The 144,179-nt window shown below is 36.6% G+C and overlaps 5 protein-coding genes and 3 pseudogenes across 8 annotated transcripts; 4 read left to right on the top strand and 4 right to left on the bottom strand.

Annotated features, from left to right (window-relative positions):
• The first annotated feature begins 28,440 nt into the window (after positions 1-28,440).
• Pdlim3 (PDZ and LIM domain 3) lies at positions 28,441-57,092 on the top strand. 3 transcript variants are annotated; one of them, XM_076853701.1, is made up of 8 exons: positions 28,441-28,667; positions 37,894-38,045; positions 39,243-39,327; positions 46,783-46,850; positions 50,573-50,836; positions 52,405-52,529; positions 55,044-55,155; positions 56,359-57,092. In XM_076853701.1, the coding sequence occupies exons 1-8, from the start codon at positions 28,575-28,577 to the stop codon at positions 56,546-56,548; spliced, it is 1,089 nt and encodes a 362-aa protein (XP_076709816.1). In that variant the 5' UTR covers positions 28,441-28,574; the 3' UTR covers positions 56,549-57,092. The 3 variants fall into 3 exon arrangements, with proteins under 3 accessions (XP_076709816.1, XP_076709817.1, XP_076709818.1); XM_076853702.1 differs by lacking the exon at positions 50,573-50,836; XM_076853703.1 differs by lacking the exons at positions 46,783-46,850; positions 50,573-50,836 and adding an exon at positions 46,236-46,423.
• Positions 57,093-59,385: 2,293 nt separating this feature from the next.
• On the bottom strand, positions 59,386-60,312 carry LOC143396509 (aldo-keto reductase family 1 member B10 pseudogene; annotated as a pseudogene).
• Positions 60,313-72,909: 12,597 nt separating this feature from the next.
• On the top strand, positions 72,910-86,402 carry Ccdc110 (coiled-coil domain containing 110). The gene is made up of 7 exons (XM_076855262.1): positions 72,910-73,056; positions 73,333-73,597; positions 81,356-81,411; positions 81,699-81,764; positions 83,023-83,133; positions 83,910-86,037; positions 86,353-86,402. The coding sequence occupies exons 1-7, from the start codon at positions 72,910-72,912 to the stop codon at positions 86,400-86,402; spliced, it is 2,823 nt and encodes a 940-aa protein (XP_076711377.1).
• Positions 86,403-92,748: 6,346 nt separating this feature from the next.
• Positions 92,749-108,125, bottom strand: Cfap96 (cilia and flagella associated protein 96). Of its 2 annotated transcripts, XM_076852406.1 has the most exons (8): positions 107,953-108,125; positions 106,108-106,273; positions 103,832-104,051; positions 100,590-100,727; positions 100,423-100,498; positions 96,456-96,635; positions 93,802-93,971; positions 92,749-92,920 (listed from the first exon to the last, which is right to left on the bottom strand). In XM_076852406.1, the coding sequence occupies exons 2-8, from the start codon at positions 106,205-106,207 to the stop codon at positions 92,872-92,874; spliced, it is 933 nt and encodes a 310-aa protein (XP_076708521.1). In that variant the 5' UTR covers positions 106,208-106,273; positions 107,953-108,125; the 3' UTR covers positions 92,749-92,871. The 2 variants fall into 2 exon arrangements, with proteins under 2 accessions (XP_076708521.1, XP_076708522.1); XM_076852407.1 differs by lacking the exon at positions 93,802-93,971.
• Positions 102,797-102,908, bottom strand: LOC143398747 (U2 spliceosomal RNA; annotated as a pseudogene).
• A 299-nt stretch (positions 108,126-108,424) lies between the features above and the next one.
• On the top strand, positions 108,425-127,661 carry Ufsp2 (UFM1 specific peptidase 2). Its single transcript, XM_076853700.1, has 12 exons — positions 108,425-108,506; positions 112,246-112,324; positions 113,404-113,587; positions 113,671-113,737; positions 115,835-115,992; positions 116,381-116,573; positions 117,605-117,751; positions 120,554-120,718; positions 120,942-121,066; positions 123,213-123,289; positions 124,364-124,488; positions 127,537-127,661. The coding sequence occupies exons 1-12, from the start codon at positions 108,504-108,506 to the stop codon at positions 127,621-127,623; spliced, it is 1,410 nt and encodes a 469-aa protein (XP_076709815.1). The 5' UTR covers positions 108,425-108,503; the 3' UTR covers positions 127,624-127,661.
• A 112-nt stretch (positions 127,662-127,773) lies between these two features.
• Ankrd37 (ankyrin repeat domain 37) lies at positions 127,774-130,456 on the bottom strand. Its single transcript, XM_076852405.1, has 5 exons — positions 130,213-130,456; positions 129,854-130,006; positions 129,015-129,106; positions 128,227-128,430; positions 127,774-127,978 (listed from the first exon to the last, which is right to left on the bottom strand). Coding segments are annotated over exons 1-5 (477 nt in total). The 5' UTR covers positions 130,240-130,456; the 3' UTR covers positions 127,774-127,977.
• A 5,598-nt stretch (positions 130,457-136,054) lies between these two features.
• Positions 136,055-137,468, top strand: LOC143398196 (synphilin-1 pseudogene; annotated as a pseudogene).
• The last annotated feature ends 6,711 nt before the right edge of the window (positions 137,469-144,179 follow it).

Below are 144,179 nucleotides of genomic sequence, written 5' to 3'. Positions count from 1 at the left end.
ATATGCTCAGTCCACTTCCACTAAGCTCCTTCATAATAAGCGTCATTTCATAACACTCTGTTTTATCCCAGGTAACTATTTCTTTCATTCGGTAATAATGAAATAAAGAACCTAATTACTCATCGTCTTAGCTCACTTTGTGCTACTCTAACATGATACCTGAGACAGAATGATTATAAAGAACAGAGGGTTCTTTACTACAGTTCTGAAGGATGGGAGGTCCAAGATTAAGGGTTGCATATGGCTAGGGCCTCCTTGCTGTGTCACCTCATGGTGGAAGGGCAAGAAGGAAGAGAGAGAAAGATAGAAGAAGCCAATGCACTTCTGCAATAATAGCATTGATTTTTCCATGAGGACAGAGCCCTCCCTCCAGACCTAATTACTTCTTCAAGGTCCCACATCTCAATACTGCTGCAGTCAGGTGTGGTGGCCCATTATCTATAATCCTACCAACTGAAAAGGCTGAGGCAGGAGAATCTCAAGTTTGAGGCCAGCTTCAGTAACGGTTTTAGTCATCTTTTGAGTCACAGTGACAAAAACACCTGAAGAGAACAACTTACAGGAGGGAAAGTTTATTTTGACTCATGGTTTCAGAGGCTCATTCCATGGTGGGCTGACTCCACAGCTCATGCTCAGGGTGAGGGAGAACATCATGGCAGAAGTGTGTGACAAAGGGAGGAAATCAAGATAAGGCAACCAGGAAGCCGAGAGTGAGCCGGGCTCACCAGTGACAAAATATAAACCCTAAAGTCACATTCCTAGTAACCTACTTCCTCCAGTCAACCTGGAGTAATAGCCTGCCTGCAGTTACTGCCCAGTTAATCTATCAGTGTATTAATCCACCAATTGAGTTACACTTCTTATAATCGGATCATTTCATCTCTGAAAATTCTTGTGTTTTCTCACCCATACGTTTTGGGGAGACACCTTATATCCAAATCATAGCAGCAACTTACCAAGACTGTCTCCAAATAAAATAAATAAGGCTAGATGTGTAGCTCAGTGGTGGAAAACTCCTGGGTTCAATTCCCAGGACCACAAAAACGAAACAAAGAAACAAATCAACGCTGTTGCATTAGGGCATCAAGTTCTAACACATGAATTTTGGAGGACACATTCAAACCATAGCATCCACTTATATATTGATGTTAAGCCAAAAGACACCATTGTCTTCTCTTTTCTCTGTCTCATTCTTTTTCTAAACTCCAGCCCAGTCACTGCCATCCAACCCTAAGGCAACCAAAAAAAAAAAAAAAATGGAATAAGTCCTCCCAAATAAAGGGGCAAGAAAGATGAACACAGATAAACCTGCTCTTGGCTTCCATTGATTGTGACATCCCAGCCTCTGATCCAAAGGTTGAACAAACTTGTTTTGAAAAGGGACCCAAATCACACTGAATTTTGGCTCCCATTAAGCAAAAGCTTCTTTGAGATCAAAAAAAAAAAAAAAAAAAAAGACTATGCTACTTTGCAGTTCTTCAAGTTATAAGATCCTGGCTGATTTCTGAAAATAAATTTGTCATTGAAAGCATGAGGCCAACACCTTTTTAAATTATTTCAAGCAATCTGTGGACACACAATGCCAGCCAACACTCTCAAAGGCCTCATTGTGAGTTTGGTGCTTGGAGGCTGCAAATTGCTGGCCTCCTTCCATCTTCTTCCTGCAAACACAACACCATATTTGTCTTTCGCCTGCCACTATTTGTTAGAAGCCTATAAACAGAGAGGATTCTTTCTTAGCAACCACTGTGAAAAAGCAGATCTACTCCCTCCCAAACAAAAAAGCCTGAGATGAGGGAGGAAAGGGAAATGAACCATATGAAGTTACTTGTAAAAGTCAAAAGTGACAATCTGGTATGCAAATTTTCAATACTACTGGCTGCCTTTTGGCTTGGGGGTGGGAATGGGGGGTGGGGCTCTACAAAGCTTGCAGAAGCCAGCGGCCAACCCATAAGAAGGTGACTAGAAATGATCTCACAACCATTTGTAGGAGTCTGGTCACATGGGTATCTACAAGATAACCAAAAGTAATCCAGTTATATTATTCAATTTTATTTCCTTGGAGAAGGGGCAAGCCTTCATCTATTTTTAGTTTTTGACATCAAACACCATGGGAAGTGTCATCAAGGTAGTTCAAAGGTTGTATGTCCATCAGAACAGGTAAAAAAAAAAAAAAAGTGAATCAGCCAAAAAGCAGCTGGAGATCAAAGCATTAGAGGGAAGGAGGGATGTAAAAAGAAGGCAAGCCCAACTTGGTGGGCAGCTGCAGAACAACTTCTAAGGGATGTTACATTTTAGATAAAGAATTCAAGAAAAACCATCATATTTGTAAAGGAAGCATGAACCTGACCTCAACAAAGAACACTGAAGAGCATCTGTGGGAGTGCTCAGGGCCGTTTAATCTTTCAGGAAGTTTAAATGTTTCTGGAGTTAAGTCAGTTCCCTCTTGCCAGCCTGAGAACAGCCAGTTGGGAAAACAGGACTTGTCGGCATGGCAACAGCAGGCATCTTGGTAACAAAACTCACCACAGGGTTTACTGGAGAAAGAACGGGGAGAATCTTCAAGAGGGAAAAACAGCTTTGGTGCAATTCTGTGAGGCCAGATAGTATTAAATCTAAAGGAGGATAACTAAAATATGCTAAGCTTTAGTGGTTGAATGGAAGGAATTAAACTTTGCAAGCCCTGATCTTTCTCCTTCAAGGACTGCCTGTCTACAACCGTTAAGGTTGCTAATACTCAAAACAATGAGGTAGAAGACACACCATTTTTTTTCACCCTATTTTTCCATTGTGCCCTGAAGACATAGAACAATTAAGAGATTAACAGAACCAAACTCTCATGAATATTTTTCCAAAAGTGGAAAATGTGAAAATATCTGTGAGCCAAAAGTAGATATCAATGCCAACTCTCTTTGGTCTTATTCAGACCTTCACAGAGCAGTTATCACTTCTGCATTATAGATAAGGAATGGAGGCCCTGAAAGTCGAGGTAAGAAAGCATCAGGGCCAGCCAGGCTTCTGATCTCACGCCAGGGCTACTTCTCCCCTTCACCAGCCTTCACCCGACACATGCTGGGATTTAGGTAAAGACGCCTGGATGGACTTAACAATGCAGGTGCCACTGGTCATTCCTCTGATGTTTAACATACCAAAAAATGCCATTGCAAAAGTATACAGGGTTTTTAGCTAGTATGTTAGTATTCCATGAACGTAACCAATACCTGAGAGAAGCAACTTAGAAAAGTTCAACTGGGGCTCATGGTTTCAGAGGTTCCAGTCTATGATCAATTGGCCCAGTTGCTTTTGGTCACCAGGCACGGCAACACATCGTGGCTGAAGCACTTGGTAGAGCAAAACCAGTCACCTCATGGCCAGGATGCAAGAGTAAGGACAGGACTGAGGTCCTATAGTCCTCAAGGGGACATCCCCAGTGATCCAACGACCTCCCACTGTGTCCCACCTCTTAAAGTTTCCACCACCTTTGTTTAGTTTGGATGTGAGATATTCCCCCAAAGTTCCTTTGTTAATGCAAGAATATTCACAGGTGAAATGATTGGGTTATGAGAGCTTTAGCCTAATTAGTCCATCTTATTTTGCATGGACTAACTGGGTGCTGTCTGTGAGCAGGTGGGGCACAGCTAGAGGAGGTGAGTCTCTGGAAGGCATACCCTAGAGGAGTTCATCTTTCTTGCAGTCCCGTCTCTCCTCTTCTCCTTCTTCTCCTCCCCTCCCCTTGCTGCTGCTCTTCCTCCTCCTCCTCCTCCTCTTCTTCCTCTTCCTCTTCTTCTTCTCCTTTTCCTTATTCTCCTTCTTCTCTTCTCCTTAACCTTCTCTCCCTCTTCCTCTCCCCCTCCCTCTCCCTCTCTCTCTGTTTCCTGGACACCAAGAGAGGAGAAGAGCTCCTCAACCATGTCCTTCCACCATGAAGTTCTGACTCACCTTGAGCCCAAAGCAATGGAGCCAGCTGACCATGGACTCACCCTCTGAAACTGAACCAAAATAAACTTTTCCTCCTCTAAATTGTCCCGGTGATGTATTTTGGTCCCAGTGATGAAAAGCTGACTAACACAACCTCCCAATACTGCCAAGCTGGGGACCAAGACTTTGCCACATGGGCCTTTGGGGGACATTCCACATCCAAACTCTAGCAGCGAGTGTCTTCTATTTTTACTGTAACAAAGAGAAACTTTGAATTATATCATCTTTTTTTTTTTATTTTAGAAAGCTTTTTTCCTTGAACATAAATCTTTTCCTTCTGTTTTGTTTTCCTATCTTGCTCTTTTCTCTTTCCACTTTTATACATTCATCTTTTATTGGGGTCCCAGACATTCTTAAGCACCACCTTGCTCTGAACTTGGCACTACCCAGTGTACTCCTTGGTACAGATGGTTTTCAGATGGCAAGTCACTGACAATCCCACCAATATCTTCCTACTCACCCTGCACCTCCCTTACCTTACTCCACTTCAGCAGCTTTGAATGTTGATGATGTCATAATAAAGTCAATAATGAGCAGCAACAGGAAATAGAACTACTCACAGTTGCTGTTTCTTCTCGTGACCTTTTGTCTCCTAGAAAACCCCTATTAACATGGCCAGCGTAAAAAAAGAACTTGAAAAAAAAAAAAAAAAAAAAGGAAAGCATCCTAGAGTTTAGCAATGGTGATGTGGCCCTGCTGTGGCCCAACTTAGCTGCCAACCTTTGAAACCTATAAGAGGAGCCATGGTTTGAGGACAACAATGCAACTACACATTATTACAACTGTTGTGGAAATTGCCACATTCCAACCTCATTCTTCCTCTTCCATGTATAATTTTTGAATCGTTTTTCTTTCTTCTTTATTCTTTCCCAGTTGTAAATTAGATATTCAAGAATTAAATGTATCCCGTCAGGTTATTAAGTGGTGTCTTTTGTTAACCACAGCTATAATGAATTAAAGAATCCCCTAGTGACTTGAAAATGAATTTTCCTTCCTAAGTGTCTAATTTAATAAAACATATGAAAAGGAAAGGGGAGAGGCAAAGACTTCTTCAAAGTCATAAGAAACCAAAAATTCTCCAAGATCATTTGTAATATATGTAATTCTATACATTTGCAACCATTCATGTACATGAATTTACACTTTAAGAAGATGTGCTATATCCTGAAAATGCCAAATGTTAGTGAGAAAGTGGAGCAAAGAGAATTCTCACACACTGTTCCCAGGAGTGTTAAATGATACCACCACTTATAAAAACGATGTGGCAGTTTCTTAATAAAAGGAACATGCTTCCCAATGGATCCAATCAATCCATTCCCAGGTATTCCCCCAAAAGAAATAAAAATAAAATTTCACATAAAGACTTGCACATAAATGTTCCCAGCAACATTATTTATAACTAAAATCAATTCAATATTGATCAGGAGGTATTGACAACAAATGGTGGAATATCCATATGATAGAATACTTCTTAGCAAAAAAAAAAAAAAAGAGAATGGTGGGGATAACACACAACTGATATGTACAACCACATGGGTGAATCTTAAATCATTACATGAATAAAAGAAACCAGACACAAGGAGTCCATGCCGCATAGTACTATTTGTATGAAATTCTAGAAAATGCAAACCACGTCCACAGTGACCAAAAGCAGATCAATGATTGCCTGAGGCCAGGGACAGAGGAGGAGGAGAACTTCAAAGGGAGAAAGGAAGAACTCAGGGATAATGGAAATATTTCGTATCTTAAGGATGGCAGTGATTTCATGGGTGGGTAACAATGTCAAAATGCAGCTCATTGCATACTTTAAATAAATCAAATTGTAAACTTGAAAGTGCATCTCTTTGGCTGTGTATATTATACCTCAATAAAATGGACCATAAAGAGTCAGCTAATAAATTTACGTTGGCTCACCATTCTTTTCATTATAAAAGGATCCCCACAGAATCTCTTGGTATCAGTAGAATACTTTAAATATGATTTTATTTGCAAAATCAGAATGAGGGGTCTCAGCAGTTCTTCATACAGTGGGTCTTTGCCTATCACAAAAGCCCAAAGTCAGCCCTCTGTTACAGAATGTATGAGACCTCCACATGGCACTAGATGTTAGATATCTAATATCAGTGCCTTTGTCTCAGTTCCCATCACTCACTATCCTCTACTCTGGCTTAAATGCTGTTATTCAAGCACCTAACATCAGCCCCACCATGATGTACCTCCAGCTTTAGCAAGCTTGTGTTTTACTATCAAAGGTGCCGATAGGATAGCACCATTTGATCCTTGCTGAGTACTGTTTTCCTTCCTAACATAGTCTAACATCTTACTAAGTCAGCTCCTCTCTGGCCCCAGGATGATTATTTTTTCAGCAGTTCATCAACCATCCTGAGGAGCAGGCACTGGGCAAATACTCCCTCCCAATGCAGGACTAGGGGTGCAGTTCCTAGAAAGACTAGAAACCAGAAGGGATTCTGCTTCAGAAACACAGAATGGCACTATTGAACAAGATGCTTTTAAGATCCACAAACTCCAATTTTACTCTCAGAGAAGCAGGTCCATGCCTTAGGAGACTGTAAATGAATGTTCCAGAAATAAATGTCACCCAGCTATCATGGTAGTATTTTGGAGAGAACCCCTCTCGCATTACACTACTTGATGAACAAAGTCTTGTGGCAATAGAAGAAGTTTTCAATGCAGAAAGAAAAAGAAATGGGATCTAGTCAGAGAACCCTTGAGATTAGAAATAGTTACCTACAAGTAAATTGCACCCACATGTGGCATTCAGTCATCACCACATGGATCTAACTCAAATTCCTTCATTATCCTCTTATAACATTGGCATGGCAAGGTTTTACGTCCTGAACATTATGGGTGGAAGAGATAAACATCATCCCCCATCAACATATTTATCTGCATTTCAGCCACTGAAGCTATTAAGAGCTGCCTCTCCCCCATGTATCATTTTACAACCATGAATCTACAAGAAGGCAGACAACTTAGAAGAATAAAGATTAGAATCTTGACTCTTCCAGTTGATGAGCCAAAGATATGGAAATATGCTTTGAACTAGCATAATCCTATGTGAGACCCAAGAACACAAAAGGACAATAGGCACATTCACCATAGTGATGGGGAAGGCCTTTTGAAGGCCTTCCACAGAGCATGGTAGTGCAGGCATTGCCAATCCTGGGGCAAGAGTTCAAGCTGATGCCGATACCCCATGGCCCACTTTGCTCTCTCTATCACAGTATATGTGCTAAAAGGATAATGGCTTCACAAGGGAATGGAAGGGATGTGTCACAAAGAGCTGTGGCACAGAGACATGCATCAGCAAGATTTGGAACTCAAGAGAGTTTTGTTGTGTGCTAGTCTTGGCTGAACATGAGCATGAGGAAGCACCAGGTGTGGAGACTCCATTCAATCTCCTTGGCCATTGCAAAGAGACAGAGATGCTGGTGACTTGGGAGAGCTGAAGGTGCCCAGTCTGACCTCATAGGTCCAGAGGTTGGCTTTAGCTCAGAGGCTCCATTTTCTCAGAGAACACCATGGATACCCTTTGGACTAGTACCATCACCTATGTACCAGCATATCTACAGTGAGATACCTCTTGTATCTGGAATGACTCCAGGTTGAAAAAAAAAAGACCCAGAAAGAGAAAAGTTGACAGATGAGTGCTATTGTGTTGAGAATTAATGCCTAAAGAACAGAGTCAGACCTTCTGTGAAAACAACGACATTAGAAAGCTTAAAACTTTCCTGCCTCATGACCTCCCCATTGCTCAGGCCTGGAAATTTTTCTATCCAGTAACCAAGCAGCACATTAATACCAGCAGGAAGGGAAGGGTAGCAAAGAGTCAATAACCAGGGAGAGAGAGACAATCATTTCTGTGCTTACCACCAATACTGACTGCCCTGGGAATCTTATCTAAGTGAAAATTGAAATAAAACAATAAATTTTCAACATTGCATACTTGAAGCCTGGGATTTTATTCTTGACTTATTCACAAGTGCAATCTGTGTTTAGCTGACCAAGTAGTGGGGTTGGGGGGAAAAGGAATGTATGCCTTTTCCAGTTTGGAAAGGAATGTGTATTTTATGTACTTTACTCTTACTTATCATGTTTGCTCAGTTCTAAGCGTTTTGCTCAGGAACCACAAGATGGGTTTAAATAAAGTAGAGAGGAAATTGGATTCCATCAATCAATACACTAAAACACAACCAAAATTAGATGTCATAAGGTTATACCATTTCATCACTTGTAATTAATGTTGTCTGTGCATGCCCCTTCCGAGAAAATATTTATATAAATATTTCCTACAAAGAAATTTATCTTCTGGCTTCCTTACAAATTGAAAAATTACTTTTGAGTTAGGCAAGAAGAAAAAGCTATTGTAGTACCATTGCTTAATTTTAAGGCAGAATTTATTATAGAAAAATATTTCTCTATCCACATAAAAGACGATTGCTTTGAAGATTTCTTTTTTCTTTCTTTTTTTTTTTTTTGAGGTATTTTGAAAATTCTTTTTTATTATTTATATATGATAGTGGAATGCATTACAATTTTGTCTACTTTTCTTAAAAAAAAAATCTGACTTTCAAGTCATTATAATTTGAGGCCAATATAATTATTATTTTGCCCAAATGAAAACTCAGTACTAATATATAAATCATAAATAATTAAAAGAAAATTTCTATTCACCTTTTTTTTACCAGAAATGCTCATTTTTCACATCAGAAGTTTTTTGTTTGTTTTTGTTTCTAAATTTTCTTCTCCTAGATATTTTCTTCTCCAAGGATACTATACAGAAAGTGGAAAGTCTACTCTGAAGGATATTGGTAACATAGCTTCTATTCTTTCCTCTCTAGACAAAAGCCAAGGACAATCCATTATTGAACTGTTGTCACTTTCTTTAATTCTGTAGCCCCTGTTTCCCCAGGTAGAATCTGAGTCATATAGTCCAAAAAAATTTGTTGGTGTGTGACCATGAGCAAATTGGTCACCTCTACAAGTTCCAGATTCATAAACTGTAGATGGAATACAGCAGGACTCACCCTAGAGGCCACCATATAGAAACTCAGTAAGTAGTAGCTGATGGCAATGATGGAGGTTGTGAATCCAGGGCAGCTACAAAGACTTACACACCCAAGCTTTGCTGAAATTTCTAATATTTCTGCTGTCTTCTTGTTCACTGGCACCTACAGTTTGTGTTACAGCATTTACTCAGCTTTCATTCCTTTTGGATTGTTCCACAAGAACATCTACGGGGCTGTTTCATTATTCCCATCTGAAATGCTTTAGCCCCCACCCCCATTCTAGGCAAAATGAACCCTTCTTCTTAAATTAATCTTCGTTGCCAGGCTACTTTCTACAGACCTCTTTAAGATCTAACATGATGTTATAATAGACTATTCATGTGCCTTTCTCCCCTAACAGAAATTTTTTAGGGCAAGCAATAGTCTTGCTTTCCAGGTCTAGACCAATGCGTAAAACATAGATATTTGAAATATATGTGAATAAATTCAAGACAGGCTAAAGACCCTTGCCAGAAATTTAAAAGTCTCCTAAGAAGACAAGTTTTTGATCTATCTTCTCACTCAGTCCTCCCCCAATAACTCCAATCTTTGTCCATGTTCCCACTTTCCCCTCCTTTATCTTCAATCTATATCTGATGGTCTTTTCACCTACATTGTTTTGCTCTGTAAAGTTAAACCCTCCGTTCTCTGCCAACTAAGATCAAATATTTTCTTCATGATGTGGAAAAATATTCAAGTACTCTTCCCTAACTATTTCCATCCCTAATTTCTTTCTTTTTTTTTTTTCAGAATTCTCTTCAACTTTTGGAATTTCTAACACTCAGTTTATCCATATATTACCCTCCGCTTGTTTTATGAAGCATATCTTGGCCTCTCAAAGACAGGGAATGTCATTATTTATTTCATTTTTACCTGCCATTACACAATTTCAGACACAAAGAAGTTCATTAGATAATCAGATGAGCAAGAAGTCAGTGGATTGACAATGACTACTTATGGACTAGTTGATTACAACATTTTCTAAGTTATTTCTAATAATAATAATGTATCACATATACTATTATCAATATTCTGATGCATTGACAGGGAATTTTATGAGAAACCAGGCCAAACCCGACCTTTTCCATGGGATATGATACACCATTCCAAGATTCAATGCTATGCTGTTGTTTCATGATTGAGTTTTTCTTGCTTGAGACCTCAACACTTGATCCCTTAGCACACAGACTCCTGAGTCTATAGATTTCACCTGTCCCCCGTGGGCCAGCTCAACAGGGTACATGTAGTGCCGGCTTTCATTCTAATCCCTGCTGCTCTGGCAGACATCCACGCTGTTTCGGTCCAAAACCTCTCTTCTGGAATGAGCAGCTCTATCTTCTCTGCCAGAATCGGCCTTAGCCCTAAACCAAATGGAGCAGTTGTTTGCCAGTTTCAGAGGTGACGTTTGATGCTAATGATCAACATGAAGCTAAGCCAGTGAGGAGTAAATGACAAAATGGAAAGTCATGATGCCCAATTTCCAGAAGAGCGGCCATAATATATTTATCTATGGCATAAACGCATCTATCTCTTTGGCTCTGTCCTATAGGGCATCAATAAAACTTATCTCCCTTAAGGTTCTTTTTACATTTGTAAAGAATGTTTTACTTACATCAAAGCCTCTTTCCAAACTAAAGTTGGAAATCTTGAACTTAAGAAAATTTTAAGCACTTTGAAGGTTAACAGAAGGAAGGCTGAAAGAAAAAGGGGAGGAAAGGATCGCTTTACAATTATTTTCCAATTATTTATTCATTCTCTCCAAATACCTAAAACCACAAAACGTCATGATTTAAGTTGATATCTGCACCACACTGGTCAAATCTCATTCTCAGGTTGTTCTAACCTGGACTAAGAGAGGGTCACAATTAAAAGCAGAAGATTCTGACACTGGCTCTGCCCGCGTGATTGTGTTAGAAAACCAAGTCTCCTTGAACTTGTCTCCAACTCTTCTGTATCTCCCCAGGAGCACCTTTCATGTGCTCTGCAATGACTTTTTGCCATAACTCTGGCCTGTCCATCAAAGCTAGCCGACCAGGCAAGATGAAGTACCCCGAATAAACAAAATCTTGTGTCTTCTATTTTAAACTAGTTTATAAAATGAAATTGGTTTGCCTGCAATTCTATAACTGCCTGCAAAGCTTCCCACCAACTTCTCAAGTCAATACCCATCTTATCCACCTTCAAACAATATTTAGCTACAAGACATCTTGATTCCAATGAGACCCTATATTATTGTGCACATGGAAGCCAGAGGGATAAATTTGACCCCTGAGAGACAGAGACAAGACACCATTCTCCTAGAACAAAGGAGAATATCACCACTAAATGAATGACAGGCAGTCATTACAGTTGATGGTGCTTGAAGCCCATGGATATAAATTTCTGTTTCTAATTTTGGCTTCTTTCAAATATGCTGCCAAGGAAATGCACAATTCCTTCTTTATATTTCACTTGTAGACTTGCATAATGCTTAAACTATTTCACTTATCATTTTAGGCAACACACTATCTTAAGAAATACACATCAACTCACATACTTTTCAAGATGTTTGACACATCTTAAAATAGCTTTTAAATCATGAAATTTGTAATTTGTCAGTTTTTGTAATTTGTAAGCAGGTCAGTTTCTGAATAGAACAGAAATTAAAGAAACACAAATCAAAGGATTCAGATGCCATGTTATCAAACTGACTCCAACCTGTTTCACATCCTCAGAGCATAGCCATGAACCCAGATAACCATGGAATGCACGCAGATCCCTAGTCACAGGAAAACTAGAAGAAAATGTGTGCACAGACAGCAAAACCCAATAACCACTGATTTAAAAAAAAAAAAAATTCCTCCTGAAGTGTCTTGATAGGTGATCAGTTTTGCATCTAAAGGAATATACAATTTATATGTATTTTTTTTCAATTTTCTGGGAATATAGGTGAATACAAAAACATTGCTTTCTTTCACTGTCTCAAGAAATAAAAACACACACCAACTTGATGAATCCCCATTGACTTCAACCAACTCCAAGAAAATATCACTCCATGACTTTGGGAAGTCAGAAAGCCTTCAAAGAAGACTACAAACTCCAGTTGAATATCACAGTTGCAAGTTTATCAAAAACATGAGAGAACTTTAATTGTCTTGCTGGATAGATATCTCTGTAAGTTGAATCTCTGTATGTGATTTGTAGATCTAATCTCTTCCATGAGCCACACTAACTTTTAATAGTAAGGTTGAGACAATTTTGATATTTCTTTAAGGTCTCTGACTTAAAAAATTGGAAGGAAGGAAGGAAGGAAGGAAGGAAGGAAGGAAGGAAGGAAGGAAGGAAGGAAGGAAGGAAGGAAAAGAAAGATGAGAAAGGAATAATGAAATGTTTATTGGAGCTATGTATTCAACATTCATTAAACTTCATGTCAAACACTGTATCAGGTATGGGAAATGAAGACATTAATACTGGCCTTACCTTTAGAAACTTAGTATCTTTAAAGACCATGTATTGCAACAGTGCAAAATATGATGTGCATGGAGAGTGCATGAGTTTATCTCTACCAGAAAGGTCACGAAGTGCAGTATTGTTTGGCATGTGTTAAGCTAGGGAACTACACATAGCCATAAGAAGACAGGAGAAGCAAATATATTACATTGGAAAGTGGGGATGGTCAGAGAATGCTTCAAGAGAAAGTAACACTTGAACTGAGATTTAAAGGTTGTGTAGAGGAGACCAAGTGAGCCATGAGGATGGAAATCGAAGTGGCACATACATTTTGATGAATCCGATTAGAGAAAAAGATTTAGTGTAGAGTCTTGACTAAGAGTATCTTGACTAACTGAGCTTGCTAATACTCTCTGCCCACAACCTTGCCCACCCGCAGTCTAAGTACTGACAGTGCTCCAGGTGGAAATTTTGGGTCTGCAGAACAGGATTACTATCTCACCCTGGGCCTGAAAATACAGGGAAGGAAAGTCACAGAATCTCTGATTCTTATAGCTTATCAATACAGTAGCTCTACAAAATAAAAAAAAAAAATGTGGACCAACTACCAATAACACCACAAGAAGAGTGAGTGAGGTATGGGATAAGAAGCCAAAAATGTTATATTGAAAAGTCTCTCCACATGAAAATAAAGAGTAAAACTGGGTTCCCCTCTAATATTCTCCTAGTTTAAACCACCATCATCTCTTACACGAATGACAGTATTAGTCACTTACCGGGCTCCCTGCCTTCCCTGTGGTCATGTTGGACACAGTAGTGAAAGCAATCATTTTTTTTTTATTGTGGTAAAATATACATAATACTGTGAACTGAACTGTTTGCTCTTAAAATTTATATGTTGAAACTCTAACCTTCAAGGTGACTATATTTGGAGGAAGGAAGTAACTAAGGGTTAAAGAGGTTCAAAGGATGGGGACCTGATTCAATAGGGTTCATATTCTTTTAAGAGGAGACCCCAGAGAATTGTCTTCCCTCTCCCTCTCCCTCTCTCCTTCTGTCTCTCCCTCCCTCTCTCTTCCCGCCCCCTTTCTGTCCCTGTGCACACCCACTTTGAGGAAAGGCCCTGTGAGCACACAGCAAGAAGGTGGCCATCTCCAGCCAAAGGGGACAGCCCTCCCCCAACATCAATCCTGTTGACACCTTGATTTTTGACTTCCCACCCTCCAGAACTGTAAGAAAATTAATTTCTGTTGTTTCAGTCTCCTGAACCATGGTATTTTGCTATAACACCCTGAGATGACTAAGACAACATAAAATTTACCACTTTCTTAGAGCATTCGCCTAGCATGCACGAGATGCTCATTCAATCCCCAGTACCACATCCCCCACACACAATTACCCTTTTAAACATTTACAGTGTACAATTCAGTGACATTAAGTACATTCACAATTTGTCCAACAACCACTAAAATCTAGTTCCAGAGTATTTTCATCACCCCAAAAGGAAACCCTATACCCATTCAGTGGTCACTGTTTCCCACAGTCCCTGGTAATTACTAATGTGCTTCCTATTTCTGCAGACTTGCCTGTTCTCAATATTCATATAAATGGAATCACAACAACTGCCTGTCTGTGTCTGTCAGCTTTCACTTCACATCAAGGTTTCAAGGCTCATCTGTGCTGTAGCATGTATAAATATATAAATAGTTCATTCCTTTTTATAACTTAATAATATTCCACTGTAATAGATATACCACATCTTGTTTATTCATTCATTAGTTGATGAACATTTGGATTGTTTCCACCTCTGGGCTATTTTAAATAGTGCTGTGATGAATAGTGGTGTACCAGCTTTTGTTTGAGCACCTGTTCTTAATTATTTGGGGGCTATACCTAAAAGTGAGCTGCTGGATGGCATGGTAGCTCTGTGAGGTCACTTACTGAGGATTCGCCAAACTGTCTTCCACAGTGGTTACACCATTTTACATTCCACCAGCAGTGTGCGAATTCCAATTTCTCTACATTCTGACAACAGAATGTAAAAAAATTGGAATTATTTTAGAGCAATATTTTTTAAAAAACAATTCTCCCTGCCAGGAAACAACAACAACAATAAATCTCTGTTAAAATTTCCCTGCTCAGAATATCTCCCAGAGAACCCAATATAAAGAAAACTCCACAGATTCACACATGTGTTTTGGTACTTGCTATCTCACCACCCTGGTTTTGTGCTTTTGCGTGACTTTGAGAACTATCTAAACTTCATAGCCACTCGGCTACCATCTTTATCCACTCGACTATGAGTTTTGTGAGGGCAAGACTCCACCATGTTCACGTTCACTGCCGTATCCCCAATCGCTGGGATGGTGTCTGGGACAGAACGAGCACTCCAGAAACATTCTTCAAATAAGTGGTTCAATAAGTGAATTCTGGGCCAATGAAGCATCGTGGTCCAGGAGTCGGAGAAACGGTGTCTTCCAGCCAAAGCTCCAGGAGTGTAGTGTGAGGCAGGGTTTCAGGCCTGGTGGGCCAAGCTAAAGAGTTTGATACTTACCCTGAAGGAACCCCAAAGTACATGGTCACACTTGTATTTGGGGAAGATCACTGTGGTGAGAGTGTGCAGTGAACTGGGGGGTAGGGAAGCCAAGGGCAAGGACAGAGGTGGGGAGAACTTTCGACTCGTCCCAGGAAGAAGGTGTGAAAGCCTGAACTGAACAGGTCGACAGGGAGACAAGGGTTTGAAAACAAGAGCTAGTGATGCAGGGAGGTGACCTGGGTCTTGGTGAACCATCATATATTCCTAGTGTTAAGGGAAGGCATGGAGGACTGGGCTTGAATCTGAATCTGAGTGACAATTATGGTGGCACCATTCACCAGAACATAGAGGACAGGGGAGGGGAGGAAGCAGAACATTTAGATTCTGGACAAGCTGAGTCTGAATATTTCTGAAAGAAAAAATTAAATAGATATATCAATATATGGATCTTTTATCCAGCAGAGAGAGAGAGAGAGAGAGAGAGAGAGAGAGAAGAAAAGAAAGAAAGAAAATCAGTCAGTCTGAGGCAGGAGGATCGCAAGCCCAAAGCCAGACTCAGCAACTTAGCAAGGCCCTAAGCAACTTAGTGAGACTCTGTCTCAAAATAAAAAGGGCTGGGGATGTGGCTCAGTGGTTAAGCACCCCTGGTTTCAATCCCTATTACCAAAAAAAAAAAAAAAAAAAAGGAGGAGGAGGAGGAGGAGAAGAAGAAGAAGAGGAGAAAAGAAAGAAAGAAAAAAGGGAGGAAGAGAAAGGAAAAGGGAGTGAAGAAGGAGATAAAGCAAGCTTTGGTTTGGGGAGATGGAATTTATTTTCAAGTATAAAAGGTTTGTTTTTTATATATATTTATTTTTATTTATTTATTTATTTTTTTAAGTGTAGATGGACACAACACAATGCCTTTATTTTTATGTGGTGCTGAGGATCGAACACCAGGTCCCACCCGTGCTAGGCGAGTGCTCTACCACTGAGCCACAATCCCAGCCCTGAAAGGCCATGGGTTTAATGAAACCACACAGTGAGATTCCAAAACATGATATGAGTCTGGGAACAGGTTTTATTTAAGAGGCAATTATAGAAGGGGCCTTTTCAAGGAACTGAGAAACTACATTTAGTGAAATATATCAGAGAAAATCTGAATCTAAAAGGTCCAAGGGAGGGACAATTTCAACAGCATACCAAGGCCCAGAGCCTTCACCGAGTTTGACTTTCATTTATGTCATGAACATCCAATCAATGTCTCCAATGTGGCGATTTCATTATTTTAGGGGAGTTTCAGCAAGTGTGTTTGCCTTGTAGATGACTTTTCTATGGAGAGAAGGCTTTCTCTCCAACCACACCCACCTAACCAGGATTTAAAACTAAAATGCTCATTTCCTGCCCAATGTCACCAGAAAACTGGGGAAATCAGGGCAGAAGTACTGATTTCTTTCCACTCCATAATGTGCCTCCCTTTTAAGAGCTCAGACACTTATTCTAGAATAATATTTTTCCATATAATTTAAATGTGGACTATTTAAAGTAGTCAATAGTTATTGTTACCAAGTTTTCATCTTTAAAGAACTAAAAAAAGAAAACTAGACTCCACAAAGATGACTATATATGGAACCCAGTTCTCTCTCAATTTAACTGACATGTCTAGTACAGAACACACACATTTTATTTGTTAAGAGACCAGCCTTGGATCCCAGTGGTGAAACAGGTGGAAATGCTCAAGGAGAAGGCCAAGGCGTCTGTAAGAGATTAAATGCTAGCATGAGCGCTTCACTTCAAACCTTCTGAGTAACTAAACCAAGGCCAGGCACTCAGCCATCCAAACCAAGAGCTCCCTATACAATTCCCCCGGGTTTCTGTCCACTCTGTTCTCGTTTGAAATGTTTTTATAGTGATGATAAACTGACTCCAAATAGGAAAGTCCCCAAACACATGGTCTCTGTTACGGAAGAGTAGGTTCAGATGTGTTTCTATTATAAATATGCACCCTGGCTCTTCTGATTACTCTCCAGTGTTGGCAAAAACAAGCAAAGGTGCTTCGAAAGAGGCCAGTGAACTGAGGCCATGAACCTGAGCAAGTAAAATACCACTCAGTGGGAGATCAGGTATTTCTGATTTGGGGAGACACATTTAGGCAGGGATTTCCAGGATCCTCACAACAGCATTAACAAGCTGTTCTGAGCAGAATCAACTTCAGTTTTCAGAGGAGTATTCTCCACAGGTTTTTTGTGACTCTATCATTGTCTCCAGGGAGGATGAAACCTCATTTTGAATAGAGCTGTTGGCTTTTCCCAAGTTCACTGCACTCACCAGTTGGTAGGGTTAACTGTTAGAAGAGCTCCAGGGCAAAGGTGCATTCTCACAAGGCAACAGGAAGAAGTCAAAGAATCAGGAAATGGGAGGAAGAAGTATTAGGTTTGAATCCAGCTCTGGAACTTGCCAAGAATCCTTTATCTTCTCACAGTCCCGGTATCATAGGATAATTTCTATCTTGCAGAATTGTTTTAAGAATTAGAAGCAAGAGCCAGGCGTGGTGGCTCTCACCTGTAATCCCAGCAGCTGGGGAGGCTGAGGCAGGAGGATGGAAAGTTCAAAGCCAGCCACAGCAAAAGCTAGGTGCTAAGCAGCATAGTGAAACCCTGTCTCTAAATAAAATACAAATTAGGGCTGGAGATGTGGATCAGTGGTTCAGTGCCCCTGAGTTCAATCCCTGGTACAAAAAAAAAAAAAAAAATTAGAAGCAAGAATGCTTGCTGCCTGGCACTTTGTGGAAACTCTTCTAATCAAATCCACTTTCACAGAACCAGAAACATAATTATCCCATAAATAAAGAAGCATCTTTCTCAACCTTCCAGTGACAGAAAGCCACATGTCCTCATTCAGCTTGAAATCCAACCAGAAGACAACCCAGCAAGGTTGTAAATGGCCCAGTTAAGCTGCTTCAATGGACAAAAATGTTAAAATCTTGAGCCCCTCCAAACACACATAGATATGCATGCACCCTCTTTCTTCACAACTCTACTATTAGCAAAAACACTATAAAATGGCAGCCACTACAGTAACAGGATCTGGTGCCCCAGAGGGGCTCCTATTTGCTGCTCATACCACAATGCCTCTGTTCATGTTTCCCAGGATACTAATGAGTCCCTTGATTGTTATTAGTTAATTCAGAACAAACAGTGGGAAAACTCAGCGACATTTCAGAAGGGAATACCAAATGAACTTGAGCTGAACCATCGCATCGTCCCAAGGAGTGTGAAGACGTGGGAATGAAACAATATGAGCTCCTGCCAACACTAAGGGCAGACACAAAGCATGGAATTCAGTGTGGCTAATTCCCCAGAAGAGATTTCACCAGGGCCCAAATCCTCCAAAGCATGAAAATCACATGGGCGCTTACCAAAGAGGAAGTCAGACACAATGCACGGAAAGGGCTTGGGAGCACTGGCTGGCTGCCCGGGGCCCTTGGATAAGATGGTTTGCATGGCCAGACCAGCAAGTACAGGCAAATACAGCAAAGCAAGGTGAAGGTGAGGAAGATGAAACTGTAAACAGTGGGGATCGGGGCAATCATCACGGAAGGTACCTCTTGGTAGGACTATTGTTGAAGGAAGAATAGAGAAGGAAGAGTCAACTTCCCGGTCCAACAAATCTCAGAAACAAAACCTGCTTCTACCTAATAACTGACCATCAACTCAGTGGCTATGTGGTATATTCGAGAGTAATAAAGTCCCTCTCCTGAAATACAGTCTAATGTCTGATTGGAAATGTAAAAAAGAGCCCTCATGAAAAAGTCATCTTTGTAAAAGTTTGGATCAATGTTTCGTGTCTTTGTTTTACCCCACAGCAGCTCTCACATTACCCACTGTTTTGTTAGGTAAGAGGAAAATTAAATTAAAATCATGTTACATTGCCCAGATTTAAGAGTTAGAGCTGGGGATATAGCTCAGGAGAAGAGTATTTGCCTAGCATGTGTGAGTTTCTGGGTTCACTATCCAACATTGCAGAGAGAGAGAGAGAGAGAAGCAGGAAGAAAGTTTGATATAGACACCAACTGTAAATAGAATCTTCTCAGAAAATATGGAAAGTTAATAACATGTTTTAGTGAGCTTTTCTTACTAAAAGGCCCAACCAGAACAATTGCAGAGGAGGAAATGTTTATTTGAGGGCTCACAATCTCAGAGTTCTCAGTCCATAGAAGGCCAGCTCCATTCCTCAGGGATCCAGATGAGACAGAACATCATGGCAGAACAGTGTGGCAGAGGGAAACAGCTCACATGGCTCTTAGCGTCAGACAGGCTCCATTTGCCAGATACAAACATGTACCCCAAATCCTCGCCCCCCCAATGCCCCACCTCCTCCAACCATACCCCAGCCTTCAGTTACCAGTCAATCCCATCAGATGATCAATTCATTGATTGGGTTAACGGTCTCATAACCCAATCATTTCTTTTCTGAACCTTCTTGCATTGTCTCACACGTGAGCTTTTAAGGGACACCTCACATCCAAATCATAACAATGTGATAGAAAAAAGAAGAAGAAGAAGAGCCAGAAAGAAGGGTCAGGATAGGAGAAAGTGCAAGGTATAAGAAATTACAATCCTATGTGTTGACTTTAATTATTGTTTCTTAATGTGTGGTCCACAGACCACCCACAATGGATTTTGGCCCCAGCAGTTTAATTCAAACCTTTTGTGAATGGAGCCTTCAAGTTTGCATTTCTAATAGCTTCCTAAGTTCTTTTAATGCATGTAAAATTTGAGCTGGCTAAGGGAAAGTCAAAGTTAAACAAATACATATTCTTCCATTAAAATATGAAGAAAGACAGTATTTATCCAAAAGAACTAAAGTGAGCATACTGTAGAAGTACATGCATACCCAGGTTGATAGCAGTGCAATTCAAAATAGCCAAACTAGGGAACCAGCCTAGATATCTATCAACAGATTAATGGACACGTGCCTGGATAAAGCAAATGTGATATATATACACAGTGGAGTTTTATTTAGCTATAAAAAACAAAATTATAATATTTGCAGGGGAATGGATAGAACTGGAGAGCAGCATGACAAGTGAAATAAGCCAGACCGAGGAAGTCAGGGGTCATATGATTTCTTTTTTATGTGGAATACAGAAAAAAGGGGGTGTGGAAGATCTCATGAAACAGAAGGGAGATCAGTAGGGCCCAGGAAGCAAGTCAGAGGGAGGAAGCAGGGGAGGACAAGGGGAGGTACTAGAAAATGAAATTGATCAATTATGCTCTGGGCATGTACAAATATGCCACAAAAATCCACTATTCTGAATAATTACTATGCACCAATAAATATTTTTAAAATAAAAATTGTAATCATTGTTCATTTTTAAAAGATAAGAGGAAAGAAAAGGAGGTAAGGAGAGAAAGAACAGAAAGTAGAGAAGGAAAAAAAATAAATTACTTGAGTACTGTATGAAACACAGCTTTGGAAAAGGCATCAGTGACCAGCTACCAGTCTCTCATGACTGTCCCACAGTGCAGAGACCAACTCTGAATAGCACCCGTGGCATGTGCCATAGGATGAAAGAGCCTCTGAGGCTTTCGTCAACAGAGCTTTGCTGTGTCCTAAGGACAACGACGTACTGGTGTAGGTTCCTGATCCAGAGAATGACCAGATTTCAACCTTGAAAGTATTCTGTGAGGTAGAAAGTATGGTGCAGTTTTTTAGCGAGGGAACTGTGTCAGAGGGACACTTGGCCCTGTGAAGAGGTGAAGTCCCTAAGTCCCCCCAAAACAGGTTAGAATTTAAAATGGACTAAAAGTAGGTCACCTATCATTGTACTGCTAACACCTTTTCATTTATGGGAACTCCAACTGTACTCAAAGGAAAAGGGGTCAGTCCTCTTGGAACCTATACATTCACCTGTCTTTCAGCCAGCTCTCAACCTTCCTTCATCTACATCCCTTTTCTGTTTCTTTAGCATCTTCTTTATCCTGACTTCAGCAACACATCAATAAGTCCCTCCCATCTTAAAAAAATATATACATGTTTTCGTGACCAGCATCTCCTCTTCAGTTGACCATCCTAGGTCTTCCCTTCCCTGTCATGAACAATGCCTTCACCTCTCCTCCTACTATTCTTCAAACCATGGTAGTCTACCTCCATCCTCGCCTTTCTGTTGACATGGCTCTAAAACCTCCGGTAACTTTGTAATTACCAAATCTGACAGGCGTAACTTTAACCTCATCTCCCTGTAATATTGGCCTTCTCTCCTTCAATTTCTCTCTCCTTCCTGGTCTTCCATGTCACCACTTTCATGGTTTTCTTTAAACTTTTTTTTTTAATTTTTTATTCTAATTTGTCATATATGACAGCAGAATGCATTACAATTCATATTACACATATAAAGCACAGTTTTTCATATCTCTGGTTGTAAACAAAGTATATTCACACCATTCGTGTCTTCATACATGTCCTTATGATGTCCATGATGTCCAATGATGTCCATACATGTCCAATGATGTCCATCTCATACCACCCTTATTCCTACCCTGTGCCCCCTCCCTTTTCCTTAAACTTTTTGTAAGAGAAAGATCATCCTCTTTTTCTCCCCCTTCAATGCTACTGTTTCTGCTGTTCCTCGGGGTTTCATCACTGAGCATCCGTTCTTCTTGCCTTGTACACCCAATTTCCTTGAGAAATTTATTTCAGTATCTATTACTATGACTGGGAGTTTACAAATTAGCCTAATAATTAGCCTCATATTTACAAGCTTAAAACAACGATTTCATTAAGCTCACAGATGCTATGGGCCAAGAATCTGGGAAAGATACAATGGAGATGACTCCTCTGTACCCTACGATGTCAGGTGTCTGAACTGAAAGGACCCAGAGGATGGGGGTGACTTACAGGCTGGGGATTGTGTTATGGATTGAATGTTTGTGCCATCAGAAATTAATATGTTAAAACACTAACCCCAAAGTGATGGTATTCCAAAGTAGGACTTTTAGGAGGTAATTAGGTTTACATGAGGTCGTGAGGGTAGAGCCCCCATAGGAGATTAGTGTCCTTAGAAGAAGAAGATACTGGAGCTTTCTCCTGAAGATGCAGCAAGAAGGAGGCCATATGCAAACCAGGAAGAGAACCTTCACCAAACACTGAAGCTACCTACAACTTGTTCTTGAATCCCTCAGGCTTCAATAGTATAATACATGTCTTTTGTTAAAACTACCTCATTAATGGTATTTTGTCACAGCAGCCCAAATGGACTAAGACAGACTGGAAAGCGGACTCTTTACTCATCTCCAATGTCTATTCTGGAGTTATTAATTGTAGTTCCAGCCATAACCTCTCCAAGCACCCTGGGCTTCCCTACATCATGGCTTCCAAGAGTTTTTTCATGGAAACCTGGGTCTTCAGGCACAAAAGTTAACAATCAACAATGTACTATCTCCACCCTCTTTTCTGACCTCACCTCAGAAATCAGTGTCACTTTCACCTCACTTCATTGGTTACCTAAGAGTCACAGGTCTATGTGAGTTCAAGGGAACAGGACATACACTCTACCTCTTGAAATGAAAAATATCAATGAATTTGTAAACATTTTTTAAATGACTAACATCCATAACCACAAATATATATAACATCAAAATATTTATCTCAAACCCAAATTTCTAGCTATACATATCCAGTTGCTTACTATTCGACTACCACTAATAATAATACAGCAAATGATTCTAGGCACAAGGCATGCCAGACACAGTTCTAAGAATCTGATATTTATCAACTTGTGAAAACTTGATAATAACTCCAGAAGGTCAATATTATTCTTATCACCATTATATATATATATTTGTAGTTGGACATAATACCTTTATTTTATTTATTCATTTTTATGTGGTGTTGAGGATCAAACCTAGCACCTCGCATGTGCTAGGCGAGCACTCTACCACTGAGCCACAACCAACAGCCCCATAATCACCATTTTTTAATATTTTAACTTAGTTCAATTGATACATAATAATTGTACATATTTTGTGGGAGTAGAGTATTATATTTCGATATATATATGCAATGTGTAATGATCAATTTAGGGTAATTAATATACCTGTCCTCTCAAACACTGATCATTTTTGGGGGGAACATTCAAACTCCTTTCATCTAGCTATTTTCAAATATACAATAAATTATTAATTGTAGTCATCTTACTATGACATAGAACTCTAGGACTTATTCCCCATCAAACTGTATTTTTTAATATATTTTTCCTAGTTGGAGATGGACACACAATACCTTCATTCATTTGTATGTGGTGCTGAGGATCGAACCCAGTGCCCTACATATGCCAGGCAAAGTGTGATACTGCTAAGCCACAACCCCAGCCCCAAACTGTATTTTTGTACACACTCATCAACATCTCTCTAGCCCCCAATGCCTCCCCAACCTCTGGTAACCACTGTTCTAGTCTTTACTTCCATGAGATCAACCTATTTAGTTTCCACACATGAGTGAGAACTTGCAGTATTTTTCTTTCTTCGCCTGTCGACACCATTTTAACAGAGATGTTGGACAAGTTACATTAAGTTTATCCAGAAAGTACAATGGAGCTCTGTATATAGCCCCAGACTGTCTGGCTCCAAATCTTGGTTTTTGAACCAGGGCAGTATGTTGCACAGATATTCTACAGGCATTTCAAAATTAGTACAACCAAAACAGTGTTCTAATCCACCATCCCCTGATTAAAATGAAATATCTTTCCGTACTTCCTTCTTATATATTCTCTCCTTTGTTAATAATTCTACCACTCAAATAAAGCCCAACACAGAAGGTGTAGAGTTATTCAGTTCTCCTAACTTCTCCCTAATCCCCCAGATTGAGTTTTGTCCCCAGATTGCATCAATGAACCTTTTAAGGATTTCTGTACCTGCCCACTCTTCCCTTTTCCTATTGTCCCAATCAACATTCCCCCCCCCCATTGTTGAGTTAACTGGATTTTCTGCTTCTTATCTCCTTCAATTGAGATCCAGCTTCCCACTTCTCAGGATGATGCTTCCAAATGCAAATTTGATTTTTACACCTCTCCCTCAAAACTCTTCAAGGCTCCTGAAAAAAATAAACTCAAAATGTTATTGTAGCATACAAAATTCCCTCGTATATAGTCCCTCTACCCTGACTCTGGTCTCCTCTCTCTACCCAATGTTAAGTTCTATCCATACCAAATGACTTGCTGCTTCCTAATTTGCCATCTGTTTCTTGCCTCCCCATACACACTCTACATACTACTTTCTACCTTGAATATTCTGTTTCCTAATCCTGTCCCAATCCAGCCAGGAAAACTCCTGCTTACCCTCAGAGATCCAGCTATAACATTCCTTCTTCCCAAAAATTTTTCTTGACACCTTTCCCAAGGAGAGTTACAGCACTGTACAAAACACTGTCCCATTGTTCCCTTTTAAAGAGGAAAAGAGGGAGGGGGGAGGCATGGCACATGCCTATAATCCTAGTGATTTTGGAGGCTAAGGCAGGAGGATAGCAAGTTCAAGGCCAGTCTCAGTAACTTAGTGAGGCCCTAAGCAACTTAGTGAGAGCCAGAATCAAAATTAAAAGATTTTTTTAAAGGGCTGAGACCAGGCATGGTGGTGTACACCTGTAACCCCAGTGGCTCAGGAGGCTGAGGCAGGAGGATCAGGAATTCTAAGCCAGCCTGAGCAAAAGCAAGGCACTAAGCAACTCAGTGAGACCCTGTCTCTAAATAAAATACAAAATAGGGCTGGGGATGTGGCTCAGTGGTCGAGTGCCCCTGAGTCCAATCCTGAGTATTGGAAAATAAAAAAAAAAAAGAAAAGAAAAGAAAAAAGGAAAAGAAAAAGAAAATAAATGAAGGAGTCATGGAAAAAGAACTTCTTCTTATAACAACACCCAAACCAAAAGCAGGAATTTCTAGGAATAACAGGGAATTGGCCAGTGCTTCTTCCTTAGAACACTCTTGCACAGTTACTCTCATTTCTTCCTTGACTGTGACGTCACCTCTGAACATTTTCCTCCTGACCTCAGCAAATGTTGGATATAGAAAAACTGCCCATTTCAGGTCCTTGACTCCTTAAAACTCATTATGAAGTGATGTTGTATAGATTTTACCTATGTCTAAACAATGCCAAAACAGCTAGTTAAAAAAAGCAAAAATAATACTAAAAAATCAACTGGTCTAGAAACCCGTTTATGAGATAATGTATATGTCAGGAGACATCAGTAAGCTGTGTGTGGACTGTTGAGTATCGCAGCCTCCTGAGGGAATAGGTCTGTCATTGGGAACTCCCCACCTCCCACAGGGATTGACTGCCTGATGCCATGCAGGTGAACTTCCCCCTCAAGCTCTGCCAAAGATCCCCCACAGCACCTGAGATGGGCTTAACCTGCCAAGATGTCAATCAACCTGCTGACTGCAAAACAACATGAAGCAAGACTCCGCCCTTGAAAACTTAGCCCTGCCTTTGATTGTACCCCCTTAAACAAACCACTGGAGCCATTTTTCCTTTGGTTCCACACCCATATGGACTAGATCTATTAGGGGCTTCATCTTCTATAAATATATTTCGAGTATTTGTGCTTTGTTATTTACTAATTATTTGAGATTGTAAGTTTTAGGGTAGCTTGGGTTATCCTGGGCAGGAAAAAGTACCCCTTAATGGAACGCTGGCCATCGTCCCCACTTCGATAGGTATAAACAACTGGTTGTGACAATTACACATCAAATAACTTGTCTGGTTTTTTTGGTTTTTGTTTCCTGAACTGACTGTGTGTGTGTGTGTGTGTGTGTGTGTGTGTGTGTGTGTGTGTATGCACACAGCCTGTAACAGACAAAGGAAATGTGTTCTGCAGTAATATAGCCAACCCAAATAGGCAGAATCAACAGACTATTTTATGATTATTTCCCCCAAAGATACAACATAGGTGGGCCACTGGAAAATGTTTGGAACTAGAAAAACACACCTATGCCCTGTGGATTTTATATTATCTACTACAGTGGGAAAAGTAGTACCCATCCTGGTTGTGTGATTTACCCTTTCCCACGCTGGCCCACTTTGCTTATGGCTTCCTGAATCTCCTTTCTCTTTTCTCCATCTGTCTTAAAACTGCATCCAAACAGATTGCTCTATTGAAAGTAACCCTCAGCTCTGCTCTCTGACCTGACATGGTTCTATCTTTTCAGGCATTAAGTCCAAAACCCTCATTTTTGGGTTTCCAGAGCCTTTCATACTTCTCTTCCCTCATCCTTTCCCACTCCTTGAAAATTAGAACATATTGACATGTAACAGAAATACTTGATTCCATACTGAGATCTAACTCAGACCTCAGGAAGTCCTGGGTTTTCATTTCGGTTTTACCATTTTTCAGCTTTTGCAAGTTACTCAGCTTCGAAGAATTATTTCACCTGGAAAAAAAAAAATGAACCTAAAAATAGCAGTCTGGTAGACTGGTGCAGATGAACTAAGATCACATGGTGTATAAATCAATCACTATAGCACCTGGGCCACAGAGGTGCTCAATGAACAATCAGTCCCTTCCTTTTCCTCTAATTTCATCCAGTTTGGGGATCTTCCCAGTGTCTTATTCACACTCGCCTAGGAACCCTCACTTTGGCTGCAGTGTACACACAGGGCAGCCCCAACTCTTGGTTATTGTTCCATTCACCTCCTTGTGTCAAAAATACATGTCTGGAGACTGGATTTGAGGGAGGTGACAAGTGCTCTGCTCAAAATTATTTATATTCATATTTTAAGTATATTGATTAATCATCCATATATATATACTTCTAGATGGTTCATTAGATTGGGTATATGTTTGACCAACATTTCACATTTAGATTCCTGTATTTTAAAAAAAATAAATCTTGAATGTATCTATAAATGTGTTAATGTATATTACAGACACTCATAAATATATATGAGTGCATATATATATTGTTTAACTGTAGAAGTTCTTTGTATTTATTGAGCACTTTTATTGTGTCAAGCACTGTGCAGAGGTAGCTCATTTAATTCTCACAGTAATTCTACTATCTTGTACAATTATGACACCAATTTTACAGATGAGAATTTTAAGTAACTTAGGCAAAGTCAAATAACTAGGAAGTAAATATTAACGCACTCAAAACTACTAAATAACAGATTGTGTTGAGGTGCTTGTGGGTTTTTTTTAATTTTAAACTTATTTATTTATTCTAATTTGCACATGACAGCAGAATGCAATTCAACTCATAGTACACATATAGAACACAATTTTTCATGTCTCTCGTACACAAAGTAGAGTCACACCATTCATGTCTTCATACATGTACTTAGGATAATGATGTCCATCTCATTCTGCTGTCTTTCCTACCCCCTGCCCCCTCCCTTCCCTTCCCTCTCCTTTGCCCTATCTAAAGTTCTTCCATTCCTCCCATCCCCACCCCCCATTATGGATCAACATCCATCTATCAGTTTTCCAAGGAATTTCCATACTGATTTCCATATTGGTTGCACCAATTTGCATTCCCACTAGCAATGTATGAGTGTGCCTTTTTCCCACATCCTCACCAAAACTTATTGTTTGTATTCTTAATAGCTGCCATTCTGACTGGAGTGAGGTAAAAAAATCTTAGTTTTGATTTGCATTTCTCTAATTGCTAGAGATGTTGAACACTTTTTTCATATATGTGTTGATTGATTGTATATCACCTTCTGAGAAGTGTCTGTTCAGTTCCTTGGCCCATTTATTGATTGGGTAATTTGGTTTTTTGGTGTTAGGATTTTTGAGTTCTTTATATACCTTAGAGATTAGTGCTCTATCTGATGTGTGGTAAAAATTTGCTCCCATTCCATAGGCTCTCTTTTCACCTCACTGATTGTTGTTTCTTTTGCTGAGAAGAAGCTTTTCAGTTTGAATCCATCCCATTTATTGATTCTTGATTTTATTTCTTGCTCTATAGGAGTCTTAAGTCGGGGCCTAACCCGACATGATGGATATTTGGGCCTACTTTTTCATCTATTAGGGGCAGGGTCTCTGTTCTAATTCCTAGGTCCTTGATTAGAATCCATGACCAGTATAGCAGAAGAAATGACAGAGAAGGAGTTCAGGAGGTGCTTGTGTTTTGATTCAAAATATAGAGGCTAGAGTTGGGCGGCTTTTCACTTCCAGTAAAGTGCACTGCTGAGCTCCGAGTAGACATAAACAGGAGGACAGGTGTTACTTTAAGAGGGTGATGGAAGCTGTAACCCGAAGCCTTCTCCAGCGCTTGCTCTCTCTCAGCCAGAGGAGTCTGGGAGGCTGCACCCAGCCAGCGCGCATCTGTAAACTCCTGCGGGTCAGGCGCGTCTTGCTTCCAAAGTTGGAACTCTTCTTGATGGGAGGGGGCGGGGAGGAGGGGAGACCGATGACGTCACTCGGGAGCGGGGATAAAGCTCCCTGGTTGCACTGCGGGCTAGTAAACTGCCCCAGGGACCAGAGTGGCTGGTGCCCCTGCGGAACTCCTGCGGTGTACCCAGCCGCCCCTCTTTGCCCCCCATTCCCAGGCAGCCAAAGCGCTTCTTCTGCGGAAGGTCGCGCCCAGAGGCACCATGCCCCAGAACGTGGTCCTCCCAGGCCCTGCACCCTGGGGCTTCAGACTTTCGGGGGGCATAGACTTCAATCAGCCTTTGATCATCACCAGGGTAGGTGTTTTCCAGTGTTGCTTTTGTTACAATTCGGGGACTCGCGACCCTGGTTGCGCAGCCGGTGCCTCCAAGTGAAGAGTGGCCTGGGAACCTGGGGTGGGGCGGGCGGGACGGTGCACTGGTGGGTCTTGGGCTTCTGGCTCCAAGTTCGAAAGGCAACAGCAACTGGCAAGTTGAGGTTTGAAGGATGCAGAACTGTTTTGAGACTTAACAAAGTCAGCTTAAAAGTTCTCTGCATCCTCTCGGTCCCCAGCAACAGACAGTGCGACAGGTATCAGAGAAAGCGAGGCTGCGGGGACTGGGGTACCTTCTCCTCTGCGCACCCACCTCCCTTCTGTAACAAATAGATGGGGTTCAGGGAATGAGAGAAGAAGCATTAAAAAACACCCGCGGTTTTTTCTAGGAAATAGATGCGCATCTGAGCGTTTTTCTTATTTGAATGACAACTTCAGCAGGGCGCTGTTCGCAGGGCACAACCTCAGCTGGCCAAGCTGGAACCGCTCATATCAGCCCAGACAGGGAAAATATTACTAATGTGTATTCCTGGGTTCCCAGGCGTTTTGAATAAATGTTTTTCCAAAGCAGAGAGCGTGGCTTTGGAATCATCATCCTTTAACAAACTACAAAGAAAGTGTGTCACTTTTTAATTTACCTAGTGGAAAGTAATCAGACTGATAACTCTAAAAATAATACTTTAATATCCAAGTCAAACTTTTCCTTATTTAACCTTTTGTAAAGCACTATCTAATTAGGAAAAATGAGAAAGTAAAAAATGAAACCACCGAGTTTCTCCCCATCAGTGAATTTCTAGAATTAATTCTAAAGCATTATTTGCTTTAGTTGATCTTTTTCTAACCCAAGTATTTTTCTTAGTAGAAAACAATTATTTCAGTTACTACCTATAAAGCATTTTAAACCTAATTTAAGGGAATAAGCTTTCTGAACATTATGCTTTCATCTTCCAAATGTTAAGTTTTTCTCTTTTTTTAACTGCTTGTGATTCATTTTACAAATATATATGTATAATCTGATCACTCACAGATTTTGAATAAGGCAATATCTTTTAAATTCTGTCCTATTTATATTTCTATGAGATTTGAGAACAAATATTCTTTTAAAAAATATCTCAAAATGTGTGTCATAAAGGTCGTATAATGAATCATTTGCAAGCTTGGATTTACATTTTTCAAAAACATATAAACACATCTGACAAGTGTTTTTATGAGATATGAAAATTTAACATAGCCCCAAAAATGTTCCTAAGTAAATTAAGCAGAAAATGCTCCTGTGATCTGAGCCAAGCAATTCCTTTTATAGACTTACCAAAGAAAACAGTTTCCATTATCTCTATTAAGAAACATTTTTAGTTTATGGAGTATAGCTTTCATTTGTTTATATTAAATTAAACAATCTTTTGAGTTCTAACAAAGAATAAATCATATTTAGGTTAAATCCTAAAGAAATAATTTTGTCACAAAAGAACTCTTCGGGGAACTAATAAAAGAAATATTTTGTTTTTACTATATAAAATGTCAGTATAATTAATCATATGTTTGAATTTTGAATTGTTGACATTATAAGCAAAGTTTATTTTAAAGTATTACACCTGCAGTTGGACTAAAAAAAAGCTATTGGTAAATTATCTGATACAATGCTAATTAGGGATTCTTTGAAATGCCAGTTCTATCTTGAATTTCTAACTCATTTAATTTGTGTCACTCATTTTGACACTTGATTCAATAATAGTGCATTCCCAGATATGAGTATTTCATTTGAGTTTACCTTTTCAATGATTTTAATTCCAGGAGAGCTGGTTAAACTGAACTGTTTTTTATCCCAAGTGTCCCTGAAGCCATGTACAGCATAGATTGTTGTTGAATGAATGAATGCATATTCACTTGGACTTTAATGCCTTAGTGAACAGACCTAGTTAATATTTCCACCAAAATGATAATAATATTGAAAATCATCTGGAACAAAAAACTAAAAGGTGTTACTCAGAAATAATTTGTGTTGGGGATGTAGCTGGGGATGTAGATGGGCATGTAGCTCAATGGTAGAGCACTTGCCTAGCACAAGTAAGGCCCTGAGTTCAATCCTTAGCTCCACAATAAGCAAACACATTAAAAACACCAATAATTTCTTTTTAAAAAATTGTGTTGTTTTTAGGTAGAATTTTCTATTTTACAATTTTCATTTAATTTTTAGAAGTAGCAAGTGTGTGTGTTATTGTACTCTTGCTTGCCATGCATTATTCTAAGCCCTTTATATTCACTAACTTACTTAAATCTCACCATAATCCTCTGAGAGTAGTAGTAGTAGCAAAACCAACTTTTGCAAAATAAAAGAAGGAGGATTCACAAGACTTATCAGCCTGCCAACAATAACAAATAGCAGGATGGGATTTGATGCCAGATCAACTTGCCTCCAAAGCCTGCCTTCTGAAGCCCATACTTGCAAAAAATTCCATTTATTTTTCAGATAGTTCTGTTCTGAGCTGTCCGATATGTCACAGGTTCTATCAATACTATGTCTTCAAGGTCTAACAATTTCCATTTTTCCAACCGCCGTTGTTATTCAAGATTTCATAATTTCACATCAAGATATTGGTCTCTCCAATCCACCCTGCATTTTCTTACCACCCATCTTTTTAAAAAATTTGTTCCAATTAGTTATACATGACAGCAGAATGCATTTCAATTCATTGTAGACAAATGGAGCACAATTTTTCATTTCTTTTGTTGTACACGATGTAGTGTCACACCGTTAATGCAATCATACATGTACATAGGGTAATGATGTCCATCTCCTTCCACCATCTTTCCTACCCCCATGCTCCCTTCCCTCCCCTCACTCCCCTCTGCGCAATCCAGAGTTCCTTATTCTTCCCCTGCCTGCCCCCAGTAATTAGAGAAATGCAAATCAAAACTCTAAGATTTCATCTCACTCCAGTCAGAATGGCAATTTTATCAAGCATACAAGCAACAATTAGTGTTAACGAGGATGTGGGGGAAAAGGAATACTCATACATTGCTGGTGGGACTACAAACTGATGCAACCACTTTGGAAAGCAGCATGGATATTCCTTAGAAAACTTGGAATGTTACCATCTTTGAAAAATGCAGGGTTGCTCCTCTCTCTCCCATTCTTAAAAATCCTTCACTAACTTGTGGAGAATGAAGTTTGTAATCATTAGCATAGCATTCGTAGCTTTTCACTATTTATTCCAACTCAGCTTTCGAATTTCATTTCTCCCCTCTCTCCCCCACTTTCTTCCTCTCACTCCATACCTAAGCAGTGGTACCACTACACTGGGGCTGCTTAAATTTCCCTAACATGTCTTTGCTTCAAATGTACCCCACTCTTCCCTAGAATTCTTTTCCCTGCTGTCATTTGTGTCTGTGGAAACCCATTCAAACACTACTCCCCCCCACCTCCTTCTTCTAGGAGTAGTGTGGCCATCTGTTTGATTACATGGCTTTTGGCCTATTACATCTCCTTGCTGTTGAGCTTTGTATCATGGGTATTTGTGTATATCTGTCCCACTAGATAAGGTGCTTCCTGGGGGCAGGAACTTACTACTTCGGGGACCATACAGTGCCTAGCACAATGGTTTGTACATCATGTATGTTACAGAATTAAATATAGACACAATATGAACAATTGACTAAAATGCTCACTTTTTACATAACTTTTTTGGCATGAAATAGGTGCAGATTGTGTTCTCAAAAATATTCCCCAATAAAGATAAATGAGAATTATTTAAATTATTATTTAGATAACTTATTAAGTATACAAAGAGTTGAAACAGAAATAATCTATAATGTCACAAAAAGTTCCATGAATGAGATATATTTCATCAAGTCAGTTAAATGTTTTTTGTCCTCCTACAAGCCCCGCCCCTCCCTTCCTGCCTTACTCTATACAAATGCAGACTGCAGGTGTTCCCAGGCTAATGTTGGAGCTACTTTACAATGATATAAAAGTGGTACACATTCAGTACAAACCATACTTGGAAGTTTGAATTTCGACGTTTTACTGGGCTGGTGATATGAAGTATGCTACCCTCTTTCGATGGTGGGCTGCAGCAGTGAGCTGTCAGCCACAGGACCATGACAGCCAACAACCAACACTCTACAGTAGACCATGTTATTATAAACTGTGATGTACTGTAGGTTAGATGTATTGAATGCATTTTGACTCAGGATTTTTTTCAACTTTATAAAGTAGAGGAGCAACTGTGTAGCCATGCTCCTAGACAATGGAACTGCAACCAGTTTGTGAGAGAGTGACAAATGTAACTCTCTCCCTCATTTAAAATTGCAGTTCACAAAATTAAGAAAAAGGGACTCTTCTTCAAAATTGTTTACAAACAAATTATTCCATGGGGTGAATCTTCCTATCGTTAAACACACACATGTGCATGTGCACAGACACAAATAGTTTCTAGGCAATAAGTGTGCTATACTTTGTTCAAGACAAAATTTATGTTTTGAATATTCAGTTTAAGGGAGGGAGAGATTATTTCAAATTCCATATATAATTATCCTAAGTATTTCATAGAATGATATAAAAGTGGTACAAAATGTTTAAGGTTCACATCTCTAAGTGAACTTCTTTTGATGTTCTTGCAAGAAGATTCTAAGGAGTCTCTCTTAGACATTTTTGAACCATCCAGAAAGTGGATCTGCTCTGATAGACAAGTTACAGGTTGTTTGCTCTCATCAAATTCCAATACGGATTGCAGTACAAGTTAGTGTTGTGTATGTGACATCAAATGATCACATACGTCTGATGCCAGTCTGTCTTTTCTATTTAGATTCCTCTTTCCTACCCCTTTACTCTTCCCTCCTTCCTATTCATAGCACAGGAAAGTTCCAAATCAAGACTGAGATCCTTGTAACTAGAAACATTGTGTGAACTTAAGTAACAACAAAAGTGTCAGTGCATTCATTTGTGTAGGCTTTAACATATTTCTTTAATCCAAATGTGAACTTTTAAAAAGGCACGTGTTGGCTGAATGCAATCCTCTTTCAGGCTAAAGCAAATGTAATAGAAAGGTTGATATGAATAAAAAAAAAAAAAACCTATGTAATTTTGTGCTAGCAAAGACTGCATCTACATGAAAGTGTTTTCATATGCTTAAAACATTCACACACCCACAAATATCTATTGTGTGTAGAATGGCTTGTGTGTGAATGATATTGTAGGATGCAGTTATAATTCAGACAGATTTCTACCCCCACCCCCAGAAATAGATACATTAAGAAGAGAAGATACTACCAAGATATGACCTGCCCAGGATTCTACGGGAATTATGGCAAAAGAGATAGGAGGAGGCAGAGGGAGTGATTCCTGCAGCAGAGGCACATTGAGGTAGTGTAAGAGTTTGAGCTATAAAGTGAGACAGACCCAGGGGCAAATTCAAATTTTCACTAGATGATCCTATGCCAGTTTCTTGTGCTTTCTATGCATCAGTTCTCTCCTCTTAAAATAGAGATGGCTACTTTGTAAGATTATCTTAAGAATTACATGAGATCATAGAATACATAACATTACATGAGATCAATAATGTTATTATAACAATAAAATAACAGTTCCCAACCCTGGCTGCATTGGAATCACCCATATAACATTTGAAAATATCCATGCCAAGATGCATGCAGAGATTCTGCTATAACTGACACAAGGTACAGCTCTAGAGACATGAATTGCATATGGCTACCAGAGGGCTTTATGCCAAGAGAGGCATGGGAAGTTTATTTGATAAGCCAAATCTCGATTTTGACCCATGCCCCTAGTGCAGCCTTTCTGTATATACTTGTCTTCCTCAATAATTTTAGTAATTTGTATTTATTTATGTGTGTGAAAAATGATGTTCAGCTGTGCTGTCCATCCTGGCCCTGAATTCCTGGGCTCAAGCAATCCTCCCACCTCGCCCGCCCTTCTGAAGAGTTGGGACTACAAGCAAGCACCACTGCACCTGATTGTATTTTTATTCTTAACATCAGAATCAAATCAGAGGCATGTCTTGAACTTCCCTTGTGTCTCCCACAGTAAATAAGACATTATACATGCTTTGTGTTTTAAATTATCTTTTTCCCAGATGGACCCAAGTAATAGGTTAATAGGAATAGTAGAAATCATCTGAGGCATTTGCTAAGGCAAATTCCCTGGCTCCTTTCCTAGAGATTCTGATTCCTGATTACAGACATCTGGAGTAGGAGGGCGTCTTTATGTTCAACAAGGACCCTAGGTGATTTGTGCAATCAAACAAGTTTGGAAATAGTGCTGCGTGATTGATTTCAGTGCTATGTCCAATTATCTCTCTAATATTTTCAATATTTAAGACCATAATGAATCTGAATAATAATCCTTTAAAAAACTCTGCCTCATTTCAGCTCTCTTCCCCCAACTTAGGAAAACACAGTAATTATCAACTTTGAGCAATAATATAAAGTAATAATATAACAAAAATATTAAAGTAAAGTAATAATATAAAGTAATTCTGGGAAGTAATAGATTCTTAAGTTTAAGCAAATGGTTTAACTTACTAAAACCAGGCCAGGCATGGTGGCACATGCCTGTAATCCCAGCGGCTTGGAAGGCTGAGGCAGGAGGATCACAAGTTCAAAGCCAGCCTCAGCAAAAGTGAGGCGCTAAGCAATTCAGTGAGACCCTGTCCCCAAATAAAATACAAAATAGAGTTGGGGATATGGCTCAGTGGTCAAGTGCCCCTGAGTTCAATCTCCTGTACCCTCCCAAAAATTAAAAAATAAAACAAATTTAAAAATAAAATTAAATAAATAAATGAACTTACTAAAACCAGGATAATTTTGCAGTCATTTTCTGATCACCAGCTCTGATGAACTTGAAAATTAACAAGAAGTAGAGGCATCATATTTCTTCTTCTTCCCCATCCCTCTCTCTAAATCCATTCTTCTTCCTATTTCTCCCTCCATTAAGGCCTAAGGACAGCAATTTCCAGGTTGAATACAAAGTCAGAAGTGGGTTCTGGCTATCAACCACCTTTCCTTTAGCTACTAGAACACATGGTGAGATGACTGTGAAGCTGCTCTCACCAACCAGGAAGGCACAGGTTACTTAGACACCTCTTCTCAGAAAACAGTCTTCTTCATACAGTCTTTCTTAGAGAGTTATTGGGATAGTCAAAGATATAAAGGGGAAAAAAAGCTTTGCAAATGATATATCTTGCATAAATGTGAGATGGTAGTCTTAATGTTAGTACTAACAATATTAGTAAATGTCAGTAATCTTCAATCTCTAAGTTACTCAGATGTTCAATACCTATTCAATAGGTAAGTTCAATATGTATTACTTAGATTTTCAATATCTACATTCCAATAAGTCTGTATAAAATGTGAGTAGACTTGTATACACAAAACTCTACCTCCTACTTATCCTAATCGAATTGTATTGAATGTTATATAAACCAAATCCATTCACATGTCTTCGTAAAACTAAGAGAGGCTTTAAAAGCAAGCACAATAAGCTATGCTATCTCATGTTTTAATTCAAATAAATACATCCTGGTTTTAGAAGTTTAAAAATAGAAAATACCGATTTTGACTTACCGTATCTAGAGAAAATGAAAAGTTTATTTTTATCCCTACGAATCACATCAGGAATGGAAACTTTTGCTCGTCTAATAGTTCTAGGACTGGGAGAATTTCTAAGTGGAAAATAGTGATAAAATATCTTCCAGGGCTAAGTGTAATCATCCCAATTGTCTTCAACCAGCTTCTACCATTCTACCAACTGTTGCTATTGAAAAAGTATCATGATCACTACAGTGAGACTGTCACAGAGGTAAAGCAAGTACAATAAATATTTCAGTGATAAGACTGAAGATCTAGGACACGTGAGAACTTATTATTTTTTCAATTTTATTTAGATGAACTTAAATCTCCCCTAGAGCCCCAAAGTTAAATAGAATAGATAAGTAGAATAAGCAAATTGAGGGGAAATGAATTAGTGACTGATCCTCAAAGAGAGCATTAGGGACAATCTAGTTTATTCCTGGAGCAGTTTGAAATTGAGTCAAGCTTTATGTTATTATTCTGCTCTAAATACTAGGAACTTCCAAGCATGAAAATGACAGGTTGACATTAGTAACCATAATATTTGAGTACAGAATATTAGCTCTTTTTGTTATGTGAGCTCTCACTTAAATAGCCTTTTTGTTCATTCTTCCATTTATCATTTAAGAATTCTAAACACTGTGAAACATTATAAATCAAGGTGCTCCTTGACTTAGGATGGGATTACAGCACAATAAACCATCATAAGTTAAAACTGCATTTAGTACACTCAACCTACTGAACGTCACAGTTTGCCAACACAGTGCATTGCAGAGCACTGGTTGTTTACCTGTCAGTGACTGGGAGCTATGGCCTCCCTGCTACCACTCAGCCTAATGGTATCACAGAAAGATCAGAATTCAAAATCTGAAGTGTGGTTGCTACTGAATGTGTATCAACTTTGTACCATGGTAGATTTGAAGAACCACAAGATGAACCGTCATAAGTCAGGGACCATCTGTACACATGATATACATGTAACCAAGAGCTTATAGTCCAGCTGAGAAGACAAATGATAGACAAGTAAACAAACAGACATAAAATGACCAATACTTTTCAGGAAGGACATGAACCAAGAGTAAAGGTAAAGGATAATGGGGAGAGGGACTAGAGAAGCTACTCCAAATGGAGCAGGAGGTTGAGCCTAGATCTGAAGGATAAGGAACATCCAGATGAACGTGGGAGAAACATTTCAGGAAGAAATAACAGTGCATATAAAACCCCATAGAGAAGGGAAATGGGAATGGGAAAGAACAATAAAATGAATCGAACATAACGTTCTTATGTTCATCTATGAATACAACAACCAGTGTAGCTCCACATCATGTTCTACCACAAGAATGAGATCCTAATTAGAATAAGTTATACTCCGTGTACGTATAATAGGTCAAAACGTGCTCTACTGTCATTATATCTAAAAAGAACAAATCAAAAAATAAATAAATAAACCCCAAGGAAGTACAGAGTTGGCCTACTTGAGGAACTACAAGGAAATCAGAAGTTGTTTTAAATTAGGTTTAAGATTTCCTGCCTAGTTAAACATTAAAAACCAGGTTAAAATACAAATGTCAGGCATAAAAATCAAGATGTTGGTTTTTAAATTGTGCCATGATTTCTTCCAGATTACTCCAGGAAGCAAGGCAGCAGCTGCCAACCTCTGTCCTGGAGACGTCATCCTGGCTATCGATGGCTTTGGTACGGAGTCCATGACTCATGCTGATGCGCAGGACAGGATTAAAGCAGCCGCACACCAGCTGTGTCTCAAAATTGACAGGTGCCCCTTAATTTATGGTGTTAAAATTTGATCTTTTTTTCAGGAGAACGTGAACCACAGCTACAAATGAATTCATCATCCTAGTGAGAAGCACTGTCATAGGACCTAGAATTTTGACTGGCATTTTTTGGGTATCAGCCACATTAGTCTATTCTTCATTGAAGTCAGTCAATCCAGCAGTTGTTGACAAGTCATTTTTAAAAATTAGAATCCTCTAGAGTGCCCAAATAATGAAGAGGCCAAATGAATTTTTTTTCTTCCTTTACTAACACAGTCAATTGACTATAATAATAGCCATAGACCATGTAAACTCTAAACAGAATGACTAGCAGTCCTGCTGTCCTCGATATGGTAGACAATGGAATGGAAAGTACAGAGGCCCCTAAGAAAATCTCTTCACTTGCCAAAATGTGTTAAAAATCAGCAGTTAATATCCTATAAGTCATTGTCATTTTTTTGGACAAAATTCAGGCCAGAAGAATATTACAAGGTATGAGAATTCATGGGCATGTAAGTGTGTTAGATGTGAGATTCTTCTGACCAAAAAAGAAAAAAAGAAAGAAAAAGACAAAGAACCCAAACTCTTGTCATCAGACCCCTGATCTGAAACAGAACCATAAAAATAATGGCCAGTTATAGTGATTTTTTGATATACAATTGATTCACAATTATTTTTCTTGGTACAGAGGCTCATTGAATTGGCCAATCCACCAATTTCATGCATGAAATAGATTCTTTTCCCATTTATGTATAATCTGTGCTGCTGCCAAGCACATATTCCCCTAGGAGTCATAAGGTCCCAGAGATGCCTGAGAAGGGCTGGACAAAGCTCTGTTCCTGATGACAGTAGAAAATCTACCCAGTTCATCCTTCACTGCTTCCTGTGGTGGCCTGAGTAGGATAAGAGGGAAGAAGGGGTGACCTGGCCTTTGCCTCTTGGGATCTGCATTCTTTAAGGGCAGTGCCATTTCCCACAGGCACTGGGAGGCCAACTCTTTCCAGTGTACAATGCAATCTAGGCACTCTTGGTCTATTCTAGATTCCCCCAAAGAACACAGAAACATAAGACTAATTGGTATGGAAAAATACAGAATAATAAGTTTTTAAAAAATTCCTTTGGCTTAAATTAGTCACTAGTACTCTCAAAAAAAAAATAATAGGAAATTAAAGAATACTAAAACATTGTTCTATTTCCAGGGCAGAAACTCGCTTATGGTCTCCACAGGTATCTGAAGATGGGAAAGCTCATCCTTTCAAAATCAACTTAGAGTCAGAACCACAGGTATGAATGTTAGAGTAAATGGCATTTGCAATATATTTCCTTTCAATGATGGGATGCTTCCAAGAGGAAGAAATGGGAAATGTAAAAATTGGAACAAGACCTGATGAAATGATTGTCTGTCTTTACCTTCTGAGATTAATTTATGTGATACATGTTTTCTTACATCAAGAAAAAAGAGAAATATGCCTAGCAAACATCTTGCTAAAAGGCAAGTATGTTCTCATCAGGAAGCATTTGGCTAAATTTACCTAGAGTCCACTTGTTTTTTTTCATTTCTTATCATGGACTCCTGCCAAAAGGCTATGAGGTAATCTAAGAAGTTTAAGTTGTTAAAACAAAGCAAAATAAAAATAGGCTCTACGCTTGAAACAGGTGTCTCTAATCTAATCATTGTTGGGAACTTGAGTTCTTCAAGGTCTTTGCCCAGATCTTATTTGACACCCTTCTTTAATTCCCAATTCTGATATTCTGTAATCAGATTTATCTTACAAAAGAAAAAAAAAGTTTTGTATTATATTATCATGGAGATCTTCTGCTTATGCAGCTGAATTGCAAAAGATAGAGAACTTTCCCTTGAGGCAACTCTTATCTTATGAACTAAATTAATCAAATAATCTGATGCTTATCTGACTGTGTCTGCTTTCCAAAAGTCAAAAAAAAAACTGAAATTAAATCAAACCTTAATTGTGATATACTAAAAAAAAAGGCTCCAAAAAGAAAAAAGGGCTGCTGTTAAAATACAAATTCCCACCCCCACCAAAAGAAATACCCTATGTAATCTTTAGAGTTTATAAGATTCTTGTTCTAATTTTTGACAGGAAGGAAGGTAGAGTTTGAGCCTAAAACCACAGGAGCAAACGGAAGAGTAAGGAGACCCCAAAGGGAAAGAGCAGGACACTGAATATTCTTGAAGACAGGAACCCTGTGTCTATTCTCTTCTCTTTGGCTCTTCCAGGCTGTAGACCACAACAGCCACTCAATAAGTGGCTGACAAAGGAAAGAAAAGAACAGAGGACCTAATGATAAACTGTGCCTTTTCTAACACTGGCCAGGGCCAGTCCTGGGAACAAATTCCCAGAACTGACCTGCCACCACCTCTAGATGTTGCATTGTATAAGAGATCTTGAAAGTTCAGTGGGATATTGAGGTCAGGTAAGACTCACTCTTTAGGGTAGGTGAACAAATGATAAAATCGACCAGATAGGTAATAAGGTTGAATAACCCTTATGTGAAATCCTTGAGACCAGAAGAATTTTACATTTCATTTTTTTTAACTTTGGAATATTTGTTTATACATTATGAGATATTTTGTGGTTGTGGCCCAAGTCTAAAAATGAAATTAATTTTTGTTTTACATACATTTATACACATAACCTAAAGATCATTTTATGCAATATTTTTAGTGTGCCTGTGTTTTGATGGCAACCCATCTCATAAGGACAGCTGTGGAATTTTCCACTTTCTCAAAAAGTTACCTATTTGGAGCATTTCAAAGTCAAGATTTTTTAATTAGGGATGCTCAACCTGTAAATATAGTGATAAAGGATCTGAAAGCTGATGGTGATTTACCCTGGCTAGGTAGGTTGGTGAGTAGAAACACTTCCAGGGGGAGAAAAAGTCAAAGAGGTAGAAAAAAGAGATTGGAAAAAGAAAAAAAGAAGTTCTCCAAGGAAAGCTATCACCTATATATAGCCCTTTGGATTACTGCCCAAACCCACCTGTTCTTCCCACCTTCATCTATTGTCTTCACTTAGAAGCAACACAAGAGAAAAAAAAGTGACTCTTTGGTGCTTTATTTAAAGAAGACCAATCCAAATTCTTGCTATCTCCAGGACAAATTAGATGGAATTCTTCATTCCTTTGTCCATATACAGCATCATCCAAAACTGCACTTCACCATTTTGCAAATTATCTTTCCAGTCAAATTTTCTTCTAAGTTTTTAAAACCCTTTTTCATCAATATGAGATGTAAGGAATGGAACTGGCTAGACAGATTTGATCCAAGTACCAAATCCCCACAGTCACTGCTCCCACCCTGACACAAAGATAATTTACCAAGTAGTATTCGATTAAGCACCAAATGCACTTAGACCATAAGAACCTGTGCTTTCCTAGTATCTATCCAGATTTGAAGGCTAAAGATAATTTTGAGTTGTAGCTCTGGAAAGCACCTCTTTTGCAAATCTGTGAGCATTAATTTATGACTATGATTATTCTAAGAATTAGATTTTATGGCTTAATACTAATTTTTAAATAATCTGTCCTCTAGTCAGTCGTGTATTAGCCCATGTGGCCCATTTTGGAGTTAGAAAATATGAACATTTATGAAACTACAACTGGAAAAAAGGAAATGAGGTTTAAAAAAAGAAAAGGTAAAGATAAGAGCTATAACAGCCAGTCTGATGGAGCCTTTAAAAATTCCATTAGTTTGAGTCATGACTAACTCTTCCTGGCATCCTCTCCATGAGGCCAGTGTTTGAAGGGCTCAGAGATAAGAGCAATTTCAGGGCTCCTAATGGACCAAATGGTTTCTACTCCTGCCAGATTTCAATATGACCAGTTCACGTAACTTGTGCTTCAGGACAAACATTCTCTACACAAAATAGGTAAATTTCAGTGTATCGCCTGCTATCTGAAAATCCTATGGCATAAACTAAAGGGGAAAATGTGATTATGAAGATCAAACAGTGAATTTAACTTGCATACTGAGGTCAGAGAAACACTAAGCTATGATTATTTTTTTTTAATAATATGAAGCTATGTAAAAAGATCCTTTTTAAAAATCTTAATGAGAACTCTGCAAATAGAGCAACCTTCTGGACAACAGAGGTGTATCAGTTTGAGAAAAAAGTTCATCATGCTTTAAAATGTCATTGTAAATAGACAGTGAAATTCCAATTAACAATACAATATTCAAGCTCTTGTTTCTCAACCCAAGTCAAACTTTTATTATAGGTATTGTGACCTGTGCTTTACAATAAAATATTCTTTTTCATTTTAAAAGTAATATCTATTCTTTGCAGAAACATTATATCTATCCATCCAAACCCAGTCACAAATAATTAAATGTTTATTTTTTTTTCTGTTGTTCTTTTCTGTGCACAGGTTTAGGCTTAGGAGACTTTTTCTTACACAGTAATAATTGACATAAGAATTTTTAATCTTTCCTTTTTCATTTTCCATACTACCACTAAATAATCAAATTTTGTTTTTATAAACTTAAACTTGAATTTTAGGCTTATAAAGGACCTTAGAAATTGTTTAGATCAAATCCCAAGAATTGAATTAATTCTTTCCGTAAGGTCCTGAACAGTCTAGGAGCAGATATACATGTTTTTCTATACAAAGCATTACTGTAGACTAAGAGTATGTCAATAGTCCTTCAAAGGTGACATTCTAATATAAATCACTATCTTTATTTTTTAATATTGGTTGATCAACTCAAAACATCTTGTGCCTATCATAGTAGAAAGATGTTTTTCAGGAAAAAAAAAAAGATGGTTCTTCTCTAAACGAGAAGAAAGCTCTCTCCATTTTTATACAAAGGATTTCATCTATGCCATTGAAGATCTGATAATCAAGATGCACTTACATATACACAATGGAATATTATTCATCATTAAAAGAGAATAAAATCATGACATTTGCACATAAATGGATGGAGTTGGAGAATATAATGCTAATCGAAGTTAGCCAATCCCAAAAAATCAAATGCCAAATGTTGAATCTGGTATGGAGGCTGACTCAAAATGGGGTGGGTGGGGGGGAGGGGGCATGGGAGGATTAGACAAACTCTAGATAGGACAAACAGGTGGGAGGAGAATGGAGGGGCATGGATGTAGAAAAGAAGGTGGAATGAGATGGACATCATTACTCTAAGTACCTGTATGAATTCACAAGTGGTGTAACTACACTTTGTATGCAACCAGAGATATGAAAAATTGTGCTCTGTATGGGTAAGTATGAATTGTAAAGAATTCTGCTGTCATATATAACAAATTAGAATTTTAAAAAATATGCAAATTACATGCACAGTCACTGTGTATTTTCATAAATTCACTTTAATCTACAATGTTTAGATAACTGGAAAGCAGCTCATACAAAACGAGCTTTCCTGATCACCATTTCCCCACATTCTTCCCCAATGAGAACGGGAAACATTTGACAAAGTCACTGGAGAAAATAAGGGTGACTTTATTTTTCATTTGAGGAGTGAGCATGAGGAAGGGGTAATTGGGCATAGATTTCAAATATGATGAAATGCAATTATTTCCTCATTGTGGCTTGGTCAAACATATACTAGCTTCCTGTAGTTTGTTTCTCTCATTTCCCTCCATTTTTAAATGAAAAACAAATTTTAAGTTATAGGGAAATGTATTGCTGTTGTATTGTATTGAAATGTATTGATGGAGGTGAGTATATCCTGAGTCTTTAATGGTGGGTCATTTCTCCAAGGTAGAAACTGAAGGTGAGTTGCCCTTGAGTGCTGACATTGTTGAGGTCATTTCAAGGACTCAGAAAACCCTTATCAAGAGCTGCAGTCTCCCAGTGTCAGCAAAGCTCTGAAACATTTCTTAGCCTTATCTCTGGTGGCTCTAGCATTTCGCTAATTGAAAATATCATTCCGTAATATAAGCTGCTATGGTTTAAAAATAAGAGTTTTTTTAATTGTCAATTAATTTTGGATGATTACTTTTTGAATTCCTAGGAGATAAGAATTATTTGATGGTTTTGTCTGGATAGAATAAACACAAGAGCTGGACTATATTAACTGCTATATAAATTTTGTACAGCTATTGTCTGTTACTCATTATTTTCCAAGAAAAGCAAAAAGGAATTAAAATGGGAGAGCAAACTTCTAATTGGATTTGTCTTTTGATTCTGTTTGAAGGTCAACAATGATGTAAGACTTGGATAGAAAGTTTCCTTTTAGTGCCATACTTAAATTTCTGTTTACCTTTGGTATATACACTTCATCGTGCTTTTGGGAATGACTCTGAAAGCCAATAAACTAATGCTTTGCAAAGCCTAAATAAAAGTGTTTGAAGTCTGTGTTAGAAATATTTCCCCTTATGATCTGAATGGAAAATAGAGTAATTTTTTTTAACAAAACTTGCATTTGTGACCTTTGCAATGTATATAACCAAAATGGAAGATGGTGAAGAAAAGGCTTGGTGATATTTAACTTATGTGTTACTATTGATAAGACTACAGATTATTAAGATGCAAATAATTTCAGGAAGATTATATTATTTACCGTATAATTACCATCCATGTTTATTCATTTTAAGGCTAAGAAAAATTAAGGGCAAAGATTTTTCCCATAAAGCCATTTTATTATGTTAATTAATTATAAATTTAATTCTATTCACCAAGATTTTTAAGGCATCTCATGCTTTATTTAAAAAAAAAAATTAAAAAGCTAAGTTCTTCAAAGCTTGAGCCATTTAGTCCTGCCTAATTTACACTGTAATTAGCCTGAAAGATTTATAATTCACCAAAACTAAATTAGGTAAGATTTATAATTCACCAAAACTAAATTTTCCTCTATCTTTTTTCACATCAGAAAGAGTTACAAAGACCTTGATCATGACTATTACCATTACTTACAATTATTTCCAGTTCACTATTTTCATGCCATAATAATGGTTAATCATAAAACACAGCCAATCTGACTTTGTTATTAATTTAGCTAAAACAATCAGATTATACCACTGTGTAAATTTTTAGCTACACACATTTTCACATATTCTGCAATTCAAAGCTGGAACATTTCTAAAGTTAAACTTGGTTGTTTCAGTCCTTCTGCTACAACAGCAACAATAATGTTGCCTTGGCCAACTCCTCTGCAGTGAGCCACTGTTGTGGAGGAGAAATTTAAATGAAATTTATCAGTAAATTCAATGTCACTATTGAAGAATTGGCTAAATTGCATTCTATTCAACCCTTCTTTTCAATTTCAGAAGATAAAAATAAAAGGTTTTTACTGACTTTACAAAATTATACAACCATTCAAAACTAGAAAACATTATTTCTACATTAACAAATACTAATACAGGATTTCAGATCTCTGAGGCGTGCTTCAAACTCAGAGTTTAGGATTCTGATGTGTGGTCCTTTTCCCTAAGTAAAGAAGTAAAAATCCTTTTATGACTCATATACACTGCTTATCTCTAACTTTCTGACTTTCCAGAACTAGAATAAATAGAAAGAGTTCTTTAAATACACAACATTAAATCACTACAATAAAAGAGGGGATCTATAAATGTTGTTCCTACTTTCATAAACAATTATTTTAATCCTTATCATTTCTTCAAAATTCAAGATTATAGCCTAATCCAAATTAAGAATTTTTTGTTGTTGTAGATACCTTTTAAAAACAGCATTTTTACCTAGATTAGTTAAAAACAATTCAGTGTATTTACTCATAAACCATCATTCTATAGACTATGTCTTAAGACATTGGGGAAGATTTCCCAAGACACTATCAGAAGAGAAAGCATATGAAAGTTCTTCTTGAGAAAATGTTAAAGCATAATCATTTTTTTCCCAGCCAAAAATCTCATTTCTGACACAAATTTTCAATATTCAAATGAGTCATTACAATTTCTTAAAAGCAAAGATGAAGTCAGTAGGGAGCAGACAAGAGATACAATATTTGAATTATCTTGTGATATTTTAAACAAGGTCAATTCCTTTGCAGGGTAACATTTGGTAGGTGAATATAGCACAAGCAAATTTCAGGGAAAACGACAGAAAGATGCACCCCTAACTCCTCCTTTAACCTTTCTGTCAATCTCATGGCAGGTAAGGATGCCTTTATTAACAATAGCGATGCTGTTAGTTTTGCTTACTAACGGCTTGTTGTGCACTCTGTGGCCTTGTGTATTTTGTCTGCCATTGTACAGGAATTCAAACCCATTGGTACCGCACACAACAGAAGGGCCCAGCCTTTTGTTGCAGCAGCAAACATTGATGACAAAAGACAGGTAGTGAGCGCTTCCTATAACTCACCAATTGGGCTCTATTCAACTAGCAATATCCAAGATGCGCTTCATGGACAGCTGCGGGGTCTCATTCCTAGTTCACCTCAACAGTAAGTACTGGTCTCTCAGTTCTGGCCATAATGTTCTTGACCTTGATAATATGGTTTCTTTTCTTTTCAAAAGTCCAGCTCTTGCTGTTTTACTTTCCTGAAGGCACTGTCGGATTTTTATTTTAATGACAAGCATCTAGAACCTGGTTCTAATTGTTCTGGAACCCAGCCAGGCAGTTCCTGAACATTTAGTGAATAGATGGTTAAAAGAAGAAATTGTCCGGCTATATCACCACCCTTCTTAGTCGTGTCAATATTTGGTGGTAAATAATCCTGTCTGTACAGTTGTTGTTCAATTGCTTTTATTTTTAAAAAGTCATCTTCCACTGAGGGATTTTTGTAACCCTTTGTTTTTACAGGATGTGAACTACTTTGAACACAAGCACAATATTCGGCCCAAACCTTTCATAATCCCAGGCCGAAGCAGGTCATAAATTCTGAGATTGTGAAGTTTGAACTGCATGCTCCTTTAATTCATTCTTACTAATTACCAAGAAAGTAACTTGTAAGATGTTTGCAGTGGCTCTTCTCATCGCATAGCTCATTTCAAAAGCAAAAAGAAACAAGCTCACTTAGCAGAGAGCAGAGGCCAAATAACCTCCATTTCTGTGAGTAAATATTGACAAGATTATAGAGCTGTGAAATTTCATGCGATCCCCATGTGTATTTATAACTAGTCCCCTGCTGCTCTGGGGATCCCATCCAGGACACGGTGACCTTTGAGTCACTCAGACATAGTCTATCCCAGGTCAGGAAAGCCCAGCCAGCAGGGACAAAAATGGAATCGGGCCCTGGGTCAGGAGTAAGGAAGCCGACAGGGAACACAGGGGAAAGCTGAGGTCCGTCCACAGGCTTGACAGGTGCTGGTCATCCCACCTGAGTATCTGCTTCTCACTCCACCTTCAAATCCCACTAAGCCTAGCCCTTCCATAAAGATAAACTGGCATTCTTGTGGATCCTTGCAAAGAATCTTCTCATCCTTGCAAAGGAAGAGAAGCCCTCTGACAAGGAACTTTTCCACTTGCATGAAAAAAAAATATAAATTAAAAGTTGAGAGGGAAGGAGATGCATTAGATACCCTAATGGAGAGCACTGTACAAATTAGAACAATAATAAGCCAGGCCAAAATTTTTATCCAAACAATCAGAAAAAGCTATCATCTCTAGATGATCCTTTTCAAATACCTTCTCTGGAAATTGAACTTCAACCTAAGGGGAAAGAACTAATAATGCCCTGTTTCACCACATGGTAATAAGGACAAGGCAGTGTGAGTCTGTCATTTGAAGGTCTCTTTTAATATAGCTAAATTTAGAAGATGGGAGGAGAGGTACAGGAATAAGGATTTGCTTAAAAACAAGTGCCAGTGAACAAATTATAAAAATGCCTCCTCCATCGGGCATGCCTGTAATCCCAGCAGCTCTGGAGGCTGAGGCAGGAGGATGGTGAGTTCAAAGCCAGACTCAGCAAAAGTGAGGCACTAAGCAATGCAGTGAGACCCTGTCTCCAAATAAATACAAAATAGGGCTGGAGATGTGGCTCAGTGGTTAAGGGACCCTGTGTTCAATTCTCGGTAACCCCCCTCCAAAAAAATAAGAGGCCTCCTCATCTTTCTTTTCTTCTTGTGCCATATCACTGTTTTCTCTAGCTTCTGAATTTGCTGCTTCCTTTGAAAGAAGAATCTTTAGGAAATTTTAGGAGGTTACAAACCAAGCCATTACTGCACTATTAATGAACAATTTATTTAATCTGAAGTAAATTGGACATGCTAAATTTGTAATAGCTCTGATTCTTTTAATTATTCCATCATAATTGAAGTATTTTAAAACACCAGTGTTTTATGTGCAAATATGTAAAATTTAAAGCCAAAGGTATAACTAAAAATATACGCAATGTATTTTATAGATCCAAATGTTAAAATATAATCCCTGCAAGTGGTTTTTGGACAAATTGCTTCCAGAAGCATGCCCCCAAAAGTCTGTACACACCCCAGAGAAATTCACGCTCTGTCACAATGACCTGAGTGTAAAGCTATTGAATGTGTCATCAACCTTGAAGGTGGTCTTTCCACCTCAGGAAAACTCACTGATACAAACCTATTCCTTTAGCAAGGTCATGATGACTATGATAATAGCCACAGTGACTGGAGTCCATGAAAACTATTTTATTTTAAGCATCATTTTAAGAGATCTTTAAAAATTGTCCCAGAAATTTACAAAGGTTATTTTGGTTGGCTTAGGGTCTATTTTTCCATCCCTTTAATAGACATGAACCACTAATAGAATGATAAAGGATATAGGAAATAGAAGACACAATCCTTGCTTAATTAAAATTATATAAACAACCATGCCAATATCTCAAAACCCAAATAAATAAAAGAGTGCTAATTACAAAGTAAGGTATATCTATAATTTCCATCTGATAATATTTTATCCAGCATCCAGCACAATGTCTGACATATAGCCAGGCCAGAATAGTTCTAAATGCTTGCTGAACACCTTCAGTATTTTGAACCCAAAATCTCTCAAGATTTCACTCAGTATTTTAAATCCTAAAGTACCATTTCATAAGCTTAGGTCAAATCAATGTAATCCTAACTAAACTCACTACAACTGAAATTTTAATTCTCTTCTTTTACCAGCTGAAGTTAATTTTAGGATCCAGGTTAGTGTTGAGCCTACAAAATGGGTGAACAATGCCACTGGATATGATCTCACCAAGGTACAAATTGAGTTTTAAACAGGTTCTCAACAGCCAGAAACTAAAAGAGAAAGACCCATTTACCTGCCTGGTTTGGGCTATGTAGTTCAATTAAAATTGGATAACACAATCTGAAAAAGAAATTTAATTCATTTGGTGATATAAGTTGTTAAGACTAATCAGGCTGCAACAAAATCACTAACCAGTATCTTTCTGGTTTTGCTATCTAGGTGAGATTGAAGCCCTAGAGAGTATATTCAGAAACAGGATTATACTTGAAACCTGAGAGAATATTGAATTTGCAGTAAATGAAACATATAAATCCCCTTATCCATCTTAAGTTTATAGTTACACTAACTGACAGGCATGAGAGAAGTTTACATGAATACTAACATTTCTTTTTTGCTTTGTCTTAAATGATTGGGATTTTCTAAATCTCTTAATATATTTTATTTTCTCCTAAAATGCATCTAATGCTGCACTTAAAATTGCATGTAGAAAAATGTTGTGACCAACCTCCTATTCAGTTTCGTAAGGAATATGAAATATCCCTAGTTCTTAAATTTGCATGACTGGCCTTTCTGATATATTAGTAATAAGCCCCTATAACTTGTCCTCAAAAGTTAATGAGAAATATGCCTGGAAATATAATCGTGCTTCCAAAATTTTACATGAAATAGCTGTGTATCAAAAAAATATATCTTAGTCCAAGGGAAGCACCTAAATAATCTGTGACTACCTTATTTGTCCTCTAATAATTAATGGCAAGGTGAAAAGCATTTATTGGCTATTTCTAGATCCAGTATTAAGCTATGGGACAGTGTTTTAAAATAAAGGAATAAAACAGAAAATATCAAAAGAGTAATAATAAAATACTTACAAAATATTTTTAACACAACTTTATCTTATAACCTACAAGGTGCCAATTGCTATTCACCTGAAGGGTCTCTGTATTACTGAAAGATATTTCTTATTTTGAATATTTATTCTACATCTTTGGGTCTTCCTGCTACATATTCAGCTACTATATGTGGAGGATCATTCATTAATGTTTTAATTTTAATTAGTGTAGTTCAGAAATGCAAAACAATGTCTAGCCAATGTCTAGTCTATAATGTTGTGAGGTGTAAAGTTATTTGGCTTATTTTTTTAAAAGGGAGGATACCTTCATCTGTTCTATTTACTTTATATACAACTCTTTCTGCACGTAGCACTCAACTCACAAACTGCCTGGAAGAATAGAGCCAACAAATGCGGTATCACCTGCGTCTTTGAATTTCATTAAACTTTTCCAATCATGAATCGTCCTTTTTAAAAACAAATTCTAGCTAGTGTTTTAGTTGGATGTAATTCACCTCTCACTTTTTGCCTTCCGTTCCTCACAACCTATCTGTCCTGTTCTCTGTGTCTGGTGCCTTGTGTTGTCTCTGTGTTGCGTGGTCCTTAACACAGTGGATGCAGCACTCCCTCCGGTATTGACGGTGGCAGTGGACGTAGCACCCCGTCTTCTGTCAGTACTCTTAGTACCATTTGCCCAGGTGACTTGAAAGTTGCTGCTAAGATGGCCCCTAACATTCCTTTGGAAATGGAACTTCCTGGGGTGAAGATTGTACATGCTCAGTTTAATACACCTATGCAGTTGTACTCAGATGACAATATTATGGAAACACTTCAGGGTCAGGTTTCAACAGCTCTAGGGGAAACACCCTCGATGAGGTAATGCCAGTCTTTTTGAACCATGAGCTTATTAACTAAACACACGGGCAATGTCAACTCTAGTGGTATCTTTTAATAGTATCTTAATGGAAAGAAAACTATGTGGAAAGCTTTAAAGAAAAAATACTGAGGATTTATTGCAAATATCTAGTCCTGGTGGTCAAGAAGATTGGAGGAATTATCAAAGGCGATAATGTGACAGCAATAAAATAATATCGTATAAGAACCAAAGTTTATGTCTTCTGAAAGCTCTAATGATCTTCACAAACATCTGATTTAGTACTTCTCAAACTGATTTATAATTTACACTATGTCTGTCTTTTGAGGGGTCAAAAATTAGGAAGGGGAGGGAGGGTCATAGAACTTTCATGAGATGATATCTCTTTTAATGGCAGTGTGTGAAGAGGTAACTATTTTTCATTTAAAATATTTGACTCACATGGAGTTTTATAAGTGAATACCTCAGGTTATGAAAGTAAATATTTAATTCCCATTGAGCTTTACTGTGACTTTTTTCTTATGTATTATAAATATGTTTCAAGTACTTTTGCTATCACACTTTTTCAATTAAAATAATTTATTATGGGATAAATTCTTATTACATCCTTCAATATTGCAGAATCACTTTTTATAAATCATTGGGATGTTTAAGAATGCTATGTAACAATATCTTAAAGATATTTCAAGATGAATTCATTGAGTTAATAATATATCTCAGCCATTTTGCAAAAAATTAATATGTATGATTATTTTAAAATATAATATAGACAACTAAAATATATGTATATAACTATCTTTTCTAGATAATTCAGCTAAATGACATAAAGAGATAAAGTTTTTAGCACCTGATAAATAGTAGTATGGTGGTATTTTTAATTGTTCATTTTATATATATATATATTTGTAGAAAACAAATTTTAAAAAAAGCTGCTATAATTCTGAATGGATTTTAATGTGGCTATTTTAAAAAGGTAGGATAATCAATTTAACAGATGTATAGATGAAGATTTCTACATTATGTGTTTTAAACAATGGCAAATTGAATTTCATTGACTTACAAGTTAAATGACACTTTTGTCAATTCCACAAGTTAACAAAACAAATTAACCTTAAAAACAAAATTAAGCAATTTACCCTTAGTTAAATATAAAAGTGAATCTGAGCGCCATTACAAATTTTATGACTGAGAATAATCAAACTGGGTTCACTCCTGCACTATCATGTGTATGTTGTCTTTTTTCTGAAAAAAAAATTTTATTCACTTCTATAATTGTATATATCTATCAGACACAAGTCTTGTTAGTTAAAATATTATTTCCTAACAATCACTTTTTGGTTTCCCTCCAAAGTGTTTTGCCAAATGGGGAAGTACTGATGTGATTCCCAGGTCTGTTGCTCAATGACATTTTTAAGACAACATTTTTAATGTATTTACATTATATTTTTAATTAGAATATTTACTTGAAAGTCAATCTCGGTTCAGTAGTTGTTGTACACATAGTGATGACTGCATATTGAAGTCTGTTGCTGCTCCTGATGATGCTTCACCAGCCATACTTGTGTTTCAGTGAACCCACAGCCTCGGTACCCCCCCAGTCAGATGTGTACCGGATGCTCCATGACAATCGGGAGGAACCTACACAGCCTCGCCAGTCAGGCTCCTTCAAAGTGCTCCAGGAATTAGTGAATGATGGTGAGCAGTCACTAATATCTGCTAAAACATTATTGATAGAGGCCATTGGAAGGGTGGGGCAGGAAGAGTACAGCAAACATAACTGGATACAAGTCTAAAAGATGTTTGCAGGTTTTATTGTTGTTGTTTTTGGTACCAGGGATTGAACTCAGGCGCACTTGACCACTGAGCCACATCCCCAGCCCTATTTTGTATTTTATTTAGAGACAGGGTCTCACTGAGTTGCTTAGCACCTCACTTTTGCTGAGGTTGGCTTTGAACTCTCAATCCTCCTGCCTCAGCCTCCCAAGACGCTGGGATTACAGGCAGGTGCCACCTTGCCAGGCCTAAAAGGTGGTTTTAGTCAGTAACCAAATGAATCATTGCTCAGAAGGATTTGGGTGGTCCCTTGTTTAGGAAAAGAATATTCAGGACATATCCAAGTAGCCACAAAATGAAACCAGTCATATAAAGTCACCAAAGACAAATTCTATCCACGGTAGTCAAGGGTAACCCAGATCATGAATCATAAAATCCTTTTAAGTAGACATCTTAAAATTCCTCAGCCTCCCAAATTTAGGGCATCATCAACATCAAAGTAAAAAAAATAAATAAATAAAACATTGTAATGAACCTTTAAAATGTTCTGAATTCTGTGCAGTGTACTTTACACACATTATCATGTAATCTTCGCTATAACTTATGGAGGTAGGAGCTATTATTTACCCTATTTAATCAATAAGAAGCTGAGACACAAGGAATGCAGGCTTATGCAAGGTAACACTGCCAGGAAATATCAGGGCTGGGCCTTTAGCCCATTGCTGCTGCCTACTGATCTTACAGTCTTACCCATGCTTTTCCACCCCCAAAGATATACACTTATCCTTTAAAAAGTTACACAAAAATGCAAGAGTCCTATTAAGATGGGTACTGTTAAATTAATTAATTAATTAATTAATTAAATGGAGGGCTGGGGATAAAGCTCAGTTGGTAAAGTACTTGTCTCACATGCACAAGGCCCTGGGTTCAATCCCCAGTACCACACAAAAAATAAATAAATAAATAAATAAAAATGGAAACAAGGGTTCGTAAAGAAGCTGGCACATACCTGTAATCTCAGCAATTTAGGAAGCTGAGGTAGGAGGATTTTAAGTTTGAGGTCAGCTTCAGCAATTTAGAGAGACCCTGTCTCAAAATGAAAATGCCTGGGGATATGGCTGAGTAGTTAAATGCCCCTGGGCCTGGGTTCAGTCCCCAGTATACACACACACACACACACACACACACACACACACACACAAAGTTGGCAAGGATAAGGAGATTATGAGAACCTTTGTACTTGTGCATTGTAGAGACAAATGTAAAATGGTGCAGCCACTGTGGAAAACAGAATGGTAGCTCTTCAAAACCTTAAGTGTAGAATTAACAGTCATGCATGCCTGTAATCCCAGTGACTTGGACTTAGGCAGGATGATCCCGAGTTCAAAGCCAGCCTCAGCAACTTAGTAAGGACCTAAGGGACTCAGTGAGACCCTATTTCAAAATAAAAAATAAAAAAGGGCTGGGGATGTGGCTCCATGGTTAAGTTCCCTGGGTTTAATCCCTGGTATGAAAGAAAGAAAGAGAAAGAGAAAGGGAGGGAGGGGGAGAGAAAGAGAAAGAGAGAAAGAGAAAGAGAGGAAGGAAGGAAGGAAGGAAGGAAGGAAGGAAGGAAGGAAGGAAGGAAGGAAGGAAGGAAGAGGGAAGGAGGGAGGGAGGAAGGAAAAGAAAAACCATGGAATTAACCAATGAAGCAGCTAGGAGATATAAACTCAAGCAGATACATGTACACCAGTGTTCATATTATTTGCAAGAGCCTGATACTTGGATAAACAAAATGTGGCATATACATAATATATTATTCAGCTTTTGAAAGAAATGAAATTCTGATATGTGGTGGAACATGGAAGAACCTTTAAAACATTATGCTAAGTGAAAGAAACCAGACATGAAAGGATAAATATTGTATGATTCTACTCATATGAGACAGCCAGAATAGACAAATTCATAGTGACATAAGGTAGAATAGAAGTTACCAGGGACAAGGAATGGAGAGTTATCGTTTAATGAATACAGAGTAGATGATAAAAAAGTTTTAGAAATGGATATTTAGGATGGTCGCACAACACTGTGAATGTACTTAGTGCCACTGAATTGCACACTTAACAGTGGTTAAAATGCTAAAGTTCTTGTTATGCATATGTTCCACAATAAAAAATAAATAAATAAGTGAAAGCTGCCCTCTGTTCGTTTGAGCATTTTGTAAAACTCCCTCCAATAACAAAAAAAAAATAATAATAATTTTAGTTCTCTTTTTTGAAAGTTCCCATTTCAGAACCAAGTCTCTTCTTTGTCAACTGGTCCTGCTCTTTGGAAATGATAGCACAGATAGAACTTAAGAATTCCTTAGGTTAAAGTGCACACTTTAAAATAGAAGCAAAGTACAAACCGGAGCCAGCTGTTCCTTGCCATAAATGGAAACACTTTGTTTTTCAGATGACCGTCCTGCTGGAACTCGAAGTGTGAGAGCTCCTGTTACCAAAGTCCACGGTGGTGCTGGCAGTGCTCAGAAGATGCCACTCTGTGACAAATGTGGGAGTGGCATTGTGTACGTCTTATTTTTAACCCAAAATTTCACTATAAATCTTGGTGGCCGGTTTCCATTTCTTCTACTTTAAGACTTTATGTAGAAGAGGCAACTATGAACAACTTAAATATCTACCCATCAACTTGAAATATAATAAATATAATGTGCCCACCACATTTAGCACATTTTGACCAGCATTCCTTAGCCATACCCCCAAACTGGCATATAATGTGAATCAGCAATAGCAATTTTACTTTCAGAAATAACTCTTGTGAAAAAAATGCCCCAAATGTGTATTTAAATATAATTTCCAAGAATTGTAATTTAAAAGCCCTCCCTTCTTTAATATATAACCTTTTAATACTTCCTTTTCTGTGTAAACAGAAACAAATATAGGGATCATCAGGTTGTTAATTAAAACACATTATCTTTACCCATTTGCTTAAGTTACACAAATGTTAACATATGATTTTTCTAAATAGTCATTTCAACAGACTTCATGTTTAAATAGCTGCACTTGCATTTTCAAGTGAACCAGATTATTAGAATCTCTGTGCTACATGTGTCTCATGTAGCCACTTCTCTCACTCCTTTTTGCTCTTCCCCTATCATGAGCTCAAGCACTGGAGCAGCAATATCTGTCCAGTGATCTAGGCTACATACAAGAGGGCAGTGAGGAATGAGCCTGGTTAGAACCAGGGGAGGAATATGAAACAAGAAAGAGTAGAGCAGGAGGCTTGGGAGCAGAGAGAACCTTAAAAAAAAAAAAAAAAAAAAAAAAAAGTCATGATGTCACCAAAAGCAATTATTGCACTATGTTGGGGTAAACTGTTTCCACCACAGTAAAGGCAAGTCCACCCACTCCCTGAGAATCTTTGCAGGTTTTGTCTTTTTATATCAAGACTCTCTCTCTTTTAAACAGTCAGAAAAGAATTCGGTGTAGGATCCTACGGGTTGTTTGGTTGATTGGTTTTTTTGTCTACAAACTACTTGTTTGATGATATGAAAAATATTCACACATCAACCCCAGACACAGGATGATTCAGTCTGGTTGTCTGCCACCTCCCTGACTGTCACATACACTGTCACCGCCCTGCGCGGATCTACAACTGGAGACAACTGTTGTTTCCAGAATGTGAAGCAGATAACACCTGCCTTCTGTGTTGTGTTCTCTCTCTTTGTGTCACATACTCTGTTTTTCACTTGAACTTGTTCTCCCAACAGTGGTGCGGTTGTGAAGGCACGGGATAAGTACCGGCATCCTGAGTGCTTCGTGTGCGCAGACTGTAACCTCAACCTCAAACAGAAGGGCTACTTCTTCGTGGAGGGGGAGCTCTACTGTGAAACTCACGCAAGAGCCCGCACGAGGCCCCCGGAGGGATACGACATGGTTACTCTGTATCCCAAAGCTTAAGTCCCCTGCAGCCGGAGCAGGCTCGCATGCACGCACCCACGCACATTCACAAGCAAGGACAGGAATGGCTTTGGGCAGGACCATGGCAACTGTCAACTCCGAACCTAAAGCCAAGGCTTTTATATGTTTATTGGAGGGGGAAAAAAGGGAAGAGAGATGCCTGCTCTATGACAAAAACATACGTTTAGCTATGTTTTGCAACTCTTTTTATCTTTGGGGGATAACAATAATAACATTTAGAGCAATAATTTTTTTGTATGTCATGCTTCAGAATTTGCATTTATAACATGATCATTCAAAGCATAAACATCAAGATATTTGGGAGAGTCGAGTTGTCTTTCCTAGACAAGTTGATTTTGGAAATTGTGCTAAATACCAAACAATAGTCTTAGTCTTGTATTCTAACATAATCTGCAGCTGTCTATATCTGTTTTAATTATTAGCATGCATGTCCAAATTCCCATGATTTCTCTAGTTTCATATTCAAACATCTATATCACTGAATGCAACAAACATAATAAATATGTAAAATGTTTTTAAAATACCTAATGATGTGGCACTCAATGAATTTAGTTAAAATCAATATTTCAATGAAAGGGCCCAATCATATCTTGACATGTACAATAACACCCAAATATTTTAATATTTGTTGGTTTATAGAACTCACTCTTTCTTAAGAGCCCAACTTTTCTGCTGATGGGTGGAGCATTTAAATTTTCTAGTTAAAGTTAATTCTGATTAAGTTTACTTGGCTTTGATACAGTCTCTTTCAATTGAAATGTCCCTTTCAGATAAACACTCAGGCAAATGGAATTTTCAAAGTCCATGCACTCAATGATTTACCACTGCCTCCTCCTCCTTCCTAAGATAGCATCTCCAGGAGGAGACAATTTAGGAGACATCTTAAGGAAGGCAGAGACAACCAATCTCCTGTGTCCCGCTTATATTCATTGCTGAAATCCATGGTTTCACTTGGGGTCTGTTTCTCAACATGGGGCCAAACAATAACCCCATCTCCACCACCTCCAGAACTCTTAGCTCAGCCTCCCAAGGAGTCAAGCATCCTTTGCGTGTCAAACATGAATTCCATCTGGCCCCTGGCCCAGGCAGTCTGCCATGTAGGCTCTGCTTGGAGTTACCTTGTCTCTCAGCCTCGCGGCCCTCGTGGCAATGCCCTTGACTTGCATCTCTCACCTCCTTCCCATGTTCCTCATCAGGGATACATGAGAACTTCTGAAACTATCTCCTCAAAGTTCAAACCATGGGGAAGCAGCAGGATGGAGAGATGGGAATTCTGTCGGGCCCTCTCTCTCCACCTCAGCACACAGGCTTCTCTACCCTACTGCAGCTACCTGTTAACCTAGAGCAAGTATTCTCCTCCTGGGGTGTCCCAAATAGGACACCAGTTTTATTGCTATGGGATTCTCCCAAACTTATTAACTAATTACTTCTGACTCTGATTAGTCCAGAGATCTGACTCAGTGAGAAGAGCCAGAATACCTGCCTGGCCCCTGTACGCATTTGAGATGCAACTCCTATGCCCAAATATTTATTTACAGAACTATTTTAAAAATAAGAAACTATTGAGATAAAAAATATGAATGTATCCAAAATACATTTTTAAAGGAGTAAAAGTTTATTTTGGAGCTTATGGTTTCAGAGGTCTCAGTCCACAAACAGCCAGCTCCATTGCTGTGGGTCAGAGGTAAAGAAGAACATCATGGCAGAGAGGAATGGCTAAGGAAAGTAGCTCAGAACTTCACACAAGGAAGCAGAGAGCCAAAATACATTTTTATTCAAAGGTTGTTTTTAAATATTTTGTCCTGGGCAACTTAAATATTTGGAAACTAGAGAGTGAATGAATTATCATTGGCTTAGAAAACCTGAGAAAGTTCAAACCTAACGTAGCAATGAGAAAACTGAAAACCAACCCCATTTACGCTCTAGAATCTTCAGAATTAACAGGACTAGGCACTTTGTGACTAGACAATAAAGGTGTAACTACCATAAGAAGGACTGAGTGGAAGCTGTTTAAAAATCTCTTAATCCCGGAAGGAAGTTCCTATGTCCCCCTACATGCTCAAACATACTCCCCAGCATTTCCCAGTAAGTCTGTATTGTCCAGAAAAAGTGAGGCAGAACATCTTTGAACTGGAATATGGACGCAAAACCAATGATAGGTGTTGCATACTGAAAAAAGAACAAATTAAGTAAGAATCAATGACTCAGGAAAAAAGCGTACATTAGGCATTATGTTGTATATGAATGTACACTGTATACTAGACATTAGTCGGTATTTTCCTTAAAATCATATTTTATATATTTTATATGTAGTAGATTACATGATGAACTGCTTAAGTTCTGGTTTAATAAGTAGCTTTTTATTATTTTTAATTTTTTTTTATTTTTACATCCTCAATGTTAGCAGAGATCCTGTTGTTTAACAAACATTTGTTCAGAAAAATAGGTGGAAGAAACAGTCACTTGCTCATCTGAGTCATACACTTGCCTGTGATAAGTCTTCTCCTGGGTCAATATATGGATCTAAATAAAACTTTGCCTTAGGGAGAGAGAGGAGGGGAAGGAAAGGAAGGTTCTGGGAAGGAGACGAGCAACTAATGTTGCGTGCATGTACAATTAGGGCATAACGAATCCCATTATGTACAATTATAATGTACCAATAAAAAAAATTTTTTTTTTAAACCTTGCCTAGATTCTGACAAGGTCAGGCACAGTATGAATTCATATAAACTTGGCTAAAATAGGCCTCAGGGAGAGGGAGTTCCACTTCAGTGAAGAGAAAGAATCCACCAGGTGTTTCATCAGGAGATTGAGCTTCAGTACTCGGCATTGAAGGGGTATTCTGCCAAACGGGCCTGGTAATCCAGAAAACAGGCCCTCCAGTTTTTGCTGAAGCTGAGTATGGTTGCCAACTCCTTATGGCTCCATTTGAAGTCAAAGACCTGAAAGTTCTGGTGTCACACACCTGGGGATCATTACCACATTTCTCGGAATCTGGAACCAGATCAAAACCTGAGCAGAGGATTTTTTTTGTGTTTTGCAGCAATCCCCTTAATCTTGGGGTCCTCCGGTAGTGAAGGGTCTTCTAGTTTGGCCCAAGGTCTACCTGGAGAGCCCAAGGGGCTATAGGCTATGACAGTTATTCCCTTGGGGTGGCAGTACTGGATCATTTTCTCCTGGGTGAGGTATGGGTGAAACTCGACCTATTTAGTCACTGGTTTCCATTTGAGTCAGGGCTTCTTCAAGATCCTTTCCATTTGGAAGTGGTTGAAGCTGGAGACACCAAGTGCTTTCACTAACTCCTCATCCTCCAGCTCCTTCATGACCTCCCAGGCATCCAAGACTGTTATTTTACCAATGAGGTGGTTGGTTTTATCGTCTTTGTGGAAAAAAGTCCTTCCTAGACCGAAATCCCTGGGGCCAACAAATAAGATAGACATCCAGATAGTTTAGTTTCTGATCCTTGAGGGTCTTCCAACAGGCTTCCTTCACAGGATTTCTCTCAAAGAAGATGCACTACAACTTGCTCACAATAAAAAGGTCCTCCTGCTTCACCGTCTTCTCTTGGATATCTTCTCCTACCTCATTCTCATCTGATCGGAGTAGGCACAGTCTATGTGGTGATACCCTGCACCAATGGCCACTTTCATAACTTCTTTGCCTTTGCCTCCGGGAGACTTCCAGGTGCCCAGACCCAAAATGGGCATCTTGGCTTTGGTGCTGAGCTCCACAAAGGTGGCCATGGTTGGAAGTGGTTCTGAAAGAGCAGATAGATGTCTAGTGTCCTCAAGAGGTTTTTATAATAAAAATAAAATAGTATAGTTCTAATCTGAAATTTAGAAGAGATATGTTTTGGGGTTTTTTTGTTTGTTTTTTATTTTATTTGTTTGGTTTTTGCACCAGGGATTGAAGCCAGGGGCACTTAACCACTAAGCCACATCCCCAGACCTTTTTAAAATTTATTTATTTGTTTTTTGTTTGTTTATTGAGACAGCGTCTTGCTAAGTTGCTTCGAGCCTCACTTAGTTGCTGAAGCTGGTATTGAACTCGGAATCCTCCTGCCTTAGCCTCCCAAATCTCTGACATTACAGGCATACACCACCACACCCCACAGAAGAGATATGTTTTCAATGGGATAATTTAAACTATGTGACTGAGGCCAATTAAGCATGCCCTTACATTTCACATTCATTATTTTGAATAAAAAATGTTCTTTTAAGAATTCAAGCTAGAAATTTAAATGTGGAAAAAATTAACTACAGAGTAAAGAAATAGAAATACATGTTATATAAAAATTGTTCTAAAATATATAAGATACAGAACAAGAATGAAAATAACAACATTGAAATGAAAAGAGATTCAAACTTTTGGCCAAGCATGGTGATGCACACTTGTAATCCCAGTGGCTAGGGAGGCTGAGGCAGGAGGACCATGAGTTCAAAGCCAGCCTCAACAAAAGTGAGGTGCTAAGCAACTCAGTAAGACCCTGTCTCTAAAATAAAACACAAAATAGGGCTGGGGATGTGGCTCAGTGGTTGAGTGCCTTTGAGTTCAATCCCTGGTACCAAAGGCGGAGGGGGGTGGGGGGAGGAGAGAGAGATATTCAAACTTTTTTTAAAAAATCAAACAAATGTAAAAGCAAGATTTCTTCCATACATCATTTTGTCCTTTAATAATGAATTCATAATAGGAATTATACATAGAAATTTATGCCATGAGCAAAGAATGACAACCAGTTTATACTTAGCTCACATAATCGCATATTTTCTTAGAAAACAGATTTAGTCACTATTCACAGATTTATAAGCTTTTGAAAGCTAACTATAATCAATAAAGTTATCCATAATTAAGAATAGGGCGTCTATGAACTTTGGACTCATGATTAATTAAATTGCTATTTTTCAGAGTGGAATTTAGGAGAGAGTTCCCACACTCTACTGAAAAGGTGATTGATTGAATGAAAACAATTCTAGTTATCATATTTTTGCAACCTAGTAGGCAGGATAGAATAAAGCTTAATGGTTAATGTGACCCACTAACTGTTTGCTCATCACTACTAAGATAAAGTTTCCTAATTGCCCAATAAGTGTACACTCCAAGATTAGCAGAATGGAGCTTTGGGTTTCTTAACTACTTTATTCACAAACATTTGTCAAATTGTCCTTGGAACAGATTTGATTTACTGTGATTTCAGTCCTAAGAAAAACTGCTACTTTTTATGATTACTCTTTATTATCATGTCACCATGGACTAATGTTCTTTTCTTTTTTTACACTATGATATCTGTATTTAAGCATAAAAAAGAAGATTGAAGAAAGAATGAGGCATAACAAGTCAATAAGCCATTTGCTAGAAGTATATGACATGTAATGATTATGCTCTCAGGTTTCTGGCCATCGTGCGGAGCATTCAATAAATATTTATTGAGTACCCACTGAGTAAGAAAGGTTAAGATGACATAACAAAATAGTCTTTTAATACTTTTGCCCATATTTACAAATCAACTTTTTAAAGCTGATTGGAATGTTGCATGTGATTAATTTTAGAACTAAGTACCTATAATATGTGGTTGCTTTATCATAATGACTTCCATATTTTGAAGAAATATTATCAACTCTCTATTTGATTGTTTGATAATCAAACCTAAAATCAGATATTAACATTAGCTTTCAAATACCTGAGAACTTTGTCTAAGTAGGTGGAAAACTAAAAAAAAAAAAAGTTTTCTTCTCTCTAGAAATAAGGGATATAGCACATCTTGATTTATGAATTATCAGCATAATTACATATCCATAATTCAAAGAATGAAAGTCTAAGACCTAACTACCATCCCCATCATAAGTATCCTGTAAAAACTGACTTTAAGTCTATATAAAATACAAAATGTTTCGTTAGGGATGAAAATTACTCTATTCATTCATTTCTTTCATTATTCATCTGGTTAAAAAGTATACATGGTCTGGGCACCATGGCACATGCCTATAATCCCAGCGGCTTGGGAAGCTGAGGCAGGAAGATTGCAAGTTCAAAGCCATCCTCCACAAAAGTGAGGCACTAAGCAATTCAGACCCTGTCACTAAATAAAATACAAAATAGGGCTGGGGATGTGGCTCAGGGGTCAAGTGGCCCTGAGTTCAATCCCTGGTATCCCAAAAAACAAAATAGTATGCATATTATCTATTTCAGCACCAAGAGCAAAAATTTGTTATAAGTTTGAGACCTACTTCTCACAAAGCCAAATTCCCATTCCACCTCCTTTTACAAAGGACACAAATCAAAAAGCCCAAGTGTTTATGCATTACCCATCATAAGTATAGGAAAAACAGTAGAATGAATCAGATGAAACTTTCCTATGTTCATATGTGAATACATGGCCAGTGTAACTCCACATCATGTACAACCACAAAAATGGAAAGTTATACTCCATATATGTGTGATATGTCAAAATACATTCTACTGTCGTGTATAACTAAAAAGAACAGATTAAAAATAATAAATAAATAAATAATTTGGTATGCACATAGCTGGCTCATTAAAGCACTTAGGCTAATAGTCCCAATGTCACACATGGGCACCTGCATATTACCATTGGTGCCATTTCCTGCAGTGCTTCTTGGCCTATCCTTTCTTGCATCTAGAGTTCCAGTTGCTGCATCTGAGTTTCCAAAGTTCCCAAACACCATCCTTCTAGACGATGACTTCATTCTGCAAACCTTTCATTCCTCCTCAAGGATACATTTGTCCTTGACCCCAATTTCTCTGATTAGCGCTTAGCCTGCCAGCTACTCTAACAGATTAATTCATGCTAACAAGTACTCATAATTTTCTGCTAACCTTATTTATTTCGGATATTCATATTCTCAACTATTCTTTAATCTCAAGTGGCAGAAACCTTAGTATATACTTTAGAGAAAAATACTATGGTGGCAAACATTTAAGTGTCTCTCAAATGACTTCTTTTATTAGGAACAGGAAAAAAAATTGATCACTGGTTCAACACACAATTCATCCATTTGACTTTAAGTTTCAGAATTGACATACTCTTCAGGTCAATTCAATTTTTAACATGTTTTATTAAAGGATAAAACACATACTGAAAGGTATCCACATCACCAGTGTACACACAACACAATGAGTTTATTCACAATGAGTGAAGATCATCCATGGGTGAAGAAATGAGATATGGCTAGCTTTCTAAGCCTACTCCAGCCCTCTGTCATTTACTAACATACCCTAGTCTCTAAAGTTTTCTGCTATGCCAGCTTCTAATACCATATATTGATTTTTAGAACACCGAAGTTTGACCTTCATATAAATAAAATCATATAGCAAATACTCTTTTGTAACTTGTTCCATGTGTTGACCTTTTTCATTACTCTTCATTTCTTTCTGCATTTCCATGTTTGAATCTTTAAGAACTCCCTTTATTTATTCTTTTATTAAATTTGTTATATTTGACAGCAGAATGCATTACAATTCATACTACACATATAGAGCACAATTTTTCATATCTCTGGTTGTACACAAAGTAGAGTCATACCATTCGTGTCTTCATACATGTACTTAGGGTAATGATGTCCATCTCATTCCATCTTTCCTACCCCCTATACATTCTCCCTTCCCCTCCCTCCTCTTTGCCCTATCTAGAGTTTATCTAATCCTCCCATGCCCACCCCCAACCTCATTATGAATCAGAGAAAACATCCGGCGTTTGTTTTTTTTGGGATAGACTAACTTGACGTAGCATTATATTCCATAACTCTATCCATTATCTACAAATGCTATGATTTTATTCTCTTTTAATGCTGAATACTATTCCATTGTGTATGTACACCACATTTTCTTTATCCATTCATCTACTGAAGGGCATCTAGGTTGGTTCCACAGTTCCTTTATTTATTCTTTAGGGAAGATATGCAAGAGGAAAATTTGTTCCATATTAGTTTTTCTGAAACTTTTTTATTTCAGTGTCATTTGTAAAGGCTCTTTCAATCCATGAAGAATTCTAGGTAACAGTTATTTTCTTATTTTGGTATCCTTTTATTATGATTTTAGGTATATAATTCAGTGATATTAAGAGCATTTGTGGTGTTGTACATCAATTATAAACATCCATTTCAGGACTTTTTCATCATCCTCAAACAGAAACTCTGGACCCATTAAATAATAACTCCCCCTTCCATCTCAATTCTTGGTAACGTCTCTTGCATTTTCTTACTCTGAATATGCCTATTCCAGATAGTATCATATAGTATTTGTCCTTTGGTTTTATCCACTTAGTAAGATGCTTTCAAGATTCATCCATGTTGCAGCATGTAAAGAATTATATTCCTTTTTAAATCTGAATATTCCATTGTATCAATATACCACATTTGCTCATCCAATCATCTATCAATGGATGTATAGGTTGTTTCTACCTTTTACTTATTGTGAAAAATGCTGCTATAAACATTGGTATGCATATGAAAGTTATGTTATTTTATTTCAGTACCTTTACTTTTAAAGATTGTAATACTCATGGTGTCTAAATTATCACTAAATATTATAAATCCAAATACAAAGGCAAAATATGGCAGAATCAACTCCCATAGGTTATGACCCTGTACCTACAAAGAGAACTAATCTCCCTCTGCTGACTATATATAATTAATTAATTGAGTATATATGTATATTTTTAATTGAATGCTTTATAAAACTTGACATAATTTATTGCTCACATTCATACCTTATTTCTAAGCCTTACAACAACTTTGCAAATAAATATTTTACAGATGAGGAAAAGTTTCAGAGAATTTAATTTTTATGCAGAACCAAACAAGTAGAGTAAAAACCAGCATTTAAATTCACCAACTTACCTAGTAACGAGTAATAAATACAGTTTGGGAATCCTTAAACCTAAGAATTCTAAACATCATTAAAATTCCCCCTCTATATTGGGTCATTTATATCACTGTTACTTTAAAGTCTATGTTTGTTCTTTTATAATAAAAATAAATTCTTCCCGGAAAACTAGAAAAAATAGTGTGGAATAATAAAAAATGACAAACAGTGATGTTACTATGTAAAGATGTCATGTTTGTCGTGGAAATAGCCCTGGGTAAGGATTTGGATTCCTGCTGTGGCCCTGCCATCATTCAGAAAGATGGAATGGATGACCTCTGAGACCTCTGCCAGCTCATACATGCAGCGATCTGTACTTGAAATGTCTTCTTCAGTGTCAACTGGGTTGGGCATTCCATTTAGCAAGGGTGTGCTGTCAATGGGGCCAGATTCTTGGTTCAATTTAGAAGTTTCCTTCTGTTCCATGGTCACAAATGACACCTCTGACTCATACCATGGCTCACAATAGAAGTGAAGCATAAAACAGATGTGTTATTTAAAATGCATTAGCTCCGTTGGAAGTACACTTTAGTGGTATCCTTACAGGGCTAGGGAAATGTGCTATTACTATTGATATGTGGCAAAGTGACCTGAGGCCGGGCAGCTGGCCAATGTCTAACAACCAGAAAGGAGTTTAGCTCCAAGGAAAAGAGGACTCAGTACTGTGAGCTGAATTAAAGACTCCTCAATTTAGAAGACTACTGCTTCTAAATGTGCTGAGATTGATAAACTCCTACACCCACTCTGGAAACCTCACAGAGGAAACACGGATGACCTGAGTGTCTGGTTACAGAGAAATGAGCTCACTATTGCTTCTGCCTCTATCATCTCTAGCAAATGGCCAAAACAGCACACATTTAAAAAGACTGTTGTTAATTCTCCTCTTCTTGGTGCAAACCATACCTATTACTCTATTCCTCAAGTTCTGTCCTATTCATTTTTTCTACTCAATCTCTCTATCAGTGAATCTTATTCTTACCCTACAAATCAAGTACTCTACTACACTGAGATTTCATTCACTCCAGTCAGAATGGCAACTATTAAGAAAACAAATAACAACAAGTGTTGGCGAGGATGTGGGGAAAGGGTATACTCATACATTGCTGGTGAGACTGCAAATTGGTGCAACCACTCTGGGAAGCACTATGAAGATTTCTCAGATAACTTGGAATGGAACCGCCATTTGACCCAGTTTTCCCACTCCTTGGCATATACACAAAGGACTTAACATCAGCATACAGCCACATCAATGTCTTCAGCAGCTCAATTCACAATAGCTAAGCTATGGAAGCAACACAGGTGCCCTTCAACAGATAAATGGATAAAGAAAATGTGATATATATAATGGAGTATTACTCAGCCATAAAGATGAATGACTTTATGACATTTGCCGGTAAATGGATGGAACTGGAAACTATCATGCTAAGTGAAATAAGCCAATCCCCAAAAAGCCAAAGGCCAAATGTTCTCTCTGATATGCAGATGCTAACTCAGAATAAGCAGAGTGGAGGCAAGGGAAGAATAGAAGTTCTTTGGATTAGACAAAGGAGAATATAGGGAAGGGAGAATGGATGGGAATAGGAAAAACAATAGAATGAATTGGACATAACTTTCCTATGCTCATAGATGAGTATATGACCAGAGTAACACCACATCATGTACAACCCCAAGAATGGGAAGTTATACTCCATGTTTGTACAATATGTCAAAATACATTCTACTGCTATGTATAACTATAAAGAACAAATTAAAACAAAAAAAAAAACTCTCTCTTTTCCTAACACCTATTTATTCTTAAGATACCTTGATATTTCTCTGTCTCTATCCCTTTAGTATATGAAACTTCCTAGAGTCAGACTAACTCCACTCTCTTAATAACCCCATTGTACTTCTAAATAAGTCCTCTTAGGATCACAAGTTCAAGGTCAGCCTCAGCAAGTTATCAAGATCTTATCTCAAAATTTAAAATAAAAAGGGCTGAGGGCGTAGCTTAGTGGTAAAACATCCCTGGATTCAATCGCCTGTACTGCAAAAATAAATATAATAAATTTTTAAGAATATTAAGTAATTTCTCCTAAAAGCAGCAAGCAGCTTCCTAAGAGCCGAAGCTGGTGATTATCCTTAGTTATGGAGTTTATTCTCTCATACAGATAGAACCAAGTTAAAATCCACACTAAAGGCAAGTTACTGAAGACTGAGTATAGAAGTGTTTTCATTTGAATCAAGCCTTTGAGCTGTGGAAGGATAGCCCATAAGTCACCCAACACTAGCATATTGGTCCTCTCTCTGGGCTCAGAAAACAACTGCCCAAATTTGTCATATCTTAAGGGTGGCTTCGTCACTTTTTATACTACTAAAGATGTCATCTATGATTAATGATAGCCTTGTGATCTCAGGTTAAAAACAAAAGATGTTATGAAGCTAGAAACCCCAGAAAAATATTTTAGCCTGGTCATAAGTTTCTAAGAATAGATTTGACTAGCTTGTTTTCTGCAATGCTCTTGAATTTGTTCCAGATTCTTAAATCTGCAGCTGTCGGTTAACAGGTGAGGGCTCTAAGAGGAGAATTCAGAGATTGTGAAATACTGTGATTCACAATTTTTTAAGTTGTAGTAAAGATTTTGATTCCATTCTTTAAGCAATGAACTTCACAATCAAAAAAGGTCACAGACTTTTTTTTTCAGGGCAGTTGGTAGTCTGATCAACATAAGAGTCCAGAGAAAGTTTATCTCCTAGTTATTGCTCTACTCTCTAAGTGACATGAGATCAAATGAAATAGAAACAGTATCACCATGCGGAGAAGATAGTACAGGTGAAATGTGAAACTATATCAGAAAACAGAAGTCTTTAGCTCTAGTTTATACTAGTTTAAACATGTTTAGACTTTCTCTATACATTTGCAAAATTTAGATGAAGTACTAACCTACTTCAGAGAATTCTAACACATTATGGGAAAAAAATTTTTTAAGACATGCTGATTTGGGCAAAATCAAAGTTTCAGCATCAGGAAGTCTAGTACTGTCCAGTTTTTAAAAAGTTTTCCAGAAGATCTTTTAACCGTCCTATACTAAAACAACTTTTGTTCATAAAAATCCACAATCCATCAACACCATGAAGTGTCAGCAAGAATATTCCAACAAAAGCAATTATTGAGGGAATAATTACATATAGAGGGAGGAAACCTAAGGTCCCCCAGAGTATTTTGAAACAGGAAACATTGTTGACCTATTTTCAAATGAGACACAAATCCTTCAGTGTCATCTGAGCAGGAACAGTGACCGGGAGATCTGAGCAAGCAGACTGCATAATATGACAGGTTTCTCTGGATATCACTAACCCTTTCTTGACTGTGTATGGAGAATCTGAGTGCTGTAGAAGACTGAGTACTCAAGAGCTGTCAAATAACTTGGAAGAATCTCAAGAACCAGTTTTTACTGGTTCACCCAGGATAATGGAATTTTACCCATTTTGAAAGTCCAAAGGAAATCTAATTGTACTATTCTCTTTTACTAGTAATAGTACAATTACTAGTTCTCGACTACTATTCTCGTTCACTAGTTCTAATTTATCTTCTAGATAAGCAAATAATCACTTTATCTGAGTTTCACAACATAGCAATGAGTAACTTTAGGGTAAAGATGATAGATTTTGAGAGTCTCCATAGGAAAAAAAACACACACACATTTTTAAAATACATTCAAAAATACAGATAATACAAGAAATTATATTCTTTGCAATTAATATAGCATCAGACAGACTTACATTTTTTAAAATGGCTATTGACCCCTATGACTCATAAAAATCAATTTCAGATGAATAGCAAATCTAAATATGAAAAGTAAAACAACAATGCTTCCGGAAACAAAAATGAAAGAATCATTTCAGGATCTTGCAAAAAGCAAAGTTTGGTGTCTAATCCCAAGGAGGAAAAGAAGATCCCCCTGAAGGGAGGAGCACTGGGGTCAGTAGTTAGATCCCTAATAGGGTGAGCAAGTGACCCTGCCTGGAACTGGCTGGGGCATGATGACATCAGCACCCAAGGAGGATGGGGGGATCTTCATAAACAGGAGGCCCAGCCCAGAGTACCAGTCCAGCAAAGTGAGGTCAGTGTCAAAGTAGAAGAGGAGCTCAATGGAGTGCTGAGTCCAGGTAGAGCAGCAGGAGGAGAGGGCACAACACACAGGAAGTAGGACTTTGCTCAGAGAAGTGACTCCATAATGGATAATGGATGTTGTGATTCTCATTGTTGGTAAAGGAAATTATAAGTTTGGAAAGAAAAACCTAGAAAGAGTACTGCGGTGTTGGACTGGAATTGGAGGTGTCATGAACTTATGATTCCCGTTATACAAAGATCCAGAGAGTAAATGTGTTTGTGTGCGAATGTATGAAGGCGTGTGTGCACTTCTGTACAAATACAGACCTTCCCAAGATGGCCTGTGAGAGTTACACTGCAACAGCAAATGCACCCTCAGCACCATATCCATTCTCCTCTTAAACCGAGGAGAAATGGCTGACCACAGGGCCAGGGCAAGGGATGTCTGGTTGTGTCAAGATAATTAAAAAAAAAAAAAAAAATACTTCAGCAATGAAGGAAACATGCCAAAAGTACATAGAAGTCTGCTACACAAAAACAGTCCTTGGCCAAATTAGGAAAATTTGAACAATATAAATAATGTTAGTAGCAGAAGATAATCCAACAGAACCTACTGAATAATAGGAAACGCTAACCCACACAAAAAAATATAAATAAATGAACAGAGTAAAAGCTGGTGATAAGGGGAATCTTTACATAGTGTAAAGTATATTCCCTAAAAAATACTTATTAATTACAAAGGGAAACAAAAGTAACTTTACCAGAGAATTTTAGGCAGGTACCACCTTAGTAAAGCCAATTAATGAACATCATCACTGAGAGGAATCACAAATTAGACAACACATTCTCCTGTTATCTCTTTAAAAGACATCCTTTTTTCTGATATTTGAGCTAGGATAGTTGAATCTCTTTAAATAAGAAAGAACCACAGGAAAAAAAAAATTTCAACAATGGTATGGAATCTCAACCTAGTCTGTGGGCCTTCCTTAACTACTGTCTGTACCTACTGAAGTAGGAGCCTTCGCATGGATTGTACTCATTCTCACAACAACTGGTCTCCTGTGCTATGGCTAGGTAAACTGATGCTCAAAGAGGCCAAGTTATTAAGTCACTGTTATCAGCTATTAAGTCACTGTTACCCACTGAATTCGGGATAGAGGGACTTTCAAGTATAAGTTGTGACCAGTGGCAAGAGCTTTAAGTGGGAATGAGTAATCAGATGAGACTTTCTCCACTTTTCACAAATGTTATAAAATGGCCCCCAAAGAGCTGGACTCAACACTCATTCCCATTTTTTAGAAACATGTTAATTCTCTGTACCAATTCCAGATTCTCTTTTCAAATAACAGGGTTACCAAATTCTGTGGTTCATGTGAGGCCCTTAACAAGGGGTGTTTTCTGAGGTGTGCCATTCTTGTGGTAGGCATTTTCATTATTTAAAACATTTTTTTCTGAATTTATTATAAACTTTGATGGATGTTTAATATACTAATTACAATAATTTTCTGACAAATTAATTGGGTCTTGTTCTAACTGAAAATAACATGATTTCATTTCCAAAAGAGAAATGAGTTTGATCACCACCAAGAGGCCTGTTGACCTAACACCTAAAATAAACTGTCCGGCTTACTAACAAGTCCCTTTTATGATGAACTAATTGGGAAGTATCTTAAACTTAAATAAGTCTCTCTTGAAATAAGTGCACTGTCTAATTTTGCAAGAACTATCATCATCTGTTTTTTTCCTGTTTTTATTCTACCTGGTATGACTGAGCCTTTTATTTAAATCCACAAATACTTTCTATGTAATAATCAACATTCACTTGTCATCTGTTTTAGTTGGTTTTTTCTCTGCTGAGACCAAAAGACCAGACTAGAACAATTAGGGGAAAAAAGTTTATTTTAGGGCTCATAGATCTCAGGGCTCAGGTGAGGGAGAACATCATGGCAGAAGAGTGTGGTAGAGGATAGCAGCTCAGGAAAAAGCAACCTGAGGAAGTAGAGAACTCCACTCACCAAGAACAAAATATATACCCCAAAGGCATGCCCCCAGGGACCCTCCTCTTCCAACCACAGCCCACCTACCTACAGTTACCACCCAGTTAATCCCTATCAGGATATTAAAGCACTGATTAGATTAAGACTCTCATAACTCAACCATTTCACCTGTCAACTTTCTTGCATAGTCTCACACATGAGCTTTTGGAGGATACCTAATATCCAAACCATAACACCTTCATAATCCACAAATATTACATAAGTTGGAGTTAATACATAGCATTGCATAAAATATAATAATTCATTATAGAAATTTCATTAGCATACAATTTAAATTTTTTAAATGTAATGGCTTTCTTTTCTTTATTTAGCTTTTTATTGGTGCTTTATAGGTGTACATTAGGATGGGATTTCTTGTTACGCATTCATACATGCATACCATATAATTTGGCCAATATCACTCCCCAACACTTCCCCCACCTCCCCTTCTCCCACTTCCTGCTCCCTCTCCTCTACTGATCTCCCTTTGATTTTCATGAGGTCCCTTTCCCACAACTTTTTTTTCCCTTTTTCCTCCCTAGCTTCCACTTAGGAGAGAAAACATGCAACCCTTGACCTTTTGAGTTTGGCTCATTTTACTTATCATAATGGTTCCAGTTCCATCCATTTTCATTTTTCTTTATGGCTGAATAAAACTCCATTGTGCATATATGCCACGTTTTCTTTATCCATTCACCCATTGATGGACACCTAGATTGGTTCCATAGATTGGTTATTGTGAATTGTGCTGCTATAAACATGGGAATGTAAAGACGTTTTTATCTACATTCTCCTTTCAAAATAATGCAATTTATTTAGAGTAGTGATTTAACAGGCACATTAAAGTTCTCAAAATTATAATGTATTAAAATTGTCTACAATACCAAAATATCAAATCTAAGAATCATTCTGTAGGAAACAAGAAATTAGAGCAAATGAACATTAAAACTATCATAAAATTTCATCTCCCTAGAAGCAAGCCATGTTAATTATATAACAAATTATTATATCATAGTGACTTTAAATTCTTTATGACTGTGATTTAAAATTTGAATTTTCAGCGACTATATTCTATGTGTAATGGTTGATATTGCAAAATAAATATTATATACTAATTTAAATGCTGCTCAAATCCCCAAATGCTGAGACCACACTGATGGGTGGGATGAAATAAGAGGAATAAAATGATAAGACAATGAAATGGCGTGGCAGAAGCAAAAAAGGTGAACATCTGTCCCCAAATGTCCCCCTTTCTTCATACAGCTTTGGTCCAACAGGTGCTTTCTGAAGTCAGCAATATGATCAAAACCAAGTGCTGATCAGCAAGAAGGATGAGGGAGAAAACGCCCAAGTGGGATTGTACCCTGGATTTGGGAAAGAGGAGCAAAGAAGAGGTCCTTCCCACCTCGCAGATGTCCTGGGCACCGCTGGGTGGGAAAGTGTCTGAAGAGCAGGAGCAAGACCCACTTCCGCTCCAGGCAAAGGGGTGGGGGTGGGGCGCCGCCTCCCGGTCACCCAGTTACTAGGCAACGGGATGCCCCAGCGTGAAGCCACTGAGGGGAATGCGTGGGGCTAGGCAGTTGATGGAGAGATCTTGAGCAGCAGAAATGAGCCCCGGTAAGAACGGGGCCAGGGGGCTGCTCCTCTAGGGGGACCCTGGGAAGTGGAGGGTAAAGTAGAGCGCAGCTGGGTCGCTTCACCCCTAAGCCGCAGGGATTTCCCGGGTCGTCTGGAGCGCGGATCTTCTTAACTAGCCACTCATCCCCGGCTCAGCCCCAGAAAAGCACCCACTTCCCTCCTCCCCGCTGCCGCTGCGTGGCGGCAGCGCGCCCTCCGGTGGCCGCAGGGGGCATGGACCACCACCTGGCTGGGGCTCCGGGTGGGCTCCAAAGACCTTGCTGGGTTCTGTTACAGAAAAGCACACTGAGGAAGAGGACGCGGTCGACTCCGTTCTCCTTTCAGCGTCCAAGATCCTAAATGCCTCCGAGGGGTTAAAGGAAATTGGTGGCAGTGAAACAGGTAAAATCTTCCAGGCCAAGTTGCTCCTATGGCAATGATGCTGCTTCTGTACTGCATACAGACAACGGGCACATTGCCTAGGTCCACTGGCCCGATGGATGCACTTAGTAACTATTATGATATTAATGATGGCCACATACCACTCTAACCACGTAAATGTATCCATTAATTCGATCCTCACAACAGTCCTACGAAACAGATACTATCCATTATCCCCACTTTACAAAGAGGTTAACTAACTCCCAAGGTCACACAGGTAGCAAAGGATAGAGTCAGAATTCAGCAGGTTGTCTCTAGAATACAGGTCTTAACCAACACTCTACTATACTTCATCTTTAGATGGCAAGTATTGAGGTTTTTGTTTTTGTTTTTGTTTTGGACAGACACTAAAAAGATATTTCTTTTCTAAGAAAACTACTTTTCACAGTAAATATTTGTGGACTACAGATTATTGTACAGGGAGGATGTTTGAAAAAAACCAAGTGGCTACAGTTTTCAAACTTTGCATGAACTGGAAATAAGGTTGTGTAAATATCCAGGTAAGGAACCTGAGGACACTGAAACTGGAGTCTCATTTCCTTGAGAGAAGCCCTCAGTGATTATGCGCCTGTGACTAGTGTTCAGGGGGACATGCCAGGGAAGGAGCAGAACACTTGAGCAGAGGCAGTACCCAGACAGACTAACAAAGTGAGGACCCAGTTGCTGATAACCCATGTGCATCATATAGAGATCCAGAAGCAGAAAAGTGTTCAAATAGAAGCTTGAAATGGGAACAAGATTTCTGCAATTTCACAAATCCAGAACCTTCACAAATGCCTTGGCAAGGTCCCTGAAAGAAGAGGCCAGAACAGCCGCACCTCAGTAGACGAAAGACAACTGGATACTCAGTCACCACCAAAATGAGAGACATCAAGTGGAGGCCATCAGGACCAGTCTCCTCTCTGCTCTTTGGCCCACCCTCCTCCATCCATGAGACTCTGGCTTCCTTGGAGAACTGTGAGGGGTTAAAGGGACAGGAGAGAAAGAGTCCTCCTCACAAAAAAACTTAAAACATTAAACTGGCCCAGTATTTTACCTCCAAGAGAGTACTTAAGATTGAAGAGATGGGGATACTTCAATTTGGCAAGACCATGTGCGTCTAGGGCGCTGGAGAAAGATGCCAATATTTATAGAAAATGAAGTTACTTATAAAATAACACAAATACTTGTTTACAAGTTACAGTCTCTCTTGTGAGAGCATAGTGTTTACAAGTGCAGGATATAGCACAGGACAGGTACTCAGTAAATGCTAGGTATATCAAATCAAGGATATATACTGCCAAGAATGGCTGGATTTGCTACAACTGAAGGCACATTAGGAGGTGTGACTTTGGACCCTCTTTCTGTATTGTCTACACTTCACTGTCACCAAGTGATCCATTCTGATTACTAACCAACAAAATATTTACCTGATTTGCCTAAATAGTGCTAATTATTCATGCAAATAAGAACAATGAGTTCACATAATTAGCCTTTGATTCATTGAAATGAGTATATAAGAGATATTCTTGAACTTCAGGATGACCAACATTTTTTTTTTCTAGGACCTCTGTCCTACCCAAGTCTTCATTCATTTTGTTTGTCTGCCAAACAAATATTTCTGAGCACTGCTGTGTATCCAGGGCTGTTCTATCTATTGGGATCCAAGAGTGAACACTATATGTAAGACCCCTGCCCATATGAAGCTTACCTCCTAGTCGGGGGAACAGACAGACACAGGATATTGTGTGCAAGATGGCAGTAAATCTTATGGAGAAAAGTAAGGTAGAGAGGGAGGTGTGGAGCATGTGCAATATCAGAGGTGGGTGGGGAATGTGCAATTTTAAATAGGGCAGGTGATAGGAGAAAACAGCTCTCAGCAGGTCACATCTGATCGATGTTTAGAGGAGGTGAAGAAGCAATCACTGCAGAGTTCTAGGGAAAGAGCTAGCAACTGCCATATCCTGAGTCCAGAGAATGTCAAGACCATGTGTTGTCCAGGGCACTGGAGAAAGATTGAGTTTTGTTGAGCATTGACGACATATTGCTGGATATAAAGGCTCTATCAACAAACTTGCCTAGAGTTATCCCCTCACCTTATTTGTGGCAAAGCCAGGACTCAAATCCAGGCAACCCAACTCCATAATTCATCTCTCTCATAGTTGTACAGAATAAGCCACAATTCATGGGCCTCCTACAACAAGTACTTGAATTATCATAGCAAACCTAGTATTTGAACCTGAGAATTACAAATCTTTGAAGCTGAGAGTCATTGCCATGTTTCATTTTTAAAACTCATTTGCTTCCCTTAATTGGTTGGCCAGAGGTATGGCCCTAATACCTCCAGCAAACACTCAATATGACATAACTTTCTGCAGCCTTATAATAAATCCCTTAAAATTCAGATTATATCTTCACTCCACTGATCTTTTCTTTTTTTTTTACTTTTGTCACTTAAATATAAGATAGCTAGAGAATTTAAGTTGAATATAATATGAATATTTCTTGCATAGTCCATAGACCATAAGCTTCTTGAGGGATAGGACCTATCTTCCACCTCATCTAAATGCCTCCCAATAGCATATGTTCAGCAGGAACTTAAGAGGGACATGTGATTATGTGCTATGATAATGTCTATCTGGTTCTTTGATAATGTCTGTGTTGCTCTTTATTTCTGAATTTTAAATTACCTTTCCTTTGGGAATAAGTAGCAGCCAAAGACTCATAAGAAAAACAAAGGGTATTTTAATAGCTTTAAAAATAGGTGAATCCAACTTCCAGCCTACTCTCTGCCTGTAGTGAATCATCTGGACATTGCTAGAGAAAAACACTCATTATTGAGTCATAACATGAATCTAAAAGGAGCATTCAGTGCTATTTGGCAAACTTACTTTATTGCCCCCAACAAATTCTTTTTCAGACCTCTCTCTGTCCAAGATAGTCATTGCACTCCCCTTGTTCTCAAAACCCAATTCCTCTTTCCACCACCTCGCAACTCGTAACACAGTCCTATGCTATGTGAGGAAAGTAGAAGCAATAAGACCAAACTCCCTCACCCTCCACCTTCACCTTGCTTACCTACCTCCGTGGGTACCCGTATGCTCCGCCTTCCCCCTGCTTCAATGAAAGAACTGTACCTACTTAATCATAGACTGATTCATCAGGATCCCATCTCTTCTGGAATTCTAAAGTACTTAGCTGAATTAAGCTGCTGAATAATGAACCACTAAAACAAGAAACAACACCCCCCCACACACACACACACAAAAAAAAAAGCTGAATCATGAAGTTATAAAAATCCTTCTAGACTTTCAGTGAGAGATTTTAGAGTGAAGAAAGATGACAGTTCTTCCTTCCTTAGTGCCAAATGAAATGAACTAAAAAGTGCTAGAAAACGAGCAAAAATTTCACTAGCAGCACCTGAGAAGGAAGGGGGCACTCCCTTAGGTCACAAGATCAGAAAGTGGAGGCCAAAACTAAAAACAGAAGGTCCAGGCAAGCCAAACCACTTCCTGGCTCCTGATTCTGCCTGATTTTTAGAAGCAATGAAGCAAGTCAAAATCCTGAGAATACTCTTGAACATCCCCAACCCATTTGTGAATGAAAAAAGAGAAAACACCTGTGCCTTTCTGTAGGTTAGGATTCATATGTGTAGAGTGTAGCAACTTCTGGAAACAGATGGGTACACACTTGGAGATTGATTAACAAACAGGAATTTACTGTAAGAAATGCAGAGGTTCTGGGTGGTTCTGCCACTAGCCCATGAAATAGCTGTGTGGGGATTTTAAAGAGGCCCATCCTCTTCTGAGTGGATGCACACCCACCCCGGGTGCTGGTTAGTTGAGTAGAAAGAGCATGGGATGGATTTGAGCCCCACACAGCCTTTTGGCCAGGAACCTTTGTCCAGTAAACAACCTTCACAATCCTACATGGCAACCCCAGTTCCAGGGCTCTGAATTGAGAGAATGAGCCAAGTCAGCAGAATATTTCCTCAAGGAAGGTACATCCTACCACTAAATTTCTAACCAGAGTCTCAGGGAATACCACCAAAAGTATCACCAAAGAGACCACATCCTCCAACAAAGCCTGTCAATACTGTTCCAAAAGATTTTTCCTTCTGCAGACAGCTACACTCAATTTTTACCCTGGCCCCAAATCTATAGCTCAGAGGGATAGACTAATGGGGGCTCATGGAAGGATGTAAAAAAATAAAAATCTAAAATACTATTAAAAAAAAAACAGAAATTCTGAACAGAATTGTCAAGGTCAAGTTAATGAGCCATATGACAAGAAGCAGCATGGTAATTATGTAATTGTACCATGACCAAAAATGAAGAGATGAAGGATAGAAAATATAGAGAGAAGCAATGTATAAACCCTATTGTGTTTTCTTAAGAATCTTTTCTTTACTATATCACTTCACTGAGTCTATAGGTTTCTTTTGACACCTTATTTCTTCCTCGGTTTTAGCAAAAGGAATCCTATATTTAGTTTTGAAGTTCTTCTAATAAAAGAGGGTGTGTATTGCTGCAGGAAGGAGATGTAATTTTGAACAGCAACACCATTAAGAATAAAGAGGAAGGCTAAAATTATTTCCAAGAATAATATCCTATCTTTGGTATTTAAATAGTTTTATGAGTATTATGGTTACAGAACAGAATGTAAACATCATGAAACTTCACTATGGAAATAACATAAACAGCAAATATCATGAAAAGTGGGGGTAGATGTGGAAGGAATTATAATGCTAGCTCTCTCATTTTTCTTGGGAGGAAGTAAATCAACACTGATCACAACAGAAATATATGTTTTAAAAACATGATGACTCCAACCTCTTATTCTTATTCATGATATATTTTCTTTCTTTTTTTGAAACATTTTTCTTAACTGACACATAGTAATTATGTTTATGAGGTACAGTGCGACATTTCAATGCATGTATATATACAATGTGTAATGATTACCTCAGGGTGATTGGCATATCCATCACTTCAGTAGCATGTGAAATATGACCCCATTGCTCTAAAATACTTTCTATTTTTTCCACATATAAGCAGAAAGAGCCCAATGAAGGATAAGTACCCAAAATTGACAATGTTAGTTCTGGGTGGTAGAATTCCAGATAATATCTTCTTTTTGATTTGCATGACCTATTTGAATTCATTAAAAGATATCTGAGTGAATAAAAAACTTTTGAGATGCCTTCCTGCCTCCATACCAGCCTTACCTCAGTTTCTTTTTCTTGTTTTTTTTCTTTTCTTTCTTTCTTTCTTTTTTTTTTTTTTTTTTGCCATTTTATTCCCAGTTAGATGCAAAGCTAAGCAATGTTCTGGTAAGAACACTGTCCCTCTCTGTCTTTGATTGAGGTGGCATTCTGCAATTGGTCACACACATCTCCAGGCTCCCAACCAGTTTTGCCCTATCAGTGATGAAGGCCAAGTGACAAAAGAGTTGGCAACCAGTTTCTACAACACCTAGCAGACTACCAATCCAAAAAAGGCCTCTTAATTAGGCATAGCGGTACATGCCCATAATCCCAGAGGCTCAGGAGGCTTAGGCAGGAGGATTAAGCAGCCAGCCTCAGCAATTTAGCAAGATTGTAAGCAACCTAGTGGGACCCTGTCTCAAAATAAAAAGGGCCAGGGATATAACTCAGTGGTTAATGACTCTGGGTACAAATCTCTAATTCAAAAAAAAAAAAAAAAAGAAGAAGAAGAAGAAGGAGGAGGAGGAAAAAAACTCTTTCAAAGCCCTTCTGTAAGAGCAGAACTTGTTGGGCTAGAATTAGCCTAGAAGACCGTTCAATCTTTTTTTTTTTTTTTTTAATATTTATTTATTTATTTTTAGTTTTCCGCAGACACAACATCTTTGTTTGTATGTGGTGCTGAGGATCGAACCCAGGCCGCACACATGCCAGGCGAGCGTGCTATCACTTAAGCCACATCCCCAGCCCCAAGACCGTTCAATCTTAACTCTCATTTCATTAATTTTTTTTCACTTCTTTAATTTAAAAAAAGAATTAAAGCAAGTTGCCTAACATATGGACAAAGAAGGATATATGTAAGGAAATTTGCACACATCACATAGTCTCTCCCCTGTTGCATATCTATAATCTATCTTCCGGGAAATGTTGGGTATGTGATAACTATTCTCTATCGTCAAGAGAAGCATGAGCACTTTTGTCCACTATATGTTGGTATTGGAAGCACCAAGGAAAAGAGAACTCAAACACTGGATACAACTACATTTGAGTTACAAAGCAAAGACAGGTGCAAAATCAGCTTCTGCAGTAGCTACTGAACTCCAATGGCCAGTGGGTCACCGTTGGTAACCAATGTAGGACAATGGGTCTGCACACACCCCTCCTGTGCTGTAGCAGAATGCCCCACTTCAGGGAGATGGTAGTGTATTGGTCAGGGTTGGTCAGTTTTCATAAAATGCACACACTTGAGTCTCACCCACGGCCCATGTGGATAGTGGAATTTGGGTTTCCTCTATGTGTCGTGGGCTGGCTGCAAAATAAAGTTAAGAAAAGAAGGTGGTGAAAAAACCCACATGACACTGAAAGTAAGTTTGAAAAGCGAGGGCAGGATGGCTCTTTGACCTTAAGGGTTGAGCTACCACACTGGAAAGAGAGAGTGAGAGCCCACATTTGCTTTATTATATGGGGCAAACTTCAAAGGTTTTCTATAGAATGTTCTTCTGCCAGCTCCAAATGGGTTATGCCCAACTCCTGAGCTACAAGATGGGTCTCCCTAGCCAAGGGAAGGCAGAGGTCAGTGCATTGAGCAATCCATTAACTGGGAGGAGCCACAAAATAGCTTGTAATACCAAACCCATAAAGATGTTCAAATAGCTCAGGGGAGACTCCCCACGCTTGAGCAGAACAAAGAAATACAATACACATTGAGTCTAAAATGGGAAAATGTGTCAGGAGCTGTGGTGTATGCCTGTAATCCCATTGACTCCAAAGGTTAAGACAGAAGGATCACAAATTCAAGGTCAGGCTTAAGCACTTTAGGGAGACTCTCAGTAACGGAACAAAGCTGTCTCAAAATAAAAAAATTAAAAAGAACTGGGTATGTAACTCAGTGGTAAAGCATCCCTGGTTTCAATTCCCAAGTAAATAAGTAAAATGGGGAAAAAATATTTCCACACAAGGTGATAAGTTTAACATAAACTGTGAGCACTCTGTTCCTAAGGAAGTTCTTACATGGCTGAGAGGGGACCAAAGGACTGTGCACATTGAATTGCCTTTCCCAACAGAAGGAACATGTGGATCTTTCTAGTGCTTTGCTTAATAACAAGGCTCATAGTATGTTGTTAATCCAACCTGTTCTGCATTAAAAGGGGGAAAAAGTCACATTACAATTTTATTAAACTGAGAACTAATACAGTATCCTTCCAAGTCTCCTATGACATGAGGATAATTAGTTTGCTTTTTCACATAAGAAGTGTAGTTTGTATCTCAGAGTCAAGGATATTTGAGCTTTTAAGATTTTTCAAGTTAGGTACCACAAAGTAGTGGTTTATTATAAAAGTAAAACCACAAAACTCAAGTGGGTATTTTAAGTCAAATGAAAATTACTTCTTAAATTTGTGATTACCATAATGTCAATGTTAAATATTCTCATTATCTCATTGCCTTCCTATCCAAGAAAGTTAGGAATTTGCTATTTTTATTTATTGAGAAATAAAATTTAAAAATTAAACCACATTTTTTTCAAATTTACTTCTCAGAATATGGCTGCATATCAGAATCTGAAAACCAAATCCAACCACAGTCAGCATTGAAAGTGAGTCTATTTCATTTTATTAGCTCCAAAATCCTATGCAAAGGCTGATCTTTTCCAGAATAAATATTTCCCAAATGCTTGTTGGTTCTTCCACTTTGTCCTCACAAAAATCTTTATGAAAGAGCTCTGGAGAGTCAGCAAAATGACTAAGAATGTGAATCACCTGAATCTCATATGATGCTTTCTGATAATGGTAACATTAGGGGATATAAAAATCAGAACAATCCAAGATTATGTTTAGCAGCCTAAAAATATTCAATTTAATACTTTGTTTAATTTCATTATAGGTCCTTCAGCATCAGTTAGAATCATTTCAGGCTCTGCGAATACAGACTTTGCAGAATGTTAGCATGGTATGGTTCTTTTCATCTCTTTATAGGATACATTGTGACTTAACATTTATCTTCCCATCTCCTAACTACACTACTAGCCAGTGGATAAACTGACGTAGAACATATCAGAAGCCATGACATAGTTCAAGCTCAAAATTGTTTTGAGGAAACTACATTCTCTCTTTTATACTTATTATTTGGATATAAGGCAAAAAGAAAAAGCATTAGCTGAGTTCTAAAGTGCTATTTATACACAGTCAACAAATAGGGACCCTCATTGAAAGGTTTAAAATATAAGTCAAACTGGCTTAGCGGGGAAAACATACTCTATTACCTCAAGTAACCAAAAATCCTAGAAATAGCTCACTTCAAGATGGCTTCATGTATATAATCAAGATTCATGAGGTTGGGGTTATGGCTCAGTGGTAGAGTACTTGCCTACCATGCATGAGGCACTGTGTTTGATTCTCAGAACCACATAAAAAAATATATTGAATCCATCTACAGCTAAAAATATTTTTTAAAAATTCATGTTATCAGGAACAAGTCTCACTCCATATCTTGCTTTCCAGGAGTGAATTCTCAGACTTTATATGGTGACAAAGGTTTGCTAGGAGCTCTGAGACTTTATTCTTCCAGATCAGAGTGGAAAAGAGAAGAAAGCCATGCTTGTTCTCTCCCTTAACGGCTTATACACCCAGTGTTCTTGTGCTAAGAGGAACTGCAGGAAAATGGAAGAGAAGACAAACTCTTCTGCAGAGTGACAGAATATTCTGTTCTGTTCTGATGACAGAGATCAAAGATCTCATATTTACTAAATAATGTAAAAAAAATCAAACACCTAAAATTATTTTAATATAGTTCATAAAATGTTACTGATTCACTAAGTTATCTTTCTGATTTTGTTAAGAAAGATAAAAATCAGAACAATCCAATTTAATTTAATTTTCTTAAAGCCTCCTTTAATGATACATATTTACAATAAAGTAAGCACACTTAATTTTATATTCTCTGTGATGGAAAGAATTTTTATGTATAGAAAAAATATGGGCTGGGGCTGGGGCTCAGTGGTAGAGCACTCGCCTAGTATGCATGAGGCACTGGGTTCCATCCTCAGCACCACATAAATATAAAATAAAGACATTGTATCCACCTAAAACTTAAAAATAAATATTTTTTTTAAATGTAAAAATATCTTTCAATTGTAATATCTATTATTCCTATACATTTATAAGTTTATGAATCTGAAATTCTAACATTCTCAATTTATCTTTTACAGGTACAGTCTGAAATCAGTGAGATACTGAACAAAAGTATTATTGAAGTAGAAACCCCACAATTTGGCTCAGAAAAAAATCTAGCATTCAGTACACACACTGAAAAGAATTCGGTATGTAATTTATAAAGATCATTCCTACATTCAGGTGCTTCAAAATGTTACTACTACTAGTTTACCTTCAGCTTTACATTCTCCCTCTCTTCACAGGAAGAAGTGACTGTCAGAGATGAAAATAAGGAAGTTTCTATCCTGAAGACCTTAAAAGACGTATGTTTACTTCTCTACTTCTGCAGTTTTCCTATTCCTTTTGGAGTCTGTGAGGGATGTTTGAGTTAGTCCAGATACTGAAAGATTTCCAAGTAAATTCAAATACAAGGCAGTTTGTATAGCCTCTCCATGCACTTAGGATTGACCCAACCTGAACTCCCTAGAGCAACAGCTAATCAGGGTGACCCTCACTGTGTCCATACTGATTTGAAATCACATTTTTTCAGGATAGTCATAACTCTAAAATGACCTAAAACTAGGAATGCAAGCAGAAGTGGAAATATTTGCTTTCCTGAAACTCTCACTTGACCTATCTATGACCTTCTCCACCTATTTTTGATGTTCTGTTGATGGATGTTAAATTTCTATTTCTGAAATTGAGGGGTTAGTCCATGTATCTCATCCCCTCAGGAAATAAGTGCAAATTCTAAACAAATTGAGGAGATCAGAATCACAGGTTAAATGTTGTTAAATTTTCTGGAAAAATAAACCATACCTGTTAGGCTTTTTTGCTGTATAAAAGTAGATACCATGTTTATTTTGGTTATATGAATAAATCATCCACAAATTATTACTGGCAAATGACAGTACATTTATAGTGTGCTTTTTATTGTCAACAGCCTGTAGAGAAGCCAGAAGAAATCTTTTCTATGGAAAAAATTCATCATTTTGAGGATTCCATGATCCGTCCTTCAATGGATGAAAAATTCAGTAGCAATAATGTTAACAGTCTCTCTCAAAGTATAAATATTCCATCCCAGATGCAGTTCAAGGACATATTAACTCTTGAGAACTTGAGAACTCCAACAGATAATTCAGCTTCAAACATAATAATTATGAACCCTTCAGAAAATTCTGACATATTAAAGAATTATAATAATCAGTACAGTTTTCTACCTAAAATATCTCAAAATGTGATATCTCAAGCAGATACAGGTATTCTGGATAAATCCAAAATGGACATGCCTTTTCTGAAGCATGGGTTTTGTGAAAATTTGGATGATATTTGCTACTCGATTAAGCAAATGAAGGAAGAGCTTCAAAAGTCACATGATAGGGAACTGGCGCTTACAAGTGAACTTCAAACCTTAAAAACCAACCCAAATATTCAAAGAAATGGGAACTATGACCTGTTCCCCATTCACAAGGAAAAAATTGACTTCACTAAGGAGGAAAGCATAGAAAGTAACTTAAATGAAGATATAAAATCAAAGAGAATTTCAGAATTAGAAGCATTAGTAAGCAAGTTACTCCCATTCAGGGAAACAGTGTCAAAATTCCATGTGAATTTTTGTAGGAAATGTAAAAAATTATCTAAAAGTGAAATACACAGGGGAAAAAATAATGAGAAAAACAATAAAGACATTCCTATCAACGGCAAGAATATTGCAGATTTAAAATTCCATTCCCGAGTTCCAAGACATACACTGCCATTCCTTGACCAAACAAAACATGAAATAAAAGACAAAGAAGGGAAACAATTTATAGTAAAACACGGATCAGTAATAGCTGAAAATGAGAAAACATCTAAAGTCAATTCTGTCACTGAGCAGTGTGTTGCAAAAATTCAGTACTTACAGAATTACCTAAAAGAATCTATGCAGATACAGAAAAAAGTATCAGAACTGGAAAACGAAAATCTAACCCTGAAGACCAAAATAAAGCCTCTAGTCTTTACCACACAATCTCTGATACAGAAAATTGAAAGCCACGAAAAGCAACTAAAGAATTTGGTTGAAGAAAAAAACACTATTCAGTCCAAGTTAATTAAAGCAGAAGACGACAGCAAAGAATGTCTTAAAGAATTTAAGAAAATAATTAGTAAATATAATGTTCTCCAAGGCCAAAACAAAATGCTTGAGGAAAAAAATAGTCAGCTTGCTTTGGAGAAGCAACAAATGTTGGATGCATTCGATCAGCTAAAAAGTAAGGAACACAAAATTCAGAACGATATGGCCCTTGTCAGTAGTGAAAATAACAGAATGAGTATAGAAATGGAAGCAATGAAAACAAATATTCTCTTGATACATGATGAAAAAGACATTCTAGAGAAAAAAACATACCAGCTCCTCCAAGACAAAAGTTCACTTGAAAATGAGCTAAAAGAAAACCAGCTGGAGATCCTGCAGCTAAAAGAGAAGGAAAGACTGGCAAAAAATGAGCAAGAGTCACTTCTTCAAATCTTAGAAACAATTAAAAATGAAAAACTGAACCTTGAAACAATATTACAAGACGCTACTACTGCTAGACAAATGATGGAAAGAAAAATTGAGACTCTTCAAACTTACCAAAATGCTTCAGAAGAGAGTTTTCTGAAAGAAATTAAAAATGCAAAATCAGAAGCAAATATTTATAAAAACAGCTTGTCAGAAATCAGCAAGGAATGTGAAATGTTATCAAAAATGGTAGTGGAAATTAAGACAGATAATCAAATTCTGAAAGAAGAACTAAAGAAACATAGTCAAGAAAATATGAATTTTGAAAACAGCCTCAGTCGACTTACCGAAGACAAAATGCTTTTAGAAAACTATGTAAGAAGTATAGAAAATGAAAGGAATACCTTGGAATTTGAGATGCGGAATCTTCAGCGAGAATATTTGAGTTTAAGTGATAAAATTTCTAGTCAGCATCATGACCTAACAAAAATGACTCACATTTCAAGACGAGAGAAATTCCATTTTGACAACTATAATACTTATGAAGACACTTCTAATCCTAGGAGTAGGCCTTTAGCTCATGATTTGAAAGGTATGTATGTTGTGGTAGATTAGTAGAGACCTGTCAAGAGTCTTATAGCCTATTGGGCACTAACCAGAATACAGAAATAAGAAGGAAACTTTAAGATGAATACCATTTAGTTTTGTAACATTCATAATCAATTTACTATATAATGGAATTATTGGGGGATTTTGTGTTTTAAATGAAATTCATATTTTATATTACTCATATACATTGAATATGCAAAAAGAATCTTTGGGCAGGGAGCAAGAGTTTTAAAATTATTATTCTGAAGTATATTAAGCATTCCCATTTTTAAAAAATAAATACTCTTTTTTTTTCCAGGAATTCCAAGTAAACTGTATCAAATGTTTCCATCCAAAATATGTAAATAAATTTCCAAAACTCAATGTTTCAAATACTTTTGTCCAAGTACTTTTTCCCACAGCATAATCTTAAATTCATTTTAACATAGGATTATATTTACCTTTTAATTGATTAAACTAGTTTTTAAAATTAGAATTTGTCAAGAACTGTGAATAAACTGAGATTTTACCAATTAGCAAGCAAATGTTAGCCTGCCACAATTTTATGGAATCTAGTAAAAGACATGAAACTCCTGGAACAGAGATAAAGGAAAGGTTTGTTACAATGACAGCAGTAGATAAGAGTATTGACATTTTTGCATCATTTTTCCAAGGCTTAATTCCTGAAGAGAACTACAAAGTGGGCTGCATTATAGGAGAGAAACCCTGAGTTTATGGAAGCCAAATATTTTATAGTGTGCAGTAAGCATGACTGCTCTTTGCTCTAGATGGACACACTATCTTTATTTTATTGAGAGTAAGATTCCTAACTTGTCTCCAAAGGAAACACAAGCTGTAGCTTCCAAAGCTATGAGCAAAACTGTCCTTCGCTCCAGAGGACAACACTCATTATTCTTGTCTATAAGCTATACAATTCCTTGTTGAATTTTGTCAAATGTTTTTTCTGCATGGTTTTCCCCCTTTAATTTATTAAAGGGTAAATTAAATTAATTTTGAAGTATTACATCAATCTTGCATTCCTGGATCAAGCCCCACTGTGTCACTTTATATTATTCTTTTAATGTATACTCCTGGATTTGTTTTGATAATATTAATCATTTTGTTAAGAATTTCTACTTCTGTATAGAATATTAGTTTGTTACATTATTTTTTGCAAGAATTAGTGTGGAATTGGTATTATTGATATGTAATATTATTTCTTCCTTATTACACAGTAGAATTCACCAGAGGGTCTGAATTTTTCTAAATGCAAAGGTTCCAAATTGCAAAATGAATTTTTCTAGTTGACATACAACTATTCAGGTTTTCTATTTCTCTTTATATTTTGAAAAATTGGACATTCTGAAGAATTTGTACATTTAAGTTCTTAAGTGTAGTGGCATGAAGTTGTTAGTAATAGTCCATATGTTTATAATGTCCAGAGGACCTGTGACAATATACTCTTAATTTCTGACACAGATAATTTGGGGTTCTCCTTTTTTTAATTTCTTTTTCCTTTCCTTTTTCCTTTTTCAGTCTTGCTAGAACTATATCAATGTCATTGCTCTTTTTTGGATACCAGCTTCTTGTTTCATTAACTTTTTTCTCTGTTGATTTTTTTATTCCATTGATTTCTGTTCCTCATTTAACCATTTCATTCCTTCTGCTTATTTTGGTACTAATTTGTTCTTTCTTCAGTTTCTTAAGGTGGAAGATTAGGTATGTGGTTTGAAACCCTCGTCTTTATCTACTCTGTACATTTAAAGCTATAACTTTCAAGCACCACTTTAGCTGCACCACACTGATGTTTTTTCATTTAGTTCAAAATATTTCCTCTTTTATTAGTTATTGTTTGATCTAACTGAATATTTAGAAGCAACTTGCTTAATTTCAAATATTTGGAGATTTTCAGATATCTTACTGTTACTGATGCAGAAATTATGTATGATCACAGAGCATACTACACATAATTTGGTTGTTTTGATTCGTGAAGACTTATTTTATTGCCCAGAATATGGTCTATCCTGGTTAATGTTTAATGTAAACTTGAAAGGAATGTATATTCTGCTATTATTGAATGGAGTGTTCTATAAATGTAACTCAGTAGAGGTGGTTCCAGTGTTGAAAAAATCTGCATCTTTACTGATCTTCTGTCTACTTGTTCAATTACTGATAGAGAAATAGGAAAATGGTTTTTCTCATTCTATCAATTTTTGTTTCATGTGTTTTAAAGTCCTTGATGTGTGCATGCACATTTAGCACTATTCTATCTTATTGGTGAACTGTTCCCTTTATTATGAGATAACCCTCTTTGTCCCTGGTGATACTCCTTGTTCCAAAATCTTTGACTGATACTACTCTAATCCTTCTAGTTGTTGTTAATGTTTACATAGCATTATATGTTTTTCTATCCTTTTTATTTTGTAATGCTGAATTGGAAGGAAAAATTTTTAATAATTAAACAGTATATACCATCAAAAATTGACTACTAAACCCTGAAAGTCAAATGTAAACTCAAATAACTGAGAAAAGAACTAATGATGAGCAGTATACCCTTTTAAACACAGAACTAAGATTAAAGAATAGTAAGAATTATAATTACAAAGTAGTATGTCATTTAAAAAACATTGGCAAAATAGAACAAAGCAAATATAAGTGAAGAGCTAGGTACACCCTTTTACTTTTATTTAACCTGCCTTTTGTCTATTGTGTTTACTGCTACATCTCAGTGCCCAGAAACTTGCCTGGAACTTTTGTTAAATAAATAATAAATGAAAAAGCTGCCACTGTGCTAGAGAGTATCCAATAAAGCTTGAATATTCACTTGGTAGGAATGTTATGAAGACTTTTAAGCATCAAGAAGTTTAAATGAGACAACATTTTAGGTCTTTTCCTAACTGAAGTGTAATGACCCCACATTTCTTTGTGAAGATTTTTATGGTTTCTGGCTATTTCCCATAGGTTTCTAACCAGTGTCCTTAATAAGATATGGGACAGCATAAACTGGCAAAAGACCTTTCCAGTCAACTTGTGCTCTATACTTGATCTCCCAGAAGTAAATAATCTCCACTATTCTCTAATTCTGATAAAGCCTGCACAGTGAATATCATACATTTAAGAATTATCATTCTTTCTATGGAGAACTGGTAAACTAGGGTACAAAATGGAATCATAAATTGATGAAAAGCAGACAGAATGCCTGGCTTTGTTTTTGTTGGTTGTGCTATGTTGGACAATATACTTGACATCTGTTTCCCTCCATTTCTTAATTTGTTAAATTAAGATTAAATAATAAATATAAACAATATGTAATCATATGGGGTGATGTCATGACACAAGGCTAAACCAGTCAGGATCACCCCCAGGTGAACTGAGCTGGCACACAGAGGCAGAGAAATACCTTTCCCTTTGGGTTCTGGGATGGCTCCTCTGACCCAGCTCCCACAAAGGAGGCAAGGTAGGCAAGAAAAAGAAAGAGCACAACTGGAACCTGGTTTTATTGGGGATAAGCCATTCAAATGAGGCAAAGGGTAGGATTACAAAGGAACAGGTGAGTGCAACTCAACCCACTGGGTGACACCTACTTCTGGAGCCATGCCTCTTTATCTCAGTGGAGATAAAGCCCAAGTTATTGCAGGACTTAAGGACTTAAGGGCATGTATTTCCAGAGCAGCTCCCAACAGGATAGTACTTGTCACATAATAAACATTTTATAAGAATTTTTGTATTTTAAATGAATTAATATTTTTTAAATCAGTTATAACTAATAAAATTCAAATTAGCAAATACAACTTATTTACAACAAACTACTTGATGGATGGATTCTCCCTGCGACCTACCTGCACGGCCAGTGAACAGTGCTCTGAAACATGAGCCATGAGCAGATTGAAAATATAGTGAGAATAAAAAAATAGAAATAAAGAGAAAAAAGGCAAAGACACAAAAAATAGATGTAGTGGGCCAGTTGGTGAGAGAATCCTAAAGGGATCTAAGAAACAAGAGCATTTTATAGGTCTTAAAATCAAAGGGATTCACTGTGAAAATGCTTCTTGAGGTGAACAGGAAGATGTTGTGAGCAAAACAGTTTAATTGGGAGTTTATCAGTTTGCACTCAGCTACTTCTGGGCTGCCAGGATTAGAATTCAAGGCTTTTGAACTAGTAAATTCCATGACAAACATGGAATTTTATCAACAGGAGTTATTTACAAATGGGCATTTGCCTCCTTGCCAAAGGATTCCCAAGAGAGGAATCTCAATGTCCAGGGTTACATAGTTAAAAGCAAAGATTCAGTCCCAGCTCCCGAAAATGGATAATAATGATTAGTCTTTTAAAAAATGTATGTGTGTGTGTGTGTGTGTTGTATAGCCAGGGAAATATTTTTAATTTGGTCTTTGTGATAATTCTTCTAGGAAGATTATGAGCAAAGAGTCTCCAGAGGTTAAGTAATTTGCTTCAATATACATAGCTAGTAATAGGTTGAACCTGGTTTATTATTCTTAATGTATGCTGCATACACTTTAATATAAAAAGAACAAAAAAGTCTCTAAAGACTCTAAAGAAGTCTCTAAAGTCTCCAAAGAAACAGGATAAGATTTCCAGAAATGGGTTGTCACTGCTTAACTTTTTCTCTAGTTCCTTTTCTTTTGAATTAAGTTTTTCTTTTGAATTAAGTTTTTCTTCCATGATCAAATTAACATCCACAATCTTTGTTTAGATTCTGAGCCTTGAACAAATACAATTAGATGATATGTAGCAGAAATTAATGGCTGTCTAAGCAAGATTTTTCTTCCCTTTTTCACTGTTGGTGGACACAGAATATTCAAGTCACATAGGCTTCTTTTGGGAAAGCAGATACCTTGATGTCGAAGTCTTCAAGAGATAGGATGCCAGTGACTCTTACCTGCTCATGCCTGAGTTCTGAACAATAAAGCTGCTTCACGGGAAACTATTTCATGCTGTATCTTTTTATTTCCAAAGTTTAAAAAAAAAAAAAAAGAACTTGTAAGATCAGCCAGGTGCACTCCTGGCACATACCTATAATCCCAGTGATTCTGAGGAAGAAGGATTGCAAATTCAGGACCAGCCTGAGCAACTTTGTAAGGCACTAAGAAATTTAGTGAGACCCTGTCACAAAAATGAAATATTTACAAAAAGGGGTGGGGACATGGCTCAGTGATTAAGCACCCTTGCTTTCAATCCCTAAAAACAATGGGCATCCTTGTTTGCATCCCTTTAATTGAATGCGTGCTCCTCTCCTGACTCCTAAAAATCTTAATTTGTTTACATGTTTTATGATTCCTGTTACTGGTTTCTGCATCCACTTTTCTGAAAATCAATACAGTGATGTAGACCCTAGATGAAGTCTGCCACTGTCATACTATTAATCATACTTTTCAATAAGATTATGAGTGTTCCCATCTATGAATATATTATGTAAACCATGCATTGATTTAAAAAGACACACTTTTAATAAAAATTAATTGCAGTTAACAAAGGATAGAGTTAAAATGGGCAATTACATAAATATTCATAAAGTCTACATATATAAGCTACAATCTCAAAAGAATATATAAAACTCATTTAGTAATATTTATCAATATAGAACTATAAATTTGATTCAGTTATGTGCTGAAAAACTAATAAAGCCATTTCTATTTGGAAGACACAGGTCACCTTTGAATCAAATTATACCCATGATAATATTTTTATGACATCCATTGCCCACTAATTAATTATAAAGCATGAATTTAAAAAAAATTAAAATAGCAAAAATTCTTCATACTATCTTTACCCTTTCAAAAACCTTAACATAGTTCTCTCTGATGGAAAACAATGGGACCCAAAGGAAAAGAGTCCTAAAACCTCTCCAGTCTGATTTTCAGCTCTGAAGAGCCTAGACTGGTAGGGGAACAAATAATCAAAAAGCATCATTGGTCAAAAATAACTTCCCTAATACATTTTAAGTTTCCTTTTCAAAATACAAACATCACTACCTCTTGCCCCATTGAATTGAAAACTATTAGAGACCACACTATAAATAACAGTAATATATTTAATCATTTAAAGCACATTTTTAAAAGAGAGAGGGCAGATTAAGGAGAAGAAAGAACTTGGGAACTAAAGCATTGGAGTGATCTGGATGCTCTAAGAGAGGCAGCTTTACAGGAATGTGAGAGAATACCAAAAACAAATCCATCTTACGAATTATAAGAATAAATCCATGCATTCCCCCTCTCCCCTTCAATTTATCTTGGAGCTGCCACTGGCTAAGTAATCTGATGTTCTACCTAAGTTACAAATAGAAGATATGACACCATGAGTTGAAACATATGTCTCATTATAATGTATACATATATAAATTGTGCAATATAAATGGATCTAATATGTTTCTTTGTTTAGAGTGTTAATGGTAGGCTATGACAGTTGGATAACTATCAGTACAGTTTTTCAACACTCTGAGAAGAAGCAAGTTAAGAATTTGTGGTGTACAATCTACTCCTCCAGCCTTCTCTGTTCCTGACCTCAACTGTGAAATTTTAAGATTCCAAGTAATAGACTATATTTAAAGATTTTATAACATTTTTCAGCATTATACTCTGCTTAGGAACACAAATCTAAAACATAAGTCAGAAATCACATGTTAAATTATTAGCAAAAACTATTTATTAAGTAGTAGTACTAAAATCAGGAAGAATATTGGAGTTGGAGGTTAAATTTCTTTTCAAGGCTCGAGCTATCTGTTCCACACACTTTGCATTTTGCATTTTTTCAAATAATTAGCTCTTGATGACAAGTTACTGGTAGTAAGGATTTAGAAAGTTGTGTGTCTTGCAGTTGCTAATAGGACTGTAATGAAGCAGTCTTGTAGTTCTTCATATTGAGTGCCCTAAAATTGAAAAATAAAGGCACATTTAATTTTATAGATGCAGATAATATATCCACATTTTCTATAAAATTTTTACATTAAAAATTTACACTAATATATTTGATGACATATTAATGATCCAGAAACAAAATTTGTCTCACAAACTTAGAAAACTTATCTTTTATTAAAGTCAAATAAATTTAGAAAACATAATTTAACAGGAGAAACAATTATGTAACAAATTTTAACTCTTATTGTCCAAAGGTTTATTCATTTTAAAATTAGGGGAAAAGAAGCTAAAACTAGATGTGGGATATTTGTAATAATGTAAAATAAGATTTCAATAAAGTCAAAGCAATTAAACAGACAAATATAAGTATTATAAGTACATAAGTATTATATATGCATTTTTAATCAACCAGAATATTTCCTGTTTGCAGAGAAGGTTATTTCAAAGCTAGGGGCAGAACTATTAAGCCTCATTAGGATTCCTCACAATTAGCAGGGCATGGTGGCACATGCTAGTAATCCCAGCCACTCAGAAAGCTGAGGCAGGAGGATCACATATTCAAGCGTAGCCTCAGCAGTTTAGTAAGGCTCTAAGAAACTTAATGAGACTCTGTCTCAAAAAAGAAAAAGAAAAAACGTTTCCTCACAAATACTGAGAAATTCCCTTTAAGAAATAGCCAATGATAGTGTATACTGTTAAAGTACAAATATCAAGTAGTTTTAAATAACTAGAGATAAAGTGCTTTTTACAAGGGAAGACAGGTATATTGAAGGTGCTTAGATTTCTAAAGTCACTCAAATTTTAATTTTTAAAAGTGTACACATAAATATTTTGAAGTCTAAAATTTGAAAATATTTTTTTGACTCTTAGGCTAAATATAAGATATTCCTACCTTTTGACATTCAAACTCATTATACTTTCAATTGGTCTGCTTTTTGGTCCACTTGGGGGATGAAAAACCTTATCATCTTTTTTGAAAACCTCCTTTCCTGGTTTAAGCCCATAAGGATCAGTAGAATGTGATGGGTAAGGTTCAAATGTTCCTGCTTTCATTCCACCAGGCTACAAATAAAAATGAGCCCATTTAATGTGATTTTATAAAATACTTTTAAAAAATTAGGTTGTGAATAAGTTAATAGATACTTTTGTAATCTATGAAGTTAGTTTTACATTTAAAGAAGTTATCTTTTTGTTTAATTCAAATACCAGTAAAAGGTCTCGCTACCACCAATTCTATAAGGCTAAAACATTATATTCCAAAATTTCTCCATGAAAACAAAAAAAATTATAGTAAGGTACTATTCTCAGATGTTACCAAGCATTAATGCTAGTGAGAGTTTCATCAAGCTATTGCCTTGTTAGGGTGAGTCTATTACTGAGGAAATGAGACCCAGCATATATTTTGATAGAGAAGGGAATAGAAAGTCTGAAATTAACATGTGTGTGCTAACCAGCAGGCAGTGATGGGGTAGACAGCTCCCTCAAAAAATGAACAACACATAGAAATAGAAGGTGAGAGGAAAATGTGATCCACTTTATACTTTTCTTGTAGTCTAGAGTAAGACAAAGTGCTTTTCTACCCATACAACAGACAAATATTTGCTTTCACTTTTTAAATGGATTTGACAGGATTTTTACCTATATATTACATAGTCATTAAGAAAATTCTAGTTATATTAATCCATTTAATTAAGCCAAAATACACATGAAAATTTAATTGATTTGAAAGACATGCTTATAGTTTTGCAAGTTTTCCAGACTGAGATTACATAGATTATTTTGAATAATAATAAGAAAACTTAAGGAAAGTAAAATAAATTAACTTGAAAATAAATTTTAAAAAATTTAAATGAATAAATTATAAATAGGAAAATAAATATGGTAACTAAACCTACCAAATGGTTCTTTAAAGAATGAACTAAACATATGAAGCAATATTAGAATAAGAATTTAAAAATAGGATAAATCCATGCCTATGAGGAATATCAAAATATATAAAATAATATTTTGTAAACTTCTGTATTAATTTGAAACTTGATTTGAAATTTGAAATTTTGACTTAAATAATTTTTTAAGATCTTTTCATATAGTAATGTAAATTTTTCATATAGTAATATAGTAAATTTTTAAATTTGAAAACTTGATTTAAATAATTTTTTAAGAAAGTATAAATGATCAGAATTGACCAAGAAGAGATAGAAACCCTATAGAAAACAGATACAATGTAAGAACTGAGAAAGCTGACAAAGAGCAACCTCTGTACTTTCCCTGTGAATTCTTTCAAGTCTCTGAGGAATGGAAATTGATGGTAATATTTAAACTGTTACAGAACATGATGTAAATTTAAACTGTTACAGAACATGATGTAAAGAGGGAAATCTCCCCAAGTATTTTAAGATGCTAGCATCTACTTATACCAAAATAAACAAGGCACTCGCACATACACAGTGCAGACTGAGCAATTGCCTAGCATGGACCAGGCTCTGGGTTCGATACAAAGCACCACATACACATACACACACACACAAATGTTGGCATTTCATAAAATAACGGCAAATTAAATATAGTACTATGTTTAAAGATTAATATATCACCAAATCAGATTCATTACAGAAATATATTTATAATATATATATTATTCACCTTATAACTAGTAAAAAAGAGGAAAAAATGACGTAATATTACACCATTTGATAAAATTCAACATACATCTGATAAAATTGAATCTGATAAGGCTAGCAGAAAAAAAATAAGGCACATTATTCTAATATCAATGGTAAAAAAAAATCCATTCTAAAAATGACATAAAACTTCACCAGAAAGTATTAATCAATTTATTCAATTTCTAAATAGCACAAAATAACATAACCAAAGTCAAAAGATCTAATAGAGTAGAAAAATTACTTTCCCCACAAATGAAAAAAGGATATATCCTGTATGAAAAGATCTTGAGTCAATATGGAAAGCACAAACACCCTTACAGAAAGTTCACAGGCAAATGAACAGGCAACATCATGTACAACCCCCAAAATGGGAAGGATATATGTAAAAATACATTTTATTGTCATGTATAACTAAAAAACAATTTTTTTTGAAAAAAAAGAAAATGAACAGGCAATTCACAAAAGGAAAAAGGACAAAGGAAAACTAAGGTTTATAATTTGTCAGAGCATTATAAAATTTTACTCTCACTGATTATAAATATCTATAGTAGGGAGGTAGTTCATTTTAATCACCATTTTAAAAACTAAAAAGATGACTTGGAAATTTTATGGTTTTGAAAAAACCCAGGTCTAAGGTCTTGAGAGCTACTTGGAAAACTCACTGTAAGTCCAAATATATTTGAAATGATTAGTAACTACTTTATTACAAGATCTTCATTACATACCTTAGCCATGTTTTTATATAATTTTGGAAAATTAGGCTTTCATGATTCTTGGCATCCATAGAAAGAAAAGCTTATTGTATTGATGAGTAATAAAACAATTTACAGCAAGAGGCTATTTATAATGCTTTTTTTTTTTCATTCTGAAACTTTTAACTTACTTTTTTACCAGGAGAAGAGGGCTTAAAAGGACTTAAAAGTGATTCTTTCTTCTCTTCTTTTTTAATTGGAGGTAAAGGTTTTTCAGTAAAATAAGGATTAGTGTCAAAATAGTCCCTTGGGTAAAGATTTAACTTGAAAGGTGCCCCCTTCAGTAACCGATGGTGCTCTTCATTTTCTTTCTGTAAATTAAAGAATTTGAAATTACATAGCGTATACTATACAAGTTGGAAATAATGTGAAGACAAATCTCCTCTTAAATTTTAACATAAATATGTAGATTCTTTAGTGTATACTCCTGGGTCTATGCTGAGGTAGGAGGATCACAAGTTCAAGGTCAGCCTCATCAACTTAACCAGGTCTTAAGCAACTTAATGAGACCCTGTTCTCAAAATACAGAAGTTAAAGGATCAGGGCTATAGATCAGTGGTTAGGCACCCCTGTGTTCATTCCCAATACCAAAGAAAAATTTTAATAAAATAAATAAATAAAGCAGCTGGCACATTGTAGGCCCTCAATAAATGTCAGCTTTTACTTCTAAGACTAAAGAATATAATATTTTTATGTTACAATATCTTTAGCTACCTAGTATTCAAACAAATCAGAGGATTTATTTTTCCTCTTATGCTGCAATATTTTCTATGGGACAATACTAAGTTATAAAAATGGCTAGCTTTTAATAAAGTGTCAAACAAATCATGCTGTAATATAAAAATTTTAAAAGACAACTATGAAGTAAACATTGATTTTTTTCACTTTTTACAAATATGAAATCTGGATATTTCATCAGTCAACTATCTAAACTGAAAACATTTGAATAAAATCTAAAATTGTCATATGAGAGAAGACTAATCGTCACTACCAGGAACCTCACTATATTTCTTTAAGAATTTTTTCACTCCTCCTCTTGTGTGTCCTCTTCCTTTCTCCAGTCTACCAGTTTTTGATAATCTGCCCTGCTCTCTTCCATATCTCAACAGTAGTACTGACAATTTAACTATTCCATATATTCTCTGGAATAGTGTTTCTGAAAGTTTAGCTTTCATGGGAATCACTTGGTCATATATTTAAGTTAGAAATTACCAAGCTCTTCCTTCAAAGATTTCTGTTACATAAGTCTGTTGTATGGCCCCACTAATCTGCAATTTTAACAGGTAACCTAAGTGATTCTGAGCATGATGTTATAAGGCAATGTTTTAATGAACACCTTTTTACTTATTAGAGTATGATCACTTTTTATGAGAATATTGTATTTGTTTTACCATCTTCTGACCTAGAATAGTCAGTTGAGTACTGCGCTAAGCATACGAGAAAAAGACCACCTAGAAGAATTAGAGGTAAGAGTGTGTGGTTCTCACAAAGGACTGTTTCCCACTAGTTATTCCAAAAAAAAACTTTACAATTCACAGAGCACTGGGATAGAGTACATCAAAAGACCCTGCCCTCAACAGTGGATAATAATTACCCCTAGATTGAGCACTGCTCCAGTCCCCATCTAACAAATCTTAAAAGCAAGACTTGAAAATATCAAACTGTTTTTAAGTAATATATCTGCATCCCAGAGCAAAACTCGAGAAAATTTATAATACAAAAATATACAATATTCAACAAGGTAAAATTCCCCATGCTTGACATCCAATCAAAAAGTGCTAGTAATGCAAAGTGGAAAAAGATGACCCATCCTGAGAAGAAAAACCAATTGCTCAAAATAAATTCAGAACTATCACAGATATTAGAATTATCAGGGAAGGGCATTAAAATAGTAATTAATTATAACTATTCCATATGCCCCCCAAATTAAATGGAGACAGGTAAGATATTAAAAACATTCAAATCAAACTTCTAAAATAAAAAAAAATTAAAGAATTAAAAAAAAAACCTTCTACAACACAAAACCACAATTATGATATTTAAAAATACATTGGATAGGGCTGGGGATGTGGCTCAAGTGGTAGCACGCTCGCCTGGCATGCGTGCGGCCCGGGTTCGATTCTCAGCACCACATACAAACAAAGATGTTGTGTCCACCGAAAACTAAAAAATAAATAAAATTCTCTCTCTCTCTCTTTCTCTTCTCTCTCTCTCTCTAAAAAAAAAAAAAAAAAAAAAAAATACATTGGATAGCATTAACAGCAGACTGGAAATTTAGAATATATTAATTATCTTGAAGATATAAGCAATAGAAACTAACAAAGGGAACTATAGAGAAGAAATCAAAGAACATTTTTTAAAAGTGAATAGGGCATTGGTAATTTGTGGACAGTTTCAAGAGACCTAAAACACATGTAATTGGAATCTCTGAGAGGAAAAAGAAGAGGGATTAGGAAAAAAAGCTGAAGAAAGATTGGCTGAAAATATTTCAAATCTGATTTTTAAAGTAACTATCCAAAAATTTAATAAGCCCCAAACACAAGAAGTGTGAAAGAAAACCCCAAGGCACATGATAATCAAATTGCTTATGTGAGTGATTTTTTTTAAGTAGCCACAGAAAAGACATAGTATATACAAATGAACATACATGAGCCTTACAGCAGATTTCTCATCATAAATAATTCAAGCAAAAACACAATGGAGTAATCTCTTAAAATACTAAAAGAAAAAGCAAATACATTCTTCCAATTACCTTCAGAAATTACTTTAGGAAATCCAGGTACACAAAATATCGGAAATGTATAATAAATTCTGAAAATGAAAAGCTTAGGATGAAAGACAACTTACTAAGCCTCTGATAAAATTACATTGTAAGTATTAGGTAGTATGTATGCATTATTATTTCTACAGATGAAAAGTAGCTTACATACAATTTTATATAAACTGCATAATCCATTACACAAACAGAGCTGCTTATTTTCAAATGACAAAATGTTCTATCCAACTTAATTAAAAACTTTTCCTGGATTTGGACATGCCCCTTTGCAAAATTGGCCACTATTCTAATTTTCAATCACCAATTAAAATCAGCACAGCAAAATTATTGAAGACTGCATGCTGAAAAAAAAAAAACTAATAAAGGGATGGCCATATCTGTTTTAAGTACAAACTAACTTGACTTTTCACTACTACCAGCTTTCTTTAAATTACCCTGATACTTTTAAATTATGCTAAGCAAGGTGGTGCATGCCTATAATCCTTAGTGGTTGAATGGTGGAGACAAGCAAGTTCAAGGTCAGTCTTAGCAACTTGGCAAAGCCCTAAACAACTTAGTGACACCCTGTCTAAAGATTCTTAAAATTTTTTAAAGAGTTAGGGATGTAGCTCAATGGAAAATTGCCCATGGGTTAATCCCTAGTACCAAAAAAAAATTATGTTGATCTTATTCTAAAATTTATAAGAGTTAAGATTTAAGCATATGTAAATGCTCCCCACATAACTAAATATGTTTTGTTATATGTAAAATATTGTGTAAAGTAAATGTAAAAGATATTATGCCAGGATGTTTTAGTTTTTACTTCTGCCATTTAATTCAGTATGCAGTTTTCTCAGATCCTTTCACTCTCTCCTATTATAGCTACTCATCCATTCTCTACTCTCCCCTTTCTCCCATCACCACATCACTCCTCCTTCCTATACACTCACCCCAAAAGAATTACCATTACTTTCTCACACACAAGATATTAGTGTGGGATGGGAATATGGCTAAGAGATAGGATATGACTCTTCCCTTAAAGCAGAACATAATTGATCAGGCCAAGTCAACATGTCTCCCAGCTAGCTGAGACAGAAATATAAGACAGACATGATCCATTACAGCAGGAAATAAAATTCATTCTGGCAAGAGCTGGGAGGATCTATCTACAGGAAGATGTGGAAATCTCATATCAAAAAGGTAAGATTATTATAATCGATAAACATGTCTGCTATTGTCCCAATTATACAAATAGAACAGAACAAAACTTAATTATAACAAGTAAATTCTCAAAGTCAACCAAATAAAAGAAGGATTGAAAAATTAAAAACAGATTATTTTACCTTAAAATTTTGTCTTGCTGCATCATATAAATCAGAAGAGTGTGAAAACTGTTTACCTATGGTAATATTTGCATAGCTAAGGAAGGGAAATAAGTAATGGTGACTTCAGGGTTCAAAAAGTTTATTAAATTTTAAAACATGATGTGAAAACATTAAAAATATCTTACCCATATCCAGTTCCTTTCTTTCCTGGGTTTGTGTATAAATTCTTTCCAGGTGGCATATATTGTTCCTTGGGTTTTGCCTGTGCACTGAAGGATGGGACTGGACCACCTATTGTTCCATAGTAGCTTCCCAGTCCACATCTTAAATACAGTTATTTTTTAAAAGGAAGAGGTTAAAATGGCTAACTTAATGTTACATGTATTTTCATATAATTTTTTAAAGATTGAAAAAGGAGAAAAATAGGTGCTTGAGTAACTCTAGTAAGAAAAAAAATCAAGTTTTTTAGTATTTAACTTGATTTTCCTCATTTTCAAGGTTATAAATTCCAAGATATGTTTTTAACATTTTTATATTTATTTCAAATGTTCCATGTAAATACAATTTCACAATCTTTAGTAAATTAGAAAAATCCCCATCCATTCAGAAATTACACAAATCTCTAGGCACCTTAACGAAAGTTAGCTAACAAATGGTGAATGTCTTTTGATCATCCACTCCTTAAAACATACCCTTTCAAAACTACATATTTGAAACTATGTTTCACTGCTGATAGTAAAGTGAGTCTTATGGAATTTTGGTGTTAATTTTTTAAAATTTTTGGTTTACACTTATTACTGTAGGAAAAAAATTAACCAATCTTTTCTTAAATTTTAATGTTAGATTTTTCTAGGCACACAATATCTAATCCAACTATTTATTGCTCAGACCTTTATTATTTTCACAAATGTTCTCTTTAAATTTTGCACAATCAAAAGGATAACTACTGCTAATCAGTTATCATTGAAACAAACAAGTTGTAATCATTAGAAAATGGAACATTGTTATAAGAAGATGACACTATGCATTCATGTTTAAATTTCAAAAATCAGAAAAACATAAACATTGATTACTCATGATCTCCAGCCTACAAATAAAGGTTCCAATTAAGAGAGATTACTTATTTTCATTAATCCTTCCTTATGAACATATGTCATGACATTCTAAAATACAATAAGGAAGTAGAGCAGTGATATTGCAGAGAATAGGACAATTATGGAAAAGCATAATTTAACTAGAATGTGATGTAATGCCAACAATGTAAGTCACTACATTCAGAATTTATTAAATGCCTATGATCAGGAGGAGAGTGGATAGAGGGAAGCTGGATTTGATTCATACATGATGTATACATGTGTTACAATATCATGCTGAACCAAATTAATATGTATAATTAACACATGCTAATCAAAAATAAAATATTTTTAAAGTCCAGCAAAGAGATTAATAAAATAATCATGAAGATAAAAAATATGCCCCTATGGTTCCATAATTTGGTTTTGAATAAATCCTATATGAGGGCTTCTTATGCTACCAATTTCTCTTTTTAGAAATACTTTTTGTAGGACTGGGGTTGTGGCTTAGTGGTAGAGCGCATGCCTTGAACATGTGAGGCACTGGGTTCGATCCTCAGCACCAAATAAAAGTAAATAAATAATTTTTGCATTTCTTGTAATCACTAAATTAGAGATTTTTTTCACATATTTATAAGCTTTAAAATAAAGGAAGCTAGTCTATTATCATATAATTGTTATTTCTTGGCTGGCAAATCAATATAAGCATGTTATGAACTAATGTATCAAGGTAGCAATTCTCAATTATTACCACCTGGGTTCATGTCAATCACAAGTGGGAAAAAAGACTGAAAATCAGGAAAAACTTATTTTAAAAAATAAAATATATATTACATGAAAAAGGAATGAAGTATTTACAAAGAAAAATAACACTTTTTAAGATTTATATCTAAGGAGAAATGAATAAGTCTACAAAACAGTGGTAATTTTAAACAGTAATAATATTCAAGTCTAAGTGTAAAAAGGAGAAAAGGTTAAAAAAGAAGAAACTTAATACAGCAAAGAAGAAATCTCCCACTCTTAATAAAGACAATAATTTTGTCTGAGAAGACAAGATTACTGTTCTCAAGAAAAATTAGCAAATTAAAAAACAAATAAAAGGGAGAACAGAGAATAGAAGAAGAGGATGGGGAGGGAGGAGAGGGAAAGGGGAGATACTGCGGAATGAAACGGATCAAATTATACTGTGCACATATGAATATAACAAATTCCACCGTAATGTATAATTATAATGCATCGGTAAAAGGAAAAAAGAAAATACAGCAATGAAGCACAAAGTTAAGTTTTATCAATTCCTACCTACCATCTATTTTGAATTGAGAGAGTCGAAGTAACTGAGTGTGGATGAAAACCATATTTAAAATTTTAGCTATATTAAACTGATAAGAACAGATACTACACTTGATCTTAGCCAAAAGGCCGAGAAGCGATAATTTTAGCTATATTACACAATATAACATACATGGTCTTACTTAGTAAGGTAATGATTTCATGGTAAGAAAAAAAAATATGCTTTCACATTGACAACTATTCAAAATTAAAATTTTATTAATCTCCATGAATGTATCTTCACAGCAATTTAAAAATAATATATCTTTTTTTTTAAAGAGAGAAAGAGAGAGAATTTTTTTTTTTTTTTTTTTTTTTTTTTTTTTTTTTGGTAGATGGACACAACACAATGCCTTTATTTTTATGTGGTGCTGAGAATCCAACCCGGGTCCCGCCCGTGCTAGGCGAGCTCTACCGCTGAGCCACAATCCCAGTCCCATAAATAATATATCTTTGATAAATTACTTTTTTTTAAAAGAGCATTTCTCCCATGCACATATTTATACTTTTTAAAAGTTTTTTAACAACAGAAAAAATAGTAAAAAAAATAGAACAAGTCAAGGCAATTCTTATCCCACCTGACTTTTGCAAGGTTTTTGAACAAATTATTTTCATTATTTAATGGCTTTTATTGTCTAAATACATAGAGAACAGTGACATAATAAAAAAATTACTATGATAATGAGATTATATTTTAAATTATCTATCTAAATCTTCCAATATAGTTGTTTCCACCTAAAACAAACCATCCAAAAAATCCTACTTAAAAAATTAATCTTCCTGGGCTGGGGTTATGGATCAGTGGTAGAATGCTCACCTAGCATGCAAACTGGATTCGATCCTCAGCACCACCTAAATTTAAAATAAAGATATTGTGTCTACCTAAAGCTTAAGAATAAATATTTTTAAAAAATTAATTTCCATAAGTAAGTCCTATAGAAAATAAACATTCTTTAGATGAAAGAGATAAAGATGCAAGAGATCTATTTAAAATTCCCCCCTCCCCCACCTCCCAAAACACTTACGGCTTTTTATCTCCACTACTCGGGAGAAAGGCTTTGGCAAGATTTTTTTTGGCTTCTTCCATCATATGCCGTCTTCTCACTTGATTTAGATTTACATAGCCTTCGCCTTCAAAAATCCTTGCAAATTGGGGATCAAAATAACCTGCCTGGAGATTTGACATTTCTTTGGTTCCCCCAGGTAGAATCTGTCTATTTTTGCTTGCAGCCTCATTAAAGGGTCCTTTAAAAATAAATTAGCCATAGTACAAATTTGAGCTGACTTGTAATTAAGGACAGGGAGAAAACAGAAAAGCTTCCAAATGTGATTTGTGCCAATTCTGGGTTTGAGCTCTAAAATAAATGTTGTTTAAAATATTAACTGAAAGCTCTGTGTTAATGGCTATATTGACATTAAGACCTGAGAGGATTCCATTAAAATGTTGAACATGATCCTTGTGATACACTGTGAATTCTGGAACTGGAAGAGACTTAATAGTTATTTTACCCAATGTTCCTCTGGCTACATACTAGGAAACTGTGTGCTTGTATGTAATGTCAATAAGAACATGTGTGGAGGTTGAAGAGAAGGCTGGTACTTACTCATATTGAACAATTCCCCTCCTGGGTATATGCTCAAGACAATGAGAGCTAATGTCCTCTAAAAAATATGAACAAAAATGTTCACAGTAGTTTCATTCTTAATAATTAAAAATAAGAAACAACTCAAATGTCTACCTACTGAACAGATTTTTTTGTGGCATTTCACATCAATGTTTATAGCAGCACAATTCATAATAGCTAGACTATGGAACCAACCTAGGAGCCCTTCAACAGATGAACAGAGTATTACTCAGATATGAAAAAGAATGAATTTACCTCATTTGCTGGTAAATGAATGGAACTGGAGACTATAATGCAAGTGAAATAAGCCAGACACAGAAAGTCAAAGGTCAAATGTTTTCTCTGATATGAAGAAGCTATTCTAAAATAAGGGTAAAAGGAGGAGGAAGGGAGGGGGAGAGAGAGAAAGAGAAAAGAAATGGGAAGAATTTCATCAAAATAAAATATCAGGGGAGATGAAGAAAGGGAATGAGGAGTAGGGAGAGAATAAGGGAAAAACAATGGAATGAATATGACCTAACTTTTTAATGTAAATATATGAAAACTACAGTGAATTTCACCACTATCTATATCCACAAAACATTAATATTTTTAAAAACATAAATAGATGAGTAAAGTAGAAGAAAGGGAACAAGGGGAGAGGGATGGAGGAGGGGAGGGAAAGTGTAAGTACTGGGACTGAATTGAAGCAATTTATAGTCCACCCATTTACAATTATGTCAGAATGAATCTTGACATTATGTATAATTACTATGAGTCAATTAAAAAATTGTAGCATTTCTACAATTGAAATACTAGCACAAATTTTTTGAAGGCTGCACTTGTAAATATTTAGATCTTTAATAATTTGGTCGTAAGAGGGCTTAATTTAGGAAGTCTTTCCAAAATATGAAGAACTTGTTGAAGTGCATACAACCCTTATTTCAAGTGAAATATAAATATAAATAAAATGTATATTTTATTGAAATATAAATTTTCATCACTGATTTTTTAACTTAAATTTTGAAAAGGTAACATTTTCAAATAGTTTCAAATTTGATAGAATAAACAGCCTCAAAATAAATTTCTTCCTGTACTTGTCCATGAAGTTCCTCTCCAACGGAACAGGCAGTGATATTAATTTTGTCTTCCAGAGAATGTCTAGTCATGTTTGAGTGAATAGTCTCATTTTAATATTTAACATAATAAATACACTGTTCCCAATCTTGTTTTTTTATTTAACAATTATTGTTGAGATGGCTACATATCTGTGCATTCTTTTTTGTCACACAGAAGTCACTGAACATCCAAATGTTTAAATGAGATATTAAAAGTGTATATTTATTTTAAGTCTTTCTATTATGATTTTTCTAAAAATCCCCTCAGCTATTCATACAGCATTTCACTTTCCAGGAAAGTGTTAATGGATAGCCTTCTTAGATGCACACTTAGAAAGAAGTAAAATCACCTATGAGGACAATAAACAAGGACAAGGTAGCCCAACAAATTGAACTTCCCATTCTTATAAATTAAGTTCTCTCGTAACTATTGCAATGTCACAAGTTAGTCAACTTTAGAGCTCAATATTTTAAAATATAGATCATTAAAATATCATTTTTAAGTTAAATTAAATGTTTAATTTAAAAATTTAGGTAATGATCACTAATTTGCCCATAAAGAGTACCCAATACACTTACGATTAAATGGTGACACATATTTATCACCAACAGTAATATATTCCATCTCACTGAAGAGGCCAATCCTCTCCATATCCGTTTTTCCTCCTTCTATAGGCATGGTTGCTTCTTATGGTGGTAACTTCAAAAGTTTCTTTCTTGTTGCTTCGTTTATAGCAAAAGCTTACTTTTACATTGAGAAAAGGGGGAGAGTAGCCAAAAAGCAATTATTAAATTTCAATCCACATTATTTTCAGTGTAAGAGTTTTAATGTACACTATAAAACAACAATCCCAAACTAAGTAGAGAGAAATCTACTCTGTAGAATACTAGAACACTGAGATTCAAAATTGTCTCTTGACTCTTCATGTAAAGTGCCCATAATTCCAAAGGAATGTGTGTGATATCATCTGCCATTTCTCTGTTGGAAATGATAAAATTATTATCATAAAGTATACTATCAATATGTATAAACAATCTCCTTCATTTGAGAAGTTCAATGTAGATTCAAAATCATAATTATATAAGGTAAACATTTTGTAGTTTAAATGAGATCAGGCACACTCAGAGTGGTATGATCCCAGACTACACATTTGATAATTTACATAAAATGTTCCCCATATTGAAAATTTTAACAGCTTTTCAGAATGCACACTGACCTGCTGACCTTGGGTTTTTTTCAAGTTCAAATTAGTATATGAAATGTGCTACTCATAAAATTAGTTCCTAAAGAGAATGAGGGACAGGACAATTGTTTAAGGCAAGACGAAAACACAAACAAAAAAATTCACAGTGAATTCTGAAGATTTGTTAAAAGGCAGACTGCAACGTTTTAAAATAATCACTTTAAACAAAGGAGAAATGTCACATTAAAAATGAAGTATTAACTCAAAAGAAAAACTAAAGAGCTAAAGAATACTTGCTTCCATTCATCTGTTATGGCTTGGATATGAAGTGTCCCCCCAAAGCTCCTGTGTTAATGAAGGAATGTTCAGAGGTTAAATGATTGGATTGTGGTGGCTGTAACCTAATTAGTTCATCCTAATTGGAATGTACTGGGTGGTGAATGTAGAGTGGGGCCATAGCTGGAGGAGATGGGTCACTGGGTGTGTGCCATGAAAGGGTTCATCTTCCTTGTGGCATCTTTCCCCCTCTATGCTTCCTGACTCCACTATATAACTGAGCAGCTTCCAAACAAGTCCCAAATAATCTTGTTCTCTAATAAACATTTCCTCCTCTAAGTTGTTTTTGTCAGGTATTGTCACAGCGAAGCAAAGCTGATTAAAACATTACTCCAATGTTTTTGAGCTATTTGTTTATTCATGTTTCTTGGTGCTAGGGATTAAACCCAGGGCCTTTCACATGTTAAGCAAGCATTCTACCACTGAGCTACATTCCCAATTTTTCTACGGAAAGTCTTTTTCCAGGAATAGTATTGGGGAGAGAATTTAGGGCTTTTGTGAATGCCAGACAAGTGTATCCCATGAGCTACATTCCCAGCCCCTACATCTTTATGTATTTAAGCATCTATTAGGAAGTAGGCACTGGGCAAAAATTAGTGTGTGTGTGTGTGGGGGGGGACTTTGGTTTATGCTTCTTGGTTTATAATCCAAGGTAAGAATCTTTTACCTTTAATTTAGAGCAAGCTGTTTCAATGACTAAGCAAGCTTCCCTATTTGGACAATCTGCTAAGGAAGAAAATAAGTATAGGGCAAGTGGAATGCGGCGAATTCTCTTCAAAAGGCATGGACAAAGTGCACAGGGGGATGAAGAAGAAGCAGAAAACCTATGGCTGAGGCGATGACTAAATTATTTCCCATTAGGAATAAGAAGGCTTGGAGTAGACAGATATCTAGGGGACAACACCTGGTGTCTGCGAGGAACAAGTCGCCTCTCCGAAGGGCACCTGATCCGACAACCAAGATCAGATCGTCCCAGCTGCGGTCCGGATTTACTGCGCTGCAGGAGCAACTAGGCTCCGCGTCACCCTCCCGCGCGCTAGGGATTCCCGCCGGGCGCGCAGGCTGCGAAAAGACTCCGCACGTTCGGCGCACCGCTGGGGCTTATTGTGCTGCGTTGCCCGGGGTACGGGAGAAACTATTCCAAGTAGGCTAAGGGAGGACACGAGGAGAGTTCCAATCCTCATCGAAAAACACAAGGGACGACTTGTGAGGCTATCGGATACAAAAGACTCAATCAATCCAATATATCGAAAAAAGTCTTCCGTTTCCTATCCTTCTAGCCATCGGCGAGGAGATGTAAAGTGGTACGCTCTGTGACGTATCGCTGCCGGGCATGCTGGGAATTGTAGTCCCCCTCCCAAGCCCTACCCTTTGGCCGGCGATGACGCCACTTCCCGGCCGGCCCCAGATCCCGTAGGCTGAAGTAGACGTCTGTGTCACCCCCACGTCGTGGACATGGTAAGCGCTTCTGCTCGTCACCGACCCCTGCGTTTCCCCTCGGACTTGGGCAGATGGTGCAAGTATGGGCCCGAGACCCTAAAGGGAGACGGGCTCCCCGGCCCACGAAGGTCGCTGCAAACTACGTTGTCTGGAGTCTGCAGCCTGGGCCTCTCTCCCAGCTGCAGCCAGAGGGAATCTGTCCACTAACTCTTGCACCGTGGGCTCAGCTGCGTTGGGATACTCGATCCCTGCCTCTCCTCCTTGTAATTTTTTTCTTTTTTTTTTTAGAATGAGGCATTATTCGTCGTATTTGAAGGCTATTATTAAGAAAGAGGATTTTGAACTAGAAAAGAGAAATAGCTGTTCAAATAAATACTCTGTTCCCTTAGCTTCGATGTTGCACTCTCCTGGTTTCCCTCCTGTCTCATAGCTCAGCCAGGTCCTCCAATCCCTATCCTAGATTAACAGGAACACTTTACATCGTATGCTTTCTCCCAATTTTGTGTCTCCCGCTTAGACCTTTCTTCTGAGCTCCAGATTCATAAATCTGCTAACTGTGCCTCCTTGGATTGCTCATATATATTTCAAACCCTGCAGGTTCAAAAGACTCATCATTTTCACCTCCCTCACTCCACATCTGCTCTTGCTCCAGGAATTCCCATCTCTGCACATGACACCACAATCCACCTGCCAGCCAAAAACTTGGAAATCACCCTTAACACCTTACTTTTCTCAAATGAATGTCCAATCCTTAACCAAGTCCTATAGATTCTACTTCTAATTGCCTATCCATTGTCACTCTCTCCACTGTTGCCATCCTTGTCCGTGTTACTGTTAGTTCTAATCATCGAGGCTAGTCTCCTAAGTGGTCTTTTAAGCAGGCCTTCATGAGTCCATTCCCTTGTTGTAGTGGGCTCTTCTACCTCCAACCCCACCCTATTCCTCTGGAAGTGTTAATATTCCTGCTACTCCTACCCACTTAACTGTCACATCTCAGCTTAAATATTATTTCTTCAGAGAGGATCTTGATTCAGAAGTCCAGGGAGACGCCCGTGTTTTCACATATGGAATGTTCATGACAACCCTTCTTTTCCCAGTTTTACAGAAGAGAAATAGACGAGAAATTATACTGGGCAAAATCATGCAGTAAGTAGCAGAATTAAAATCTGCACTTGCCTCTTTATAGCTTTTACCTTCTTTTTAAAAATATTTTTTATTCAAATGTCCATATACTGTTTGTATGGTAGTATTGATCTTTATATAACCAACTTCTTAGGAGAGCTACTTTAGTGGTTTCTTTTTTTTCCCCTTTCTTTTTCTTCTTCTTCTTCTTTTTTTTTTTTTTTAACTATGCTAAACAGCAGTAGGATAAATGGACAACAGTGAAGCTGAATATGTCCTGAACTTTCTTGATTATTTCCTTAGAATAAATTCCCAGAAGCAGAATTGGGACAAAGGGTGGGATCTTTCAACAGGTTACAATTTTTAGAATAAATAAAAGCAGTTACTCTTAAAGAAAAACAAGATATTTGTGAAGTGAGAAAAAGTTGTAATGGTACCTACTTTATGTTCTGAGGATCAATGTCCATAGTCAATGTCAGTATCTGTTTAATTCCAAATATGGTTCTCACTGTGCAGTATGATTTTTCAGCCTGATTAAGACATATTTTGAGAATATGACAAAATCTTTGAAACCTCTCCTCAAAAGCAAGCTCTCCCTCTTCCCACTCCCTACCTTTGCTGGTGGTGTCTTTTGGTCACTCTCTCACACACAGTGATAAAGTTTGTTTGTCATATATCATCATTGACTACCTGGAACTTGGCATATGGACCCAAGTTAAGAACCGTTGACCATTTCCATTTTGCAAGTTCTCCCTCTGCATGTTCCACATTGCAAGTGTTATCCTATGCCATTTAAATTCCATTTTAAGTGGTTTTTATAGTTGTATGATATTCATAATTATTTAACCAATCTTCTGTTGATGGTAATTGGTTAAAATACCTTAATTTTTCTGAGTTTTGCAGATTTTCTTAGAGTAAATTTCTATCTGCAGAACCACTAGCCCAAAGATGGGACTATAAAAGGTTTAGATTCTTTTTTTAAGTGTATTTTTTTATCTTTATTTTGTTTATTAATTTTTTTATGTGGTGCTGAGGATTGAACTCAGTGCCTCACATATGCTAGGTGAATGCTCTGCCACTGAGCCACAACCCCAGCTCAAAAAGCTTTGATTCTTATTGCCACCTTCTAAGAAGAGTTTCCAGTTTATACTAACACCATCCCAATGATTTGTTAGTTTCCTCTCATTGTCTTGTCCACCAGGTGTCATCAGATTACGTTCAATTTTCTTATTCTGTTCTTAAACTGGTTCTTTACCATTTATGTTTTCATGTCGTTGTTAAATCCCTCAAGACTATAACTTTATCATCTTAAAACTGTAGTTCTCAACCTTTTTTTGCACATTAGAATCACTGGCATGGGGGCAGAGGAAGCTTTTAAATATCCTTTTGCCTAGGTCTAACTTAATTTCTGGGGGTGCAACCCAAGTATCAAAATTTTAAGTTCCCCAGGTAATTTAAGTATGGAAGGATGAAAACCCTTGATTTAAAATTTAGGGATGTTATGGTTTGGATATTAGGTATTGAATGTGTTCCTAGTCCCTTCGTGATCGATGGTCACTCGGCTACCTTGTCGAGGGGGGATAGAGACGTGGAATCAACACACAGACTCCGGGAGCTGGTGAATGAACTGGCTGGAGACCCGTCTCAGGTCGTTGTCCAGTAGCTCAGTTTATTTTTGGAATGCACATAATGGTTATAGGGTTTGAGTGGGGCGTGCCTGTCAGTCATACATAAGCAAGACAATATCCATAAGCCAATCATCTTCTGCCTAATGTAACTGCACTGTGAGGAAACTCTAAATATTGCTGTCGTGGCAGAAAGCAATCTGGAAGGGTCTTTAACCCTTACTGAGTCAGGGGTTCCATGCCCTGAAGCCCCTGACTCTCAGTTTCTTAGCCGGGCAGTTTGGCAATGCTAACCACAAGTGCTGAGGATGTGGTTTCACCCCATCCTGCAGGCGCTCCTGTCAGGCCTGAAGGAAGGTGGATATTTCAGGCACTTCCGAGCTGCTAGTAGCTGCTAGCTGAGACTGAAACTTATTCCAACAAGATATCCCCCCCAAAAAGCTCATGTTAGGCAAGACAGGAATGTTCAAAGGTGAAATGAGTAGATTAATGAGAGTTGTAACTTAATGGGTGGATTAACCCACTTGGTAGTTTAATAATTTGGATATATTCCTGGGTGGTAACTATAGGCAGGTGGGACATGGCTGGAGAAGGTAGATTATGTTTTGTCATTAGCATCTTAAGTGCACATGTGCTGTCTCTCTTTCCTGGCTGCCATGAGCTGAGCAGCTTTCCTCTGCAAAACCCTTTTCCCATGATATTTTGCCTCATCTCAGGCCAAGAGCAATGGAGTCTACTGACCAACCAGAAACTGAACATCTGAACCCTGACCCCAAAATAAACTTTTTCTCCTCTAAGTTGTTTTTGTCAGGTATTTTGGTCACAGGTATGAAAAGCTGATTAAACACAAGGCATCGCATTCTATTTTTCTCCATAAAACAAGGAACTAATTCAAGAAATAATCCAAAGATTCAAGCTTAATTAATGCCTTACTCTAAAGTCTAATAGATTCTAATTTATTTGAGGATGGGTATGTTTTGCTTTAAAAGGGAATTTTTGTTTTATTCTAGGTAATTTCAGAAACTATGGATATACTCTTCAGAATAAGAGGAGGCCTTGATCTGGCTTTCCAGCTACCAACTGCTAATGGTAGGTGTTGAGAAAACTTCTACCTTTTTATCATAAAATTAATGATAAAATATACTGAGATTCCATTTGGCAGATGAAAACAAGTGAAAGACAGGTTAAATGAACTAAGGTTATATATTTAGTAAGTGAATTAAGTAGTATTTAAACTTAAACATGGTTATAGCGCCTTTACCAGTCCATGGGTACCTCTGTGGCAATTAAAAAAAAAAAGTCCCCTCCTTCCCTTAGGGAATTTTTCTGCCTCTTGCAGAAAATTATTACAATAAACATAAATATTGCCAATGAGCATAATGTACATAATACATCCAGAGCCTAATGTAAATAATAAATCTAATACATTTGTACATTTTAGACTTGCAGCTGTACATAACCCCACATCTCCAGACCCTACTTTTAAAAATACTATTATAATAGTATAAGAAAGTCCACAGGAGAAAAATCAATGGGATTAGTATAAAACATGTTTTAGGATCTCATCCTGCTTCTGACTTGGACTGCTGCCATAAACAAAGATAAAGAATACCAGAGGAGGAATGTGATGAATTGTGTTTGAGAATTTCAAGATGCCTATGGGACATTAAGTACAGATTCCCAACAGACATTTGTCTGAAATTTAGGGTAAAGTGGTCAGAATTGGAGCTAAGGAATGTGATGTCCATAAATGTGATACCTAATACCTTGATAATAAATGAAATCACTCATTAAAAGTATGATCAATTATATTACAGCCACACAGAGGTTCAGAAAGATAAGAAATGAAAAGTGTAGGAGGAATGAAGACTTAACTGCTAATAGGGATGGGATTTCTTTGTAGGGTCATGAAAATTTTCTGGAATTGGTGATGATTATAAAACCTTGGGAATATATTAAAAGCCACCTATTTTAAAAGAATGAATTTTATGGTTTGTAAATTTTATCTCAATTTTAAACAAATAGAAAGGCAAAAATATTTGTTATAATTAATGGAAATGGGTATCTGAGAGTCAGTTTCACTATGTTCTACTTTCCTGTGTATTTGAAAGAATTTGGATTGAAAAATCTAATATTTTTCTTACCTTCTACATATTCTTTTAATTTAGAAATTTTTATCAAGAAGGCGTTAAAACGTGTATTGAGTGACCTGTCGAAAAAGCTTTCTTCAAATGCACTTGTATTCAGAATTTGCCATAGTTCAGTGTATGTGTGGCCTAATAGTGACATAAACACCATTCCAGGAGAACTGACTGATAGCTCTGCTTGTAAGAACATAATGCGCTTTATTAAGTAAGTATATTTAAAGATTTCTAAAAATGTTTTCAAAACATCACTTCATATTTTTAAATATATCTGTGTATCAAAAATTTTAGATCTGAGCAGGAAGAAGATACAAAACGAAAATTCATGAGAAAGAAAGACAAAAAATTATCAGACATGGTAAGCAAATCACTTGTCTTATTAATAAAAATATTAAATCCTCAAATTTGGAGCTAAGATCTTATAGATAGTTTAATCTAACCTTATTTTTATAGGTCAGAACATTGAGTTTCAAAAATGTTTTGTGTCTGTTTCACATATCTAAACTTTATCTCACTATAATACATATCTTGGAAATTTTTTAAAATGCTTTCTTTGTTTCCACAAAAAATAAAACAGACTTGAATACTTTTACAAATCATTTAAAACTAAATAAAAGTACATAAAAATGCTCATTCTTATACATGACAAAGGGACACATTATGACATGTAAAATAATGAATGTTAAAGGATTTCTTGTTGTTCACACTGTTTTTTGTTCTACTGATTTTTGCACCAGTATTACTAATTACCTGCCATATTCCACAAATTTTTCCAGAGATGAAAAATGGAAACACTTCTTCCAGGTAGGAAGTTGTACAAAGTTAGAGTGAGTATAGTGTTTTTTTAATCTGATTGGTGGACAATGGGTGCCTATGAGATTAGCGAGACCTTATTAAACCACCAGTTATGAGAATAGAGAAGAAAAAGTGGATACAAAAAATATTTAGAGTATACAATGAATTGTATTTGGAAATTGATTGGATATGGCACAACCAGTTTCTTACTTGAGAAAAGATGGAAAGTGATGAAGAAAAATGAGGTCATTATGGGTATGTTTGACAGAAGTAAGACACAGACGAGCTATTAAATTTACAAATGTGATGTGCACAAAAAATTGTGAGGTGGAGATTGATTTGAAAATTATCAATAGTTAGAACTTGACATTTTGAGTAGTACATGTCAGTTATTTCATAATATATTCCCTGATTTGAGTTTGTTTTTATGCTTTCTGGTCATTAGATTCCTGTGTTATGGTCAGGAATATCACTGAAGAGATATTATGTCCTTTCCAGTATAGTGTACTAAAGAGGCAGATGCTATCAGTTTGTTACAATTCTTAGTGATATTAACTTTCATCACTTACATAAGATGGTATCTACTAGTTTTCTCTGTGGTAAAGGTACTATGTATTCCATTATGATTAATATCCCATGAGAGAATACTTCTAATCCAGCTCTTAACCACCATTGTCAAATTTCACCAGAATCCAATATGATGCTTACAACCTGGTGATTTTTCTATCATTTCCTTCTACATTTATTAGATAGCATTGTACTATAAGGAAGAGTCCGCCTGCCCCCCACCCCTCTTTATTTTTTTCTCATTTGCATGGAAGCTTAGATTCTTATTTTATGAAATGAACTATAATCTGGTACTATCATTAGTTATTTTGACATATATTTTCTAAGATTTGACCAATAGAAGCATCTTCAAGCCACCTCTGTTGTCTTTTTACAATTATATCTTTGAGCACTCCTTTCTGTCTTTCCATAAGATGGTCCAGGTGCAACATATTCTTTCCCTGTTCCAGCTCAGGAATCAGTCATTCTTCATGGAATAGATAGATAGATAGATAGATAGATAGATACACACTGCATATCTATCAGTGTAAGTAATATTGATTCCTTCAATACCACTTCAATTCCACCAAGTTATCAACAACTCCCAATGAGAAGCTTGACTGCCAGTATCCTCAGTATTTTGCAAAATTTGTTCAGACACAGAAAATAGTTTTAGAATCATTTCTTACCACTGCAAAAATCAAACCTAGTAAATACAGCTGAACATTGGTTTATAGGTCTGTATGTATTTAAACCAGGGGTATATAGTCAAAGTTCCTTTTGTGTGTAGTTATCTTATGGTGTTTGTTTGAATTTTTTTAACAATTAAAATCCATACAAAAGTTGAGAGACTAGTCTAATGAACCATGGTGAACCTATACCTAGCATTAACATTGTGTCAACATATGTCCAGTCTGATTTCATCTTTACTTCCTATCCACTCTCCCTCTTTGCCCAGAGTATTTTGAAGCAAAAAGAAATTTCTTAAGATTTGTACTTTTAAAAAATTCACTGCAACTTTATTTATTGTCCTTAAAAAAAAAGGTCCTTTTACTTATCCTTCATATTTTGGGCTTAATGTTCAACAAGTTGACATTGCTGTTTATCTATATAGCATCAAATAGTAAACATAGATCTTATGCTGGAAATGTCAACATCTCTGGCCGCTGTAACCCCCATCATTGAAAGGGAAAGTGGAGGACATCACTATGTTAATATGACCTTGCCAGTCGATGCAGTTCTGTCTGTTTCTCCAGAAGAAACATGGGGAAAGTAAGTATTTTTATACTATTACTGCCACATTTAAATGAAGACCCTTCCTGCAAAGTAATCAGAGCCCATTTTTAGATATTAGAATGGCATGTTTGAGTGGTTGTTGTTTTTATTATCAACCAAAGAGTCACCTAGTAATTATTTATTTGGAGAAAGTAGGGTAGTATGCCAAAAACTAAAGGGTTTCCCTTTATCCACACAGAGCGAAAATACAGTTTCTTTTACTTGACATAATTTAGACTTCTTTTAACAAACCTGATCCAGACATGTTTTAACTAACTTGATCCAATCAAGTTTTTACTATGTTAAAGATATATTAGCTCTACACTTTGATTCAGTAGCCACTAAGACTTTTGTTAATACACTTGTGAATTTCCTCCCCCCACAGAGTTCGTAAACTTCTAGTGGATGCAATTCATAATCAACTAACTGATATGGAAAAATGCATTTTGAGATATATGAAAGAAACATCTATTGTGGTTCCTGAACCATTGCACTTTTTATTACCAGGAGAAAAAGGTCTTGTAACAGTTTCATATCCATCAGGAATTCCGGATGGCCAGCTGCAGGCCTATAGAAAGGTAAAATCAATTCATTTATTCTTGAAAAAGACAATGACCATTGTTCATGTTATATTTATTTATATATTTCCAGTAAAAGGAAATTGTTTTGTAATTTATCTTAAAAGTATGGAAATAAATTATTAGTTTTTTATATTATTTAGTTTCTGTTTTCATGGAACTTTTTTTGTATTACTAATGAAAAAATATTGTGCTGGTTATATTTTAATTTTGAATGCTCCATTTGGTTCATACATTCTATGGAATTTTTATAATTTTTCTATAATGAAATGCAAAAATGAAAAGATGTAGCATGTTTAGATTAACTGATGATTGTTAACAAATTGCTTTTCCCTTCTGTTACTTCCAGATTTGTGGGGAAGAAAAAAAAAAAACAAGATTACAGTTAAGGAAGGAATGTTAGAATTTATGCGAATGCTGATTATGATCTATGATAATACTTTACCTTAGGTAGGGTTATTAGGTTTTATTAAAGGAATGTGGGTAAAAACATAACTAGCATTTAAAGAAATGAGATTTATTGGTAAAAATGACTATTTTTTAAGTGTATCTTTTTGATATGTGGCCTTACCTATAACCCATCAAATTGTATTATGGGGCCATTTTCCTAAAATCTATCCCTAAGAAGTAGTGTAATATTCTAACCCTGTATACCTCTCTGTAAATGCAAGGTGAATTGATTTGCAGAGGTAACATCTGTCCCAGGTGGTCTTTTTAAACACTGGAGTACATAGGAGTGATGTCAGAGTTTTAAAAGTAACCATTACATGTTTTTATACAGTTGAGAAAATATCACATTTTAAACATGTACATATATTTTTATTTTCATGCCATTTTGGTTGGTTTAATACCACTAACTTCTACTCTATAATTTAATCAGTACCCTTTATGTTTGTAAAGTGCTCTTAACATGATTTTTCAAAATACTTTGATATAGTTTTATCTTTGTCAAATATAATTTGTTTTATATCTTTATTTATTGACAAAGAATCTTAATCATTAACTTCTTTGTTGATTCTGATTTCATTTAGGAGTTACATGATCTCTTCAGTTTGCCATGTGACAGACCTTATTTCAAAAGGTCTAATGCTTATCACTTTCCAGATGAGCCATACAAAGATGGTTACATTAGAAATCCACATATTTATCTTAATCCACCTAACATAGAAGCCCATATGGTGAGTTTTAACTAATTGCATATAAGAGTCATTTGATCATTTGTCTCATTTATTTTTTGTTGGTACCCAAGAAAAGTTTTAAGGATTGATTCATAATATATGTCTTCCCTAAAAAATTAATTTATTACCTATTTCTTTGCACAGTCTTTAAGATAGCAGTAATTAACAATGATCTAAAAGAGTAAGTAATTAATAGTGACCTGAGAGTGGAGAGTATATACCACATTTCTCTTACTCAAATTTCATTCCTTGATTTCTTTGAAAGTTTGTCCCATTTTTTCATTCTGAAACTGCAAAATCATTCTAATTAAGGGCATATCTGCACAAACCACACTGAAGGATATATCTGACAACTTTTTGGTCTTATTTTCTGTATGTAATCTACCTGGTTATAAGGGATAGATTCTCACATAAAGGATAGATTCTCCCTTAAATAAAAGGAATGGAGAAAGGAGTTAAAGATACATATAGACCAATGAGAAATAGGAATAGGAGCATAGCTGGCCCTCTTAAAACAAAGGAACCCTGAGACTGGTAGCTGTCCGAGTATCTCTCAAGTCCTACATGGACTCCTTGATGGCTATTCCGTTGCTTTCTATGTGTCTCTTTTTGATCCTGAGTGACCTGTTCTATCTTTTCTCAGTTTCATACCTTCTGTATCCTCATTGTTTCAGTTTGTGTAGGACTTTTTCCTATCCTTCCTCTTAGCTGCTCAGTGTGTGCTTCATTTCAACTTCATTACCTGTTCCTTACTGGTTCACTCTGCACTTCTCAGTTCAGATTCCCAAAAGTAAGAAAATTTAATTGGCTGTCTTTTCATGACAATTATTCAGCACCTTCTGAGTGTCCAGGGGCTTTTGTAAGAAAATCTGAAGAACTAAATTGAATATATGATACAATAGGGGCCTACTTTTAGTCTTATCCATCTGAATGCACTTAACTCCATCTGACAGAACTGTGGACACATCACCTCCCCTAGAAAGAACTCTGAGCACTCACTGTTACATGTACACACACGAGTCTTTAGAGAGCATTTCAGAGATATTAAATGACTCACTTATTTTGAAAAGATGGGAAGAAATCTTCAGACCTATTCCTTGTTAAAAATCTTGCTCTGTCACAGACATAGAATCATATAGAATAGGAAGTATAAAACAGAGTTTTATACTTTTTGTTGAGACAAAAAGTAAAACTCTTGATGGTTTTTCTAGTAGATGGTTACATAAATGTTTTCTCTCTCAGACTATATTCAGAACTCCTCCGGGTAGATATTATATCATATATTCTCTTTTAATTCTTTAAAGAGAACTTTGACACTCAAAATACTAAGTGAATACTGATACATTTGTGACAATGAAATTCCTTATCTGTATTACAAAGGAGCCAGAAGCATTGATAATAATTTTTAAATATTTATTATGTAATATTTTATATGTACATATAATACATATGTAAAATGTATAGCATAGCAAGGAAATGAGTACCGAGGAGCCCCTACTTATTTAAGCACTAGAACATTATCAGTCTGACAGAACACACCTTCCTTTTTCACTCCCTGCCTCCACAACAGTTCCAAGAAGGATTCTTACACAGTTGACCCTCCATATCCATGGTTGTGCATCTGTGGACTCAGTCAACACCCTGATCAAAATTATTTTTGGGAAAAAAATTATGTCAGTACTGAACAGACTTTTATTTCACAAGCAATTCAATTGTTTTAGAAAATAATATTGGTTTATAAAAAAAGATGTGCATTCTTAGCATTATACTACAACTAAGAATTTTATAATATCAACCTTTATTTTAGAGTTATTAAATAACACCTTGGGCTGTTTATAAAATGCAGAAGCATTTTATGAATCCTTCACTTATTTGTTTATACATTCCTTTAGTCCTTCATTTATTCATTCAGGCAGATCATCATTTATTCAACAACATTTGTATCAATTGAGTGCCCAGTCTGTTATAGAAGCAATGTTAGGTTAAACATCAAATAGTGATATGCTTCAGAATAAAGTAGGCTAAAGATGATGTCCAGGGCAGAAGACGGGTGGTGAGAGTGAGCATGCCATCTTTAGGTTGGATGGTCAGGGAGGGTCTCTGACAACTTAATGGAAACCTGAGTGGAAGAAGGGTGAAGCTGTAAAATTATTTGGGTAAATAGTTTTTCTATCCAAGAGAACCTTAAGGCTCTGAGGTCAGATTATCCCTGGTGTATTTGAACCCAAACCAGATGAAGAAATAGGGAAAAGCAAAGGAGATGAAGTTGGAAAGGAGACCACTGTTGGGTCCACTGTTGAGGAACTTTGGTTTTTAATAAAAGCCAAGAAAGAGGGTATAATGTTCTGTGAAGGCATATTTATTTATTTATTTTTCTAATTTGTTATATATACCAGCAGAGTGCATTACAATTCACATATTACACATATACAGCACAATTTTTCATGTCTCTGGTTATATACAGAGTATATTCACACCATTCATGTCTTTATACATGTACTTAGGGTAATGATGTCCATCTCATTCCACCATCTTTTCTATCCCCATGCCCCTTCCTTTCCCCTCCCACCTCTTTGTCCTGTCTAGAGTTCATCTAATCCTCCCATGCTCCCCCTCCCAACCCCACTATGAATCAGCCTCCTTATATCAGAGAAAACATTTGGCATTTGGTTTTTGGGGATTGACTATTTTTACAAGGTTCTAAAGCAATAGTCAGAACAGTAAACATGCTTCAGGCATATGTATAAAATATGTACTTCTATCTTAAGTTAATATTGTATTATATTTCTTCTTTTTATATAGATTTATGTGGTCCAGGGCATATATGGTTATCACCATTATATGCAGGATCGGATAGATGACAATGGCTGGGGCTGTGCCTACCGATCGCTGCAGACTATCTGCTCTTGGTTCAGACATCAGGGATACACAGAGAGAGCCATTCCAACACACAGGGAAATTCAGCAGGTACTAAACACCCCATTTTAAATTATAAGCAAGTATATGTTTTATTAGCCATTAATAATTTAATATAATACCATTAATAATTTTTATTGCCCTGTAGTGTAGACATATTGTTATTTTGAAGGAAAAAAATATTCTCATACTGGTAATCAGAGAAAATACCCTAAATGTAATTTTTAATAGTTGTCATGTATATGGATTTTTTTATATTTTTAAACACATAAAGGCTCTAGTTGATGCCGGTGACAAACCAGCAACATTTGTCGGATCACGGCAATGGATTGGATCTATTGAGGTACAGCTGGTACTAAACCAATTGATTGGTATAACTTCAAAAATATTGTTTGTCAGGTAAGAACACTTTAAGAATTTAGGTAAATCATTTCAAAGTGACAGTTTGTCATTTTTATTAAAATAATTTTAAAAATTATATATTTCCCCCTATTTATTTTCACTCCTTTCTCTTTCTCCTTACTTTATAAGTTTCATTTTTTAACCCTAAATTTTTTTATTTGCTCTTAGAAGACTTTTGAGTTTACAAATAAACTGTGGTATATACTTTCATTGTCTAGGCCTAATTTTAGCCTATACAAAGAAAACTTACAAGTATTTTAACCTTTGTATTTACAAAGTCTAGTTTGGGTATTTTTGTTTGTTTTTTGGTACCAGGGATTAAACTCAGGGGTGCTTAAACACTGAGCCATTTCCCCAGCCCTTTTCTATTTTTTATTTTGAAACAACATTCTGATAAGTTACTTAGGGCCTAAGTTGCTTAGGCTGGCTTTGAACTTGTAATCTTCCTGCCTTAGCCTCCCAAGCTGTTGGGATTATAGGCATGCACCACCACATCCAGCTAAAGTCTGGTTTTTGAGTGCTTAATTCTTCAAAAAGTCTTGAAAGGACAAAATCAAATCTTGATCTGTGACTGACATTTTTGTTTGCCTCTTGCTCTTTTTCTAAGATATTAATAAACCAATAATGTGTCCAAATAATGTACTTATCTTACAATTCTAGAGAATTTTATTATTAAAATGAGAAAATATAAATTAAGTTATATCACTTTCTCTAACCATAACTAGCCAACTCTATACTGTATGACCTCAGGTGTTTAAATGTATTTTTTTATTGATAACTATAGTTATAGTATCCTCATTATCAAGTGCTTTAATATGTCTGATTTCACAATTGGAATTTGGAATAGTTATGGAAATCACTGCTAAATAATGACAGATTAAGAAGCAAATAATTTTTTCAAGTGAGTTTTGGTACATTAAAACATTATTTATACATTCCCTATTAAGCCAAAAATTAAGGTTTAGCATCATCTGGCACCTCCAAAAAAAGTAAACACAAAAACAAAAAAACATACTAATAGTGCCTGATTTATAATGGGCCAACTTATGATTTATTACTTTACAATGGCACAAATGCAATAACTCATTCAGTAGAAACCTTACTTTGAAATTTTTAAAAAAATATTTCTTAGTTGTAGATGGACACAAATACCTTTATTTATTTATCTTTATGTGGTGCTGAGGATTGAACCCAGTGACTCACCCATGAGTGCTCTACCACTAAGCCACAAACCCAACTCCCTTACTTTGAAAATTTGATCTTTTCCTGCGTAGTGATATGCAGTTTAATACTCTGGTGGTGGTGGGCTAATTCCCAGTTAGCCATTTGTTTACAAGAAGAAATGCAATGTACTATGTTGCTAAGCTGTGATGTTTGGTATATGAGGTATCTTAAATGCATTTCCAACTTATAGTGTTTTCAATTTAAATAATGGGTTTTGGGGATGGAATCCTATTGTGAGTCAAGGAATATATATGTACCTCCCTTTACCTCTCCATCTTTCTTTCCTTTTCTCAAAAGTAGAAATTGCATAATAATTATGTTGTACTTAACAACATTTTGCAATTTTCATATCAACTTCACAGACATATATTTCAGTCCTAGAATCTCCTCTGTCACGTGTATAAGTAGGTATTAAGGAAGAGAAAATACAGACTCAGAAATGCCATAGCTGGGGATGTAGCTCAGAGGTAGAATACTTGGCTAGCATGCTTGGCCCTGGGTTTGATTCCCTGCACCACCAAAAATATATAAATAAAAAACTCTCCTTTTTTCTAATAATTAAATTTCTGCATAAGAATGCCCTGGACATCAAGATGAACAGTTTGAATCTCGTATTAAAAATCTAGAACCTTCTTTATGCAGTTCCAGAAGAAGAAAATCAGGCCTTTCTTCTTTCCTAGCATAGTTAGTAGCCTTAAATATTTAGTTTCTGATGCTTTAAATTGCTTTCTAGTCACCTTTGGCAGTGGGTGGGGAGGGATGCTTTCTAAGTCTATTCTGTACCACTTGATTTTTACTTTTTTGTTTCAATAACAAACCAAAAGGAAAACAAAAGGTAGAAAACATTGGCTCACCAAACTCATTATTTGACCTTAGTGTTCAAAGTAGTTCATCTAATGGAAAAATGGTTTCTTTCTAGCCAAGGCTCAGAAATGGCTTCACGAGGACGGGAACTGGCTAATCATTTCCAGAGTGAAGGCACTCCAGTAATGATTGGTAAGGTATCTTGAACATCTTGGGCTATTTTGATAGAGTGGAAAATGTGTGAAATGACTTAGTAATACTTAAATGTTGCATAAAATAAGTCATTTTAAACATTTTAAAATTAAATTCTATACCATAATATTGGCTCTCTGGATATTTTAAAAATTTACAAGGTTCTTGACAGGTTGTAAAAAAGATTATAATAACAAAAAGTAAAAGCTAAGAAAAGAAATGATAACTATCTTTAAACATTTAGAAAACTAAGAGAAGTATTAAAAAGGATAAAGGTGCAGTGGCACACACCTATAATCCGAGCAGCTTGGGAGACTGAGGCAGAAGGATCAAAAGTTCAAGACCAGCCTTAGCAACTCAGTAAGGCCTTGAGCAACTTAGCAAGATCCCGTCTCTAAATAAATAAATAAAAAGGACTGGGAATGTAGCTTAGTGGTAAAATACCCCTGCATCCAAGCCCCAATAGCAAAACAAAAAGAGGAGATGGTCTCTTGACTAGACATCAAAAGTCATGGCTCTGTCACTTGGCTATCCGTGTGACACTGTGCAAATGACTTAACCTCTCTGGGCTTTATTTGTAGAATAAGAATATTGGGTTGGTTGATCAAAACATTCATGAGTCTCTGAAGAATAAGACTTGTCCTGTAATGACACAAGGCAAACTAAGAGTAGTATGAAAGAAACAGATAGGCAGATGATGGCAGAATATCAGAAAGAGTGGGTGGGCCATATCATTGGAGATATCAGAGCAAATACAGCAGAGGCTCCACAGCAGTGATTGTTCTGTTGGGAGGAGTTTGGACCCTCTGGCTCTTATCCAATTTAGATAATTTAAAGGATATGGCAGCAGAAAACAAGCTTTATGTGATTATGAATACAGATTGCGCCTTTCATGTGTCAAAGATAAAATTTTACCTTTTCAGAGTATATTTGGCATCATGGTCTTTTACAATTAGGGTAATGAATTTTAATGCTATTTAGGTCAATAAGTGGGCAAAATAATCTGTCTCTTTATTTTAAAATATAATGGCAGTTGAGATGGTTTATGCCTGTGGTATGTCATGTCTTCTCTAGGAGGAGGAGTCTTAGCCCACACAATACTAGGAGTTGCATGGAATGAGACGACAGGGCAGATAAAATTTCTGATTCTAGATCCACATTATACAGGCGCTGAAGATCTGCAAGTTATTCTGGAAAAGGTAAGTATCCATTTAACACAAATTTAGCAACAAAGCCAAGAACTCAGAAATGAAGGATAGCAAACTAGATGTCAACAGAAAGATGACTAGCCGAGGGCAGTGAGGAGGCATTCTAAGGCTATCATGAGTAACTGTCTCTCTATACAGGGAGACTAGAAGGACAAAGTCGGTTGAAAAAGACAAAATTTAGGTTAAATTTATAAAACCTTTCTCAGTTTTTATATTTAATAATGGAACACAAAGCTCATAAATATATTACTTTAGAGATTTTATGGCTTTATATAAATAAATACATCAAGGTTTACTGATGACTTAAAATATAAGGGTAGAACATATAAACTTTTATAATTTTAAAATTAACTAGAAATAGCCAAGCAAAATGACTGCTTTTGATTTATTTACATATAACCTGATCTTATTCTATAGAGATTTTGAAGTTGAGACCAACTCAAGAATATTTGTTGATGTTTTATAATATCAGTTAAAGGAAGTATTAATTTAAATTGATTTATAGGGAATTGATTCTCACATGAAAATTGAGTACTAAATCTTCAGGAGACAAATATTTTAAGCCATAATTAACCCAAATTTTAAATAACAATTATGTTCTATACCAAATATGTTAAAATTACAAAGAACGCATACAACCTTTTAAATCATCAACTAATGAATGTATCCTACTATTTTATTATTCATTCATTACTCTTCATTTTTGTCATGTTTTCCTTAGGTCAGTATCATTAGTATCAAAGAAAGGTTTCTCTGAACTTTGTAGTTGGAGTTTAATTAGGTCACTTTTTGCAAAGAATGGGATGGATTTAACATTGAAATTCATTGGTGAGGTAGTTTCAGAAATTTAAAAAAAAAAAAATGTAATTACACCTTTCTAAAGCCCTAAGGATAAAAAGTCAGCAATACTGAAAGAAAGGCACGGGCTACTCCAAGAACTTACAGGAGTTGGATGTGCTCAGAGCAAGCTGCAGAAGTGTGGCTGGAGAGACAGGCAGGAGCTAAAGCCAGGCAAGAACCCCAGGAAAAGCCTTATTTTCATCAGGGGAGTGATACAGATATTACTTCTTTACCACAGGCTTGAGGTGCTTTGCACTAGATGGAATTATCTATGTAAGATTTTCTGAAGTAATTAGAGGAAGTCAGGTTGTCCCCGATTGCTTTTTCTATAAATTGCAGTCTCCTCCTTTTGGGTTATTTTGATAGAGTGGAAAATGTGTGAAATGAATTAGTAATATTTAAATGTTGCATAAAATAAGACATTTTAAAATATGTTTTCAAAAAATATGTTAACATTATTTTAGGAGTTATACTTCTGTAGAACTCTGCAATAGCAGGAACCCCTTGACGCACAGTGCTTACAAGAAACTATGAAGCCAAAGCCAAGTGCAGCCATCAGTAGAATTTTGACTGTCACTTGACACAACAGTCTAAGAGGCAATTCTGACTCTTCTGTTCCTCTTTACCCTTTTGTGGAGCTTTCCTGTTTACATTCCCAGGCCAGTCATCTCCGAGAAGCATAGTCCTCCAAATACTTGCCTTTTGGCACATTCTCTACCCATTTCTCCTTTAAAAAAAAAAAAAAATTGGATCTGGTTGCCAGGAGAAAACCTACATGTCTGAAAGTATCGGAAAAGGTTAAAACAAAAATGGTGTAAGCCTTTTTATATATGTCTGTTAAGAAGACAGATTTTAGGACATTGAATTTAAAGTTTTGGTGAAAAACACACACCAATAAAATAGATTATTAATGTATAGAAACGTCTAATACATGGTAATCCAAACTTAATGGTGGTTGCCTAGGGAGAGGATTTTTTTTTTTTTAACTTAGATCATGTTTGAATTTTTACAATGTATGTTTTTGCAATCAAAACAAAAAACATAGGCTGGCATGGTGGTGCACACCTGTAATCCCAGCAGCTCAGGAGGCTGAAGCAGAAGAATCATGAGTTCAGAGCCAACCTCAGCAACTTAGCGAGGCCCTAAGAACCTCAGCAAGACCCTGTCTCTAAATAAAATACAAAAAAGGGCTGGGGATGTGCTCAGTGGTTATGTGCCTGTGGTTCAATCCCTGACCCCCTTCCTAAAAAAAAAAAAAAAAAAAAAAAAAACACACAAAAAAAAATAAAAAGATCTTTTCCAGTAAGACCTCCCCTTTCTACACACACAGAAAAAAATGGAGCTAAGACACTATCTTTTATAGCTACTCTAAATTTTAGCCAGAATATCCTGATATAGTTAAAAGAATAAGACGACTATTTGTCTTTCCATGGTATCTGAAGAGTCCCCAGCTAGCCTCTTCCCAATTATTTCTCAAAGCATTTCATTCTGAAACAACATAAACCGGTCATCAGCTTTTTATTCTTTAATAAATCAGTGATCCTAGAAGAAATTTGATAAACTTTCATATAATCATATGATTTTGCTTGAAAGTAATTTTGTCTGCATGAGAAAATGATTAATACTGGCATGAAGAATGGCAAGTGGAAATGGTTATAGCCTGAGGAAATGAAAGAACACGGAGTGCAGCTCATGGGGCAAGATCAGTTTTTCTCTACCATGTTTCATCCTATCTAGGATACAGCCAAATAAGCTATACTTGTTATTGACTGCCAGAGATATAAAACTATGCATCTTAGGACCAATGAAGTGTGTGGTATCTGGACTAACAATTACTATTAGGAAGTTTTTCTTTTTTGATAATTTCTGTGACTAAATAATCTAGAATTAAACGTTAAAATCTGGGCTGGGGATGTGGCTCAGTGGTAGAGTGCTCGCCTAGCATGTGCGAGGCCCTGGGTTCTATCCTAAACCACATAAAAATAAATAAACAAAGATATTGTGTCTAACCAAAAAATAAATATTAAAAAAAAGTTTAAAATCTGTGTTGAAAGGACCCAAATAAGTTACTTTTCTACGGTTAGAAAACCCTTGAATTATATAGGTATTGGAGTCTTATTCCAGAGCTTTGTGTGCAATTTCTAGTGAGTGGTCTTAGAACTTAGTAAAATATTTTCCTTTCCCTTCTCCCAAATCCAGGGCTGGTGTGGATGGAAGGGCCCAGACTTTTGGAACAAGGAAGCTTACTATAATTTATGTCTTCCTCAGCGACCAAATACTATTTAAATTATCTTGGACTCAAAGACTGTAGTAAAATGGTATTATAAACTTGTTAATAAAAAATTTTAATTTCAAAGTAAATCCTGAGTGTAGTTTGATATTGAACTATAACTTTTTGCAAAGATAATAACTGTTGCACAGTTTATTCTTTAGACATTCCTTTAATAACATAAAAAGACAACATGCACAACCAAAATATTACAAGCATGTAAATACATGTATTCTTAAATATTCTCTTCACTTGGAAGAAAGTTTTCCTCCTTCTCAGGAGTTTAGACACATACAGTATGCCAAAAGCCATCACTTGTACATCTGCATGGATGAATCCCTTCTTCATGCGGCTTCATAACCAACATGACATCTGTTTTCAAAAAATATGTTAACATTAAAAACATTTTTTTAAAAATGTTTTCTCCCCAAATTTCCACTATGCAGAAAATGTTAGTTTCTATAATTTAGTAGTAGTAGTAACTATAATCAGTATTAAAATATTAAGGAAGAGATGATACTAGAAATAAAAGAATATCAATATTTAAGTGAAACAATAAATTCTATGCTAGGAAAGAGAATCTTGAGTGAGAAAGGAAGAATCAGCTATAAGTGACTTACCAGCACCTCCTTTTCCCATTTGTATTTTCTGTACTTCCAAAACTTCGTTTCTGTCTGAACACTGGAACACAGTGATCCCTGTCAGATTGTTCATTTGATTTTATTGTCTGCATACATTTAATTGTTGTAAGAAACTTAGCACATTCCGGAAATCCACATGACCAAGCAAGATCTTCAGCTGTTTGCCCATTCTTATTACATAAACTGAAATTAGACAAAGATTGAATTAAATAAAAATTGATAATTGTTTGGTCTTTTTATTTATATCTCTTTAATAAAGGAATTTGGGACTTATACCAATGTCGATGGCAAAAATCAAAGCAGTATTAAACTGGGGATGTGTAGCTCAGTGGAGGTCCTGTGTTCCATCCCTAGCAGGCACCACCCGCACACGCATGCACTTGTAAAGGACGCTGAGGGAAATTTTGCTTTTGCTCACTGTTGTATCCTTAGTGGCTCGAAAATTCAGCCCCAGAGTGGGCACTCCATTGTATTTATATTTCATTGTTGAATGAACGCAAGAGTATTTGGTGTAGTCAATGAGAAAAAGTGGAATACTGCTATAAAGAACAGAATTGCACCTGTCATTGCTTAGGTTCTGTTTTTTTTTTTTTTTCACTTACTCCAATTGATAGTATTAGATATCAATAATAGCTTAGATAAATATTTAAATAACACTAAATTACCAATCAGGCAAGCATTATTTTCAAAATCATGTTCTTAAGCTTGAGGAGTCTGATATTTTAATCGAAGAAAACAAAATTTGAAGCCACTGATTTTATACTTACTCAATTTGGGCATCATTGGCTACAAGCAGGCTAAGGCATTCCAGGCTTCCAACTTTTGCTGCCTTGTGGAGTGGAGCTTCTCCCAAAACATCCTTTAGGATAAGAGGGCACATTTTAGTCCCCAAAACACTATAAAAGCTGGTAAGTGAAGTCTAATATTAGCTATTTGAAGAAGCCAGTTAGAACTTCATTACCTGGACTAAATTTTTAAATTTAAAAACTTTTCCCTTAGCATGCTATTTAATACAAAGTTTTCATTAATCAAAAATGTATATAATCACATTCACTAAAATTTAAGTGAATACAAACAAAATAAGTTCTACAGAAGTCAAAAAATTTAAGGTCTGTAGAAAACTGTAAAGGTTGTGAGCTTGCCTCCTGAGTATTATTTCAGTTGCTATATTGAGGCTTTTGAATTGTAGCAATTCTGTTGAAATAAACCACAAACCTATGTTGTCCAATGTTATAGCTAATAGATACTAATGGCTATGAAATGTAGCTATATTGAATTGAGATTTGCTGTAAGAGTAAAATACATACCAGATAGTGAAATATATGAAAAAGAAAATGTAAAAGTTAATAATTGTTTCATATTAATTACACAGTGAAATTATACTTCAGATAAATCATGTTAAATGACTAAAATTAATCTCGTTTCATTCTACTTTAACATAGATACTAGAAAGTTTTATATATGTATCTCGCATGATATTTCTGCTATAGTCAGGCTACAGACCTGTCTGTAACAACTGAAACAACTGAATGTTCTGGCAGCTAGGAAATGTTTGTGGATTTGCAGTGGAGGGGAGGGCTGTACACAGCAACAGTTACCTAGTTACCTGTTGGTTGAGATCAGCACCTGTTTGCAGCTGCCAGAGAAGAAAGTAAGCAAGGCCGCCACCTGCGGCCAAGTGGACAGGCGACTGCTCCCAAGGATCCGGGGGTGCATTGACAGAAGCCCCCGCCTCCAGCAAATACTTCAGGCTATCCACCTGTGGGAAGAGAACAGATTCAATACCCGTCTCTCTCCTTGTTCAGTCCTGAGACCTCTCAGGGGTTGGAAATTTTTCCCACTGCAAAAACCCTTCCAACTCTGGCAAGGCTTGATTTGGCAGCGCTCAGCAGTCCGCTCCTGTCAAACTCGCTAGCGAAGAGAGACGTCTAGTAACTTTAGTCCTCAAAAGGGTCCGTGTCTCACCTCCGGATCGCAATCAAGCAACAACATCTCCCGTCTAAAGAAGTGGACAAGAGAGGTGGGCCACTCGCTGCAAACTAGCAGGTGAGTGCACAGGGCAGCCCAAATGCGCGAGAATTTAAAGACTGCCGGGGCTAGCGGGCGGGTCCTTTGCTACTGTGCCCCAGCAGCCTAACCCTCAGCTGCGGGAATTTTACCAGGCCTTCGGCTGCCGCTGCACGTACACAAACATTAACACGTGCGACCCGGAACCCTACAAAACAAGCTGAAGGGGGAGAAGGGGCAGGAAATGCTAGTCTGTTTTCCGATTGGCCGGTCCAGACCATTCTGGACCCGCCCACTTAGGGGCGGAGCCTTTGTCCTCCCAAAAGAGTCCCAATACGCATGTGCCGTGAAGGAAGTGGGTGGGAAAGATTTCAACTGGGGTTGGGGTTCAGCGGCCGCCATGAGCCTCACATGGGCTGACACGTAGACTGCCACCGTGCCAAACTCTAATCCCTCTGGAAAAGCGGCAGTCGTGGGTGAGGGTTTTGGTGGCTGCGTGCACGCACGTAACCAGGAAAGAGGGAACTATAAGTAGCATCCGCCTACACCGCCTTTGGAAGCCGTTCTGTGCGGTGCTGGCGCCGCGCCCGCCCTCGCCCCAGCTCCGCAGGAAAGAGTTCCTTCTGCCCCGGGTTGGCTCAGCCTCGTCCCGGCGCTCCCGGGACATTCAGGAAGGAAAGCCAGAGTAGGGCCGTTGGAGGGCAGCCTAAAGGGAACCCGAGGGATAGCTTTTACCGCAGGAACTGCCCCTTTCCAAAATTAAATGAATTATCAGGCGAGGCCCGTTGGGCTTAACGTGAGACCATGCCCACAGTGGGACTTCCTGTGAAGCAAGCCACCGCCACCCGTTGTAGTGTGTCTCCTGGGGGACAGCTGAAACCGCTACCGACTGCTTGCTGTTAAAACCAGCGACCAAGCCAATAAATATAAGGCGTTTCCTGAGACAGGGTAGCACGGAGGAGGAAACCTGATGGCCCTCACTCTGATGATCCGGACAGGTCTAAGGGACATTAGACAGCCATTGGACAGCCAAGACAGAGAGAGTCTCTTCTTGGTGGGCAAGGGTTGAAATGGCTGCCTTGGAGCTCTTTATAACTATTTAGCTGGAGTCATTCCTCTTTGTAAAACTTCAGAAACGGAGGGACTTCAAATTGTAGCCACTGACAACGTGTCTCTCTCTTGACTCTCTTGCCATTAAGTCAGAAAGATTTCAGACATGTGGCTCAGGGTAACGGGTTTAAATTTATTGAAGGGATAGGAAAAGGAACACTCTAAAGAGAGAGAGTGGGTCCTCTCAGAGAAGAGAGGGACAATGTTCTTCTCCTGTACTCCAGTTTAGGGGGGAACCCAGAGGAGTTTTCAGAGTCCCACCCAGGTCCATCTATTGACTTTTGACTGACAGCCAGATGAAATCAGCCTTTTAAGTCTCCAGTGCCCTGCTGACTAGGTTACTTTGGCACATGCTGAACAGTTCTAATTGATTATAATTCTGACAGATTTTACAGTTAGGAAGAATTATCTTTCTCTCTCTGAGTTTCAGGATCTGGTCTGTCAAAGGGGACCAGACAAGGGTCTGTGAAAAGGGATCACAAAAGTCATCCCCTTCAGGGTAACTGGGATTCTCTTACCATTATCTGGGGCCTGCATTTCTCTTGCAGGTAGCAGGTAGTTTGCCAAGAAATGTGACATACCTTTTCCACTTAATCCAGGCAGGGCTGAAGGAAAAATGCTTCTTGGAAAATAAAGCATATGGGGGATTAGCACAGTGGCCCATTTTATAGAAATATGGCAGAACTTCATGTTCCTGCCATTTGCATCTGTCTACCCCCATCAGCCATATATTTCCTCCCTCTAAAATCTTCAGTGATTCACTTCTCTGAAGGAAGACTGAAAAATAGGTGTGTTTATTAGGCTTTTAGAGGATAAGCTCACTGTCTTGTAAAGATGAGTAGTTTTTCAGTCCTAATTTTCATTAAAATATTTTTGTAATGAGAGCCATAAAATAATTTGGAATAAATTTGTTATTAAATTTGTGCGGTAACCCACAGAGTAGTTTTAAACAAAATTTTAATTCATATGGATCTTTGAACATAAATTGGTATATTGATTTTTCAAACACATACTTAGAATGGTACTAAATATATTTTTGATAATTATTCACAGTACCTTTTAAGTAGCACTGCAGTGATATTGTCAGAGATAAGGCAAACAGATAACCATATTGCCAATTTCCTTTTTATTCTGTTTGTCAATTAAATAAGCTCCGTTTCTAAAAGAACATGTAATTAAGCTTCAGGTTTGCAAATATGTTCATGTTTAGAAAGCTATCATAAGAGAAATCCTAAAGAGTTCTAAACATATATCATGCAATTAATGCATATAATGGGATATTATTTATGATGAAAGTACCTCCATATCATTTTTTTAAAAAAATAAGATTATGTTTAGAGTGCATTAAATCTGATAATTATTTTAAAATTCCTTTTATATGTGTCAGTTTTTCAGGGAAAGGGAATTTTGTACTTGTTGCATCTTTTTTCCTTTTATCACTGAATCCTTGTCTATTCCACAGGGTGGGGAAAACATTGGAAAGGTTTTAAGAGGTTCGATAAACTTGTCTAAAGTCTTGTTGATAAATTATTAAGGGATGGAGCTGTAATTTGTGCTCAGGCAGTTTGACTCTAGAGTCCTCATTCTTATCATTCCTATACAACTTAGAGAATTGATCATCTTTGGTAAATTGTTACTAAGATTAAAGCAGAAGAAATGTCAAGAAAATTATTATTATAATTGATAGAAAAACAATATTTTCATTTCATAATGGCTGGGCTGTTAATGTAGCTTTGACCCTGGAATTTGATCTCCTACCTAATGCCTACTATTCAAGAAATTCCTTTGAAATAAACGAATGAGTATGTGTCCATAGGTGAAAATTATAAAATATAAGTGGAATAATAGATAATCTGATTTCATCTATTTTCTGTTTGCTTTTATTTACCAAAGAACACTGAAAAACATTTCATAAATGCACAGCATTGAAAAGAGGAATAATTGGAAATACCTACTAATCCCCCATTTATCACTATTATGTAACATTTAATTAAATTGTGTACATTTAGTAATAAAGCCATTGAAAATTTTAACTCTAATTCAAGTGAAGAAATATATAGTAAAACTAAAGATCTCAATAAGTGGCCTAATTTCACATATAAAAAATATCCAATCTTTTGAGATGTACAAACTTCTTGGGAAAGGTGACAGATTGTATAGTCACTCCAAGTAATTACTGCACCTGGATATTGTAGAGAGAAACATACTCATTCAATGACAATTTCTTCAAAGTCTATAATCACAAAAATTCTGCTAGTTTCAATGGTAACATTTCAATGGTCACTTCTTCAGTGCTTGATAAGAACTTGAAAGACTTGAGGGGGTTTTATTATGTTGTCATTTCTCTTGATCATATAGTCCTTTTGATGAGAGGAACAATTTACAGACAATAAATTTATAACATAGAGTGGAGTAGGGAAAAAGGTAGAAAGTCCTTAAAATTAGACTTATATATGGGAGAGCCAGGTTTCTCATTCTTGAAGACGGAAGTTTCAAATAATTAAGTATAAAAGGTTAAAATGAGCCATATGGTACTGAATTTGTTGGAGACATCAATAAGAACTCATAGATTCATAAATACAGATTCAGAAGGATAGTGTAGAAATAATTTTAAGTACATAGATTGGGAGACATAACATTTTTCTCTCTCTGCCTGCCTTATAGAACCTAGAAGCAGTGACCACAATAGCAGTGAACATATCAAGCACTCACTCTATTCTCCAATAAAGGAAACCAGGGCTCCTTGGAGAAACTGCTGATCCTAAAGTTGGACAGGGAAAATATAAGATGAGTCTAGAGCTCCTTGTAGTGCCAGAAAGTAAAGAAATGCTCAGTAAACAAAAGAATAAGAGGCATATGTCAAGGGGATATTGGAGCCAACCTGAAAGAGCTCAAAAAAGGCCAAAACTGGAAAAACTTGAGCAGCAAACTAGTTTTGGAAAACTCCATAATATAGATATCCATGAGTTCACAGTGACATAAATCATTGAATAAATGGAGAGAAAAGACAACACTTCTTGGAAGAATTCAAAATAGTTCACATAGATACATCCTCCACACCTTCCTCCTTGAATGTGGATATACATAATAACTTGTTTCTGAAGAATAGAATATGGGAAGAGGAAAAAATAAGTGGAGAAACCTGTCAAATACTACATTGGCATGTAATTGTTAACATCATTATCAGTAAATCGTGTTGATAGTATGAGCCCCTGATATGATGTGATGAGAAGACCACTCTCCTCTGTGATAGTCTTTCCCCCACTCCCATAACCTAAGTCTAACCATGAGAAAATCACCACATAAACCTACATTGGGAGATTCTACAGAATACTCTTCAAAATTGTCAAGATCATGACAAACAGGAAGGTTTGAGAAACTATTACAAAACAGGATGGAAGTGAGACATGATGACAGATTGCAATGTGGTAACCTAGATGGAATCCTGAAACAGAAGATCATGGTAAATTTACCAATGACGAGCTGGGCACAGTGGCACATGCCTGTAATCCCAGCAGCTGGGGAGGCTGAGGCAGGAGGATTGCAAATTCAAAGCCAGCCTCAACAACAAGATGCTAAGCAACTCAGAGAGACCCTGTCACTAAATAAAATACAAAATAGGGCTGGGGATGTGGCTCAGTGATCAAGTGCCCTGAGTTCAATCCCCGGTACCAAAAAAAAAAAAAAAAAAAAATGTACCAATGATGTTTTCTGAGTTGTGATAAGTGCCATAAAAATGTGATGTTAGCACTGGTGGTGGTGCACACCTATAAATCCTAGTAGTTGGGGAGGCTAAGACAGGAGGATTGTAAGTTCAAAGCCAGCCTCAGCAATTTAGCGAGGCTCTCCAATCAAATTGTTTAATATGCCCATGCTTTATGCAAGAAAGGTAACTCTAAACCTCACAGTTGGCCACTACTTTAAAAACTGCTTCGGCCCCTACATGAAAAGATTAGAATATAACTATATTTTGTGAGTTTTAAGTTATAGTGTGTATGGTACATTCATATACTCTTAATAATCTCCACTTTGACTTGTGTTTAATACCACCTACCAGTCCCAATAATAGTACATAAGAGGATTCCAACAGCATGTATGTGCAAACTATTTTTTTTTCATTTAAAGAACAAAGACTTTAGATGAACACATATAATATCTTTGAAAAAGTATGCACATATAGTTTTTAATCATATCTAATTTATCTTTGAAACATTTTGTTACAATAACTCAAAATTTGTCAAATTTTTTAACATCCTATTCAAGATGAACCCTAGTTAGGGCAGAGGGGTGAGAGGGGAAGGGAGGGGGCGTTAGCAATGATGGTAGAATGTGATGGACATCATTATCCAAGTACATGTATGAAGACTTGAATTGGGTGTCAACATACTTTTATATACAAACAGAGATATGAAAAATTGTGCTGTATATGTATAATAAGAATTGTAATGCATTCCGCTGTCATGTATTTAAAAAATAAAATCAAGGCCAAAACGCTTCTCAGACACAACAGTTTCCCAGGAGCAAGCCCACCTTCCGTTCTCCCCCTCCCGGTTTATGCTGGAACCCAGGAATGGTTTGGGGACCAATGAGGTGACAGCGGTTGACGCATGGATCACGGGAATGGATTCAGTTGGGGACAATAAGAAGAAAGGATAATATGTGAAATCATAAGTATTTGATCTTACTCAAAATGTGCAAAGAAGAATAATGGAAGCCCCTGAATATCTTGATTTGGATGAAATTGACTTTAGTGATGACATATCTTATTCAGTCACATCACTCAAGACCATCCCAGAGCTGTGCCGAAGATGTGACTCGCAAAATGAAGACAGATCAGTTTCTAGCTCTAGCTGGAATTGTGGAGTCTCAACTCTTATTACAAACACACAAAAGCCCACAGGAATTGCTGAGGTATACAGTAAATTCCGTCCAGTGAAGCGAGTTTCCCCACTCAAACATCAGCCAGAGACTCTAGAAAACAATGAAAGTGATGACCAAAAGAACCATAAGTGGAGTACCCCAAAGTGGGTGAGTCTGACCAGGGCCCCCCGCCCTGAAGATGGAGTGGGAGGCTTGCCCAGTAAGAGCTCCGAGTCCAGCACTGCACTGGGCGAACTGGAACATTACGACCTCGACATGGATGAGATTCTGGATGAGCTTACATTAAATCCAGTCAACAGCTTGCCTCTTTCACCAAGGTGACTTCAGAAAAAAGAATTTTGGGTTTATGCACAACCATCAATGGCCTTTCTGGCAAAGCCTCCTCTACAGGAAGCACTGAGAACTCACCATCCAGTATGACCCCACTCTGTGTTCTTTCTCCTGTGAAAAGCCCTCACTTGAGAAAAGCATCAACTGTCCTCCGAGACCAGCACAAGCTCTCCACTGAAGAGTCTGAGAGCTCACCTCCTCTGGTTACATGTGGCTCTGCATATGAGCCAGAAAGCCAGAATAAAGACTTCTTAAACAAGGCCTTTAGTGACCTACATAGCCGAAAGATTGAGAAGACAATGCCGGACTGTCAGCTCCAGGGCTTCAACCTGCAATCTGCAGCCACAGAATCCAAACTGGAAGAGCCGGTCAAGGGCATGAGCTGGACCAGCTCCCAAGGCCCAGAAGAAAGGAGTGAGTATCTGAAAAAAGTAAAAAGCATCTTGAACATCGTGAAAGAAGGACAAATATCTCTCCTGCCACATCTAGCTGCGGACAATCTAGACAAAATTCATAATGAAAATGGAAACAACCTGTTACACATTGCTGCATCGCAGGGACACGCAGAATGTCTCCAGCACCTCACTTCTTTGATGGGGGAAGATTGCCTCAATGAGCGGAATACGGAGAAATTGACACCAGCAGGCCTGGCCATCAAGGTGACTGGTTGGTGGCTTGGCTCTCCTCAGCTAAAGTCAGTTTTCTGGGTTTTCAAATTCCTTGAAGCTAAAGTATTAGACGGGAGGGAGAGGAGAGTGATTTATCAAGCAAACATCAATGAACGCATCACATGTCAGAGATTACCCATTTCCATCACTAGCTGCTTTGAGATGTATTCCAATTTGTTGTCCAATAAGGTTAAGCTTCAAATCAGACAAAAGAGAGGAAAATGATCCATTGCAGTGCTAAGGACTTATGTAATTCATGGTGACTGCAATTTAAATTCTTCACCATACCTGGCTCTATCAGACACTGTGTCACTTTTTCCTAACGTGAGAATAATGAGCAAGACAAATGAGGAAAAGGTGTGTTTTCAGGGATGATAGCACTCCGGAGTATTTCAGATAATAAAATAGATAATGGATCAGATCCAAAGTTTAAATGTCTTCAGGTATCAGGAGTTGTTTAGAATATCAGTGTGGATTTTGCATTTAGTTTTTGCAGAGCACAATATGCTGTCAAAAACTATACAAATTAATGCCAACTAGGATGGAGTTAAAACTTACAAACCACAATACAAGAAAACATGGACTTTTATAGTACTGCAGTGAGTGCTCTGTAAAATATAACAGATCATGAAAAGGTTAGCTATTAAACTAAAGTTACTTTTAAGATCTTTGGCAAATAAATGTAGAATTCAGTCACATTTATTAAAAAGCCAGAAGTGAAGTTCAAGGAAATATAATACATCTTGCACTTCTGCATATGTACTTTGCTTTCATAATAGTTGTGTCTTCTAAAAATCAAATAATCATAATTTTTACAAATGGAATTATATTGATATTGACTAGGGGAACTTTCTAGTTAAAGTGACCTACTTGTGAATTCACTATGAAACATGTTACATTTGAACAACAAACAATCGTTGTCCTACCTCTGATATATCTTTTATGCAAATTTTGAATTTTTGTATCTTTAACTTGTTTATCATTCAGTAAAGTTTTATATATTTGCAAAATAAATAAATAAATAAAATAAAATAAAATAAATTAATAAAATAAATAAAAGCTGGAAAAAAATTAGATAAAATGTTAATTTTACTAACCAAATAAGAATTAAAACAAGTGAATAAGAATGCAATGCATGATGTTAAGTTCTATTCAAAATATATATCTAAGATTATATATTTCCAGACACTTTGAATAATTTGCATTTTTAAAATAAAACAACTGAATTTCAAAGTTTTAAATTTTCCAATCATTTAATAAGTCATTTTAAATTATCAAATTATTTTATTCAATTGATAATATAAATTCTAATAAATTTAATCTCTTTTTAAAAACTAAGTTGCTGTAACACTGGAGAACTCCTTGTATAAATGCTGTTAAGCACAGAAATTACCTAAATTAATAATCATATTTAGGCTCTCATGAAATCTGATCTTTTACCCAATGGAATTGGGACATAGAACATATTTTTAAAAAGTTATCTTTAAATCCCAGCGACTCAGATGACTGAGGCAGGAGGATTATGAGTTCAAAGGCAACCTCAGCAAAAACAAGGTGCTAAGCAACTCAGTGAGACCCTGTCTCTAAATAAAATAGAACTGGAGATGTGGTTCAGTGGCCAAGTGCCCCCCCCAAAAAAAATTATCTTCAAATTATTTAAATTTTAAAGACTATTTTTAAGTTATTATCAAAGTAATTACATCATAGTCTGAGAGGCAGCATTACATATTGGCAGTGACTATGTATTTTAAAGATGCAGAATTAGATTCAAATCTTAGTTCCATCACTGCCTAGCAATGAAAGCTTAGATAAGAAACTTTCCTTTTAAAGAAAAGATTTTAAAAGTTTCAAAGTCAGAATTAAATAAGGATTCAGTGCCTGACAGATAGAAGGCAGTTAACAAATTAATGTTTTTTGTGATGAATTTTTTTTTTTCTCACTGATACTGAGGATTGAACCTGGGGTGCTTACCACCAACCTACACATTCCCAAATGTTTTTTAATTATATCATAGTCTGAGTTAATTTTTAAAAATGAACCGTTTTTAAATTTTATTTTGAGAAAGGATCTCAGTAATTTGTTCAGTCTGGCCTCCCAAGTCACTGAAACTTCAAGTTTGCATCACCCTATAATGAGAAATATTTTTTAATATTTATGTGGTTTATTTCTTTTACATTTGTCCATAATCCCTGACCAATCCAATACATTTATTTCCCTCATTTTTCTTGAGTGTAGTTGGAGGATTAGCATTTTTATAGCAAAAAAATGTAAAAAAGAAGAAGTTTTTATTTAAATTCTGATATTGAAATAGAATATTATGGCAAGAAAAAAAAAGATTTGACAGCCAAGTTTACTGAGAGACATATTCTAAATTCTTTTATCTCATCAGGAAGCCACTCTGATCACAGTTTCTTGAATTCCTTCCATTTGTGATACATTCCAACTATGATAATCAGGCTTCAGTCTTGCTATACTGGAGAGGAATGTAAAAAACTCCAGGACCATCCTTATCTAATCTAAGTTACTAGAAGTCCAAGCTAGCAACATAGGTAGGCAGGTAGATAGATGGATACATAGTAGATGGATAGGGCTAGTAAAAAGATATACAGTCTACAGCAAAGATCTCCTTAAGTTAGTAGGTAGGCAGAAATGAGACTCCTAGACCATATTCTTATGGTGATATCAAAAGCTTAATAAATATTAAAGGATGAGATTTTGCTAGTAAAGCAGACATGACTGCCTTGTCTCCCGCAAAACCAATGTATCTTGGTCTCACCCAGATCAGAGGAGCATTGAGCTTCTCGTGCCTCAAACTTTTATCTCCTACCAATTTGGAAGAATTAACTTCTTAAGCACTAACTCACACATTATGTAACTACTCTGCCATCTGGGTTTCATATGGTGCCACAAGGAAAAGGGATATTAACATACCACAAATGCTTTCCCAGTGTCTGGCCTATCTGGGGTCTACACATTGCTTTTCTAGTTATGGTCTATCACACTGCCCTTTCTAGTTCTAGGGACAGTGGGAAGAAGGAGTAACAGTGGGAGAGTGAGGAAGTCATATTCCAGAAGTGGTTATTCCACCTCTACCTCAGAACCTGAACTGGGTGAAAACCTTAGAGACATCCAGTTAGGCAGGGGAAGCCCAGGGCTAGCAGCTGGTTTCTTTAGTTCTAATGTTGATAAGAAGAAAAAAAAAAAACACTAGCTTTCGCTCATGCCACACTCCTCACAGCACAGTTATGACATGGACGCTGCAAGCAGGAAGCAGACAGATGGGTTGAAGGCAGTGCTCCTGGATCTCCATGGATTGTGTGGGGCACATGAGAGCCCCAGGGGCAGACTAAACTGGTAAGAGCATCAGTAGCCTAGCAAAGATTTGGATCAAGGTAAAGAAGTGAGGCCCTCAGACTGGAGATAAAGTTTACAGACCATGGGCCTGAGTGACGGACGTCAGCACATCACTGTCAAAAGGACTTCAGAGAAGAGTTGTCCTCTAAGTGGTTGCTGAGAAAGCAGCCAGCCCAGGGCACAAATCTTCCCCACTGTTCTTAGCAGAGAGCAGCAAGGACCCCAGGTCCATGGGGATCGACTCCTGCAGCCAGGAGGAGACAGTGGGCTCTCATCATCCTGCTCTCCAGAGAAGACTAAATGTGAAAGAGAATTTTGAAATTATTTCAATGAAGAGAAAAAGAGATATTCTTAATTAACAAATTTAAGTTGTTTCAATTTCAGTGTGCATGTGTTGGGGTGGGGAATGATGGGGAAGACTATAGCCATTGGGGATGGAGCTGGATTACCTTTTCTTTGTCCAACTGTGGGTGCTATGAGTAAATTTGTGACCTCATCACATTATTGTTAGAGAAAATTTGAGAAACAGATAAGAGAAATTAATGGGTTCACAATCTCAAATCTGTGATTCTAAAATACATAAAAGTCTGAAGCTGAAAGTACTTTTTAAAAAATAATGTATTTTTTAGTTGTAGTTGGACACAATACCTTTATTTTATTTCTATGTGGCGCTGAGGATTGAACCCAGGGCCTCGCACATGTTAGGTGAGTGTTCTGCTGCTGAGCCAAAAAAAGTACTTTTTATAATTCTTATGGCAGCACTTATGTGAGACTGTTTATTTTTTTCTACTTTGTATGAACAACATTACATTTTTACTGCAAAAATAGTAATGATTATGGTGAAAGGGTGCTATACTAGATCATACCAATAGTGTGCTACAATACTGTATACGTATGTAATATACTGAACATTTATTGTATGATGTCTCCAAAATCCAACATATCTTTTTTCAGCTTTTTTGTATTGTTATATTTTAATCATACATAATAGTGGAATTTGTTCTTACAGATTTGTACATGCACACAATACAATATAATTTGGTCAACTTCGTTCCCTAGCACCTCCCCTTTCCTTCTTATCCTCCCTCCCCCTGGTCCCCTTCCTCTATTTTACGGGTCTCCCATCTATTTTCATGAGATTCCCTCCATCACCTTTTTTTTTTTTTTAGCTTTTTTTCTCTCTAGCTTCCACATATGAGAGAAAACGTATGACTCTTGACTTTCTGAGTTTGACGTATTTTGCTTAACAATGTTCTTAATTCTTAATCCACCCATTTTCCTGCTAATGGTATAATTTTTTTTTTGTACTGGGGATTGAAGCTGGCTTGGGGAGAGGGTTGCTACTGAACTACATACTACATATGTCCCCAATTCTCACTCTTCATTCATTATGGTTGAATAAACTCCATTGTGTACATATACCACATTTTCTTTATCCATTTATCTGTTGAATGGAACCTAGGCTGGTTCCATAATTTGGATGTTGTGAATTGTAATACTATAAACATGAACCACAAACATTTCTGGATTGTAAAACATCTTTCCCCAAGGCTTCAGATATAGTTTTAGATTCCTGTACATAATTCCATAACTCAATATAATTGTTTAGATGTAATTATATTTATGATCTCTAAATCTCTTCTTTAATTTTATATAGTAATAAGCATAATTTAGGCTCATGGTTCTATAGCATCCTCTTTCTCCTCAGCTCATTGTCCCTCATAATACTGATACTGAGTTCTTGATCACAAGCAATCATATTAGTAAATTCACAACACCTGCATTTGTACTGACCCCTATATTTCTAAGAGCCCCTTGTACTGCTAGAGAATGCAGTCTCTAAGGCCCAGGGTTCATGGAGGGATACATCTGTCTCCTATATCCAAAGGGATTTGCTGGAACCAGTGTAGATCCAGCTTATGCAAAGACAGCTTTCCAAAATTGATAAAACTAAAAGTTGGTTCTTTGAAAAAATAAATAAGATCGACAGACCCTTAGCCACGCTAACGAAGAGAAGAAGAGAGAGAACGCAAATTACTAACATACGGGATGAAAAAGGCAATATCACAACAGACACTACAGAAATACAGAAGATAATTAAAAAGTATTTTGAAACTCTATATTCCAATAAAATAGAAGATAGTGAAGATATCGATAAATTTCTTAAGTCATATGATCTGCCCAGATTGAGTCAGGAAGACACACACGATTTAAACAGACCAATAACAAAAGAAGAAATTGAAGAGGCCATCAAAAGACTACCAACTAAGAAAAGCCCAGGACCGGATGGGTATACAGCAGAATTTTACAAAACCTTCAAAGAAGAATTAATACCAATACTTTTCAAGCTATTTCAAGAAATAGAAAAAGAAGGAGCTCTTCCAAATTCATTCTATGAGACCAACATAACCTTGATCCCAAAACCAGACAAAGACACTTCAAAGAAAGAAAACTATAGACCAATATCTCTAATGAACTTAGATGCAAAAATTCTCAATAAAATCCTGGCGAATCGAATGCAAAAGCATATCAAAAAAATTGTGCACCATGATCAAGTAGGATTCATCCCTGGGATGCAAGGCTGGTTCAATATACGGAAATCAATAAATGTTATTCACCACATCAATAGACTTAAAGATAAAAACCATATGATCATCTTGATAGATGCAGAAAAAGCATTTGACAAAGTACAGCATCCCTTTATGTTCAAAACACTAGAAAAACTAGGGATAACAGGAACTTACCTCAACATTGTAAAAGCTATATATGCTAAGCCTCAGGCTAACATCATTCTAAATGGAGAAAAACTGAAGGCATTCCCTCTAAAATCTGGAACTAGACAGGGATGCCCTCTATCACCACTTCTATTCAACTTAGTTCTTGAAATACTAGCCAGAGCAATTAGATAGACAAAAGAAATTAAAGGCATAAAAATAGGAAAAGAAGAACTTAAATTATCGCTATTTGCGGATGACATGATAATATACTTAACAGACCCAAAAGGGTCTACAAAGAAACTGCTAGAGTTAATAAATGAATTCAGCAAAGTGGCAGGATATAAAATCAACACGCATAAATCAAAGGCATTCCTGTATATCAGCAACAAAACTTCTGAAATGGAAATGAGGAAAACCACCCCATTCACAATATCCTCAAAGAAAATAAGATACTTGGGAATCAACCTAACAAAAGAGGTGAAAGATTTATACAATGAAAACTACAGAACCCTAAAGAGAGAGATAGAAGAAGATCTTAGAAGATGGAAAAATGTACCCTGTTCATGGATAGGCAGAACTAACATTATCAAAATGGCGATATTACCCAAACTTCTCTACAGGTTTAATTCGATGCCAATCAAAATCCCAATGGCATTTCTTGTAGAAATAGATAAAGCAATCATGAAATTCATATGGAATAACAAAAGACCCAGAATAGCAAAAGCAATACTAAGCAGGAAGTGTAAATCTGGAGGCATAGTGATACCAGAGTTCAAACTGTACTACAAAGCAATAGTAACAAAAACAGCATGGTACTGGTACCAAAACAGGCAGGTGGATCAATGGTACAGAATAGAGGACACAG

The sequence above is a fragment of the Callospermophilus lateralis genome, chromosome 4, assembly GCF_048772815.1.
Source record: "Callospermophilus lateralis isolate mCalLat2 chromosome 4, mCalLat2.hap1, whole genome shotgun sequence".
Taxonomy (NCBI): Eukaryota; Metazoa; Chordata; class Mammalia; order Rodentia; family Sciuridae; genus Callospermophilus; species Callospermophilus lateralis.
This window is presented reverse-complemented; position numbering and strand designations above follow the sequence as displayed.

Bases quoted from the DNA above. Each gene is read 5' to 3' on its own strand.
- Pdlim3 (XM_076853701.1), top strand. From the start codon at position 28,575: ATGCCCCAGAACGTGGTCCTCCCAGGCCCTGCACCCTGGGGCTTCAGA. The intron at 50,837-52,404 runs GTAATGCCAGTC...CTTGTGTTTCAG, and splicing joins GGGGAAACACCCTCGATGAG to TGAACCCACAGCCTCGGTAC. The intron at 52,530-55,043 runs GTGAGCAGTCAC...TTTGTTTTTCAG, and splicing joins CCAGGAATTAGTGAATGATG to ATGACCGTCCTGCTGGAACT.
- Ccdc110 (XM_076855262.1), top strand. From the start codon at position 72,910: ATGAGGGAGAAAACGCCCAAGTGGGATTGTACCCTGGATTTGGGAAAG. The intron at 73,057-73,332 runs GCAAAGGGGTGG...CTTCTTAACTAG, and splicing joins AAGACCCACTTCCGCTCCAG to CCACTCATCCCCGGCTCAGC. The intron at 86,038-86,352 runs GTATGTATGTTG...TTTTTTTTCCAG, and splicing joins TTTAGCTCATGATTTGAAAG to GAATTCCAAGTAAACTGTAT.
- Cfap96 (XM_076852406.1), bottom strand. From the start codon at position 106,207: ATGCCTATAGAAGGAGGAAAAACGGATATGGAGAGGATTGGCCTCTTC. The intron at 104,052-106,107 runs GTAAGTGTATTG...TTATTTTTAAAG, and splicing joins ATATGTGTCACCATTTAATC to GACCCTTTAATGAGGCTGCA. The intron at 92,921-93,801 runs GTAGGAATATCT...TTTCAATTTTAG, and splicing joins ATGAGTTTGAATGTCAAAAG to GGCACTCAATATGAAGAACT.
- Ufsp2 (XM_076853700.1), top strand. The intron at 112,325-113,403 runs GTAGGTGTTGAG...CTTTTAATTTAG, and splicing joins CCAGCTACCAACTGCTAATG to AAATTTTTATCAAGAAGGCG. The intron at 116,574-117,604 runs GTAAAATCAATT...GATTTCATTTAG, and splicing joins AGCTGCAGGCCTATAGAAAG to GAGTTACATGATCTCTTCAG.
- Ankrd37 (XM_076852405.1), bottom strand. From the start codon at position 130,239: ATGTTGTTGCTTGATTGCGATCCGGAG. The intron at 130,007-130,212 runs GTGAGACACGGA...CTCTTCCCACAG, and splicing joins TGCTTGATTGCGATCCGGAG to GTGGATAGCCTGAAGTATTT. The intron at 129,107-129,853 runs GTAACTAGGTAA...CTTATCCTAAAG, and splicing joins GTGCTGATCTCAACCAACAG to GATGTTTTGGGAGAAGCTCC.